At 41.5% G+C, this 139,460-nt stretch overlaps 13 protein-coding genes, 1 long non-coding RNA gene and 2 other non-coding genes across 27 annotated transcripts in view; 8 read left to right on the top strand and 8 right to left on the bottom strand.

Moving 5' to 3' along the window:
- Positions 1–7,745: 7,745 nt before the first annotated feature.
- On the bottom strand, positions 7,746–41,644 carry banp (BTG3 associated nuclear protein). 2 transcript variants are annotated; one of them, XM_068602875.1, is made up of 13 exons: positions 39,919–39,990; positions 38,841–38,919; positions 38,352–38,467; positions 38,055–38,254; positions 37,762–37,851; positions 36,780–36,952; positions 34,327–34,566; positions 32,346–32,504; positions 29,197–29,318; positions 28,123–28,194; positions 26,204–26,248; positions 12,239–12,379; positions 7,746–9,083 (listed from the first exon to the last, which is right to left on the bottom strand). In XM_068602875.1, exons 2-13 carry the CDS (start codon positions 38,908–38,910, stop codon positions 8,967–8,969), a joined length of 1,545 nt encoding a protein of 514 aa, XP_068458976.1. In that variant the 5' UTR covers positions 38,911–38,919; positions 39,919–39,990; the 3' UTR covers positions 7,746–8,966. The 2 variants fall into 2 exon arrangements, with proteins under 2 accessions (XP_068458976.1, XP_068458975.1); XM_068602874.1 differs by lacking the exon at positions 39,919–39,990 and adding an exon at positions 41,522–41,644 and having other exon boundaries at positions 7,747–9,083.
- A 2,194-nt stretch (positions 41,645–43,838) lies between these two features.
- On the top strand, positions 43,839–48,652 carry ces2b (carboxylesterase 2b). The gene is made up of 13 exons (XM_068603314.1): positions 43,839–43,914; positions 44,362–44,554; positions 44,642–44,780; positions 44,973–45,106; positions 45,261–45,414; positions 45,530–45,634; positions 45,724–45,822; positions 45,939–46,082; positions 46,228–46,305; positions 46,389–46,536; positions 46,630–46,779; positions 48,038–48,110; positions 48,286–48,652. The coding sequence occupies exons 1-13, from the start codon at positions 43,839–43,841 to the stop codon at positions 48,464–48,466; spliced, it is 1,674 nt and encodes a 557-aa protein (XP_068459415.1). The 3' UTR covers positions 48,467–48,652.
- Positions 48,653–49,982: 1,330 nt separating this feature from the next.
- Positions 49,983–57,334, bottom strand: fbxo31 (F-box protein 31). Of its 2 annotated transcripts, XM_068603798.1 has the most exons (10): positions 56,855–57,334; positions 55,162–55,233; positions 54,617–54,703; positions 54,109–54,185; positions 53,766–53,933; positions 53,516–53,590; positions 53,276–53,385; positions 52,790–52,943; positions 52,324–52,694; positions 49,983–51,644 (listed from the first exon to the last, which is right to left on the bottom strand). In XM_068603798.1, the coding sequence occupies exons 1-10, from the start codon at positions 57,276–57,278 to the stop codon at positions 51,422–51,424; spliced, it is 1,761 nt and encodes a 586-aa protein (XP_068459899.1). In that variant the 5' UTR covers positions 57,279–57,334; the 3' UTR covers positions 49,983–51,421. The 2 variants fall into 2 exon arrangements, with proteins under 2 accessions (XP_068459899.1, XP_068459900.1); XM_068603799.1 differs by lacking the exon at positions 54,617–54,703.
- Positions 57,335–58,090: 756 nt separating this feature from the next.
- On the bottom strand, positions 58,091–58,163 carry trnar-acg (transfer RNA arginine (anticodon ACG)). The gene has a single exon. It is a non-coding gene; the product is annotated as a tRNA-Arg (tRNA).
- A 1,313-nt stretch (positions 58,164–59,476) lies between these two features.
- fanci (FA complementation group I) lies at positions 59,477–69,340 on the top strand. Of its 3 annotated transcripts, none has more exons than XM_068602718.1 (37): positions 59,477–59,849; positions 59,957–60,029; positions 60,148–60,278; positions 60,627–60,780; positions 60,931–60,988; positions 61,189–61,230; positions 61,325–61,448; positions 61,537–61,622; positions 61,725–61,857; positions 61,953–62,030; positions 62,122–62,258; positions 62,440–62,620; positions 62,723–62,810; positions 62,928–63,058; positions 63,142–63,212; positions 63,378–63,492; positions 63,614–63,736; positions 63,978–64,046; positions 64,148–64,249; positions 64,333–64,518; positions 64,874–64,995; positions 65,089–65,250; positions 65,513–65,692; positions 65,800–65,966; positions 66,044–66,120; positions 66,323–66,439; positions 66,517–66,568; positions 66,641–66,768; positions 66,944–67,009; positions 67,128–67,224; positions 67,366–67,550; positions 67,644–67,700; positions 67,786–67,845; positions 68,022–68,096; positions 68,199–68,294; positions 68,446–68,547; positions 68,719–69,340. In XM_068602718.1, the coding sequence occupies exons 1-37, from the start codon at positions 59,757–59,759 to the stop codon at positions 68,779–68,781; spliced, it is 3,981 nt and encodes a 1,326-aa protein (XP_068458819.1). In that variant the 5' UTR covers positions 59,477–59,756; the 3' UTR covers positions 68,782–69,340. The 3 variants fall into 3 exon arrangements, with proteins under 3 accessions (XP_068458819.1, XP_068458820.1, XP_068458821.1); XM_068602719.1 differs by having other exon boundaries at positions 66,644–66,768; XM_068602720.1 differs by lacking the exons at positions 59,477–59,849; positions 59,957–60,029; positions 60,148–60,278; positions 60,627–60,780; positions 60,931–60,988 and having other exon boundaries at positions 61,345–61,448.
- polg (polymerase (DNA directed), gamma) lies at positions 67,984–77,246 on the bottom strand. Of its 3 annotated transcripts, none has more exons than XM_068602724.1 (23): positions 77,153–77,246; positions 76,021–76,618; positions 75,631–75,826; positions 75,231–75,398; positions 74,940–75,086; positions 74,715–74,794; positions 74,407–74,589; positions 74,067–74,209; positions 73,852–73,975; positions 73,558–73,782; positions 72,819–72,936; positions 72,434–72,517; positions 72,092–72,205; positions 71,827–71,987; positions 71,690–71,743; positions 71,472–71,589; positions 71,241–71,376; positions 70,895–71,141; positions 70,656–70,778; positions 70,369–70,537; positions 69,911–70,119; positions 69,644–69,804; positions 67,984–68,958 (listed from the first exon to the last, which is right to left on the bottom strand). In XM_068602724.1, exons 2-23 carry the CDS (start codon positions 76,590–76,592, stop codon positions 68,894–68,896), a joined length of 3,597 nt encoding a protein of 1,198 aa, XP_068458825.1. In that variant the 5' UTR covers positions 76,593–76,618; positions 77,153–77,246; the 3' UTR covers positions 67,984–68,893. The 3 variants fall into 3 exon arrangements, with proteins under 3 accessions (XP_068458825.1, XP_068458823.1, XP_068458822.1); XM_068602722.1 differs by having other exon boundaries at positions 77,014–77,241; XM_068602721.1 differs by having other exon boundaries at positions 76,968–77,241.
- Positions 77,247–77,489: 243 nt separating this feature from the next.
- On the top strand, positions 77,490–77,562 carry trnar-ucg (transfer RNA arginine (anticodon UCG)). The gene has a single exon. It is a non-coding gene; the product is annotated as a tRNA-Arg (tRNA).
- Positions 77,563–77,766: 204 nt separating this feature from the next.
- Positions 77,767–79,525, top strand: LOC137804168 (Golgi apparatus membrane protein TVP23 homolog A-like). Of its 3 annotated transcripts, none has more exons than XM_068603232.1 (7): positions 77,767–77,843; positions 77,999–78,081; positions 78,401–78,545; positions 78,678–78,767; positions 78,873–79,001; positions 79,096–79,224; positions 79,323–79,525. In XM_068603232.1, exons 1-7 carry the CDS (start codon positions 77,841–77,843, stop codon positions 79,347–79,349), a joined length of 606 nt encoding a protein of 201 aa, XP_068459333.1. In that variant the 5' UTR covers positions 77,767–77,840; the 3' UTR covers positions 79,350–79,525. The 3 variants fall into 3 exon arrangements, with proteins under 3 accessions (XP_068459333.1, XP_068459330.1, XP_068459331.1); XM_068603229.1 differs by having other exon boundaries at positions 77,785–77,904; XM_068603230.1 differs by having other exon boundaries at positions 77,785–77,898.
- Positions 79,526–81,615: 2,090 nt separating this feature from the next.
- Positions 81,616–93,400, top strand: LOC137804603 (uncharacterized). Its single transcript, XR_011080145.1, has 4 exons — positions 81,616–81,759; positions 83,263–83,451; positions 85,382–85,699; positions 91,466–93,400. It is a non-coding gene; the product is annotated as an uncharacterized lncRNA (long non-coding RNA).
- A 5,933-nt stretch (positions 93,401–99,333) lies between these two features.
- Positions 99,334–108,337, bottom strand: rhcgb (Rh family, C glycoprotein b). Of its 2 annotated transcripts, none has more exons than XM_068602415.1 (11): positions 108,115–108,337; positions 106,533–106,722; positions 105,911–106,061; positions 105,580–105,727; positions 105,317–105,483; positions 104,920–105,057; positions 104,474–104,610; positions 104,188–104,312; positions 103,972–104,045; positions 103,670–103,722; positions 99,334–99,358 (listed from the first exon to the last, which is right to left on the bottom strand). In XM_068602415.1, exons 1-11 carry the CDS (start codon positions 108,335–108,337, stop codon positions 99,334–99,336), a joined length of 1,431 nt encoding a protein of 476 aa, XP_068458516.1. The 2 variants fall into 2 exon arrangements, with proteins under 2 accessions (XP_068458516.1, XP_068458515.1); XM_068602414.1 differs by lacking the exon at positions 99,334–99,358 and adding an exon at positions 103,023–103,062 and having other exon boundaries at positions 103,655–103,722.
- Positions 108,338–110,674: 2,337 nt separating this feature from the next.
- gdpgp1 (GDP-D-glucose phosphorylase 1) lies at positions 110,675–113,654 on the bottom strand. Of its 3 annotated transcripts, XM_068603479.1 has the most exons (3): positions 113,535–113,654; positions 112,280–112,755; positions 110,675–110,785 (listed from the first exon to the last, which is right to left on the bottom strand). In XM_068603479.1, exons 1-3 carry the CDS (start codon positions 113,548–113,550, stop codon positions 110,780–110,782), a joined length of 498 nt encoding a protein of 165 aa, XP_068459580.1. In that variant the 5' UTR covers positions 113,551–113,654; the 3' UTR covers positions 110,675–110,779. The 3 variants fall into 3 exon arrangements, with proteins under 3 accessions (XP_068459580.1, XP_068459578.1, XP_068459579.1); XM_068603477.1 differs by lacking the exon at positions 110,675–110,785 and having other exon boundaries at positions 111,438–112,755; XM_068603478.1 differs by lacking the exon at positions 110,675–110,785 and having other exon boundaries at positions 111,438–112,752; positions 113,535–113,635.
- A 607-nt stretch (positions 113,655–114,261) lies between these two features.
- Positions 114,262–122,069, top strand: LOC137803826 (titin-like). The gene is made up of 4 exons (XM_068602607.1): positions 114,262–114,324; positions 114,774–114,888; positions 115,223–121,492; positions 121,681–122,069. Exons 1-4 carry the CDS (start codon positions 114,304–114,306, stop codon positions 121,713–121,715), a joined length of 6,441 nt encoding a protein of 2,146 aa, XP_068458708.1. The 5' UTR covers positions 114,262–114,303; the 3' UTR covers positions 121,716–122,069.
- On the bottom strand, positions 121,741–128,253 carry LOC137803828 (RCC1 domain-containing protein 1-like). Its single transcript, XM_068602608.1, has 8 exons — positions 128,031–128,253; positions 127,702–127,911; positions 127,451–127,616; positions 125,905–126,026; positions 125,721–125,825; positions 125,078–125,248; positions 124,965–124,994; positions 121,741–124,804 (listed from the first exon to the last, which is right to left on the bottom strand). Exons 1-8 carry the CDS (start codon positions 128,239–128,241, stop codon positions 124,647–124,649), a joined length of 1,173 nt encoding a protein of 390 aa, XP_068458709.1. The 5' UTR covers positions 128,242–128,253; the 3' UTR covers positions 121,741–124,646.
- LOC137803829 (calcium and integrin-binding protein 1-like) lies at positions 122,751–124,567 on the top strand. Its single transcript, XM_068602609.1, has 7 exons — positions 122,751–122,908; positions 123,288–123,322; positions 123,421–123,520; positions 123,650–123,803; positions 123,881–123,999; positions 124,116–124,204; positions 124,291–124,567. The coding sequence occupies exons 1-7, from the start codon at positions 122,858–122,860 to the stop codon at positions 124,310–124,312; spliced, it is 570 nt and encodes a 189-aa protein (XP_068458710.1). The 5' UTR covers positions 122,751–122,857; the 3' UTR covers positions 124,313–124,567.
- Positions 128,254–128,352: 99 nt separating the features above from the next.
- On the bottom strand, positions 128,353–134,933 carry unc45a (unc-45 myosin chaperone A). The gene is made up of 19 exons (XM_068602777.1): positions 134,797–134,933; positions 134,480–134,672; positions 133,859–134,034; positions 133,672–133,761; positions 133,365–133,532; positions 132,987–133,155; positions 132,689–132,859; positions 132,305–132,476; positions 131,834–132,134; positions 131,653–131,747; positions 131,358–131,499; positions 131,027–131,167; positions 130,660–130,787; positions 130,515–130,581; positions 130,309–130,422; positions 130,098–130,213; positions 129,657–129,774; positions 129,430–129,585; positions 128,353–129,311 (listed from the first exon to the last, which is right to left on the bottom strand). The coding sequence occupies exons 1-19, from the start codon at positions 134,818–134,820 to the stop codon at positions 129,024–129,026; spliced, it is 2,829 nt and encodes a 942-aa protein (XP_068458878.1). The 5' UTR covers positions 134,821–134,933; the 3' UTR covers positions 128,353–129,023.
- A 2,668-nt stretch (positions 134,934–137,601) lies between these two features.
- man2a2 (mannosidase, alpha, class 2A, member 2) overlaps positions 137,602–139,460 on the top strand; it is a 15,833-nt gene continuing 13,974 nt past the window's right edge. The window contains exons 1-2 of the mRNA XM_068602923.1: positions 137,602–137,696; positions 138,890–139,460. The exon at positions 138,890–139,460 is cut by the window's right edge and continues 274 nt beyond it. The gene's annotated coding sequence lies outside the window, so the exon portion shown is untranslated. The remainder of the gene's footprint in view (positions 137,697–138,889) is intronic.

A 139,460-nucleotide genomic window follows, 5' to 3' on the forward strand; every position in this document is an offset into this window, starting at 1 on the left:
AAAAAAAAAAGATTTAAGAAAATAACACACACGAAAACAGGAAATCTTGAACGTGACATTCAAGAATGTGTCTGTGTTTGTATTGTAACCTAACTCCTCTCCCCACTGATCATGTGATCAAGAAGAGCTGAACCAGATGGTGAAGTCTTAAGTCTCCCACACACATTCACAGACACGCACACACACACCCCTTAAGCCAGACTGCAAACACATTACCACTAATGTTTGATGATCAATACTATATTATCTTTAAAGTTCACAAATATACAATCCGAATGCATTTTCTTCACAGATGCAGGTTTACAACCACAGTGGGTGGCCATTATGCACTGGACCTTATAAAGCCCACTGATGCTCCACTGCCTCGTGCCCTTACAACACACTGGCTGCCTCTGATGTTGTGTTAATGCCTGTGAGTTCACTCAGTGCAGGCTCTGGAGTTTTGTTAATCCTTCAAGTTTACATCAGATTTGTCCTCGGGCCTTCTCAGGCCACTGCCAGCCACACTCACTTCTTCATGTTACTCAGCAGTGACAACACGGCCTTTGGGTGTTTCCTGATCTGGTCTCTCACTCTCTAATTGCACTGAACTATAGCTGAGCCAAGACACAGCTGAGTATCAACAACATTCACCTCATGTTCCTGGACTCAGTAGTATGGTCAAGCTGAGTGGCGCAGGCAGGGCGGATCATCGAAATGAAAAGGTTCTTGTTCAGCGCTGATTGCAAAGATAATTGTCAGCGCTGGAAGCCAAAGAAGCTCTCTGCCTTTTCTTCACTCTCTCCCATAACCATTAACTGAAAAGTGGTTACATTTGATGTTAAAACATCCAATGTCAAGAACATCGTAATTAGCATGAGCAATGAGAGCCACCACAAATAGGCTGACCAAAACCATCAACATAAAATCCAAAGGAAAAAATTATTGCTTATGTTTACTGTGAAATTGCCTCTGTAAACTGTGAGCCAAAAAACACAACAGTTGATGCCATTTATTAAAGATTTTGAAAAAGACAACATTTCAAACAACCTGAAATAGATTATTTCTCCAATAGTGCTTTATGGGGCTTTCAGGACCTAAACCACTCCATAATCTACTCAGAGACACAAAAGGAGCTGAAGAGCCACCACAAAGTTAAACAATTAAAATGTCCAATGAAATTATTCCAGCCCGGCAGTGCCCGAGGTGCTTCAGACCGCAGCTCATTACGGCCATGTATGTGTTTGAAGAGGTTACATTAAATCCTACTGACGTCCTGTATCAACCACAATATAGGTCGCTAACAAAAAAAACATCCTCTCAGAACCAATTAACTCAAATTCATGATTTTCTTTTTAATGATTTTAAAAGGTGTATTGTTCAGGGAACTAGATAGCTGTATAAAAAGAAATACTGTGGTTTCTGCGGTTGTCATGGTTAATGTGCCTGTCTTCACAAATGAGGTGCATGAGATACTTTCAACCCTTTTAAAACAGCAGACATGTTGGCATGTCCTAGCAGGAAAAGCAGAGTTGCAATTGGTGACTTTAAAAACATGTGCATGCCATTGAAGTGAACTATTTCCAAGGTCCTGGTATTGTGCGCTCTGGCTAACAAACTAGCTCGACTTGCAGGGCCAGTCAAGGACACTCAAAATGTGTCATGTCAAAGTGTCTGATATGAGAAAGGCCCAAGGAACTCTTCACGGCAGACACAAGAGTACATAATATAATGAATGGAGGGCTGAATACCATTTGGCTGCTCTGATTTCAGATTGTTGGTATTGTGAAAGCTTGCTCGCTTTCACTGCAGCACTTGAATAGAACAGAGCCTTTGTTAGTATTATTAGTAACACCTGTTCTTATGCTACTTCGACTAAGTCATGCTGGCAGAAGGGCTTATAGAGTGCTGCAGGGATGACTTATTTTTTAACACAGAAATTAGCATGAATATGGTTTCCTGGAGAAAGGGCCAATGGGATTTTTCTGTTGGATTTGGGATTATTGCAGCAGATCTGTGGCAAACAAAAGTTTATGATGCTTGCAAGATGTGTTCAGCAAAATAACCTTCACAAATGAACGCCAGTAAGAAGCTAATATTAAGCTACGAACTAACTGCCGCACGGCCCGTGACTTCCACGTCACCACAATGAGCCTGTGAAGACCGTGTTTGGTGCGATGACGTTTAATGTTCCCAAAATGTTTTGTCTCATTGAGACACTTACCAGCAATCAACTTTTATAAGACACTTGAAGCCCTCAAGCAAAAGGTTATTAACTGACATATTTCATGTTGTGGAACAACATGTGTTGTTGTGTGGCTAACATCATGCCACATCATGCTTGTGTTAGCCACAGATATGACTGTATTTCAGGAATCTACCCAAAAAAAGCTATTGACTTTGAGATGAGGGAAACAGGCGTGCAAAACTACTCAGGACTGTTTCAGGGTTTTATTTGAAATCGTTTTAACTTACTTGTGAAATAAAAAACATGAAACATTGTCTTCTAAAAAGATATTCCGTGGTTAACATAATTTTAATAAAGATACTTGTGCGCAACCTATTCCTGCCATAAAGATGCTACCAATGTTTTGCAATTTAAATTGCAAATAGAAAGACACTTTATCATACCAATGCAATATGTAAGAAATAGAACCAGACTTCCTTCTTGTGAGCATACGTAGCTCATTTTTATCTGCTTCTCCCACTTTCCTGCCCATCTCTCCTCCCACTTTCCACTCGACACTATCACAAACGATAAGAAACAATAATTTACAAAAAAATGTAAAAAGCATACTGACCTGGCCGATATGTACGGGTCAAGATGCAGAAAATGATCCTTCAATTTGATTATGACAATGACAACCCAAACGAAAATCCCCTAAATCGATGAATAAATTACTTTCCAGCTTGCATTTTTATGTTAGTTAGCTGACAATGACTGTAGCAGCATTAGCTTGACAGAGAATTGTAGTAGTCAACTTGCTCTTATGAAAGTATTTATGTGCTAAACGTCCGTCAACTGTTAAGCAAACACCTGTCACCAGTGGTATACACCCACGTTGTGTGATGGTTGCTGGAAACTGGAAATCAAGTTGTAATCTTAACCTGTCCTCTTCCTTATCTCCTTTTGTATTTCTTTCACCCCATTAAATCTGTCTTAGCCCATCTTTCCATCCAAACATTCTCCAGTACACTCCCTAACCCACCTCGATGTCAGAAAAAGGGTCTTTATCACATCCCAACAGCCTGTGTCTGGGCTTTATGGATGTTTTTTTACATTTATGAGTATGAGCAGCATGAAGAAATGAGTACAACTCATTTCTTCATGCTGCATTAAGCCTGTTTAGCCAGAGACATGTTTAAATACTAAACAAGGCTTTCTGTCTCTTGTCCTCTGGTGACTTGCAGACTGGCATCAGGTGAGCCAGCAAATAGTTTGACCTGAAACTGCACAAAGTACAGGGCACAGGAGGCCAGGAGCTCGTTTAATGAAGCCTCGTAAATATAATAAAACACAGATGTGCCCTGCACACACTCAAACAACCTTAAATAAATGTGAGCCAGTCAGCGTGAACACAGATGCTCTCGAATTCTGATATCGTTTGAATATAACCGGAGAAGCTGGGACGCAGACACTGGTGAAACCTCTGAGTCCTTGTTTTCCTGGGCTGACCTCCTGGTACGGTTGGCCTGGAGGAAAACATGCCCCGAGTTATCAACCGTTTATGGCTCCAGACAAAGCCTTGTACCGCATGCCACATCTGGCATAATTATATTTATAACCATAACAAAGATAAGAGGAGGGAAATCAAACACAGCCTGTCTCAGAGCACTTACACTTCGGCTCAATAAAAAGCAAATTGGAGTTCCCTTTCATCACGTGAGAGCTTTCTGGCGTTAACAAACAAGCAGTCGTTCTCCCATGGAATAAGGCTCGGCCTCCGTCCAAACGGGACGGCCTCTCTTCGCTCCCCTAATGTCTCTTAAAACAAAGGGCCATTCTGGCAGGTTAAAAGCTCACAAAGTGCGAACAAAAATACACTGTAAGATGCAGTCATGTCCGTCACTGACCTTTACAGTGAGAACAAAACATGTCTTTCAAACGAAAGTTATCCTTACCCTGATGCATATTTAAACAGACGTTATCAATCTGGATTTTTCAGCAAGTTGCCATCTGCTATTTGCCAAAAAGCATTCCGCGATAAGGACATAACTGAGGCAAAAGATTCACAGTGTAAGGCACTGTATTCCAGGTATTAGGTCAGTGTACTTCCTGCAGATGAAGCTTGCTATTCATCATAAACCTGCAGAGCTATGAACGTCTTCCGAGGAGTCTCGTCATATGGAAAGAGGCGGTGGACTTCTTATTAGGCTCCCTACAGCGGACATGAACCATAGGCTCTCAATAACTTATTATGGGATTCAATGCCAACAAAATATGCGACAGCCACTTGTTCAAACAGTCCCCAGTGTACAGAGTAAACTTGCCGCCGGTTCTGACACCTAATATCTGCAAGTGAGATTAACTTCATGGGACCTAGTCTACAAAAAGAGCATTGCCCCCACACACACACACACACACACACACACACACACACACACACACACACACACACACACCAAATAAATCAGATCATGTCTTGTTTGGAAGTTTCCAAAAATAATTAGACTCCATACCTCTTAAACTTTGTGTAGGTAACTAGTGTTTCCCAAACGGGACAATGGCATTGCATGAAAAATAGGAACTAATACGGTGACTTTTGCGCCTTTAACTCATTCATTTTCAGATATGAAGCGTCATCTTCAAACGCGTCTATTTCTGTTACCACGTGGTTAAGGGTCCTTGGCACGATGCACCTGCTTGCCTCATTCTTCGCGTTGAGACTTTTGGTAAGCTGTCAGCTGAGGCACGTTGTGAGGCGCAGGACTGTACAAAGTCTGCCACAACATTAGGACTCAAACGTCGTAGAGAGCGCATCCGAGATCAGGAAGCACCTCACGACAGCAGTCGTCCCCTCCACGTCATGACGTCTTAAGTCCACCTCCAGTCCATCGACGTAATGCGCATTTACAGGCGGCCAATACAATTGTCAACTTACCCTTCGACGCCTAATTTGAAGCATTCAATCAAAGGTCCGAGCTGTCAACTTAAACCGTTTGTTTGTTATCAAACTCGTGGACCAGGAAGCGTTTCGGAGCCGCAGTCTGGATGAGTTGGTCCCCCTCCTCTCACATCTGGTCCCGACACTGAGGGAGATCCTCCTCCCATCCACGCAGCTTCAGCTGCACTCCGCGAACTCTGTCCTCACGTTTCAATACTTCTCGTGAGTCAAGGAAATCCCTGCTGGTTCCGATTTAATTATAATTTATATATTTGAAGCCTCGGTTAAAAAGACACTGAATGGATGGAAATGGAGACACGTCTCGCTGCGGTTTCCAGATAATATAATGTTCAGCGCATGCACGGGTCTTTGAACGTCTCGCGCCTGAAGATGCAGGGTCACGGTTAATTACAATTACGAGGGCGCTAATGAGAAGATATGATGTATTTACACAGTCATTGCAGCAGATGTAGGATACAGGTGTATTAGTACACAATGTACAACACTTATTGTCCTCTTCTACCACTGGTCAAAAAAATATCAAAGAACAAACATGTTTAGGTTTTTTTTTTTAACCATTTAACTTATGTGGGTAACTACTAATACAGTTAATTAAAATAGTACTGTTACATTAAGTTGCTTTTAAGGCTTGAGAAGCTAAACCATAACATTCTTGGTTGCTGATTTATGTATTTGGAAGAAATACATATTCCTCAAATATAAATTTGACCCTCAAGCATTCTTGGAATGATACATCATGATTTACTGTATCATGTAAATGTCCATGTATTGGGTATTATATGTAAATGTATTGTACTCTTTACGAAGGAACAGAAGACGTTTGAACTCAATGTAATAAAATGTAATCTACAGGCGATATGGTGAAGAGACCTTGACCTTTGACCATCAAAATCTAATCAGTCCATCCTTGAACGTCAAATTTGAAGAAATTGCCTCTATGAATGCCTGTGAAAGATCTTCTGAGTAGCTTGTCATCGTGTCTGCATAACCCAGATGACAGTTAAATTATTGATCGTCATTTTCGGACATTCAACATCAAGCACTCCCTTTCCATTTTACGATGCAACAACCAAGTAGCGAGACTTCCCCTGACTGTAATTTAAGGAAGGTTAGGGCTCTCAAACTTTCTGAAAATTATACAATTGTATGTTATAATTATGTCAATATCATTCAAAACAACGTGTGTAAAATGTTGAAATTTCTTATATGTTTTACACTGAAAAAAAGCCTGGGGTCAAATTGACCGCGAAGAACTCCAATGTGTACAAGATGTATGCAGGACATTGAAAACATAGCATGTTAATTTTATGTTTATCCATTTGTCGCCATTAAATTAGGTCATGAAATTTGAAAAAGTCATGAAATATGAAGCAAAAAAAAATATGTTAATAATTTTTTAGAGACGTTAAATATTGAAAGGTTATAGGAGGTTTAAGAAAGGAGGCAAACATACATCCAGACTCTGCATCACTTTCTTTCTACAAAGCCAAGTACTCTCTGGTCCCATGCAACAGGAAACAATCAGACAACGGAGAAGTTTCTTCAGTCAAAGTGTGTATGTCTCTCAGTACACAAGAAGAAGAAGTGTACACTGATATATGTGACAAATAAACTCTGGCTGTGGCGAGCTTTGTTTCCTCAAGATTAACAATTACGGATTTATGATCCCAGAGTTGACATTTTTCTACAACAGATATGTCCACTCATCTTTTACACATCCGGAGATAACTCCACCAGCATTGTATAAAAAAAAAAAAAAGTAAAAAAAGGGGGAAATCTTGCAGCCGAAGGAAGAAGCCGGGGCGAGCAGCAGCGGTTGGTGCTGGCATGTTGAAGCAGATGCCAGCTGAGCGGCAGAACACAGAGCTGCTGAGAGAAGGAAAGATACACCGCCTGGTCTCTGTCCATCACTCCACTCCTTCCCCTAAAACACGGAGCCCGCTTCCAAACAATCTCATCTCTCCATCTATCAGTCATTTCTGTTTTCACCAGGTTATCTCAGAGGCAGCCGGAGACGGGGGCCGTCGCCATGGTAACCACTCCAGCTCCTGGATGGAGCCCAGGGTTGTAAAAGTGAAGAGTCGGATCCTTTCCAAGTCCATGATTTATTAGACGGGTCACTGGGGGGAGAGACCGTTGTCCGAGCCAACGTTTCTTTAACAAGATTATTTTTTTAAAGGATGGACCCGACGCTCTATCCCACTAAATTTCAGCTCGGCTAAGTGTATAATAATAAAGGGAATTTAAATGGACATAGCTTCCCAAGGAAAAAGAGGGAAAAAACAAATTGTGGGAGAAGAGGAGTACGTAAGAGAGCCGGAGAGAGACAAGATGAAGAGGCAGAGTAAAGGGGGTCAGAGACAGCAACAACAGACTGAAGGGAAACGAGAGGAAGCAGCCAAGACTGTGGATGTTGTTCTATCAAGTTCATTTTGTCGCCCGGTTCCTTCCCCTCAACTCCAAAATACACCATTACATCACCGTGAGCATGGGAACCTTCCCCAAACCAACACACAGCCTCAGAGTGTCTCGCTTATCTCTTTTACTGTAGACAGCAAATGTATTCATCATCAGCGGAGCATCACAACAGACAGAAAAAACATAACCATGCAGAGTGGATTTTGAAGAACTGTAATTACAGTACAGACATTTCTATAATGAGGGGAACATATTCATGTCTTTTGAAGAAAACTTGTGGAGACCATGTAAAATCTTAGCTAACATGATTGCTGACAGTACAGTAGGCTAATCCTCTGGTTAGTGCAGTTGCCATGATACATATTTACAAAAATAGAAAATAAAATAAATAAAGACCTCAAAGCGAAACTGTCATTTCACGCTCTCTTCAGTTGTCTATTTGTCGTAGATGACAGCAAAGTCATGTCTTGGACATCTTTGAAGCCACTTTGATGACTACGGTTGACGAGATAATACAAAAAGAAACTAAAATAAAAACACACTGTTTATGGCAAACACGAACATGTTTTATTCACAATAATGTATCTTTCACAGAGACAAAACTGGGGATGGATGAACGACTTCAAGGTTTCCTTGGTTTTCTACAAGCAACCTGTCCTGCTTACCACTGGCACCAGCTCTTCTATGACATGGTCTTCTACCTCAAAAAATAAAGCTTCCCAAACATGTCAACATGATACAATTAAATAAATGAAACAAACAAACAAAGCTGTGTAGCTAAAGCAATATGAAAACGAGAAGAGCAAAGTGGAGGAAGGCTGACAGCTGGGAGATAGAGGATGGACTGATCAAGGGGAGTGACAGGAAACCAAATTCATCACAACCAAGAGAGGCTGTGCTCAGTTACATCTACTTTCCACTGCAGTCCACGTGACACGACGAGAAAGGGAGCGCCGTACTGGTTGTGAGGGGTGCGATTCAGGAATTCCAAAAAAACCTTATGGGGGTTTTGGGATTAGCAGCTCAACTCCACTATTTTCCAAGTTGATGTAAACAAGCATCTGTGATGAAGTGGCAGGCCGATTGTCTGCGTAAGTAGCATCCTCCGTGGCTAGACAGAAATCCCACTGCATCTCCTGCAGTGGGCCATGGCCTTCCGGTGATGCAAACACCAGTAAAACCACAGTGGATTTGGGATTATCGCGGTCTTTTGAAGTTTCTGCGAACAGTTCCTCATTGAGACATCTGGTTGGCAATGGACTGAGGACATTGCAGGAGAAAACAAAAATACCAGAAAAATGCTTCTACCCTGTTTGTTTTTTTTAAATCCGTAACCTTCAGTACTTAATTGCTTTTTAGACTTTGAGCATTTGTCAACCTCCGAGACTCGTCGGGCCTCGCTGTGGAGCAGAGTTCTGGGCTGTGTTGAACCAGTCGGGGCTCTCAGGTGGCCACAGAGGTAACGATCTGGACCACTTCGCCGTTCTCTTCCTGGATAGTCCCCTGGATGGCCTCTTTCACCTCCATGTCCGCCTGCAGTGCCGGGGCCAGCTCTGCAGCCTGCAACACATGGAAGAGAGGATGAGAAAAAGGTGATAATTGGGAAGACTTTGAGATCTGACGTTGCATCCTGCTGCAGCCAATCAGAGTCATTATGAAAAGACTACAACAGAAGTGTGTTTTCTGTGAAGTAACAGATGCGGAGGACCCATACTATAGTCCCATGTGTCATTGGAGGAGACGACTACAGTGGACGGACAAAAAGATAGAAGGCGCAAAGGAATGACAAGAGAGATTAGAGGAGAGATGTATCAGAGAGAAGAAAGAGGAAGAAAGTTGGTGGATAGAACGAAAAAAAAGGGCCGAGTGACAGGTGAAGAGAGACTTGACAAGTGATGAGCTATTTGTATTTTAATGCTCTCTGGCTGTCTCTGTGGTCGGTGTCAGACAGAGCGAGGTATTGTGTTGGTAAAAAACCCTCAAAAGATGAGAGGTTCATGACTCAGTCCTGGATGATGACCATGAAGAATGACTCACTCCTTCCTCAAATGTACGCCAGAGGTTCCCTCAAACACACCTGCAGAATTTAATCCTCCCTTGCAGAATGCTGTCACTACAACAGCATTGAATGGAGCACAGCTGCATCGCAACGCAACAACACATGAGGCCAACACACTGTGACCACCGGCGGTAAAGAGGCTAAGTAAAACACATACCCGATCAATGTTTTTCATTGAGAACTTTGAACATTGAACATTAGGAAACTGTCAAGCGTTGTTCCCCATTTGGTAATTATCATAGATAATAGATCCATTGCTTCGTGGTTAGACCGGGCAGTTGGCGCTCTGTGACCCAACTTTAGACCTCAGTTGGAGATTAACAAAGTTGCATCTGAAGATTAACACCAACTTGCAGAAATGCCCATTGGCATGCCAAAATATCCTTCCGTGTGTTGCCCCCTACTACATCTAGTTTGAGTAATGGAAACTATTAAAAAAAAGAGTAAAAAATGCAGAGATAAATAAATACAAAAGTCTAAGTAATTTTTCGAGAACTTGTATAAATGCTACCATATGTCTGGAAAGAGATTAGAGCAATTCACATGATTCAATGCTTTTCAGAAAAGGGAGAAAAAGAACAGCGCTAACCTTCCTTTGAACTTTGGACTGAAAGCCAGCAACGTTTATGCTTAGGGACATTGAAAAACCCAACTGTGATAATAACCCACCCAGTACCAGACGGGCCGCATAGGCCACTAAATGCTGCGTCTTCATTTTCACCCCCACTCCAATCTATTACATGTATTAATTGTTTGCAAACATATGTTGATTTATTGATTGGTGGGATTGATCGAGGTAAAGTTTACTCTGTACAGTCCCTTAGGGTGAATTAGGGAGAAAATTAGAGAAAATTAAAAGAAAAGTCTCCTTGAACATACTGGATGCATCTGTGCACTCAACATCGTACATCATTTTGGGACTGAAATCTGCTTTTGATAAGTTTAAATATAGTTTGAGCAATAAACAGCACGTTGTTAACAAGTGGTTTCATTCTGTCCTTGAGTGTGTCCCTGCGCCCTTACTGAACCCAAACTCCATTGAACAGAACGCTGATGAGTGATCAGACTTCTGCCTACTTTGTTGATTTCTGTCAAGATCTGAGCACAATCAAACACTAGGAGGAAAAACAAAAAAAACATTCTCACGAATCAGTTGTGTAAACAAACAGCCTGATTGCGCGCTGCACTGAGAAACATGGAGAACAGACCTTGGAATGCAGTGTATAGGGCGGCAATCATTTTGCATGCTTGCTGGAGTTTATCAGTTTGCGTATGATCTACACACAATAAAATGCATCAATATAGGACGCTTTAATCACCTCTACACTCACAGGGGAAGGGAACCAATTACCTAGACAACTACAGACAACAGAAGGACAACAAGACCGTGTCTCACTGAGAGAGCTACGTTTTAACTGGAAAATCCCCAAAACCTAGCGCTTGACTGTCTGCAGGAGATGCATTTCAGGAGACACGTACGGCTGGTACTTTGCACAACTAAAATCATGTAAAGTTATTTTTGTTTACATGATAACAACACAACAAAGACTCACATCAGGACTAGAAAAAATGTGATATGTAATATATTTTGGGGAAAACGAAAAGCAGAGACAATAATGGAAAAGGGTGGTTGTTTTATATTCCTCACAGTTAAAGCGACCACTTCAAAGACCATGATGTCGTGTGTCTGTGCTCCATCCTGATTCCACATGTGGCGTGTTTCTCAAAAAGCTCAATCATGAAGGGATTTTAGGCATATCTAACAATTACTACTCTTCTCCTTTTAACGCTCCACCTAATTTCATTAAATTACTGTTTTTCCAAACACTCATCTTAATGACTGAATGCTGAGTGTATTTTATTTCAGCACAAGTACGACAACAGGGGGAAAGCAGACCCATAATACCTGGAAGTAGTTCAGCTAAATTGCACGGATATTTCCATCATAACATTACAGTAATCATGAGTGAAATATTACAGGATATATTCTGCCTCATTGTAAAGCTGATGAACCCAGTATAGGACAGAAGAAGGCCGGTGTCAGCCCAAACAACCAGAAACCTTTCGCTGCTTATCGGTACTTAATTTCTCAAAAAGAGAAAAGAAAAATTATACAAGGCAAGAAGACGTGTATGGATTCCAAAAAGTGGATAAATATATATTGTTTTTTACTATAAGTCACAACTGGCCACTCTTTGCTTATATTATCCACTTTTAAAGAATGTATCTTTTACTTAATCAGTAGTTCTATGTCATGATTTATGAAACTGTGTCATTACATATTATATATATATATATATTTTATGAATAAAAGGAAATGGTACTGAGTGGGACCCTGACTGCTTCTACAAACCAGTTTGTAAATAAAAACCCTGACATCCTGGGACTTGTATTTTCTGGGCGTACGGCACAGATGGTATCACTGAAGGACTGAATCCTGATCTACAGTGTGTATTACAGACTGAGGAAAGAAGAGGACCAGTTATTTATTAGGACTGCTTAAAAAGAAAACTGCTGGACTGATTTAGTACCATGATCTGTTTCAGCTCAGACAATAGATGCACACTCTGGCACTTGGAATGCTACCCAGTTACAAACATCTGTGTACATGTGTGCCATAGCCTGGGAGAGTTTGCGTTTGTGTGCGTTGCTTTACCTGTACGGCAGCTGTGTGGTCAGCGACGGGGGCTAGTTGGACGTACTGCACTTGGATGTCGGGAGGGAGGGGGGAGCCCTCTACGGCTGTGGCCCCTCCATCAGCTGATGCCACTGCTATGAGCTGAGCCCCACGTAGCACCTAGGACAGTAAGAGTGAGGACAAAAGAATAGTCAACCATAACTGATGTTTTCAGTGCATTCTCAAAATTGATCATCAGTCAATCAATATTCTTTTGTTTCCACATAATAATATTTACAAATGAGACCCCCCCCCCCAGCCAGCAAGGTTAAAAAAGCTACAATCCGACTAGCTCTGTGATCTCACAGCACAACCCCTTGGAAACAAACAGCAAACAGGCTCATTCATGTCCTATCTGATATATTTATTGTTCTTTTATTGATTACAGCCATCAGTGTCTCACAAACACACCAAGACACTTTGTGGCAAGGAAATAGTCATGTGGCAGTATCTCAGTGATAAAAATAAACATGTCAGTCCTGCTGTTCTCGCTGCTTCTCATATCATCCTGTTTCTACATCGAGTTGGAGAGGAACTTCATGGTCCATTCAATTCAATTATCATTTTACAAGATGTTTTCCTCGGCTCCATAACGCGATACGTTTGCTAGGATTCATTTTATTTGGGTTCATTTAATTTTAGTCATATTTAGGCCACACAAAAAAAAAATGGCAGAGAACGGCGGGTGAGACCTCGCAGAGGGACCCTAATCTCCCAAAGTGTTGAAAGTCAGCCAGGCGACATTACAGCTCTGTGGCTCTGACGGACTAATTACAGAGAAGCGCAGTGCAGCTGCAGAGTGTTGTAGGTTATTCCTTTAGTTTGTTAAGGCTATTCCTATCGATAGACTACAACCACAAACACACAAAGGGCACCATGTGTGTGACCTCGTACAAGTGCGCGCATGCGCGGGCACACACACACACACACACACACACACAAAGTAACAGCAAGTTCTGCTATTACTTTGAACAGCATGATTTCAAATTGACAACAAACATGCACATTAACATATAAATCTCCCTGTCGACACAAAAAAAGATTGATGGAGGGAAACATCCAGTCAGCCTTGTGTTTTGTGAAATGCTGTTTAAAATAACAAATTGGCCGATGAAAGATGTTGTCAATAATTTAGTCAATTCTCCTTCTTTTGAAAGAGAAACAAAGAATCTCTCTCACACAGCCATTCAAGTAGATGCAGATTGTGGGAACTTTGGAGGTGATCTCTCTCTCTCTCTCTCCCTCCCTCCCTCCCTCTCTCCCTCTCTCTCTCTCTCTCTCTCTCTCTCTCTCTCCCCCTCTCTCTCCCCCTCTCTCTCCCCCTCTCTCTCTCCCTCTCTCTCTCTCTCCCTCTCCCTCTCTCTCCCTCTCTCTCTCTCTCCCTCTCCCTGTCTCTCCTCTCTCCCTCTCCCTCTCTCCCCCCCTCATAAGAAAGGAGGATAGTACGAAGGCACACTTTTTTCAAAAAGTTTAAAGGCCTTTTAATCAAGTGGCTTTTTCAATTATATAAAAGAAATTATTAAAAACATAGACAATGTTGATTAAGCTCCTGCTGCTATACAACGTCGCTGCACAAACAGCCTGTGGAAACACAGCTCTGTGTTAACATGTACCAGCATCAACCTTAAAACCTTAAAATAATGTATATAATATATATAATAATATAATATAACCTTGAAATATAATTAAATATAAATGTGATTAGAAACAAAATTAGAGCTACCTTTCACTTCTTGTGTTTTTCGTACAGAATACCACATTGTCTCTGATCTTTCTCCAAGATCTTATAATACCCTAAGACTGAACACAAGCATCTTTCAGTGTCTTCTGTCTGGCAGGTTTCATATGCATGTTGTCTTTGTGTGCTTTCTTTGCAATGTCATGTGAGGTCTCCAGCTCAGTCCTCTTCCAGCTGCAGTTCGTACTAGGACTGGCTGGGACAAGCTCAACAGACTTTAAAATTCAAGGGAGAATATGCAAGCCTGCAGAAAAACCCAAACCTCACAAACCTCAATTACAGATGATGTTTGTTGCCCCCTAACCCTTCCAATCCCAGAGTCCCACACCGAATCCCAATCCCCCGCCCAACCTTTGCTTTGAAGTTCGGAGTTGCTGACAGGCCCCAAAGGTTCAGTTAACCCCCACTCAACCCGCCGACTTGACTCGTCATCGAAGAGACTTTACCAGTTTCACCACAAAATCTGCCGTCTCATCGTCAGAATGCACCAGGCCCGGACGGCCCGATGGAAGCGATTAGTGTTAGAAGTCTGCCACCGGGAATCTTCAAGCACAGACATAGATTGAGGCTAAGTGAGCGAGACGCTTAATATAGCAGAAGACTGTTTGTGCTGGGTTAAATGAATAACTGTATTTGAGGACCCATGAAACATTCCTGATCATTTAGAACATTAGCCTGGAGGGTTAATAAGTTCAACGGTTCAATATAAAATTTTGGGGGAAAAGTTTATGTGCCCTTTTCCGCAAAGTAAAAAAAAGAAGACAGATATGACTCTTATGTATGAAGCTGCAGCCCGTTAGCTTAACTTAGCATAAAGACATGGGGCAGGCTGAAACAGCTAACCGCGCTAACTGTCTCCTGGCACCAGTGAATACATGTAGTTCCCAAAATGTCAAACTATTGCACATGTACTTCAAAAAAAGAATCATCCCAAAGATCCTAAATCCACGAAAACAATGCTCGGTCATTGAGAACCCAAATGTATTGCCAGCTGTCAAGTATTTCTTCATGGCAGACATCCACAAAGATCCATCCTTATCCCCCACACTTCATCACACGGTTCTCTTATTAGGGTTAAACGCAGCTTTTGCCAAGTGCGCATCTGTCTGCAGTCGTGTGTATGTGAACGTAAGTGTGAAGAAACTCAAGCATGATCATGTGCCTGTATTCTAAGTGTACACTTTAAGATATTCCATGTTTGATACTTGAGATCTTACACACTTGTCTAACTCAATTAGATTCTCAACCTCCATTTGCATTCTCAGCTGTGAGGAGCAGCGCACGGAGGCTCAGAAAAGCATTTACAGAGTTGGAACGGTGTGTGAGATCTCGGCAGCAATTACACAGGAACTTCTCGGGTCCACATCCTGTCCCACGACTGACTCGATCAGAGCAACTCTTCACTATTTGGATGTTTTACTGTCATGCCTGGTATTTAAGTGTGACTCAGTCTAAAACAACCTAAAGCTAAATCTATCCTAAAAAAAAAGCACATCTACTTCACAGAAGATGCAAGAAAAGTTTGCTCACGGAAAAATTCTTAAAATTCTAAAAACTCTTGATTTGTTTTAATAATTGCAACACGGTTAGAAGTTCATACTAAACACTATTAGTACCATTACATGATTGTGAGAGGAGTGATGGTAATTACTCCTCATGCAGCAAATACCACATAATCGACACAATAAGTTGTTTGGCAATGACACAAAAACAAGAATAATCTCAGAATTACTACAAGGAAATGTTTTCTGAAGTACAGAGTTAGTCTGCTTGAACAGCCAATCACTATTGCTAGTAGAAACTAAGAAATTAGAAAATAAGGTGAAAACATGTTAGAGGGGGCGTTTTCTTGGAGCAGACAAGTCCCTGACTGGAAAACTTTGCCTTGACCGCTTAAAAACTGGTATGACTCACTTAAAATGCATACCAATATATTAGATTTGACGTAGTGGGCTCTATTTATCAGAAACTGCGCCTATCGGCAGATCTTAAGTGGGTTAGCGACTGTTGATCTCAAAGTTTTAGGGACTGCGACACATAAATAATCAGTGCCGGCTGACTGGCCACCCCATTGGGATTAAAGGGTTTTCATAATGCAGCACAGTAATGGAGAGAAGAGCGCTGAACAATCAAGACTATCTTAAATTCTCTGCAGGATTTATATCTGCCATGGCCTTGAGAAAATAGGGAAAGAACAAAATAAATCTTTTGCTGATGCTGTAATGCTTTCAGTAATGGATCCAGGACACTAAGGAAACACAGCAATGTGTGAGCAAAGACACAAACATGAACAACAACATCTGCATAATGCGAAAAACATTCATAATTCCGAGACTGAAAGACAATAACCAACTGGATGAACAAGGCTTCGTTGCCCATCCCTCGTCTGTGCTTGTCAAAGGTTTTTTTTTTAATGTAATTTTTCTCCTTTCATGTAAAACTAGTTAAACTTGAATAAAGGGGGCTTTAAGAAAGTATGGGTTGTTCGGAGATGCAACAATCTCAGAGTAATTCATCAATGAGAACATATGTTTCCACAAAGCACATACTATGTGTCTCAGTCTCACAGGAGGTCTCAGTTAAAGTCAGCTGTGAATCAAATGATACTACAAGTGAACTGTTTCGTGTGCATGTGTGCGTTTGTAGCCGAGTATGTTTTTAAAGATATTGTTTCACCCTAGCTGCAATCAACATACACTGGAATCCCCAATAACATAATATCCTCCTTTTTTACGCATCAAGAATCCATCCACAAAAGGCAGGGGTTTCTGTGCTCAACAAAAAGAGGGCCACAAAAATATGGTTCCTATCATGGCCGCAGGAATAGCTCCTCTTCTTTCAGATCTGAAAACAAAAAACAAAAAAACAACCAAAACAGGGAAATGAAAAAAGAAACATTTGGACTTTGGAGAGGCTGGAACTTCCTCTCAGCTTCACAGCCGGCAACAACATCTGCAACTGCCAACCGTGGACAGATGTCCAAGTAGAAACATTAGCTCTGGGTGGGTCGGTGGGGTAGGGGAAGAGGAGGGAGGGGTGCTCCGGTTTGGCTGCGACTTAGCTGTAAAGATGCCCATAGACACAGCGGTGGACTGAGTGATTGTTTAATGTAGACTGGAAAAATGAACACATTGGCCTGAATATGTCTAACTGCAAGCATGAACTCTTTTTATTTTACCTCTGAGTCTGAGGAATATTCAGCTTTCAGCTGGTCTTCAGCTCATAATATGATTGACTAGACAAAAGAGGACTTTTTATACAAATCAAAATAATGTCAGAAGCTGAAATAAAAGCCAAAGAGTATCTTGCTTTTTTTTTCCACTCATAATTTGTGAATTCTGTCACTTATTTGCAGTTGTAAGTCCGATTTCTGACAAGTGATATAACCATACATTACTGATATATCCATCTCCTGTCCACACACCATTCTTTGAAATACATCTGTATTATGAGTCTTTATGTCTTGCAAGACCCTTGACCTTGGAACCCGGCCAATTGCTTCCCATCTCCACCAACACCCTGACACAGTTTCTACACCAGAGCTCAACACCTGCATCCACTCAAATCCTCCCTTGCATCCTTTGCTCTACGACTCCCACCAGAACACTGGGAGTTTGATTCAGACAGAACTCAGAGATGTTTTATGACAAAACCAGCTCGACTTGAATTCTGATCCAGAACCAGCAAATCAAAAGGCAACTGAGGACAAAAATAACAGCCATTTTAAAGAGTCAAACCCTCTTAAGAAAAAAAAAAGGGGAAGGTTTTTTTGCAAACTTAGCCTAATCGACAATGGAATCTTTACAATGTCTGTGATCTCATGATGTAGAATAACGACTTCATTGTGTTTCCAATTATCCTGTTTAATTTGATGGAGCCAGAGGAAATGATTTGCACAGGTCAACCTCAACTAACACAATATCACGCTCCACAAAATACCCGCTTGAACAAGTCATTTCATCTATTGAGAAAGAAACTACACATGCACAATGACAAAGACGTTTCTTAAATAAAATGCCATTTTTCTGACACAACTGAAGTGAAACGCTGATTTTATTTATGATTCTGGCACGCCCTTTTAAATATCCAAAACCAAAAGGAAGATGCTTTGGAAATTAGATTTCAAGACTTAACATGTGCATGTGACCCAAGACTGACCTTTAAAGCACTCAAACTTCCAAACCATCTCCCTTGAAGAGGACTCAGAGAGTCCTGAAATCAGCACGATTGATACACACAGCAGCCATGAACAGTTCAACATCAAGTCTCAGATGCGCCTTTAAAGACATCTGTCATCTTACATCAGCACATAGCACACTGGACTCTTTGACTGAGACATCAAATCCGATAAAAATCACTTTTACTGCTGCCTGTAAACTTGCCAGAACTGCAAAAAGAGAAAAAACTAAAAACAAACTATTCAGAGGAGTCTCTCTTAAGACGCATCCATCTCAACCATCTGGCTTGTGCTTTCTCAGGCATAATTATTTAATAGTCATGTTAATGTTCAGAAGAATGTGTCGTCTAGATTCTACAAAACATCTTTGGTTGCAGTTCATGTAAGCAGTGTCTTTATCGTTCCCATGGAAAACAAGTTTTATTGTTCCCCCATGCTTTTTTTCCCCCCACCAAAGATACTGAGTTTCATTCATTTCACTCACATTTTTGTGGTGCATGCACACACAAACAAACCAGAAATTTTACATGCCAGGAGTCATTGGAAAGAGTGATGAGTAATCTAGTTTAGTTAATCAAATAATGTGTATTCATATTAACTATTCTGATTAAATTGCTTACATGTATGTATTACTTTAACCAGGTTATAATTAACCCAGAACCCACGCAAATCCACTAACTTTTGCTCTAAAGGTTCCTGGTGGAGGTAAAACTGATGGATAATGAGCACTATGGGCCTCGGACTGAGATGCAGGGCTGTATCCCGTCCGTGCTGGTGGTGAGTCACGTTGAAACTCATCTGTAACATCTGTTCCCTCTTACTCACACACCCCAGCGACCCAGAGCTCTGCCCACAAACACAAAAGACAACACCACGGGGGTACCCTCCTCTGCACTGCTCTAAAATGCTGAGTTACAAACACACACACGCACACCCAGAACAACAGTTTTCCTGATCTGTGGCCCTTTATCTCCGGGCCTTGATGACAACAGCACACAGAGCAGACCACTACTCCTTTGAAACATTATCCACCGCGAGACCTCTAAATCCTTGAGTGCTTACGTACGTCCCACTTACTCTAAACGTTGGTCATAAAACATCTTGTTTGTATCTTTTCATCTCATTTTACCCTCCTCTCAAATGACAGGAATCCCAACAACCCTTGTACATATTAGAAACCCCATTCTTGAGCAGAAAGAGAAAAAGGACAACCGAGTAACTCAGGCTATGGGCCAGCAGTGTGATTTTAGGCCAAATCACACCCGGATTCTGAGGTTAATGGATTGTTCTCGCATGTGCTTTTTGTGTACATGACAATTTGAGAGATACTGCTCTAGAACACCAGACTTTGACAATGGCTAACCAACAACAGACATTGAAAAGTAGATGTCTCTCATTAATCTATTTCCTCTTCATCTTTTCTTTATTACCTCACTCAATTTTTTCCCTTTTCTTTGTTTGGCCCTCTTTTTCCTCTTCCTCTCCTTCGTCAACTCACTGACATGTCCTTCTCCCTCGGTGCACCATCACTCTTGCACAATATACTGCCTGTATTTATCCTGCTTCTGGACTGGATCTGTGTTAACAGGTCCTGATAGCACTGACAAGGGGGACTAGTGCCGAGCTGGACACAGTTCTCCCACTGACCATAAAGATGCCCTGCAGGAGTGTCCGAGGTGGCAGACGTTCAATTTAGAAAAGGAAGTGAGGTGGGTGGGGGGGCTGTCTTCAGATTCTTGACAATCACATCTAAAGCACCCAAATGGGGGGCTTTAGGCCTTTATTGATTCATGTCGCAGTCAGATGACACGATCAGTAAGTTTGGCATGGCTTTATAGCGGTCTCTTGAGATTTGCTGGATTTCTCGGACTGACACGACAATTGGTTTACAGTTACTTGACAGGGATTGTTCTGTGAAAACTGTGAGCTCACTCAACAGGTTGTATTTTTTACATAATTTTACCTTCTTTTCTGTTTTCACATGAGAAGAGTGACAGCAAAGATGGGTCGGGGAAAAAGGGAGGCCTCCAAGACCATTGTTGGCACGTGAGCTAGTAAAGGGCACCGCCACCTAACGAGACAAAACATCTCTTCCAGACCATGTTTCATTTTGGCTTTCCTCTCTCCCATCTCTTTTTTCTATCTATCCTCCTCCTCATCAGTCACTCCTTTCATCTTCCAATCCTCCATTTGGTCTGCATCATTGCAGGGTAGGTTCCCAACACAGAGAGAAGGGCACTAGATAAGAGGCTATGACAGAGAGGGAGTTCAGCAAAAGACTCGTTATTTTATAGTTTCTTGAGTCTGCCTTCTCTTATGTCTGCATGAAAGTAGTTTTATAAGCTTGTGGAAAAGGTTTGGATCCAATTTAGTTCAGATTTTCAGCTGGCACAGCTGCACTAAGTTCAGAGCTAAATTGGCACAGGCTGACGTAAACGTGAATACAGAAACATCTCCAACTGAACTACACAGATTTCATATGTGCATGAGCATTTTGACAAACACATGAAGTAAATAGTGGGATGCGGACCCTGCGCTGTTCACTGCATGCAGTACATCTCTGGTGACAATATCGAACATGATGATAAGTGGACAGAGGGCACACAGTGGAGTCAGTCAAGGAACAAAGTCTCACTACGTGGGCCCAAGTTCATTCCTGTTGCTTGAAAAAAAAAAACAATTGTAGGACTTCTCCAGAAGACACACATCTCTATATCATATAAGGATTGAAGTATTGGTGTTTGATGGTTGTATTTTTTGTCGTGGTGTAATGTCTACCTAATCAGAGATTGAATTCTCCGTGTGTGTCGTTATCTGCCCCCCCCTCCCCCCCCCCCCCCCCCGCCCGCCCCCCCTTCCCGTTTACATAGCTGGGCCGGCCACGCGTGCTTTTACTGCAGGTTTGTGCATGTGAGCGTGCCCCCCTGGTAGGCTCAAGGCTCGTCACTTTGCACTGCTCTCATGCGGCTGTGACAGCTGATAATGCCATCCTGACTCGTGTGCACTCTCAGGTTAACACGGTTAGCTCTGTCAACACTTTTGCTATTGTTTGTTCGCACTGTGAGCATAAATAACAACAAATAATCTTGTTTTAAGTTAATTCTGGAGCATTTTGCAATAGTAATCAAAGCTTGAGTATAACCGGGTAACTTACTGAACAGCATGCTTTATTGATACACTGACATATACACAACTAATGTCCTGTGAGCAAAATAATGAAGACTATCACTTTCAGTTTGAGTTTCAGTTCATGAGTGATTTCTAAATAATTTTTTTCCCGATCAAACCGGGACGAAATTTGGCAGTACATTTTTGTCCGTGCAGTACTAATTGTAATTATAATGCTTGACAATGCATGTCAACGCTCCATTTGTTTCCATCAAAAATAAGGTCTTAATGCTAAGTGTATTGCCAAAAAACACAAACGATTGTATTCTCATAAATGATAATCAATAAGAAATTACCACACTTCTGGAGACATAAATAAGCACCACAGCAGTAGCATGCAATAGACCTGTGAACACATCACAGAGAATTGAACACAGAAAGTTGCAACCTTACAAAAAATACTAAATATATTTTTCCAGCATTCACAGCCATTCTTTTTGAGGAAAACAGCATATGTAAACGAAACAGTATGATCATAGTCTGTTGGCAATGTAACGACAGCTTTAAGAGGACGACTCACACTATGCATTTTTTTTGAAGGCACGTTTACAAGTAATTAAACGATTAATTTCCCGTATCCAAGTAAAGAAATCAGAGGAGGGAATTACTAATCTGCTTCCATAAATGATTTAGATGTATCTTCTCAATTACATCATAATTGGGGATTTTGTCCAGGAAATGAGAGGTTACACAATAACAATGCCAGATTACAAAATCTATGACATCATACGTAACCTATCTAGCCAATAGACATGTAAGAAAACACATCAGGTTTAAGTGAACTGTTCTGTCTTTGTCTGAGGTTCTTAACCAATGCTGCTCCAAGATACACTACACCAAGCACAATAGAGACATAATATGCCATTTGCGTGTGACCATATCTGGTGATTTATCTTGTGAATTAAATGCTATCACTTATATCATACTTGTTTAGGCCCCAGTTCCCTTAAGTGTCTGCATGCGAGTTCTGGGGTTCATCAGATTTAAGAGCTGACGGAAGAGGTGGTCGCGCTCTGCTCCATGAAAATATAAGAAAATACAAATGAGGAGACACAGAAGATACACTGTAGTGTACCACTGCATGTGTGTGAAAAGCTTGACCTGGAACAAAAAGTTTAAAGAATACGTCACTGTGTTTGTTTAGGCAATGCACTCGTATCATTTTACAGACCCAATCAAAGTATAAGCTAGAAATAAAGTGAAAATAAAAGAGTTTTTATTGGACTAGGCTCCTAAACACCGCAGAGGGAATAGAGGCCCCTGTGCTGCTTTTTGTTCTTGCATCCTTTGGTCTCTATCTGAAACGAACTAAGGCCCATACAAATTCCACACTGCACTTTCAAGGAGCATACCATATACCATACGACACATCTCGAAGTGATGGAGTTGTACACTTATGTAGTCTGAAATGATATAAATATAATCTCTTGTCAAAATCCTATGAAACAGAAGAATGCTGGCATCAGACTAAGCGAGTGGGTCATTTAAGGACACAAGCAAGCATGTGTGTTTGAGAGAGTGTGACAGAGAAGCTGCGGGGGTATGTGTGGTGACTACCTCAATTAAGTGAAAACACAGACAGACAGCAAAGGAGCCAATAATACAATAACAGATGCAGTCACACATTACCAACATGCCAGTACACTAGGGGCGTCGTAAGGCCTTTTTAGGGGGGCTGACATGCTACATATGTGCGTGCGTTCTGGTTTGTATGTTTTCTCCACCTACAAATTACAATCCAAGAGCCTATCATCATACTTAACGACATAAAACGCGAGCACTTTATCACTCTGCCAAATGACGCCTCTCGTCAACGACAGCAGGATTATAGCCGAGAAGTTTAGCTCCAAGTAAACTATATCAAGGAGTTCAGCTCACAGTAAATGATGCATGGAGTACATCTGTAAATAAACTGTAAATACAGAATGTGGCTATCTGTAGCTGTTAACGATTGTTACCTGCTTACATTTAGGTTTACTTTAAGCAAATGAAAGGAGATATTGGAGTGGGCTATGTTAACACTTAACTAGCTATTTTTGTGTATATTTTTTTTATCTGACTCTAATGCTATCCAGGATCTAGTCCATTTTTTTTGTACATTGCAATCCTGGTTTGACTTGATTATAGTGAATGCATTGGGTGCCTTCCACTTCAGCCCATTATACAATATTTATCATTCGAAAATTAAGATGTACTTGAGAGTTATTTTCCCATTGAATGGTATAGTCTACACAGACCTAGTTTATCTTTATCTCAAGGATAGTTTGAAAATGAGCATAAAACATGACAGGTTGGTTAAAAACTACACGGACAACAAAATAGATGTAAATGTTGATCAAAATCGTATTATCTTATTCCCTTTTGCTCATAATAAACAACAGCGCTTTCAAAGTAGTATTACATAATCAACTTCTTACAGATCTTAATCTAAGTTTTTGTTTTGAAGCCACTCACCGTCTCCCGTGCTGCAGTACCACTCTCTGCCTTTAAAACAGATGCCTCTATATGACTCACAGAAGTAATAATCATCAGCCAGAAAATTATCTATTTCGATATGTATATTTCTTATTAATGTCATTGGTGTCATGAGGTGACAGAGCATCATCTTGTTAATACAATAAATTAAACTATACAAGATAATTCATTTCTTTAAGAAAACAAAACAAAACATTGTTTCTCTGAGGGGAAAAAATCCTTGTAGCTCTCTCCAAATTGGCACTGTGGCTGCAAAAAAACAGCTTTGGTAGTGGGTCATTACTTAACTTTCCAGAATCAAAACAAGATTGAAGTCAAAGCAGTTTGACGCCCCTCATAGCGCTTTAAGTGCACATGCATCCATTTAAGTCAATACGTGCCCTTAAAAACACACGTAACAGTCGCTTTAAGTGTGTTTGGGGCCTATTAAATCTAGTCTGATTAAGAGCTCAATAAACTGTTTAATGAATGCTATCTGGTTGCAAATAGAAAGTAAACCATCAAAGAAATCACATGAACGCTTGCAAAGGGAATATCAGTCTACTGCGTACCATGTATGTTATTAATGAGTAGATTTATTATTATTAAAATAAAGTGTAAGTTCTATGTTGTGTAAACTATGATCACATTACTTTTCCTGAATTAGCAAAGTCATCATGTTGGTATCTTGACAAGACTATTTACTACAGAGGGAAAAATAGATTGAATTAATTGTCGCCTTGTTTTGACCGATTTGCAACAATTTTTACTCCAAGAGTTGGACGCAAGAAGTAATGTGGTCTTATTGCGTCTTTAAACTCAAGAAAATAATATACTGTGTTGTACCTAAGAATGAATATGTGTAGCCTCCACATATTAGAAGGAGGGGAAAAAACACCTGTCCTAATAAAATAACACAAAACAGTTTAACCACCAGATGGGCAGTGTGAGAAATAACTTCCTTCCCTAAATCTTGCTTTTTGACAAACATGATGAATTCATGAATGTAAAATGATGTTTTGGTCTGCAGGCGTCCATATGTGGTCGTACTGGCCGGCTCTGCTTTGATCCAGACTCTCGCTTGGATATCAACGGAAAGAACAGAGAAACAGGAAGGGCCCTTGGTCCAAAACATCCAAGACAGAGATGGAGGGGGGAAAACTGGACTAAGACATCAACACTTGGAGTGTATGTTTCTAATTAGACCAACATTATAACTTCAAACTGAATAGTTTGTGTGATGCTTTTGAATGATAAAGAAAATAGGTATCATACAAAAGTATGATACACATTTACCAAGATTTACTAGAGGGCTTAATAAATAAATAAATAAATATATTTAATGTATTATTTTAATAATTAATAACAATTGAATAAAAGTATATCTCTTTTTATTTGTTATATTTATTTCTTAAGTTGAAATTATATTAAAGTCTGATTCAGATCCACCTAAAAGCATACAGCCTATTAATTCATCAGATCTGTGCTCAGTAAGTATCGGAGTACAAGTACTCAAAACACGGCAAAAATGATAAGAAGAAATTGTTGAATCACTGTGCAACAGAGTTAGCAAAAAAGTAAGGCAAGTGTGTTTGTTTGTTTTTGTCCAGAACCACAACTTTATGGTATGAAGAGAGACAAATATACAGTATCACTACAATTTAGTGAGATAATTCATATCCTGATATTGGAGCATAAATAGGTGGCTGACATTCTGGGTTAGATTTTTTTTTTTAAACACAAAACCAAACACATTGACCATTCTGCTTCTGTTTTTTAAATAGTTATTTTACTTTAAGCACAAAAGTAGCAAGTGATGCAAATATGTGGCGTATCATCTACAGCAGGGGGCGGCTATCCAAATGCTGTGTGCTTGTTTTGGATATATCTTCGAAAACTACATTTTTTTGTTGTTTGCTAATTTCTCGGCATATATCAAGCATACAGGTAAACCAGCATCAATGGCAGTGAAAGCAAATGGATTAGTCCACGCACTCTACTTTTCTTGTTGAGTTAAAAAATAAAACGGTTTTATCCTTTGATAGTTTACAGAGGGCGGGGCTCTGCAAATCATGATTAGCCACGTGCAGGGAACGAAGCTTGACAGCGCTGTAATATGATGTCATAGCACATTTTAGTTAAAAAAATATTACAATTGTTTTTTATTTTCAGTGACATTGTATCACTTGAAACGTTGAGAGGAGTTCCCTTTTAAAGATTGTCCACTGCAAAAAAAATACAGTAAAATAAAACTTTTGTCTTTCTTTTTGTCTTTTTTTTGCCGCAACAGAGAAGCTGAATGGCCGCATGCGACTCTGGAGCCACAGAGTTGCTGACTCCTGGTCTACAGCATGGACTTAATTGTGTATTGTGACTCCTAATGAGTTCATTGTGAACGTGTTCTTACCTGTCCATCCTGACCAACATGTACCTGGTGGATCTGGAGATTTCCCTGAAATAGAGAGACACGTCACGTCAAAGGCCTGATGCCATAATATACACACATATATTAATTTAGCCACTACCAAACAGCCAAGAATGTTTGTTTTGCCCTCCTATTCACACTAATTTGCACGGACAACAGATTAGTAGAACCTGCATCGTTACAGGGTGATTCCAGCCATTAAAAGGTGATAAACTGAACTCTCAACATGATGACATAAGAGTGAGAAGTGGAGGCAATGTCCTTGTATATTTGTCAACAATTGTGTAATTTATATTTTTAAAAATAAAAAAATCTATAAAAAGACTTTTGTAAACAACAATAGAAATCCATTCACAAAGGCACAAGCCTATCGCAGCCTAATAAAGATGCAATGACCATCGTAAAGACTTTGAACACCCACAGTGACGTTTACAAGACCACATAAGAAAAGGACATCGTAGCCAGATTTAGACAACCCCAAATGTTAGTTGTTTTCTCTTGTTAATTTGTAATTCATGTATATATCAAATGCTGTCGGTGCTGCCATATGGCCAAAGAGCAGTGTATTCTCTCAACGAGCTCATTTCCTTTTTAAGCACGCTAAAACCAATGACTTTGATGAAAGAGGCCCATTCCTAATGAAAACATATTGTAAGAGTGGCAGTTGAGAGAAGTGGGATTTTGTTGCTAAGCTTTGAACTCCAAAAAACAAACAATACCATGGAATAGGAAGGAGAGAGGAGAAAAAAAACTGGGCTCAGCCACAAAGAGCAGGAAAGGCTTTAGAGCTTTTCAGCCTCCAATTCACTCCTCTCTCACTCAATCGTGTATCTCTAACTTTGAGTGTCCTTAAGCACCACTAAAGAGGAAATGAGAAAAACACTTGGGCAAGGTGTCAATTGCTTTCGCATAAGTGTCAAGCTGTCATGCATGTGTGGCATGTGTGATTAGAAGTGTATGTGTGTATATAGACCGGGGCCTTGTAATAAATCTCTCTTCCACATCCACAAAATATCACTAACAATGATGCTGATGTGGAAATTCCTCGTCAGCAGTCGGTGTGGTTTGGAATTTGATTTTAAATGGCCGGCTGTGTGTGCATTCAGAGTGCATGTCTAGTGGGGACATCTGGGCATTATGTGGAAAGAAAAGTCATAACCCCACGCAAAAGCAAGCGGATATATAAACATTACGGGACATCTGCTTTTGTTAAAATTCACTAATGACTTAAATGTTGACAGGTATTACTTGTGTGCATTACGAGTGTGCTTTTGTGCATTCGAGTCAAACTGAAACACACTGACAATGACTCCTACCAAACCTATTTGACAAATGAAAAATTGTATAAACTGTATTTATAGAATAATGCATTGGCAAGCTTTTTTTGTTAATGACCCAAATAATGTATGAGAAACCTTTCAGCCCAAATGTAGTGTATCGATGCAAAATGATATATCTTTAAGCATCTGTGTGTGTGATAGTTGATTACTGTTCTCAACAAAAAGCTTGATTCAATTCTTGCAAATTTGCATTAATTGCGAAAAAAATAATAGCTAAATAAAAAACAAAAGTCCTTGTGTCTGTAAAGTCCCGTAGAAATTGCACAGGGCAATCCAGGATGCATTCACTTTATTTACAGGCTCACATAGACATAGTGGACTGTTTCAACTGGCCAGTCAAACGATGCAAGTCATCAGCTAGCCTGAAGTCGATCAAATTAAAAACCAGACTTCGAACACAATATTGGCACTCCCACACGAAAGTAGACAACATTCATTTTGTAAAGCTCTGGAGACAAATTCTCCAGACCAACGTGTTTGACTTGAGAATGACTCAAGAAAGTGGCTCATAGTTTCTCTATTCTCTCTCTCGTTCTCACATAAACACACACAGACACTTGCCTCACTGTCCTGTGTGATCTGCACCTCCTCTCCTTGTGGCACCTGGGCAATGTGCAGCTGACCCTGAGGAATCTGAGAGACAAGTATAAAGGATGAAAAAGCCGAAGCTGGATACATTTTAATCCTCAATGTGATTTTCTACTGCAAAGAAATCTAGGAATGATCATCATACACAAATTACATATACAAATTGTGGTTAAATGACAGGTCCACACATTTTTAAGTCCCTCTTTAAACAATAATCAGGCCCCCACATACAGATTAAAATGTATTACTTTTACTTTTTACTTACTTTTTAGTTTAGTCTAAGTTATTTAAATAAGTGGATTAAACATACATTCAAATCACAGGAAAGAAGCTTGGTACTGTGTCACTGCCATTACAGAGAGTGTATGCCAATGACTCGATAGGAAGCCTCACAGCAGAATGTTCATGTACATCATCAGATAATGAGTAATAATTTATATCTTTTAGTTAGAAACACTAACTTTGCAACTCATACACGTGCACTTAATTCCTCACACAAAAAAACCTGTGGCAAACATCGTCTCACAGCTTGTGTGTATCTGTCACCAGTTGTTTGAATACACAACATTAAACAACACTGGTCCAAAATGCTTGCACTCAATAAATAACTGTACATCTAATGATAAACCTTGGAGTAATACACGACACTTAATCACTTTCATCAATGTGTACCTTGAAAACTCAGATATATTTAAGACCTTAAACAGGCCATAGAGTTTATTGAAGTTGTCCATCGCTTGTTGAACCAAGGTATTTGTGGGGATTTTAGGACACAAGGGGGACAAGATAGGAACGGTCAAGTCACTTCCTTCCTGTCAGCCCACATAAGTTGCTCTGTATTTCTGCAGAATGCTCCATGTGTCACTCTGGTGGGTGGAATGATCTTTCCCCCTGCACTATAAATCTGCTCTGTCGGACCCCCATATGACAGCATTGAGGCTCATACTCTTGCTGTTAGAGAATACGTTGTTGTGTTAATACGTTGTTGTACTTTTTTTTATGGATGGATTCAGATAAATATTTAAGAATTAAATGTCTGACACTCACCACCTGAACTTGTCCATCCTCCCCGATCCGGTGGAACTGGACTTGTTGATTGGCCAGTGTGTAGTGCAATGTTTGCTGGGTGGCCGTCTCAATTTGGCCTGTTTCTTCTGACATGCCTCCCTCTGGTTAGGAGGACAAACAGCTTGGTCAAATGTGCATTTATGTGAGCAGTGGAAGTAGGTCAGAATTACATCGCAAATAATTCATCAGAAATAGGGATGAAGTCTCTAAGACACAGACACACAAACCAACAAACACCCATACATCAGGCAAGGGCCCTTAGCAACATCTTGTAAAAGACCTGGCTAATTCCCCGGCCATCTGCTGCATGATGCTGTGTTTATACTTTATCAAATGCCTAAATACACAACAAGGGCTCTCCAGATAGCCATCCAAACACATCCATGGTCTCAGCCAAACACAAACGCCAGGCCTCAGTCTAAACACCCACTCTCGCATCAGCAGTTTGAAACCCCTGCGTGGACCTGTCGCATCACCCAATGCAGCTCTAAAAGAAAAAAAAGACCTCCAGACACCTTTAAGCAATCAAAGACAGCAAAGTGCTCATCGACATTGGAGCTTGTACAAACCGCAAGAAACTAAACAAAACTGCACCTTTTCTGTGAGATGTCAAAATGTGCAGCAACAAAAAGAATATTTGGGAGAAGTGCGGACTGAAAGGATTTTAGGTCATTTCTGGGAAACAGACTTTGCATCAATTAACAGCTATGAGGAATGGCAGTCGGACTATTTTCTTGATCATGGAAAAAGGAAATGTAGATATAAACATTACAAACATACAGCACATAGTGCATACACATACAACATTCTGTTTTGTGTTGTGCTGCTTTGAAAAGTAAGGCTCTCTTTGGTTATTACTGCTATGTACTGTATTATGTAAATAATCCTCAGGACTTTTGTTTGCCAGATGAGGAAGAGAGAGCCAAGTGGCTTGTGAAACTACAGTTTTTGTCTGATCTCCGTTTGCTGGTTCACTGATAAATAATAGTTTTCAAAGCAGAAGAATTGTGTAATCAGATTAAGGAAGGAATAACTGTTTGGTGTGTGTTTTTGCATGTTTGTCCATCGGACCTAGTATTTGTTTTGTATGCTATGGTGTGTGTGGCCTGAAAAGGAATGGCCTCACAATCCTGAGCACTCACAGGATATTTGGGTTTTTCCCCGCAGTCTTACTTTTCCCTGATCTGAGGTGAGAGGTGATGGCTCACAGGGAGGGAAGGACAGCAGGCATTGTGTGCAGATTACAACCATGTGCAGCAAGACACACTGCATCTGCAATTGAGTTAATGTCTTAAAATACCTTTATTATAGCTAGTGGAATAAGTCCTGTATGAGTTTGTGTCACTTTTTGTTGACTATTTGCAAAGTTTTAAAACAGGCACTGAGACAACAAAGGACCTGTTTGAATCCTTTGTCTTTTGGTGTGAAACAGCTAACGAGTGAAAAAAGGGTGTATGTAAATGTTGTAGATGTACCTCGGTAGTTCACTGGTCAGGCCAAAATTGATAGTACCAAATCCATTCAGACCACTGTCATACTAATGGAAAGCCTTTCGGTGGACAAACCAGGAACATTTGAAATAAATCCATTGGTGCCTATTCATAGTAAATAATATTACAAAGCCATACCTATCAAGGTGATCAAATTAAAGAGGCTGACTAACTAAGCTTAGAACCTTCTTCATGTATTTATTTCAAATTAGTTGAGCACCAGTTCAAATCCACAGATTAAAATAATTAAAAAAAATCTTCCATAACTACGAACCAACTAATATAACATGTTATTCCATGAAAACCAGTCCATAATAACAACCAGTGATGGTGTCCTTGGTCCATAACCAATAGAAACAGCAGCAGATGTCTCCTTTTGGTCGGTACTTGACTCTCACAACTATGCAACTTGTTTGATTAGAAAACAGACCGAAATGCGTAGCAACGTTATCAGAAGATAAAGACTTAAAAAGAGTGGAGCCAGGTAGGTGTTATTTTTCTCAGACGATGCAGTTACATGTCAATGTGCTCACTCCCAACGCATTTCACAAGAAAGGTGGCAGAAGGTTCTAAATGCTTTTTCTTTCTGAAATAACTAAGAAGATCCTGACTCTGACTTCAAAAGGATTTTAAAATCTTGTCCAAATAAGATTTGTTAAAAAAAGTAACACTTAAACCTGTTTTTAAGTGGTAAACTAAATTGTTTGTACTATGATGACACATCAATGCAGGTTTAAATATTGCTATTTCTAATCGATCAACTCAACTGATCTCCCATTTACAGGCAGCCCTGATCTTGCAATGAAAATTTGTAGATATAGTTGATAGTTTGGGATTATTCTATGTGATGAAAATAAAAGAATGTTAACAACCTCTAATCAGACCCCCCTCTTAGTGGCCAGCGGCAGCGCTGGGTCTAAAGGTCCCTCCTCTGAGCGGCAAGTGGGGACATAGTCTCTGTGAATTAGGCTCCCAGCAGCAGGGAGTGTAGCAGTGGGTCTGCGAGCTAATTCTTGTCTCGTTTGGGGTCCGAGAAACAGTAAATTCATTAGAATCATTGCCCCATGTCATATCACTATTTTCCATGTTACTGTAGCTGTCATATTTGTGAACGCTGCGTCGGGGCTTTTGTCATACAAAGTGACCGTGGTTTCAACTCTCAGCCCCTTGCCCATGTTTTAGCTTTTTTTATTATTGAGCAGTGGGAGGCTCAGACCTACACTATAATATGTTGTGTGTTGTGATTTGCCATACTTGCTTGCCAATGCTGATTTGTTCTTCTGATTTAAATAAAGAGTGATAGAGAGTGAATAACACTGTGTCTCTCGTTCTAATTGGCTGTCACATAACATATAGTCAATATTTATACAACTTCTGAACCGAACAGCATATTTAGTTGTTTAAAGAAAATCAATTGTCCTTCGTATGGATGTTAATGAGGCCACATGAATAAATAATAGGGTATAGGTGTGGTGTGAATATGAAGTCGCTATTATGTCTTTTTCTTGAGTTATTGTGTCTTCATATAAACACTAACACAACGAGACAACATCCTGAAAGACAAGAACCGTGGTCGCGATGCCCAGAAAGTTATACAAATACAGCTTTACAGCCCCTGGATGATCATCTGTACTTTACCTCCGGATGTACCGCGAGGTGTGCGTTTGGAGAAGCTCTTGACAGCCAGACTCTGGCCACGCTGCTTGCGTCTCCAGGCAGTTCGACACTTTGAGTCAATGCTTTGCTTGATGCGGTACCAGTCTGACTCAGTGATGCCAAATTTGTGGAACAAGTGGCCTGTTTGGACACAGAGAGGTAAAAGGTAATCACGTGTTGTGTGAATAATACAATATTCTTAGTCTGGTTCTGCATGCGTGGATCATATCTCAAAATGAGTCTGTGCTGAGGTTATGTTCTTTTTTGTGTCGTTATGATTTTTCTCTAAAATGTTCACAAAATTGTCTCCTTTGAGCTTTAGTGAAATCAAACTCAAAACAGTTGTGTGATTTCTGGACAAGTACATCACATCTGTGAAATAATAAACAACACTTTATTAATTCAAAGCACCTCCTAATCTTTAAAGTCTCCATTTGTTTCAGATGGATGACGGAGAACTGTTTATGCATCAATTATTGATGCAGCTGCGCTGCTAATTAGGCACATCAACCACAGCACACCTGCATGCAAGGCATTATCGATCAATTAAATCATATTTCTAATCTCAGCATGAAGAGGTGTATATCAGAGGCTTGAAGGAAAACTTTATTCTCTCTCAGCAGTGTCAGCATTAAGTTGTACAGCCTACATGCCTGCATTTAGTCTTTACAAAACTTGATTGCCATCTCTCACGGTAAAAGAAAGCAACAGACAGCTGCAATATAATAGATATAGGCACATGTGGTAAGCTGTCTGATTGGCTAGAGGGCAGGGTGTTTTGAGAGAGGGCCACTTAATCTGCAATCAATGTGAACGTGTATGAAAACTGATGAAAATACCTGTCAGGATTCTGTTTACTACTGCTCCACTTACCCTTTGAAAAGCCTAATGACCGTCCCTCACCCCTCCCTCCTTAGTAAGACTGGATGCAGCTGTATTTAGTGGCTGTGTATCTCTGTGTTATGACGTGTTCAAAGGGGGTGAGCCGCTTGACAGCTCATTTCTATATAAATTAAAAACGAGGCTACAGCCCGAGGAGAGAAAATGAGAAGCTGAGGGATATCTGTGGATCAGGAGATGACAGTCTATGGAAGCTCTTTCACACTTGATGGGTCCTGCACAGGCAGGCAGGGCACTTGTGCCTTCATTCCTTTTCATTTTTTAACGCAGGCCGAATGAGTCACCCAAAAGTCACTTGGCCCTGCTCCAGCCTCTGCATGCCTCATATATGTGCCATGGGGGATATTTACTAAAGCCTCCTGCAGGGGGCAGAAGCTGCACTCTGAAGGAAAGGCGAAAGCTAACATAGCCCCTCTTTGCACAGCAATGAGAACCATATAAATATAGTATATAGCTAAATGACTGTTATAATCTGTCTACCCTCATAGCCCTGACTGCTTCTTCAGTTGACTGAATTGAGGGTGACCCAATTAGGAGCCTTCGACCAGACATGTGCCTGTCATTTGCAGTCTGGTATGTTATACAATGTTCTGCATATTAATGCTAGTGTGCAATGAGGAATGCATGTTGTTGTAACCCGCATTGGGAATAGAGACTGTAGTCTATTTCTGAGTTAAATCCAGTGCTGCTTTTTATTGGAACGCAGATGAAATGTGGGAAGGCCTCAGAGAGTTCATGTATGTATATTAAAGATCCAAACACCGGCTAAGTGAGATGTATTAGCATAAATTAAACTATGCCGAATTTCAGTACTAATCACTAGATAAATAGTGGTTACTAGACGCCACCTTAACAAGGTTACTAGTGAGTCATTTGACCAATTAAATAATAGTAAATAATAATAACTGAAGAAAATCCTTTTTGTAAACTGGATTGGAATGGAATAATGTTAACTACTCGGTCTCCCTTGACTTTGTCAAAATTCACAAAGCGAAGCGGATGGCATGAAATGTATACACTGTCAATAACTAGATGGTTTTGATGTCAACCTAAGGGGACTTACAGCGAATGCCATAAATCATGAGCGGGTCCAGCTGCTTCTTGCCGTGTTTTCCTTGCCCAGAGAGGTTCGACATGGCCTGGACTTCTCGATGGAACAGGTAATCTAACAGTGTCAGTGCCATTTTCTCCGCTGTGCGGCAGTTTGTGGTGATATGGAGCATGTCAGCAGGAGAAACTGGGCAACGAACTCGCATCTCTGGGTTGTTCTCATCTCCCAACCAGGTGCCCACTGGATAATCATCTAGAGGAAAGAGGTAATGAACAGTTATTCAAACAATGTTCCGCAACTCTGGCGCATTATGTAGATTCTACCTAGTTGTCCTTCACAGGCTCATAAATATTACACTACTACTACACATATGTTGATATAGTTCATGTAATACAATAGCACACCCATGTGGCAGTAAATGAGAAGTAGGTGAATTGTGGGCAAAATTGTTATATCGCAGATATTACAGAGCTCAATATGTGGCTTGGCCGCTTGCTCACAGAGTATGTTAGCTGTTAAATCCACCACACAAACAAACACACAAACAAAGCATGAGACACTTTTCTGGACACCACATGTGTACCATCAAGCTAATAATGACTAACAGTTGTATCATGGTAACCCACAGCTGCAAATAAAAAAATAATAGTTTAATAGTTTGCGTTTGAAGATAACCAAAAACTTCTGAAATCCACTGAAAATAACCAAACAAATAGTCACAGTAAATAGCAACACAGTTACAACAATGTGGACTTAATTTTGGTTTTGCACATGTAGAAATTAACTATTCTCTCTCTGGCTCAGCCAGACCCACTAAGCAAAGCTACTGAAAACATAAATGATTAATCAGAGCATTTATCAATAAAGGCTGAGCCAGAAAGAGGGGGCATTAACATGACACGTCGGGCAAAGTTCCCTTCAATATGGACACCATCTGAAAGAGCCACGTTGAATAAGTACAACCTGAACAAAACAATCAAAGCAATTATTGAGGGCAGCTGTGGCTCAGGAGGCTAACGCGTCCTTGGGCCTGATGGTCAGATGAGAAACTTCATGCTACCTCCATGCCATCATGAGTGAATGAGGCAAATTGTGAAGCAAACTTCTGTAAACGCAGCAAAAGTTACATTTTTCTTGCTGCTGCTCAACCTAGGATGATACAATTAAATTGTATTGTAGTGCTGGATTTTGCTTATATGAGGTCCTCAGAGAAAATCAGTGAGGTTATACTGATAAAACTGTATGGTCTCCAACATTGGCAATATAGGCGAGGCAAAGCAATTTTAATTTTAGAGCCCATTTTAGACACAAAGGCAATTCAAAGTGCTTAACACTACTGACAATCTCGCATCTCAGAAAGCAATGGCAGTGCAGCAGATCTCTCGCCTCCAAGCTCAGGCCACATTTACACGTAGCCGGGTATGTACGGAAACAAATATTTCTGCCCCTCCGTTTTCAAAAATAACGTCGTATACACATGATCGTTTTCCAAAAGGTTTCTGTTTACATGAACTCGCATAAATACGCTAACGAGCGCCGTGATCAGTAACCAAACTGTAAACAGAGGACGCTCATATATGACGTGATGCCTTTTTCGTCGTGATGCCTTTTTCGTCGCTTGAGGACCTAAAACTCTGTTTGACCGAGTGCACACGCAAACACGAAAACAGAGATCTCCGCTTTGGCCGGAGTTTTTAGAAATGATCGTTTGCCGTGATAAAATCTCCGTTTTCGTGTAAATAAAAGGCAAAACCGCATGAATATATATATGCGTTTTCTCCTCGTGTAAACAGGGCCTCGGAGCAGAGAGTTTGTGACCTTCTTTCACAGAAGCACAGCCTGTGTGTTGAAGACTAAACAGGGGTTGCTGCAGCTTTCTGGACACAAATGAATCCATCATTGTTGAAGTCAAAAAGAGCATACCTTATGGTAGCAGTTGTAATGAATTGAATGAGAATATTTTTTTAAATTAAGTCAATTTCTCTTTTCGTTTATATTTTTTTGCTGCTGTATCGAAAACATACCGAACCGTGGCACTACTGTATCGTACTGTACCGAGCCGTGAATTTTGTAAACCGCTACACCCCTATTTAGCAGGATCCAATATGTGATCATCTAAGCACACTTAAAGATCAATTAAAAGCCAAACAGTACAGAAAATGTGCTCATTTCTATCTACTGACTACAAGGAAATAAAACCAATACCATACATGAAAATGCCCTTTCTATGCTTTACAATTAGGCTCTCAATTACCCATTCACAAATACACCGATTGCCGCAATGCAAGGCTTTGGCCCATCAGGACTCGGGGGTTGTTGTTCAGTGTCTTGTTCAAGGACACTTGACAGAGGGAGCCTGGGATTGAAACGGCAACCTTGTGATTAAAGGTCAACCCGCTTTATCTCCTGGACCACAGCCACCCATGTGAGTTTTTTGTGTCTAGATGAGCATTGTTAGGTCATACCTTCTGAATTGAGTGTGATGAGTGTGACATTTTGGCCATTTTGTGCGTTGCTGGAATGGCCACCATTCGAAACAGTGTCACTGGCATCTGAGCCGCTGTCTTGTTCTTCCTGACTCTCCTCAGGGCCCGGCACCTTTACCAAGATTGTGTTCTGACGCTTCCTAGTCACCGTACTGAAAAGAAACATAACATTGTAATCAGTATGTGTAACATCAAGATGGATCATGGCAGCAGCCACCTTGAATCAGGAAATTAGATTATTTTCAATGCTCAATTGCCTGAACTGAAAACTGGGTTTGATATTATGGTATGGATAAATACAGGGTATTTACAAATCCAGTTGTCATAATCCTTAATACCATCGTAAATTCAGACGCAACACTTTCTATGATGCCTAATTGATTTGATGTATTGTAGTGCTCAGCAAGCACCACCAGAGGTCAGTCTCTACTGGTTGAACAGGAAGCTGAGTTGAAAAATAAATATGTTTTTCTAATTGAGCTGCAGTTGCTTTGATCAAGTTTTAACAAAAGAAATGTCTTTCTACCTAAAGTAAAATGTGGATATTTCTGTAAAATATAGTGGAGAATGTGTGACTTAATGATGCACAGTCAATATAGTACACTAAAAATGTATCAACTCTACAACAAACACTTTTCCCAAGAGGCCTCAGTGCTGCATAGCATGAGTCCCTCATGACAGAGAGTAGGCTACAGGAGAAATTGACTCTAGCCCTTCACACAGGATTACTTTATTGAGGTAGTTACTGACATTAAAAGGTGCATTTAGACAGAACAGCAGATAAACAGATCTGCAGAAATCATGTATGTGATCTATTTTGTAATCAAAACAGCACATTTGGAAGAAAAGTGACATGTTTGCACGCCTGTGTTTTCCAATAACAACACAAACATTGTTTATGTTGGGGAGGATTTTCACATTTCTGACCACTAGGCATGTAGTGTGAATGTGAGCCACTCACTTGCTTAGCAGATTCTCCAGAGGGGTGTCTTCTTGGTGAGTTCCCTTTGGGTGTTCACTGCTCACTATCACATTTGTTTGTGGAACAACACTAAACAAGAAGTTTGAAACACATTGGTTAAATGGCGCATGCTTTGCCGTTTGTTTTTAGGTAATGTGTTTCTGCTCGCTCCTGTAATAACAATAACAAATGTCCTGTTAGTACGATGACTAAAAGAACAATTTTCTGCATTCTAATTATTATACTCAGAATTTTAATTAAACTGCATTTGACTATAGCAATACGTATCTTACCATCGCACTTTATTCCAAGTTTGAGTGGCCCCCTGAGGAGACCCTGCGACCATAGGGACCTGGATAGGACTTTTTGCACATGGTACCATGCTGTCTAGTTTGCGTCCAAGTGCTTTGCATGTAGCATCGAGAGAATATAACTTGGATTCAATTCCCTCCAGTCGCTGACTGATTGATGCGGTAAATGAGACCAACAGATTCTGGAAACAACAAGATTTTGAAAGTGTAATTTCTTTATATTTAAAATATATAAAAACATATGAGCTGATGACAGAGTCTATTATAATGAGCTGTTACCTTAATCAAAGATATGTCTTGGTTGTTGTTGTTGTTATTATTCTCCTGGCTGCTGCTTAACTTCCTTTTTTTCTTCTGAAGCCTTTCATCCTCTTCTTCATGATTGTCCAGGATGTCTGGCATGAATTATAAATAAAGACACCGTTTCTTGTTAGATTTCAATATAGAATGCCCAGATTGAAGCTGCTCCAATGTAAGACATATTATTGAGTATCTGATGATACCAAATCTCCACTACATATCATGTTTATTAAGCAAATTAAATACATTGTACAAACCATACTTATTGTAAAGTAAACTGACATTAAAACTCCAGGTGGTGAAAATTATTCAAATTGTTACTGATGAAATGTCCATGTTTGATTGTACTGCACTTGCCTCATACAGACCTGACAGTATCTCAGCAAAAGACAGAGAATGAAAAAATGCACTACATATTGATAATATAAATAAAAAATAAGTTTTTACATTGTGTCACAATAATCTTACCTGTCCGGTCATCTGGGTTAAAGTCCTCCACTGTTATTTGCACAATGTCATCCAACTCTTGTTCAGACATTGTTCACGTCTGAAATAAGATAAGAGAAAAACTTGGAGAATTAAACAAGAAAGCGAAACATTTATTAACTGAAAATCTATGGTAAAGCAGAATATATTTAATTTGTGTTGCTGCCTCTGCATTAATGGAAATATGCACTTAAGATAGATAGTTGTACTTTATTAATCCCCAAAAGGGAAATGTTTTTTTCATAGTAGCTTTAATTTCTAGCTCGTATATATTGTTCATACATGACTCTTTAAAAGCATATTTGTCAATTATTTCCTCATACCGATAATTTGCTTTAATATATATATTTACGCCATCTCTATACATCTTATACTGTGCAATTTTTTTTTTTTAAAAAGGAACACTTTTGTTCTATTGGGTTTAGGTCAGGTGATCGTGATGGCCATTCAAGTGCATCAATTCCTTCCTTCTCCAGGTACTGCCTGCATACTCTCTACTCTCAGAAAGTCCTCCAGCAGGCCAATGTTGTAAATGTCCCTGCCCCGACAATCAGAAACAGACTTCATGAAGGTGGCCTCAGGGTGTAACGTCCTGTAGTGGGCCGTGTGCTCACTGGCCAGATCTGTGAAGCTCGATTGGCATTTTTTATAGAACACTAGAATGACATGTTCGCCACTGGCGCCCTGTGCTTTTCACAGATGAGAGCAGGTTCACCCTGAAAACCTGTGATAGACGTGAAAGGGTCTGGAGAAGCCAAGAAGAATGCTCTGCTGCCTGCAACATTGTTCTGCATGACTAGTTTGGTGGTTGGTCAGTAATAGTCTGAGGAGGCATATCCATGGAGGGACGCACGGACCTCTCGGCTAGAGAATGGCAGACTGACTGTCAATAAGTACCAGGATGAAATCCTTGAATCCATCCCAAAGTCCTGGGTTCCTACTGATGTCCAACAATGCCCGGCATCATGTGGCAAGAGTATGCAGGCAGTACCTAGAAGATGAAGGAATTGATGTACTTGAATGGCCCTCAGGATCACCTGACCTAAATCTGATAGAATACCTTTGGTCCATCAGATGCCGCCAGGTTGCTCCTTCGACTTTACAAAAGCTCACTGAAGCCCTTAGACCGATCTGGGAGGACAACCCAAAAGACACCATCCATTGTCTCATTAGGAGCATACCGCGATGTTGTCAAGCATGCATACAAACACGTCGGGGCCACACAAGATATTGAGAAGCATTTTGAGTTGCAGAAATGGAATTTAAGCTAAATGGATTAGCTTGCCATATCGTTTTTTTCACTCAGATTTTCGGGGCGTCTATAAAATTAGGCCCTTTTGTAGGGTGCAACTTTTATTTCCATCAAAAGATGTGGCATCCTTTTGTTCCCAAGACATTAAACTGTCCATATCGGTATAGATATCCAACCAATTTTTTTTCACATTGAAATTTGATGTGTTTTCTAAGTGTTCCTTTGTTTTTGAGCAATGTATATGAAATCAAATATCGTTATGCAATTCTAAGTAATTTCTACCAGCTTGAGTCTAATATTTTTTTTTATTTATTTGAGAGAAAAAGACTAATGCATGCTTCAACATCCACCAAATGGAACAATAATAACTATGACTAAAAACTTGACCTAAAAGTTTATGAAGCACATATATGAATACATTTTACCTTCATCAATCACTTAAACTCTTGACTCAATGAGGAATTGCTTTATTGTAAAAGTGTACAGCATGCATGTGGCTTGTCTGCCACAGCATGGGAGAAAACCAGAGACAGACAGGAGTGACAGTTATGGTGTGTGTCAGAGGGAAAGGGAGGGTGACATTAGCCAGGTATCCTCAGACATTACATGCCCGTCTTCTCCTGGGTTAATTCATCTTTACATGCCAAGGCGTATTTCATTCATACATGAATACATGGAGAATGTCGCGGTGATATTGAAGATCATGTAACAAACCTAATCGTGCATGACAACAACTGACTTGATAATACCAGTCAACATTAGCCTCGTGAGAGCTAGTCTTTCAGAGTTAGGAAGACGTTAAGTTACAGCTGTTTAGCAAATCCCTGCTTCTCAAAATAGCCCACTGACGTCTCGCCATTGAAATATAACGCACACCAGCAAAGTATTGCTGACCCCACAGAGTTTACTATCTACGTTTACATTGCTAGCGCCACTTTTAACATTAGCTAGCTAACGTAACAGCTAACTGGGCGGGGATTTATTAACGGTTTAATTAAGTTAGCAATGGCTAAAACAAACCGATATAATTAATCAAGTGTCAAACGTTACGTGTTAGCTGGCTATGCATTTGTCATAATATAATTCTATTGAGTGTAAGCTAGTCTACGTTTGTACTGCATTGAACCGCTAGTTAGCATATACACATAGCGCACGAGCTAATGCTAGCCAAGTTAGCACAACTCCAAACTCGGATTTGCGTGCTAACGTTAAAACCGAAGCGGAGGAACTGATATAGTGTCTAAGCTAGCGGGGTGGCTAGCATGCTACTGGGGCCTAAAGGCCGCCGAAATGTAAAGCAACAATCCTAAACTGTTATTAAAAATAACAATTAAATATGATTTTGAATCCGCTTCTTTCCCCCGCTGCTGGGCGCACGACACATGTACCGTGTAAGATTGGGTTATATTACCGTGTGAATGATGAATTCTCGTGTTGTTTGTAGAGATTCCGATAACGGCGTCGTTCCTCGCGAGAGATGAGCCCTTGCCTTCGTTTGTTGTTCCGCACATGGACGGCGCCTCACTCATTCAGGGCGAACCCAGAGAGCAGCCGGTCGCTGTAAACAATCACAGTAGAAACCACACGCCAACTCATCTGAGGATTTAACATCAACAACTATTTTACTTATCTGTTTATTCAGTTCAGTGACATTGGGATGGTTTGTGCAGTTGAGATCGTTAATAGTTTTTAAAACGGTATTGACTGAAACCATCGTGCACACTTTCTGAAAAGAGGTACTTTTATTATGTTGTGTGACTTTCGTCACACAAAATATAAAGATTATAAAGATAAAGAGTATCAAGATTATACTGGGGCTCTTGAAGGAATAGTTAATAATCTAGTCAAAAAAATCTCACTTTCAGGAAAAACCTGTAACTGACAGTTCATGTTTAGGACCGATATCAAGTTTTTTTCTCCTTCTTTTAAAGATGAGGCAAAGAAAAAATAATTACAAAGACAGCCAGGATCCAGATCTAGAATCTGTTGATCAGTAGTCAGACGCGTTATCCATTTTGCCACTCGTCTCTGAAAACAGTGTCGTTCCACACACACAACACAGTTTCACAGTGACACAACAACAGCCACTGTGTGTCCTTTGTGTGCATAAATGGTGAATGATATTGTTGGACAATAGCAAGTCACAGACAATACAGATAAATATACATTTTTTTATTTTACATTAGAATCCAGATATTAAATATTAAATTCAGCAATTAATCAGTACATTTTTTCAACTTTGCCCAGCATTTATAATACAATAGAAGTAAGCACATTTCTTACAACATAAATCCATTTAAGTTAGGGTTAAGAAATACACATTACTCTATCAAAGATCAAACATCAAATATAAAAAAATAAAAACTGTTGGAAGAAAATATTATTCAAGCTTAATCATTTACTGTTTCACTGTTACATTCAGACTTCTCATCTTACAGTCTCTGTTTAATCTTACACACAAACTCAGCATGTCTCCTGATAGCAGGGAGACAGGGGAATCTGTATGTTTCTGTCTGAAAGAACGTGCAGTTCCTTTGTTATCATATGACCATTTCTTACAAACCGCTTTATGGGACGAGGGGAAAGGTTCACGATTAGGCTGAAGACGTCATGAGGGTTTCTGTTTGAGGGTCATGATGTGTATCTAAGAGATGGTTCTTTGAGATATCTTTGAGCAGTCTTGGATATGCAATTTGTACTTCTGACTCTGCTCCTTCCCTGCAACGAATAAATGTTCCTGTTTTAATGATTTTTCTCCGAGGGGGTCGAGGGAATTTTTCTAACAAAAACAAAGATCAAACACACGTTATTACATTAACTTTGTTCAAGGCTTTTTTGTCACAGTTGAGAAGGACATAACTTTAGTCCCTGCAGATGATTGTGGGCTACTGGGGGCACACCTGTATGTGAACAGGTGTGCCCCATACCAAAGGTATGTGCACAGGTGTGTATGGGATATACACACCCCATACCATATGTATGCCACATATGGTACTGGGCACACCTGTGGGAAGCTTGCTTTCTCACAGTAGGATGCCATTCATTTGCCAGTCACAAAATCAATATGCATTGTGGGAGTCATAGTCTATTGTCACTGTAAAGCAGCATAGATCTTAATTTGAAGACTATTATATGTCTTTCAAGCTGTGAAAGACAACCAATGTGGCTTCACGTGACGCTTCAGAGGAAAGGATGTTTCATGTCTGTTGAAAAATATTTCCTCATGTCTTCTCTCCTTGCATGGTTTTCTTGCGTCTGTCCATGCATCACTGGTGGGAGGGACTAAGACGCAAAGAAAAGATTCAAGTGAGGGAAACGGGGATGCGTCTTATAGAATTGGGATGCACCCCTGGTCAATCTGTCAGGGCCGTGGCTCCAACCTAGTCTCCTCTCAGCTTTCTTCTGATTACAACTCACCTCACCTGTCCAATCACCCCAGGTGCCTTCCATCAACTTGTCACTAAACAGAGTCTACCTCGGACTCTGCACAACTACAGCCCTCAAATACAGGAGACAATGCCCAGCTGACCAGTAACACAAAGTAGTTCGGGGGCGGAAAGTCTTCTTACTCTTGATGTGACCCTTAGCTGCCGTATAAAGCCGCCACTTGTCATCTTGCACGCTGAATTAAGTGCGGCACCTGGTCACAGATAAAAGGGGAGAACTTCGTCATTTTCTCATTCAGCCAAAACCAGCAGTGTCACAATCTGGACACCGAAACGACTACCATGAACCTCCGTGCAAAACAAACTTTGGTCTTTCTGACGTCAATGTTATTCCTCCATGTCGCTGCAGACCTACATGGTAAGAAGGAGAATATGGATTTATTTGCACAGTAACGACACGACGACCAGTATGCACTTTTATATGCAGGTCTGACTGCACTTTGAATCTGAATAACAAAGCCTGCTCAAGTTGTATAATATCCTATCTTCCTTGAATGTATTTCTCTTCGAACTGAATCTGAATCAGTTGTTGTTTCATGCATCCTGCTGGCGTTTTGTTGAGCCTCGGTCGACGTGATCTTTCATTATGTTCGCGACGATAACTGTCAAAAGGTGACGGGCTTAGATCAGATGTTTACACATTAAATGTTTCTGTCCACTTGTCAGTTACAACTAAAGCTAAAAACTAACCAACAACCGGACACTCAGTACATGAAGGATGTATATATGTTAGTTGGACATATTTTCCTGAAACTGATCATCTGCTTTACGTTACGATCTTGAGTCTTTTCTAATATCCTGACAGCTCCAGAAGTGCACACACAGCTTGGGACCCTTCGAGGTCAGTATGTGAATGTAAAGGGGAAGGAGACCGGGGTCCATGCCTACCTGGGTGTCCCATTTGCCAAGCCACCCATAGGCCCTGCTCTGAGGCTGGCTGCACCCCAGCCTGTAGAGGGATGGGAGGGAGTGAGAGATGCCACCCAGCAGCCACCCATGTAAGGCCTTCATGTGCTTCGGTTGTTGCTTAACACACTTGGAGAAATCCCCTTTAGTTCACACTGTAAAAACATGTCATTTTTCAGGTGTGTTCAAATTAAGAAGAAATCCCTAGATCTGATGGATACATTCAGCATGTTTGCTGATCTCCCAGAGATTTCAGAGGACTGCCTTTACCTCAACATTTACACTCCTGCAAAGAAAGCTGTCAGTGCCAAGCTCCCAGTAAGTTGCTGCCGGTTTAGAATGATGCCCTTGGATAACTTTTGATGGTGTTTATAGTGAAGTTGGCATGATTGCTTTTAGAAGAATCCATAACTGCAATATGAGTAACAATGCCCATATTTAGAACCAGACTGCAAAGATACTGATGCTCTGTTCTGTGGAAAAGATTAAGCTATTTTATTGCCTCACCAGGTCATGGTCTGGATCCATGGTGGAGGGTTTGACATGGGAGCAGCTTCAAGGTATGATGGCTCTGCCCTGGCTGTCTACCAGGATGTGGTTGTTGTTCTGATCCAGTACCGCGTGGGACTTCTGGGCTTTCTCAGGTAAAGAGCCTTTAAATCACTCGGCACAGGCAGACTGGACATGCTGAACATCCTATTCTGCTTTGGATATAATCTATGAACACATGTGAACAATAATTCTAAAGTGGATGACTTTCACCAGCGCGTTTAGACTATGATTGCATTCTCTATCCAGCACTGGAGATAAGCACGTGTCAGGGAACTTTGGCATGTTGGACCAGGTGCAAGCTCTGAGGTGGATCCAGCAGCACATTCATAACTTTGAAGGAAACCCAGATTTAGTCACTATCTTTGGGGAGTCTGCTGGTGGAGTGAGTGTATCCCTTCTGGTAAGGATCAATCTGCAGATGAAGCACTTTAATTTTTGCAAGTTTATCAAAGTTATGTCACAGTCTCTTCTGTCCACAGAAGCTTTATTTATTTTTCTGTTGCTTCAATAAACAGCTTCTCTCGCCATTGTCGAATGGCCTGTTCCACCATGCCATTGCTGAGAGTGGCAATGCTGCAATGGATGTATTCCTCACAAATAATCCACTCCCAGTGACACATGTCAGTGTTTTTTTTTATTTTGGTGAGTAACCATTATTCAGTGCAAATTCTAAATTTTGGTGTTTAATCCCATGTTTTGCCCCTTTCAGATGGTTGCAAATATGTCTGGCTGTAGCCTCAAAAGCACAAAGAAGATTGCTGATTGCATGAGAAACATTGATCTTGATGCAATTCTGGCTATTGGGAAGGTGAGATATCATATGCAAGTCTGATATAGATTGACTTGATGGAATCTGCTCATTTATGTTTATTTTAATTTCACATATTTATCTTAACTTCTTCTTTTGCACATTTTCTTCTCAAGCTTGACAAATTCATGTTTACTCCAAATGTTGACGGCATCTTCTTGACTAAGCGTGTGAATGAGCTGTTCCGTGCACATGAACTTCTCACCGTACCGTTCATGACCGGTGTCAATAATGATGAAGGGGGCTGGTTACTTCCTACCGTAAGTCTGAGAGCTACTGACATCTGAGACTGATGAGCTCATTGATTTTCAAGATGAGCCCATGGAAACATGATTCTGCTTTGGCGCATGTCTGAAATGTTGTTTGTCTCCCCCCGCCCCTTTTTTAAAATGTATTTATTTTAAGATCTTTGCTCTTCCAAACTGGACAGAGGGAATAGATCGGGAGCTCGTCATGAACATGTTGTACATGTTCTACCCTGATGTAAGGCAAACGGTGCTTGACATTACAATATTGCTCTGCTTCATTGTGCTCAAACTCAGACAGACGTGTTCCTTTTTCTCCAGCCCAAAGATGACCTCTTCAGGGATTTGTTTGCATATGAATATATTGGAAGCGGTGAAGATCGTGTGAAAAATAGAGACGGGTTCACTAAGATTATTGGAGATATGATGTTCACCATTCCAGCGTTAAGGACGGCTAATGCTCACAGAGGTATTTTATTTACTCAAGAAAGTAACCTTTTGTCACACACATTCACTAATGACATGGATTGTATTTCTCTATCTCTCGTTCCTCCACTACTAGCTGCAGGTGCTCCTGTGTACCTGTATGAGTACCAGTATTCTCCCGACTACCTGCAAACAAGAAGGGCAAGCTTTGTTGGCAGCGACCACGGAGATGAAATCTTTACTGTATTCGGATTCTGCTTCACAACTACTCATGTCAAATTAAGCGGTAAGTCAATACAAAAATAGCTTCATAAATAGGCCACCGAAGATCTGGTCCTCGTCCGTGGTTCAACTAAGTCGTTGAAATGTCCCATTATCCAGCTTCAACAACCCTGGTGATTTGGAGTCGGGCTAGCTCTGTTTCTCAAAGGCTGCTCAAGCGTTTTCGTTAATTCAAACCTGTCATCAGGAGGCTTGTGCATGCCCGTCCACTTCAAAAGAGGAACGCGTTGATCACCTAAATCATGACTTTCCTCGCGGTACAATGGCAGATAAACTCAAAGGAAGAGCCTCTTGAGGAATTCAAGGCTATCCACTTATGTATCATGTACTATATATGCAACTCTGTCTCCAGAAAGCGATAAAACAAGCAGCTTGAATATGTGTGAATGGGAGGATCTGTATGGAGGTTGTATTCATTTAATTGAAGCGATGAAAATAAATTGTTTTCCATCTTAATGATTTCCTACAATATGTGTGATGTACAAATAACATTGTCATATCATTATGAGTGCTTACAACCCCCATGTAGTCAAGAGGACATTGGAGCAAGTAAAAACATTAGTCAAAATGGTGAGTCAATACAATATATGACAAGGTAGTATATTGAATCGCTTGTCTGTCATATCCTTTATATTTTACAAACAAAAAGAGGGTTAATAGGTCGAGATGGAGTGGGGACCAAAGACTCCAGATTTTACTCCTGAGCTGGCTCCAGCACAATTATCCTGGACCATAATGGAGGGCATAGCAGGGGGGCAGCTCCTCTGAAGAGGTGGGCAGGAGCGAGGCGGCAACACTGTACAAAAATGTACCACTCACTAACAAGCGCAAGGCTGTGATCCAGTCTGTGAAGGACGACGTTCGGCTGCACCGTGTGGTGTTCGCAATGTGCGGCTCGAGAAGGTCTCAAATGGTCTTTGTTTGCAGACTCCATAGCGCTCATACAGGAAGTCGTCATGTGAGAACGGATCTTGGTGATCTCGAAGAACTCTCTCTGTAATAAAACTCCAATCTAACTAATATCGCTCCTTTATCAATGCGCTCTCCCGAGGAAGGGAGTGACCATCTTATCCAGTGACTTGAGGTTAGCCTGTGCTGGAGCAGGCTCAAGTTTTTGGATGCGTTTCTATGGTGATTTTTGCAAACTTGCTTTGTGCAACCAAAACGTCAGACTATGACCTTATCCTGACAATTATCTGGCTAACTAGGGTTCTGGGTTTCCTGAGCGCAAAGTGTTTTACCAGGTTATCCTTTTCATTTAGAGGCATGCCGTGAAGAGGAGGAACAGCTGAGCAGAACCATGATGAGCTACTGGGGAAACTTTGCTCGTACAGGGTAGGAATTCACCCTCATGTCTGTTTTTGACTCTTGTTTTCTTTTGTATTTTTTGCTGCATGTAATGTTTATGTGAAGCTCTTTGCGTTCCCGTTTGCTAGGCAAATAAACTTGCCCTGCCTCATTACAATATCAAATTCAGAGATGAGACTTGTTTTAACTTGTGTGCATGTAGGTCTCCTAATGGTGATGGCCTTGTCCACTGGCTACCGTATGGCGCAGAAGGAGACTACTTATTAATTGACATAAAGGAGCAGGTAAATGATCAGCACCTGAAGAAGGACAAGTTTGTCTTCCTGACTCGGACACTCCCGCAGATACTCCGACAATATGAAGAGGAGCGCGACGAGTTGTAGCAGCCACTTCTAAACTATTGCTTTTTCAAATTGCATCTGCGCTTAAAAAAGAAGCTGCGTGTGACGTGGCAGTAGGAGTCAAACTGATTTGGTAAATACTGTTTATATTGAACATCAGTTTATTTTGTAGATGGCCACAGAACTTTAAACGCTCAAGAGGAAATGTGTAACACCTCAAGTTATGAGATACCCTTGGTGTTTGGCCACATATAAAAAATGTTTTGTGAAATTAATTACCTGTGTTTGTGTTTAATTATTGACAAACAACTATATGGTGGGGATGTGCTGCTGGCAGGTAGAAACTGACTGGGTGGCTGACGCAGTGACTCCGCATGTTCACTGGATCCTGGCAGCTGTGAATCGTCTGTAAAATAAATTACTGCTAGTCAGGATAACTTCACTGAAAGAAAGTTAACAGCGATAGTGACAAGTTCATTGCGCACAGTTCAGACTTCCAGATGTGTAAGACGACTTCCAGCACAGACAATGCTCAAGGCATGAGCTAGCGTAAATGAGATGTATGAGGAATAATAAACATCTCTCTATATCCTTTACTAGATGCAGGTGTACCTGTATAGTAAGTACTAGTATCCTCCCGAATACCTGCAGAAAAAAGGCTAAGCTTTGTTGGCAACGACCATGGAGATGAAATCTTTACTGTATTGGGATTCTGCTTCACAACTACTGTCAAATTAAGCAGTAAGTCAATACGAGAGTCTTTATCAATAGGTCACCAGAGATTTTGAGTTTCCTGAGTGCAAGGTGTTTTATCACATTCATTTAAAGGCATGCCGTGAAGAAGAGGAACAGCTGAGCAGAACCATGATGAGCTACTGCGGAAACTTTGCTTGTACAGGTTAGGAATTCACCCTCATGACTGTTGTAAAATGTTGCTTTTAATGGTTATGTGAAGCACTTTGAATTGCCTTGTTGAAATGTGCTATACAAATAAACATGACTTGCCTAATTACAAGTTCATATTCAAATAGCCATAAGACTTTAACTTGTGCACATGTATGTCTTGTGATGGTGATGGCCTGGTCCGCTGGCCCAAGTATGACGCAGAAGGAGACTACTTATCAATTGATGTAAAGGTCAGCACCTGAAGGACATGTTTGTCTTCTTGACTTGGAGACTGTAAACACAAAATCAACCACAAACATTTAAAATATTGTTGATATATTTGTTAAACTAATGTGATGAATTTTCTAATTGTTGAGTGAGTCAAAGCCTATTTGGTAAATACTGTGTATTGAACATCAGTGTAAATCCAAGGTAGATGGCCACGAGGACAAGGTCTTTAAAAGCTTAAGAGGAAATATGCCATGTTTAATATCTGAATTCCAATGTAAAATAAATATTTTGTGACATGACTTACCTGTTTGATTCGTTATTGCCAAAAATGTATTTTTGGCAATATTGAGTTGTTTTTTTTTTTCAAATGAGTGCTTAAGCTGAAAAGCTCCCTGATGTCTAAAAGGTCAAACTTAATGAATTTCCCACAAATTCAGGCGCATTGGAAAGTAGTAGAAAGCAACATTTAATTTTTTCAAAGGCAAATCATTCAAATAGCCAGAGGGTGTACATATAGGATGTATAAAACATTACTACTGAAATTAATAAAATAATTTGTTAGCAGACCCTTTGTGTGCAAATGTTAGTAAAGCTGCAGTCTGATATAAAAGTGCTGGCCAGTGGTTTTAAATGATTCAGTAAACTGCCCAGAAAAGTGCACTTGGAGTAAGAAAGCTACTGAGCACCCCTATCAGGCCGTAAGGAGACAGACACTTACTTAGTACTTTGAGCTGTTAATTTTGTATGTTTAGCTAGCCTGCTCTTAGGTCTGAAATCAATTGGAAAACTGGAGGGAATTGCTCTGCAGGTAGAAATTTAGGCAAATGTTAGGTCAGCCATTAAAACACAAATGCAATATTTCAACGGTTATAGAACTTTCCGTTTCAGATAGATTTATGAGCACATGAACTCTTTGATATTTTGATCAGCTTATGAAAAGGTGATATTCTATTGCAGTACATCACAATACATCTTTCCAACCTACATAATGTCAGGTGGGGTGACATGACAAGTGTGTTATGTAGGACACATAGGCCAGAACATATCCCTATCGCTTAAGTTCAAAGGGCCAAAACTTGCTGATTCATCTACAGTGTATTACCTTAATAAGATAACATACCCCTCTTGTCAATGGGGACAAAATGTCCAGGTTGTGAAGCTCACTCTTGTATTTTACTAAACAACTTGCTAAAATTAATGTAATTACATACATTTTGGTTTTACACATACTTAAGTTCTGGTTTTCACTGACTTGAGATAAAGAGGAAAACACCTGAGAAGATGTCTTTTTTTTTTTTTTTTACAGCAAAAAACCCCCAACTAAAACTAAAAAGCAAGGCATGCTGCTTTGTGAGAATATAACATCCTGTTCAGATAATGGTTATGAGAAAAATGTGATTAGATCTAAATAAAACGCAGCATGCAGTTCAATATGTTGGGCTCTGAACTTAATAATGCTTTATAGTAGAAGTACTGACATGGTTTTAGAATCAGGCACGTACAGTTTGATCCATAACAAGCGGTATGAAATAGTCCTTTTCTCCTGCAGGGAATAAATAAATAAATAAAAAAAGCTTAATGTGCTGCACTAGAGGATGAAGGTCATACTGAGGTGAGATGATACACGGTGACTTGGGAGGCCTTTTAAAGTGCTTGCATGAGAACAGGAGTTTAAGAGCGCTCGATCAGTGGTACAGAACTCATTTAATTAAACAGTTAAACCCAATGTTTGTGAAACGTACCAATAAAACTTGAAAAATTGCGGTCATGAGCTCTCGGTATGTCGTAGCTCATGACTCCAAGGACAGCAGGGGGTGATTTATGTAAAATGGTTGGTTTTTATGCATTGTATTGTGGGGCGGACACTTAAAATGTGGTGCATCAAGATGTCCAGGACTGCATGCTGCACAGCATGGCTTCAAATCGCTCCATATTTGGGGCATAAGCGTGAGCTAGGGGGTCCGTCAGCCGACTGTACAAACTGAAAGACTTCAACTCCAGCCAGATGAAGCCGAAACGGTCCTCATCAAACAGCACAAAGAGCCCCGGGGTGCGCTCTGGACTTGTAAAGCCGTGCCCAGCGATCAGGCCTGTACCATAAAAGCTGAAATGGAGGAACAACAATTCGTAAATCACTCAATCAATACTTGAATGGATATTAGTTTGACTAGGTTGTAGACTCTGTTCTGACAAACAGTGCGTGCATAAATGAAGAACACGTAATGCTTGTGACTAGCAGCAATTAAATTTGACAATTAATGACTGATTTTAATGACTGAATAATATTTTCCATTAAGCTTTATAGGATCTAGTACAAAAGGCGCAAGCTAACAAGCCAATTAATCATCCAGGCAACTCCAGGCCAAAAAACATACTGTCCCCAGTCGTCACTGTTGACCTTACCTGTTGGTTGCCAACTGTTTATTCCACTTCCCCTTATTTGTGCTTGTATTTCTTGATAAACCACATTAGCAATCAGTCTTAAACCCTTCAAGACTGACCTTTCAACACTGGAACGGTGTCACCACAGGATGCAACCAATTAAAAACAAAGTCTGCAGTTACCTTTCTCTTGCAGATTGTAATTACTTGTGGAAGCCAAACGCAAATACTGACAAGCATTGATTAGAGGCCGATTTTAGACCAACACAAGCTTATAACAGCTCAGGAACAATAGGCACATTGTGTTTAACACCACTGTTACTAGAGCAAAGGTAGCTACAACCAATCCACATGTACTCCGAAATATATATGATATGCACTTTCCCTTAGCTGAGTTCTTACCATTTCCTGCAGGTGCGAGGGTAGACTTCATTGCGAGCCATAACTCCCAGGGGCAGGACAAAGGGCTGGGTTTCAGGAGGACTGGTGCTGCTGCTGGAGCCTGGCTGGCAGCGGTCTGAACAGGTAACACGGTCCACCTCCACCTCTTCTGCTGCGCTGGCATCACCACAGGCCCCATCTGCTGCACCTCTGGCTGTGGCAGAGGTGTCCTTGGCCTGTTGCTGTTCTTCTCTCTGGACTTCCGCATGTATCCCCAGTACCAGCCGGGAAAGCTCCTCTATGTTGCGCTGGTGCTCCAAGTCGAGGAGGACTACAGGTCGGCTTAGGTCAACATCTAAAGTGAGTTGCCCTGCAGGAACATTGGGGTCTCCCTGCGAGAAGGAGAAAAATTACAGCCTTTCTGTAAAAAATCAACATGAATGATTTATTTTTCAAAGCCTCTGATAATAATTATTCAATAGCTTACAGTGAGCTTGGTGGCTCTCGCAGAGGTCCCGTGGAAACTAAGCATGACGATCTCCAAGCCGTGACTGCCGTAGGTGCCTTTGAAGAGTCCCGGGGGCAGAAGGTCAGAGGGCATCACAGGCGGCAGGTAGATCCTCCGGTATGTCAAGCAGTTACTGTCAAAGGAAGGCAGTCAACAATAACACAAATGTACTTTTGGGACTGTTTAGTGTTTTAATTTTACTGAGGATCTGCCATGATATGCAACAACATGATTCACATGATGCACTACTTAAATATTGAGATAATTGATTAAAATGTCAAGCCACCGCTTTCCCTCAGCCAAGGCGAGCTGAACTTTATGGACAAGTTATACATTCACCAACAAGTGAAAATCAGAACTATCTCTCAAGATAACAAGCAGTAATGTTGAAACAATAAGAGCTATAGGAGCGATACTGGCGATGTCAGCTATAGAGAAAGTGTGATGTAAGGAAGAGACTCGTACTCATATTGGCTCGTATAGATGAACTTCATCAGGATGAGCTCCTGCATGTGCTCATGGAATATTTCTTCAAGTGTCCGGCCCCATTCTTCCTCCAACCATGTCCTGAACTCCTACAAACAAATTTGAGAAATCCGTAGAATGCTGCGAACAGTCTTTACATTTTGAAATGATCGAAGTTCATAACATAAGCAAGATAAGAGAAGAGTTCGAGCAGGTTTCAGGTAGAAACAGTTGCCTCACCTCCTGTCTACCCCCTGGCATGCGGTGATGATCGGTCTGGTTACACTTTGTTGAAAATTCATCCTTCTTCCCAGTCTTAAAAGAACAGAAATATAACACATGTTAAAAGGATAACATATGTTTATTCATTTCTAACCTCAAACTAAGAGTAGAACTTTCTCCTAAACTGTGTCAACAAATATTCCAAACGATGTAGAGCAGTTAATTTCTTTAGTACACAGAGAAGCTTTTGTAATGTGCAAGCGCTGACCTGTATGTCCCCTTTGTGTGGACCCTTGTGTCCGTACATACACTCCACAGAGGCCTTTTTATTCTCCCACATGTGGATACGGAAAAGCGGCCGTCTTCTCATGGGATCCTCCACACGGGGGTCATGAGGTGGCAAATACATCCAGCCGATGATAAACAGCCCGTCCACCTGAATGAAAAATACTTGTATTAATTCCATTAAAGCCATTCAAATGATGCTAACAGTATATTTCTTATTATCGGCTGAATATTGCCACATCATAAATGACATGCAAACTTTACACCGTAGTCATTGTTTCTTATCGGAGTTAATGCAAATGTGTTGATTGAGAAAGACTTCTTACCACAACGTTGAGCAATCCCCCATAAGGCCCTATGTCAGGCTGCCATAAACCCAAGATATGTCTGTACGGGTGAAGCACTGCAACAAGAGCACAATATCACACCATACTTATCAGTTTGTGTAGTGCAACAACCGTGCTTAACTACGAGCTACATTGTTCATGGTTAAGAACACAACAGAAGATGTTAAGGCCACAGACACAACTTTCTGTTTAATATTTGTCAGGATAGAGTCTATGAGATGTCAACCCAAAGGGAAGAAAGTATGAACCGCCCCGCTCCCGTCCACCACCAGTCCAAACAAACTACACACCACACCAAATGATCTGGCTTCCCATTTCACACTTAATATGAAAGCAAACAGCGCTGAGGAGAATTGTGTACATGTTTACCGTTCAAAAGGCATGCGTACCAATGCTGCAGCTGTTTGCTTACAAATTAAATCAATAAGAGTCCCACTCACACAACCCCTCATGCAGCAGCCATCCACGTTGAAGCCCATGTACATACAGCGGGTGTACACGTCTCTATAGTCCATGTGCTCGTAGTCCGGGAGGAGCTTCATAAAGCGCCCAGACTTCACCCGTGGGTTGACACCTGGACAGGCACAACACAGGCATGTGTAGAGCAGCCAAAGTCTACCGTGGGCTCAGCCCAACGCAGCCCTCTAGTTAATGCAGTAATGTACTCACATAATCTACTCAAGAGAGCCAACACATGCCCCCACTTGGGCTAGCATGTCTTGTGCCAACTGGCATTTCAAAAATAAACTTTATATCTCTGCTTATAAACAACTGAGGAGTAGATGGGAGAGACGTCGTTTGAAAAAAATAAGTATTGTACAATCAATAATCTTAAATGGAATGGAGAGACCACATTCATTCATATCAGAAAAGCAGTTCTTGGGACTGTTTCCTCTCTGCTGCGAATCACAATCATTTGAGTTATCCACGCAACTATTATAAGAGTACCCAATGGAATAGGAATTCACCAAATACTTCATTGGATCACTTCATGGGTGGCAGGAGAGCTGTTCAATCAGCAGTCTAACTCACGTTTAACATAGAGGTCTCGGCTAGATACTCCTCCTGCTTCCATCTTCCGCAGATCCTCCTTCATACCAAACTCTGCAAAGAGAAAACACATACAGAAGTTCAACATTGCATCTACTTTGAAGGTACTCATACAAAACACTACATGATGTTAAGGGGTTTACACATTATGGCCGATTGACACAGAAGTGTCCACTTAACGGTGGTAAAAGTCAAATCAACAAGCTGAGATGTGCACAGCAGCCAGCAAGATAAACAGTTTCAAGCCTGAAATACAGACGTGACCTGATCACCTCAGACTCTTCAGTAAACAGTCGGCCTGTGAAATAAGTGAAGTAAGAAGCCACCACAAGAAACCAAAAGAGAAGACTTTGAATGTTAAGTCTCTTGGAGAGCTCATTGTTTGTTTTTGTTGCTTTTTATTATTAGTAAAAATGCACAAATGAGAATATCATTTGTTTTACTGGGTGCAAGATTTCCAGATTTTAATATCTTACTGTTTTTGGCTGCAACAGTTTGAATGGCCACAGTAGGATCTATTTTATTGCTATTACTTTAAACGTCCCGGACTCCACTACCACTTTGTTCTCCCTGCATGCTTTCTTCAGTGTAACTGTTTTCTTTATTTAATTTAGTTTTAAACCACTGACTGTTGATCCGCACCACACATAAGAGTGTCTTCCTCGCTCAGTCACGAGTAGTGGCCTTAAAATGTTTTGAAACTCAAAAACCTGTGTCATCAATGTACCCATTCATACAAGTACCCTTCTAATTAACAGATGCATCGGAAAAAAGGAACAATAAACAATGCCTTAATAAAAGCCTCAAATAGAGTTTTTAAGTTGGTTTTGTTTGGCATTAAAAAAAAAACTATTAAAAATGCAATTAATGTTTTGAAACTGATGCAGTCGATGCTCACTCTGGAGAAGCTGAAGAGAGCAAATATTTAATATGTTCCTGGATCGATGCTTAATTTTTCGGGTTGTAGTTAGCTATTTTGAACAAGGTTGCAAATCACTGAGCAGAACTGCTTTGTGGAAATACTGGATCTTTTTTTGGTGATTTTACTATTAACAAATTCTCATTTGATTGACCAGAAAAGCAATTGCATTACAGTGTATATAAGTATGTGATATTACATATTCTGAGATTTTTAATCATACTTTTAGAATAAATTGAGTGATACAAATCAGCAGGATATATTGTTCCATAGTATTTGTGTCAGTTACAGGTACAGGTTATGAGACATATTTGCAATCCTGCAGTCCTCTGAGCTCTGACACAACAAAAAAGAGTGAAGGTGGTGTTCAAAATAATGCTCCGGGCCTCCAAAAGGTTAGGTCCTATACCCGCATCTACAGTCTTATCAGCTCCACAGAATGGCTGACATTGGCCTGATGACAGAAAGAGGCCTCGCTCTGTGTTTTACAGCAGTGACTGGGTTAACGTTCATGTACTTCATGGTTCACGTCCCGATCAATAGAAATGCTTTTAGGGGGAACACATTTCCGAGGAACCAGAGCTGGGCACCGAGCCCGACACACATAAACTGTCGACGGAAAGGAATCTCATCGCCTGGTCTCCACATGTGCAGCCGCATGCAAATAAATACGTCTCCACGCTTTATTGGGCAGTTGAACTTCACACGTTATAGCGTGTGGATTATTTTTTATGGTGCAGCGATCGCTATATTTACCTTTCATGCACCGCCTTCTCCAGATGGTTTCAGTGTTGAGGATTTGTCTGAATTTCTTGCCTACGAGGGCGACGTTTGGTAGTGCTGTTCCGGGCAGCAGGGAGAATATTTCCACTAAAAGCTCCGGCGGTAATTCCGCCAACGATTGCGGGTGCGGAGGTCCCGTGTTTGCGCGATCCAGAGAGCCTCCTCTGTTGACATGACAGCTGTCATATTCACCAGCGATACTCGGCCCTGCAGTGGCGCCGCTGCTGCCCGGGCCTCCGTCTCCGCCGCCGCCGTCGCCTCGCTTCTGACCCACGATCTGCTCCTCTTCTTCCTCGTCCATGTCGGAATCGCTCCCCTGACCCTGCTGGTTGTGCCGCTGTCGCCTCCGGCACCTCCGCGACTGACCCACTCCGCAGAGCCTGGCACAGACAGCCATCCGTAGTCACCAAACAGGCAACATTACATCACTACAACACATCTATCAGCTGCAGTCTGGCCGATCTTTGTGAGCATGGGCAGAAACGTCTCTGTCGACGTCACATCAGCGCACGTAGAGAGCGTGGCGCCTCTCCTCGACGAGTAGTGTCTTCGTTATACAGTGTGTTATTACTATGACTTAGCTGTGTGAATAATATCCACGCTTAACATGCAGCAACACAATTAGTTGGCAATAAGTAGCTCCTTAAAGGGTCGGAGGGTTAAGAACGATATGCACATCGTATTGCCTTCAAGTCAATTTATTTAGATTAGATAGTGCATACAATGTTATATTATAGAAAGACCCAGCAATTCCCACCTTGAGCACGCGCTTGGTGAACGTTTGACATGCATAAAACTTGATCACATATCTTTCACTCTTCCTTGTGTAGCTCTGCTCCTCCTCCTGTTTCATTCTCTTGTGGGAGTGGTGGCTGGTGCAAGCATTTCTGTCATGCAGGTTCCTACAGGTCATGAACCACAGGAACCAGCATCAATTGTGCATCAATTGTGTCTGCAGGATTCAGATTACTGAGGAAAAAACTGTAAAAACATATGCAAGACAAATATATATACATATATATATATATATATATATATATATATATATATATATATATATATATATATATATATATATATATATATATATATATATATATATATATATATATGTACAAAATGTATAATGTATAAAATGTTGATAGAATGTATAACCCTGAACACATAGTTTGCTTGAATATATATTTTTTTTTTTAAAAAGAAAAGTAACGAGCCAGCCAGGAGTCGAACCTAGAATCTTCTGATCCGTAGTCAGACGCGTTATCCATTGCGCCACTGGCCCGATGTTCGTACTTGTTAACCCGGAAATTTTTAATTGACATCTGGCGGACTTCTGATTTTCGCGGACTTCTGACCCGGAAATCAATCACAATGCTCTGTATCGAAGGACGTCTCTCGGGGATTGAGAAACATTTGCCGGGGAGCTATGAGTGAGGATACACCTGTGTGAAAGACACGTGACACCGGACTGACCTCAAGACATAGCGGCAAAGTTTCTTTTGTTTTCATAATGTATACATTCAACCACGGTAATACTGGCATGTTTGTACAAAAGCTGCTGTCGTCAAATTATTTCATTAATAAGAAAATGATTTTGCATTTAGCACTAATTTGCTGGATTTTATGTTCATGAAGACATGACGGCTTTGTCATGCATAACATGTCCCTATTAACTTGTCCAACACTTCTCGTAAGAAAAAAAAAACAATAGCATATATAAAGGTTGTAATTTGTGTACGTGTGTTAAATACAAATACATGATACAATATACATCGAATATTCTTGTCACATTATGCCAAATTAATAAATAAGTTGTCATGAACACCGTTCTGCTTATTTGTCAAGTGTCAAAACATACAGATGTGTAACCGAAGACTGTTGACAAAGGTTTAACTAACTTACATAATGAATAGCTAATGCAGCTGTGGCACAAGTTAATTAATGACACGTTAAAATGGAGATTGTTTAAAATGCCTGTTGCGTCGACCCCTCTCTCCTCTTCCTTCTCACTTCCACTCGAATCGTCCATCGTCATTTGACATCAGCGACATGTGGTTAGGAAATAGCCAAATGTATCGTATAAAAGCGAGCAAGGATAATTTACTGCCGTGCTGCAACACAAGGAGGCACAATAAGACACAAGTAAGAACATGACATGTGTAAGCTATTACGTTGAGTTGGTAACAAAACAAAATGTATTTATCGATGTACCGTTAAGGTATCAAACAATATGACATTGGCTATATATTTTAGCTTATAAAGTCAAACACTGCCAAGACAAAAAGTTAAATGTCGGATTTTCAGGAGGGTCAACTCTAATTAACGTACGCTCGTTGGCGTGTGTTGTAATTGGGTTGCCAGTTATGAATAAATAAAGTTTTTCAATACAGATTTAAACATACATTTGAGGCTCTACCATTCTGTTTCTAAATCATTTTATGTTCTAGTAAAACACGTGTTGTGTTACTGTTTCTATTTTACAGTATAATGTTGTCGTATGCTGACAGCGTTGCGGGATATTTGTGCCAAATGTGGCAACCCCAAAGCAAAACAGGAAGTGTGCGCTGGCGGGAAATTCGTAAGATATTAGCGTCTTTGCTATTTTGCAGACGGTACCAAAACTATCGGGGGCTACTGACTTTTCGTGGACTTCGCTAGTTTAATTTAATCTAATGTTCAGCATCACAATCAGCCAAACCGTCGTCGAGGACAGCAAACGTGAATCAACTTTCCATTTGTGCGTTTCATTTATCACATTTGGTTCACGATTGGCTGCAGTAACAACGAGCTTGCCGAGGTTGACAAATATTCGGGGATTTCACCCCGTCTCTGGCGGTACGTTTACCAGCCGCTTGTGTCTGTTGGCCTAGAAATCATGAGGGCTGTAATGGACAAAATCGTCATGCTGTCAGATGGGGACAGTACCGCCGAACTTCAGAAGTACCTGTCCTCGCTTACAAATGACCAGGTAACGCTACATTATGTTGTCAACTTAGCCAACCACATATTATAATTTAATTGCAATAAATAAAAATAAAACTCTGGCACTGTCCCTCTCTAATGTCTGCTCTCTAGCTGACCACTGTGATTAACAATGGCTCGCTTAAGGGCAAGAAGGTCGGTGCCATGATTAAAGGCATATTTAAAGGTAAACATACAGTGTCAACTGCTACTACAGATCACAGCACATTGCATGACTTACACTGTCATATCTTAGTTATTGAAACACGTGTAAATGACCTGCTCTGTCTGCTATTTTTTTTAAGGCTCCCCACCTGATTCCACTGAAGGGTCAAGTCGCAGACTTCTTGTTTATCAACACTGCATTCCTCAGTGTGAGTCTGGGGATCTTCAGACTGAGGTGGCAGCTGATATCATTGGTCTGCTGATGCTGGAGGTATAATCTATTAATAAAAATAATGTCTCTTTTGTCAAAAGAAAGTCACAAGTAATGACAAATTAAGCAAAATACTCCTTGTAACTGGCAGGATTGCGGTTGCACTGAGAAGTTGAATAACCAATTATAGCTAACTGCTCAAAACTATAAATATGAGACATGGGTTGATCACTATCATCTCAACATATTGCTGAAAAATATCTTAAAATTTAAAAATGACGACAAACCTACTGATTTATAACATGTTTTACGACGTGCTCCAATTCCTCCAAACTACTAGATTTCTCATCTTCTTTTCAGTATGGCCTCTGTCTAATTACCATTTTGCCTCTTAATTGTTTTATACAGACTCATACACTGCCTGGACCCTCTCTTGCAAAACTGGCATCTCTTTTTGTTGAAGCCATTAAGGTGGGGAAAATGGGCAGTGGGAAATCCCTGGAGCTGTTTCCTACTGTGCTTACTGCCCTTTCAGCATGTGAAACCTTGTCTTATGGAGAAGGTGAGTGTAACTTTCTAGTAGGGGTAACTTTACTATTGAACGTAATATCAAAAACATCATCTTACTTGGTGCCGTAAGATCAAAGGTGCAAATTAGAATGTGATGATTTTTTGGCTCTTGTGGTTGCTTGTTATTTTATCATATTGTTAGGTGAACTCAGTGGCGAAGAATACAAGAAACAGCTGATCAACAGCCTCTGCTCGAGCCGGTGAGGACATCTCATATTTCAAGCTATATGTACATTTTACATACATTTTACATTTTATAAGGAGTTCTTGAGCATATATGACAACGACGACATGCCCAAACCCCTCGCCGAGAGAATATGTTTGAGTCCAAACCATTTCCTTTAAGTCTTTAACAAATAGTAATAGTAGTCATAAGTGTTTTGCTTTTATTTTCATGCAGATGGGACCCACAATGTGTCATCCACCTGACAACCATGTTCAGGTAACACATTTGACAATCAGACATTCTCAGAGACTATTCAGTCTCCCACAGAATAATATAATTTCATTATAATTTCATATTAAATTCATTTTAGGGATGTGCCCTTGTCGTCAGAGGAGCTACAGTTTGTGGTGGAGAAAGTAGTGAGGATGCTCACCAAGCTGGACCTGCAGGAGATCCCACCACTGGTGTATCAACTGCTGCATTTAGCTGCAAAGGTGTGTGAGTGAGTGAGAGAACACCAGGTATTGATCTTTTCTCCTTCTTTTAAGTATCTAAATGCCTGCCTTGCACTCTATCTGCTAGGGTTGTAAGAAACAGGTCCTGGATGGAATCATATGTTATTTTAAGGAACAAGATATTTGCCAGGAAGAGGAGCAGAAACATGGAGAGTAAGTGGCTCATACACAGCAAGTGGAACATAGTTTGTTCGCTCTGTATCATACTGTCTACTTTACATTATTGATTATGGTTTTTCACGGTTCCTTGCTCAGGAGCCTGGATCTAGAGGTTCAGTCTATTCCACAGGACCAGCTGAGGCACGTGGAGGGCACTGCTATCCTCCACATAGTCTTTGCTATACGACTCGACCACGAACTCGGGAGAGAATTCCTTAAAAGCTTTAAGGTTATGTAAAACTCATCTGTTGAGTCATTTTTGAAAACAATATTTTTCTTTTTCAATGAAGAGTATGCCATAAATCTTGTATTACAATTCTGCAGACGTCTTATGGGGATCTGTGCCCTTTCAGCGTTGCCCTGTTACTCTCAGTGGCACGCATCCAGCGTTATGAAGAGCAGGTGAGAAAACTATACATTTTTCCCGATACTCGTTGGATTCTTCTCAAGTTGATTTTTTTCTGTACATTTATCCTCTCTCTGGTTTGTTTAGGTGTTTGACCTTTTGAAGGTGGCAATCATCAAGAGTTTCAAGGATGAGCAGATGCAGCAGGGGTCAAAGTTCCTGCAGGACCTCCTGCCTGGGCACTGCAGTGTGGCTCAGATGATACTGGAAACGGCCAAGAACAGGTCAGAACGTCAAAACAATCAACCCTTTAACAGGAGAACTTTGCATGTCTTAAAATGACTTTCTTGGCCTAAGTTATGACAATATGTGATATTAAATTCACTATTTTATCATCTCACATCCATCATGAACACAATATTTGTAGTTCCCCGACACATACATCATATACCTCTGCCTGTGCAGTGTGTTTGGTTGGGATCATGTGACCCAGGGGCTGGTGCAGCTGGGCTTCTTTCTTATGGATGCATTCGGACCCAAACCTGGACCATTTGGCAAGACCACAGAAGGGTCTGCTACCATAGCCCGGACTCCAAATCAACTGGCATGCAAGCTGGGGGGACAGGTGCTTCTGCAGGGTTTTAAGGTATTTAATTTTATAGAATCCACAATGTAAATGACTGATAATTGACTGCATCATCACCATTGACGTTTTCTCACTGAAGGATGTGTTTTTCTTCTACATCAGATGCATGAGTCTATCAGAGGCGAGATACTGGACCAGGTTTTGAATCGATTGGTCTCTAAGACAGCCTCACCTGTCAATCATTACTTAGGTAATGCAACCTTTAGATATGTGTCCGAGTTTACTGGTGTGCAACAGTGTCTAATCAGTCTAGTTAGAAACTAGGTTCTGACTTTTCTTTTTTTTCCTTTTGTTTCTGTATCATCAGATCTTTTCTCTGACATTGTGGTTTCTGCTCCCATGATCCTCTTGGAGTCATCTTCCAAGGTGACAGAGACATTTGACCACCTGTCATACCTTCCTTTAACCACTGTTCAGGGTCTACTAAAAGCTATCCAGGTACATAAACTGACACACACTCACACACACACATATTGTAGAGATTTATTTTGTTTAATTATTGTTCTCTGTTTAATCTCCAGCCCTTGCTCAAAGTCAGTATGTCCTTAAAAGATGCTTTGATTCTAGTTCTCCGCAAGGCCATGTTTTCCAGGTGGGTACTGCATTGCTTTTAATCAGATGAAGTTTATCAGTATACAATTAAATTCATCAGGCTTCAGTCCACACATTTGATACATTGACTGTAATTAAAAGGCTGTTTAACACACAAAAAAATATTTTCTTACACTGTTCTTCCCTCCACATGTTTCTCTAACAGCCATCTGGACGGCAGGAAGTCTGCAGTGACTGGCTTCTTGTTGCTGTTGAAGAACTTCAAAGTGTTGGGCAGCTTGGCTTCAAGCCAGTGCAGCCAGGCAATCTCCTCCAGCCAGGTACAGTTCCAGTTAGACTGTACTGAGGCGTGCAGCGAAGCAGCAGGAAAACATATGCAGCTCAAACAATATGTGCAATTTTAAACATGGTCTGTTGTATAATAACTGTCTGCCTGAACAGATCCAAGTAGACGTTCACGCTCGCTACAACTCAGCTGCCAATGAAGCGTTCTGTCTGGAGATCCTCAGCAGCCTGCGGCGCTGCCTCGGCCAGCAGGCTGACGTGCGTCTCATGCTCTACGAGGTTAGAGGTCTCTTTTGTCATGTTTTTTTTTAGTTGGGTTTAATTTTGCTACATGCTGCAACAATTTCCAACCATGTCTCATAGCCTTGATAAGCTGGACTTAATCAACTCCATCTTTAGCATCTTGCATACATATATTTCAACTTTCAACTTTTGAAGTGTGATTCATCAGTGCAACAGAGAACCATGTAGTGTGTGGAAAGATGTTTTAAATGAGAAGGCGAATTCTAAACTATTTCAGGGTTTCTATGATGTCCTCCGTCGCAACTCTCAACTTGCAAGTTCCATCATGCAGACCCTCTTGTCGCAGGTATGTGTGAATATCAGGTGTATACAGGGTTAGGTATAATAGCCTATTTGTCTTGTTATCTATAAGATGGAGAGCTGTATGTGATGCCTTTGTATCCTTAGGTGAGGCGGTACTACGAGCCCGAACAAGACCTCCTGCCCCCGGTGAAACTGGAACCGTGCATCACAGCGCTCGGAGACCAAATCTACATCCAGGAGCCATTGGTACCCTGTCTGCTTTGCAGCACTTTAGTGACTGTTTTTGCTGCGTTAAGGTCTTACTCTAAATAGTGTTTGTTCCACTTCAGGCCCATCTAGTGAGCTGTACTGTACATTGCCTGCTGTGGCTGCAGAACATGCGACGATCGGCTAACCCCAACGCTGACGACAGTGATGACGAGGAGGAAGAGGAAGGGTATCAGTCTGAACTACAGACAATCCTTGAGAGCATGACAAGACGCATGATCAAGAGTGAACTGGAGGACTTTGAGCTGGTATGCATTAAAGACAAGTATACAGCATACACTGAATTAGATCAGTCTCAGTCTTTAACTCTTCCATTTTTTGGTCAACAGTTGAAGTAACTTTCCAAGACACTTTATTGGTTTAGTTCTGTGTGTCAAGACTTTAAGATTGTAATAATAAAAAAAAAACGAGTAGTCTGGTTGAAGAGAATATGGGGATTCTAATGAGATTCACGAGCAGGAAAGCAAATAAACACTTCTCCTTAATAATGAATTAGTTGAATTATCCTGCCAGTGTTTGAACTTCCATGCTTGTCCCTAGGCCCTTGCAAGATAATGTTGTGCCACTGAACGCATCGTCATAAGCCTGTGTGTGTGCTTTCAGGACAAGTCAGCTGAGTTCACAACAAGTTCCAGTGTTGGGGTTAAGAATAATATCTATGCTGTGCTGGTGATGGGCGTGTATGAGATCCTTATGGAGTACAACTTTATCAAAGCCAACTACAGGTACCAACCACTTCTCTTTGTATAGTCAAGACCTCTTGTAGCTTATTTTTGAAAAGTGATGATGATTTGTGTGATTGCCTCTGTGTGTTGCAGTAAAAGCTGCTTTGAGGAGGTCATGGAGCTGTTTAACTGCTACCACAAACTGGCTGAGATCCTGAAGGAGAAATCTGGAAAGGGTCGAGTGCCTTCTAACAAGAGTCCTCGCAGTTTACTCTCTTTAGGCTTCATATCAACTCTTCTCACTGTGCTCTTCAGGTAAATGCTTTTGGTTGCTATGTTCACATGTTACAGTGACACCTACTGGCTCCCTCTGAATATAAAGATTACATTTTATAAAATTGAATCACAATATATAACAGCTTTTATAAAGACTACAGTATGAATTGGGGTTAGCACTTGTTTTCTATTACATTTATCAAAATGACAATCGCAAATAAACTGGAAGAGCTAAACATTAGAAATACTTTGTTTACTGGATTGTTTGCTGAATGTATTGGATTTCTTTTGTCTTTTTTAGGGACAGCAGTCAGAGCAGAGAGGAGGCTCTCTCAGTGCTTCGCTCAAGTGGAGAGTTTGTGCGTTACGCAGTAAATGTGGCTGTACAGAAGACCCAGCAGCTGGAGGAAACCGGACATACAGACGGACCCGATGGGCAGAACACAGACAGAACTTTCCGCTTCCTCTGTGACATGACAAGGTCAAAACCCCGTAGCCTTAATAACAGCAGCTAGCTCTGCCGTGTTTATGGTTTTGTTGTCCGTGACATTATTTTACCAACGAGACATCTGTCCTGGCATACTCCAGCGTGCTGATGTGGCGTTACACCAACATCCCCAGTGTCGTGGAGGACGCAGGGAAGAAGGAGAAGCGCTCCAGCTTGTCCCTGCTGTGTCTGGAAGGTCTGCTCAGGATCTTCACCACTTGTCAGCAGCGCTATCCAGACAGGATGGCCCAACTCCTCTCCACCATGGGTTAGACATGCACAGTTTAGACAAGCAGTGAGTCTGAACAGCACGTATGAAGTCATCACATCTTGTGTTTCTTGCAGACATCTCTGAGGACAAAGTACAGCCAGACGACGGCAACGTTACAGAGATGAACTTCTTTTACATCAGACAGTTTCAGGTGCACTGATACAGAATTCATTTGGTCATTCTCTACTTATTTTAAAGATTACCTCGAAACGTTTCTGGTGGAAAGGTGTGAGCCAATCCATTCCATCGTTTGTTCCACAAGCCTGGCTTTGAACAATATTTCACAGGTGTTTTTCCAGACAGCAATGCTCAAATTGTACTGAGCACTGTTCATTTTCTTTGCCTGTCAACAGAGGGCTCTGTTCACACAGCTAAGTGGAGGTGAGGAGGAATTCAACAGCAAAGAGGCTCAGCTGCTGGTCAGCATCTTGAGTGTGCTTTCACGCCAGCTAAAGCCCTCCTCCCAGCAGGTAGCTGTACTCTTCAGTACACTTCACACAACAAACTTTGTCGCACCTTTTCCACTAACACGTGTTCTCATCTACAGTTTGTACAGATGATCACGTGGACTGTGAAAATCTGCAAGGAGACCAGTTTTGGTGAGTTACCATTGAATATTTGTGTCCGTGTACCGTACAGTGTGTTCTGAGAGCGGTTTGTTTCTCATTTAGAAGATCCTGCTTTCTCCAAGGGCCTGCTCTCGCTTCTCTTCAACCTGCACGTTCTCTATAAGAGTCCTGTGAGCCTGTTGCTGGAACTGTGCCAAGACATCCACAGCCAACTGGGAGATATCGATCAGGTACACACGATTACAGAACACCAGCAATTTAGCACTACAACCATTTCGTTTTGGCAACATATCTTATCATGATTTTACCATTGTACATTTTTACATTCTACAATAACATGTTGCACGTGCCTCCTGGTACCCAGGTCAAAATGATCATTTCAGTCTTTTCTTTCTGTGCGGTCAGAATGTGGAGGTGGAAAAGCAGTCTCACTTTGCCATCGTCAACATGAAAACTGCCACCACAGGAGCGGTGGGTGTTGACTCTTATAAGCGAAAGCTTCTGATTTACTGTGACAGCAATAGCTGGGAATCTTTTTGCACAGTGTGCTCACCTCCATCATCATCATCATTTTAATCTCTCGCCCCAGCTGCTGGTCCTGTCTCAGGTTGACAGAGTGCTTGATGAAGTGGACTGGCTGATTGCCCGAAAGAAAAGCCAGACATCCTCCGACAAATCGGGTTCTGGTAAGAAGACCTTTCACACAGATGCTCAGTGTTGGAGCAATGCTGGGAGTTGACAGGGGACAAGGGAAGAGATTCATCGGGAATGGTAATCGTCAGGGAATGGTAATAACACTTCTGTGATGTTGCATTCTTGACGTATAGGCGAGGTCACCCAGACGGCTGGCCGACAGGATCCAATAGAGAAAGCAGTGACGCTGCAGCTCGGGACTCTTTTGACGGCTTTAAATGAGCTGGTCCAGACAGCGCTGCTGCCCGGCACCTGCATCATCACACTGCTGAAAGAACTGAGTCGCACGTACACTACCCTCACCACGCTGGTCAAATATGTACGCATGTGTCCCCCTCAATGATCTCTTGACTGAATGTAAAGTTTTTTCTCAGTATGTCATTCATTATTTTCCTTTCTCCATGTGTTTTAGTACATCCAAGTGTGCGCCAGCCAGCAAGGTGCACTGCCAGCACGCTTTGAGAAGCTGGTGAGTTTTGTATCATTTCTCTTGTTTGAATATTCTAATACTTTTGGTGTCCTGCGAATCACACTCTCTTTTTTTCCCTGTGCAGGTCAAACTGTCGGGCTCCCACCTAACGCCACAGTGCTACGCTTTCTTTACATACGCACAGGTACAGCACTATTGGAGATTAGTGTCCCTCAGAGCTTCAGGTTCTCAGACAAACAATAATCTCTTGTTATGATTGAAATACCACTTGATTTTTCAGTTATGGTTCACAACAACTTCAGCTTCATGAGAGACTGTTCATTTTTATTTTTTTTATTAACAATGTGTTTTCTTTATTAGAGTGGAGAATTCAGTACTGGAGTTGCAGATGACAAGAAGAAAAAGAAAAAAAATGACGTGAACACGGCTCCCTCTGTAAGCACCTTCATCCCATAGTTATGTTACACGTTCTGTTTCTATATCGTGTAGACATACTATAAAGCAAATAAAAACTTGGATTTTTTTCACTTTTGGAAGGCAAAGCTTCTGCGTGAAACAAAAGCCATCCCCAACGTGATCTTCAGTATTGAGCAGTATGAAAAGTACCTCATCACACTCTCAAAGAAATCAAAGGTTTGTGTGAACTAGATTGCTTGAGGTAGTTGACAAAATAAAACTAGAAAGAGTTGTAAAACAGACTATTGAGAAAAACGCACAATACCCTAATAAATAGGCCCTCATACACAGTGTTTCACCAGCTGTGTGTGTGTGTGTGTCTGTCCAGGTAAACTTGATGCAGTACATGAAGCTGAGCGCCTCAAGAGATTTCCGCATCAATGCTGTCACCGTGGACGCAGCCCTGCAAGAGCAGGAAGAGAGTCAGGGGGTAAGTCTGTAACCAGCAACTCCAAAGGAGCACGCTGTCTTTCCTTCCACATTTTTTTTACTTGATCACATTAGTCAATACAGCACAATGTTCAAGTGTGTTCCAACGTGTGACGTTTTGATGGCATCTGGCTGAGATCTTATAGTCCGTGTCTTCTTTTGATCCCTTCAGACCAACGCGTCGCAGGATGCAGAGGAGACACCCGAACCCAAACAGAAGAGGAGGAAACAGTGAGCCAAGACTCACTTTGTTGAAATCGCACATCTCCAGATTCCTCACGGATCTTGAACTTGCCCTGCTGCTAAACGGTCTCCTGGCAGTTTAGGTGTTTGAGCTTTTCTGGGTGCTATCTTCCTTTGTTCAGAGAGCCCTTAGTGACATTGATGATTTGGTACATGTCCAATGCCTCACCTGTGGGAAGTTTGCACAAGTTTGTTTAACACTCTGGCTGTGTTCACTTTATTTAGTAACGCATGCATTTCTAAACATGTTAGCTGTAGCAGATTCCTGTGGCTACTATTAAGAATCGCATTAAAGATGGTAGAGTTGTAAATACATATAGTAATACTTAAGATTGCCTTATTTGATACAAAGGGGTTCCAATACACAAATGCAGTTTGAGAGTTTCAGCCTAGCTTTATGTTAAGTGCTGTTTTGCTTTAAAATGTATATTTTCTTTTTACACAGTATTTTTTATTGCATCTTGCATGGAATTTTACCAAGGCTGGCAGGTGTCAGTAGTTGATATGTTCATGTGCTATAATTAATTCCTATAAAAAATAACTACATTGTACATCATTTCAGAACTTTTTTTTGCTCTTTTCTGGCGGGATCACGCAGTAATGCAGTGCAAACCAAATCTATAAGGTCATTAAAAATGACATCTTGATTTTCGACAGGCACATGGGTACACTTGTTTTCAGACAGATTTAATTATTTTTCATTTTAAAAGGTAAAATTAATTAATCTAATTTACACAAATATTTGATACCTGCAGGTATTTTATCCTGGATTCACTCTGCTGTCTTTTTATGTACAATGTTTATTTCAACTACTAAGACAGAAAAAACGTCTGAAGATGATGTGCAGGACTCACCGGGCGGTAGGTTGTATCTCCGTTCCAGCCCTGTGGGGTTGGAGGGCGTCACACAGTCCATGGTGACCTCCTTCCTCAGACACTGGTCAATGTCAACTGCGCTGAAGAAAGCTACTGACTGGGGAAGGTCCTGCAGGCCTAACGCATGGGAAAACACACTCCTGCAGGAGACACAAGCGCACACTTGGAAAAGCTGCAAAGATTTATTGCCTTATCCATAAAATAACTTCTGACGGGCAAGAATAAAATACGAAGCAATGAGCAGACCTCGTGAGCAGGTTTGTGATCTGAAGCGCCAGTGCTGCTCGGTAACGGTCTTCGCTTCGGACCAGGTACCGCACCTCGTCGTGGATGCTGATGCAGAAACGGCCATCGATGTCGTACTCCTCAAACAGCCACTTCATGGCCACCAGCATCAGATGTAGGTAGTCCACCGCCGAGCTCTGGACCACCCAGTTCACTCTGCTCGTGATAAACTGAATGTGGCACCATCTTAATTTAAACCGTATCCTTTTATCCGGCTTTTGACTAAGGTGTATGTAATTTCTTAAACTTTTTTAGGATCAGATTTTTAAGGAGTAAAAGGACAGTGAAATAATAAATAACACACAAAAGGCAATAAACATCTCTTACAATCAATCCCCAAAATGATACTAATGAAATGAAAGTGTTTTGGCTGTTCATGCTAGTTGAATACCACCATGTTGCTTAGATTTGTGCCTCACCTCATCCTTAACGGCCTCGGGCTCCAGCGCTCTGCTAATCCTGCAGCCTAGTACTGGAGTGGCCGGCTGGGCAGAATGAGCAATACCCTCCAGCTTGTTGAACATGTCTGACTCTGTACCTCCAGTCCACAGACGTTTGTCGACCATGTCCCACCTCTTCCGCCGCGAGCTGAGGGGCATGAAAGAGGGAAATGAAGGAACAGAGCAACTGAGATGACATGGAAGAATATATTGTGATACTAAAAGTGCCTGTCGATGTCCATGTGATGTTTTACTTGCTCCCTCACCTCTGTGAGGCCAGTTTCGTGATCCTCCGCAACTCCTGCAAGGTGACACTTTCGTTGTCATCCTTCTCCACCTCTATACCCAGCTCATTGACCAGCCACTCGCCCTCTTCTGACAGCTTGTATCTGATGAAATGGATAAAACACAAACGGTTAGCAATAGAGCTTAATTTAATCCCCTTTCCACAAACTACTAAACCCAATAAAATCTAAGATTGAAAACACAGAACTACCGAGCGTACCTGCGTATGCCCTTTGTCAAGGCGTACATCTGCTTGGCCTTACTGGCAGCTTCTGCCTGCCCGAGGCGGTGGTTGAACTGCATTAGCAGCCTCTCGGCAAAGGGTTGTCCCGCACCATAAATGCGTCCGTAGTTGAACACCTTGGCGTGCTCTCGGCTGATGCCCACAGTATCAGCAGTGCGGCTGTGCAGGTCGGTGCCCTGACTTTTCTTTCCTTGAAGGGTCATCCAGCCAAACGCCGTACAACCTGAACACAGGTGACATCAGATGCCGCTTGTTGAAACTATAACTTTAATAACATGGTGTTAAAGAACTATACAAGATATGATCTCAAGACAAATCTCACCATGCATGCCAGCAAAGTGAGCCTCTCCAAGCACAGCAGCAATCCACAACTCTTGAGAGTCTACGTCTGCTCCCACCAGGTGATATCCAGGTGGTACCTGCACCATGGCCTTCAGCTCACTGCCGACCCGGTCCCTCTACGGACACACACATAAAACAGTCCATACAAACAACATTTCTCTTGAACGGTACTCTCAGAGTTGCGTTTCTCGTTGTCGGCTCTGCTTCTTACCCGCGCATTACTGGCAGTCAGCCACGTTGGCTCCACAGCTCTGCGCGTGACCGTTCCAGCGGTGACAACTTGAGGCAATATGGCACCGTACTGGCCCTCTTCATCAAACTCTTTGTGTCTTTGGGAGACAGAAAAGTTGTGAAATAAACAGCAAGGGCTTTCTCCCACTATGTGGCGGATGAATAAATGAAGGACAGCTAGTGGGATACCAGACAAACCTGCTGACAATACGAGGAAGCTCTCCCTTTCTCAGCCACAGCACCATCTGAGAGCTACAAAGACACAGTGAAATCCTGTATTCATAATCTCAATGACAAACTGATGAATAAATATGGTGGTGAAAACTGAAAAGCACCTTATACGCTTGTGGGCATTCCTCCAGAAGGACACCATTTTGTTGATCTCCAGAGCTCGTGTAGCGTTGGTTCCACCGTGTCCAGCTCTGAGAGTACCATCCTCCATCTTGGAAAGGAAGTCTTTTGAAAAAGGACTGCCAACATTGTTGTGATTGCCATCCTGAAACACACACACATTCAGCAAGACCATGAAAGCAATTCGATGAAGTGACAATATGCCAATTATAGTTATTCAGGACGCTAGAGGGAAACAGAAAATTTCACCTTATGAGGTAATTTGAAAAACCAGCACCCTGGGATATCTACATCATTGTAGGGACCATTTCCATGGTGATAATTGCAGTGGTTCTCCTCTGGGGCAACATGTGGACCTTGAGACTGTTATACACAATGCAAACTATATTATACAACAAATTACTCATGTTCAATTTCAGCACAGTACAACAAAACACGTGTAGAATAAAACACAACACGCTGCACGTTAGACCAGATAGTGCTGTTCCATATTAACAAGGCGATACCAGGAATTTAAATATAGAACATTTAACTGCAATACAGCATTAAAAGTGTTCATGTTACAAAGTCATAAAGCACCATTTTACTCACTCTGTTTTTCTTACTCTCCCCATTTTTCATAAATTCAACTCCTGTTTCCTCCGTCAGAGTCTCCAAGGAACCGAACTCCTCCACCTTGAGGTGAGGTTAAGAAACACACAACTATGTCATGATCTACCTCATCATTCAAAAGCCCCTGGGCCGGATCAATGATCCAAAGTAGCACCAGCACCAGGACGACACAATGTCAATTTCAAACGTTTCCCCATTTGAGACCCTTACTATATACCATTAACCTTTTGATGAAAGGTCATGCTGCATGAGCTACTGGCTGTGGCACCACTGATGTTATAATAAATGTCTCTTTCATATGATCCATGCAAAAAGTCAGTTTCTGGTCAACACTTCAAGAATGAAGTCAATTACATTCACGAACCTGTGTCCATACTGTGCTGTCTGTCCACACAAGGTCATCTGAAGGGTTGCAGTCCAGATATTCAGGCCGCACTTTGCTGTTCTGCTCACAATACTCTCTGTAAACACTCTCAATAGCTCTGCAGGATAGGACAAAACATTGCTCAAATAAACCAATATGCCATGTCAGGAGAATCTAAAGGGCGAATTATATTTTTGCAACTATAAATGCGGCTGGCCACGCAGTCGGATTGACAAACTCGTTTTTGTTTATGGTTCCCGCCTTTTCCATACGCCAGAACAGTAGGTGGCGCAACGACCGTTTAGAGTCGACCTGCACACCAACGTCCAGCGATATCTCCCTCGAGGAATTTACCGCCATCTGCGTGTCCTTATACTCCGTCAAAGACGGGTTATATAAATGCTCATATTTGCGTTCTTCAACGGGATCCACTGTTTGTGTTTCTGCTATGACTAGTAAAAACAGCAGTATTATGCTATGAAACCGGGAATGCGAGACTCAGAAAGGATGTGGTTAGCAGACCAATCATAGCCTTGCGGGCTGCGAATGGCTCGCGTAGCTTTGACGGATAGTCAGACATTTTGGGTGACGCACGCAAGCATGCAAAATGGCTGCTGGGACTACGCAAGGGAGTCCTTGTGTGTCTTGTGTCTCTGCGTAAATCCGAGTATAAATGACCTTTAAGACTACATAATGAACCACTCGTGTCTCAATGATTCAAGCACAGTATATTCAGTACCTGTGGGGACACACAGGTCCTGTACTTTCCTCCTCAGGTGCCAGGTTATCCCTGCGTCCAGGAACCAGGTAGCCCCACCCATGTTTATCTGTGTAATGCAGGGGGAAACCGTCCCACGTCAGACCCATCAGCTTGGGAGTTACTCTCATCTGTAGACTGATGAGGTTGGCTCCAGGGGACCAGCTGTCCTCCTCGGACATCTTCTCACACAGCTTACGATACCACCTGGACACAGTGAGGGGGGTGAAGGACCGACTGACTTATTATTGGATGCTTGGCAGTGACATTACTTACTCTGGATGTCCAGGCAGATGTTGCCTTCTCTTAGGAAGTCGATTCACTTTTTCCTTCAGCTTCTCCACAGCCAGCCTGCTGGGGCTAGGGCCCGCCATGTCCTCTTCAGCGGGTGGACCAGGGTCTAATATCGCAGCAACTCAAACTCAATTTCATCTTGGTTTTCAGATTAAAACATTGGCTTTGTAAATATGGCACTCAATCTGAGCATATACCTTCATCCCAGTCTGGAAGAGAAGCAGACACTTTTGTTTCAACTGCGATTTTGGATTGTTTCTTCTTGCTGGCTGCTACTTTCTTCAGTTTAAACTCCTGGACATCCCACTCAAGATCCCAAAGCCAGGGGTCGTCTTTGTATCTTCAGAAAATATGATCATAAAACCCTGGTCCATTTATATACAATGTGGATGTTTTTACACAAAGCACTTTAAAGCTCTTGGGCTGGAGTTATGGAACTACAGATTATGCTTAAATTTATAATCCTTTCTATTCATCACACACTTAACGTCGGATTTAAATAATGCGCTACAGTCAGAAACTGTGTGCTCTTCTCACCTGTCATCCTGCAGCAGCTGGCAGGCATCGTCCGCTAGACTCATCAGGGACTTCTTCATCTCTCTCTGGAGCTCTTCGTAAATGTCCTGAGAATCTTCCAGGTAACGCCCCCAGTTTTGATTGACAGGAAGGTAGCTCACACCCATCTCCAGCATCCCTGCAAACGTCACTGGATGAGGGCACCTTATTAAAAGGTAAAAGAGATTAAACCATTATGGAGCATTGTGTGCAAAGCAATGTCATATTGGCTAGACAATTAATAGATATAAAAAGGAAATAAGAAATGTTTGTGGTTGGGAATAACTGACCTCTCCATGAAGAGTGGAAGCTGTTCTTTGAAGACTTGATGTGTGGCTTCGACATCCATGGCGCAATACTGCATTAACTCCTGAAGAGGTCAGTAAAGCCATGTGTATTTGTCAGTACTTCCTGATGAATGCAAGTCATTTAGGATACTTTGTTATACCGTGTAAAAATACATTTGGCCCATGATACCACACAAATTGACAAAGGATTTGACATGAACATCTGACCTTGAAGTTGTTCCTAACATCCGTCATACTGCCCTTCACAAACGTCTCTCTGGCCTCTTTCTGCAGTCGCGGCCCTCCCACATACAGAGCATGGACATCCGCCAGGTTATTAATGCTGCTAATTTTTACCCAGTCCCAGGAGCCAATCTAAACACAAAAACATCACGGTGAGTTTTGCTGATGACAAAAGGGACAGAGCTAACCAAAAGATCCTGACACTTTCAACAAAAGAAAAGCTGCGACATCACTACAATAAATGGATGTTTGAGATGAAATGTGGTGGACACAAACCATTGGACCCTCCTTTTTCCGTCCAACTTTTTTAATGTGTTGCTTGACCTCCTGAAGACCCTTTCTTTTGCCCATCTTCTCGGCCATCCACAGTGTGCGTTGGAACCCGGTCAGCCCAGAGATGGCCATGTGAAGGCTCATTGTGTCCATAAAGCGCACCTTAGATCCCTTTAGGGAAGAACACACAGTTTTATTCTGGAGTGTACATACATTATCTTGTATGTCATACAGAGGCAGGTACATGCGACTTGGTACATTTACTCGTGTGACTCATTCAACGAGGATAATTAAATTTCACAATTAAGCTACAAACAGAAAGAAAAAAGGGACAAAGTGCTAGAAAGCAAAGTTGTTAATGAGCTGAATAAAAAACATGGAGACCCTCCCTTTGAATACTGACCTTTAGCAAGTATTGCTCCTTAATGAAAGATCGGTCAAAACTGACATTATGGCCTACGACGAGCCTCTCCTTCCACTGACCACCGGGTGGACGGGCAGAGTTGATAGGTGTCTCCAAAGGGATGAGGTCAGCGAGGGTCAATTGACTTGACCAAGAGTACCTCTCTTCTATGAGGCGTTTACTGCACCAGGAGTACCTGGAATTGAAGAGAAATATACTCTTTGGGAAAATTGAAATGTAACTATTGGAACATTTACCATCCACTGCCTATAACACAAAACAACTCAATCCATAGCACAACACCACAGTTGCTAATCAATCCTACCAATGAACAGTGTAATGCATTTAGGGGCATTTGCACGATCTTTATATTGCTTGCTTGGTCCTCACCAGTTAGTGGAAGATGCAGCAACAGCCAGTGTTGGACACCGTCCCTCTGTTACGCACACCTCCACATCAAACACCAGAGCTGACTCGTCTGGGAAGTCAACCTTCTGACTCTCCCCATTGGGCCCGTAGCGTGTCCATCCAACCGCCCAGCTCCATTCCTGCGGCATGGGAGGGAGATCAGCCAGCTGCAGCGTGGTGGCAGCCTCAAGGTAGGGAAGACTCTGCTTCTGAGCCAAGACACGAAAGTGCTCGTCAATATTATTGCCGTACATTTGGGGAAGCTTCAGCTCCACTTCGGGCAACAGAGATATTTCCTTCCCCCACAGCTGATGTTTCTGCAGGTGCTTTATGCTACGCTCCACATCATCCTCTCTGTACTGTGATTGCAGCCCTCGAAAGATCTGGTCGTGGAGGTTCCTTGACAGCATCTGAATGTTAAGGGGGTTCAGGCGGGTCTCTGTGGAGTCCTCGCCCTGAATAGAGTCCGGCTTGGTTGAGTAAAGAAACCGCAAACACCTCCATTGTGGAGAGATGAGAGTCCTCCGCACAGGACAGTGCAACACATGCAGCATCACCTCATGAGGACTTCACACTAGAGCTGGAAGACAACAAGACAACAACCTTATTTTAGGACTTGATACAGTTTAGCCCCAGTTTCCCTCTCACGAGATAGATATACCAAGCTATTATATCTAGATTATAGATACAGAAAATGAAATGCTTGATTTGATCTTAAGTGTAATTTTGCAAGAACAATATTGTTTAATGTCGGAAATGTTCTTGCTCAAAGAACACAGCTTCAGATGTTTCACTCAGATTGCGTTAATTTGCTCAAAAAGTTAATACCCAACTTAACATTGAATTAGAAATGAGTTGCCTGTAAAAAGGTGCTGGACTAAACTTCAATTTAACCCACTGTCGCATAGTATAGCTGGTTGCACACACACCTTATTTGGCTTGCTTATTTCAGAATAAGAAAACGTTATCGCCAACCTGCGAACGCATGCGTATTAGTAGTTGGAGGGGAGCGTTGCTATTTTGTGAGCAACCAAACAAAACAATAGCCATTTAATCCTGCACCCGCTACGTTTTATAAGCGGTAGTGTCGCTAAAAGCACAAAAGACACCTCACGCGAATCTATGTCTTGAAATATAACGTAAAAGTTATTAACCACAATACGTGTAAAATCGCTGCACAACAAACTAGTGTCAACGCTGGTGAGGTCAATCCACGAGGACGTGAAACCAAAGCAAGACGACGCGTTAGCGCCCCCGAGCGGTTCGGAGGACCAACCCGGTTTTTAGGAATAGAGTACAACCAAAAGATCGGATAAACACCCTGCAGTTGTTCCTGTAATAAGCAAAAGTGTATTACTACTACTACTACTTCTATAGTGTATCACACTACATACGTCATATTATGTAATCTCGGTTTAAAATCTTGTTGTGTGGATATACACATAGCTCGTGGCCGCGTGGCCTAATGGATAAGGCGTCTGACTTCGAATCAGAAGATTGCAGGTTCGAGTCCTGCCGCGGTCGCTCTTTTTGTCCTTGTGATGTCAATTCTAATATCCGGATTGGAAAGCATATATATATATGTATATACGTTATTTAAAACAATGTATGCCTTAGCTGCAAACTGTATTTTCATCGCGATATATTAAGGTGAATCCTCTGAACCTTCAAATAATATCAAACACAGCTTCCTCCTGTGAAGGTGCATTTGGTAACTGGGGAGGCAACGTCGGTGTCGGTCTTATTTCACTGCAACACCTGGTTTATTCCATCCCTGTAATACAAGCTACGCTTCCCCTCAAATGGTAGTTCGCTTTGCTTTACACATCTACGACGATGACACCAATGGGTATCGCCATGGTACCAGTGGGTTTCTGTCTGCCTCTAAATATATTGTGTTTGTCTGTATTGTATCAGGTCGGATGATTTAATCCTGTTGTGTTTTGTCGTTGCTTCTTAGACGATGGCGGATGACACGGAGGATGTTGAGCTGGACTTTGCTGCTGACGAGCAGGAGAGGGCGCGGAGAAGCGCAGTCATAAGGTGCACTGCAGGAGATTTGTTTTGTATAAACACATTTGTCTTGCACAGAAGATTCAGCTTTCTTTTAAAAAAAAAAACATTATAATATCGACAGGGATGTCGTTTGAAAGAGTATTTCCAATCTTGTTAAAATACGTGTCATTTAAATTACAAGAAACGTCTTCAACAAATCTCAAAAACTTTAATTTGATGAATTATGCTCTCTCATATCTCTTAGACCTTCATATGTGGTTATTTGTGTTCTATTTCTGTTAGTTTGTGATTCAGGTGAATACTCATCTCTGACTCCTTATCATTTGTAATGTGCTTTTGATTGCAGACACCCCCTTGCCTCCTTCTTCCACCTGTTCTTCCGGGTAGTTGCCATTGTCGCCTATTTGCTCAGTGACTGGATCAGCGAGAACTTTGCATCATGTTTTGTACTGATCATCACTCTGCTCTCTTTTGACTTCTGGTCTGTCAAGGTGAGGAGGTCAACTGGGTCAGCTGCTAATTCCCCTCACTTCCCCATGCCTCGGCCATTTCTCGCCTTCCTCTGAACTTCAGCACGTTTTCTTTTACCTCGCTACAGCTTTGATTACTCACATTTGTTTCAGAATGTGACAGGCAGGCTGCTGGTCGGCCTGCGGTGGTGGAATCAAATCGACGAGGATGGAAAGAGCCTCTGGGTGTTTGAGGCCAAAAAAGTAAGACATTGTGTGTGTGTGTGTGTGTGTGTGTGTGTGTGTGTGTGTGTGTGTGTGTGTGTGTGTGTGTGTATTAAACATTTGAACGTTGCTGTGTGTGTGCAGGCCTCCCTAGGCAATAACATTGGGACAGAGGCAGAGGCCAGGATATTTTGGCTGGGTCTCATCATCTGTCCTCTCATATGGACGTTCTTCTTCTTCACCTCCCTCTTCTCCCTGAAGATTAAATGGCTGGTGAGATATATGTTGCCTGTGTGCCCGCTCTGTCGAGGCACATTATTAGTATATGTATCCCCCGTAAATGCATCATCTGTCTGTCTTCCCCTAGTTACTTGTGGTCGCTAGTATGTCCCTCCAAGTGGCTAATCTCTATGGTTACCTACGCTGCAAGGCGGTGGGAGAGGACAGCCAGCCTGCAGACATCCGCTCTTTCTCGGGGCAGCACCTCCTGCAACGCGTGAGTGACTGACTGCAGCATTTAGAGCGTTGTCCTCTTAACACGTCAGTGTTCATTTCAATGAAACACAAACTCACTCATAATGTATCCTCTTCCAGCCAGACATCATCTTTGGAATACTATGAAGATTACCTCCTCCTTTAAAGCCGCTCTGCTGTGTGTGTGTGTGTGTGTGTGTGAGAGAGAGAGAGAGAGAGAGAGAGAGAGAGAGAGAGAGAGAGAGAGAGAGAGAGAGAGAGAGAGAGAGAGAGAGAGAGAGAGAGAGAGAGAGAGAGAGAGAGAGAGAGAGAGATGCCTCACCTCCAAAGTTCCCACAAACTGCTTCTACTTGAATGGCTGTAAGCCTTATGCTGCTGACTGTTCCCTTCACATGTTGCCCATATGGATCAGTCTGGCTATTATGTCAATAAAAGCTGAGTGCATTTGTTCCTGTCGTTGGTTGAACACTACTTCTCTGTAAATGCATTTGTCATAAAATAATTAAAAAGCATATCGTTTTCAAGCAGATCGTATACACGCTGTGTTTCTAGACTGTGATGTGCAATTCATGTCATGCTTTTAGCAAAGAAAATGTACAGAGCCAAGTCTGACGTGAAGACCCCTAAATGTACATTTTTGTACTATACCTGTTAAACTTAATGAGGCTTTGTTGAGGAAATTGTTAAATGACACACCCTCCACTGTTTGATTTAAATTGTTACACTCCTACCAAAGTTTCAACAGGAAATGTTGAAGGCACCTTACCGTAAGAATTAAGTACAGGCTTATACGTGAAACAATTAAATGCCCATTAATTAAAGTTTGATGAAAATGTTGAGAGTTGTGATCTGTTGTAGGTCTATGTGTTGTGATGAATAAGTGAGCAAAAGAATAGGAAGCACACAGAAGAAAACAAATACTACTCAAACATAACAAAACTTATGGAGACCAGCTGGTTTAACAGTTTTTGTATTTTCTTTAATGATAAATTGATTGATTTGTGTGCAGGACATACATACAGCAGATTACAATCTAACATATATGTGTCATTTCTCTGTGATTCCAAACATAATCTGGGGGAAATTAGCTATTTTACCCCACAACGAACCATTCTAATACCTCCACAGGATGTTTCTGCTTATTCATTTCAAGAATAAATATTCATAGTATTTCTGCCTATCCTAAAACTGAAATGCAGTGGGAGCTTCAAAAAGCTTTCCAATTACACTTCATAAGTAAAAGATCAAATCAGCTCTATTCGCCACATTTGGATTGAATATTGAGAGACCAAGAGTGGCCAACCAGTGTTGTATCTCGTAATCTGCCAATATTTGCAGTAAAAAATGTCTAAAAAACGTAATGGGAATTACTTTCATGTGTTTTAATTTAGTCCCAGTGTAGTTTACACACACTAAAATCTCCCAGAAAACAGATTTGGAGGGAACTGTTCATACCGGTCTTGTTGGCCCTGAGCGCCACAGACAAACGGCTCCGACCTCAAAGATCTTCTATTGCCTGAGACTGCTCACTCCTGCTTCCAGCCTGTGCACCCCTGTTAGCAGCGGGCACACTGTATGGCGGGGAATCAGTTCATTGTGCCCACAAATAAGAACCCAGAGGTTAAACTATTTTCCTGCATCAAAAAATTGTGGAGGCCTTAGCTGTCTTGAGCCACAATGGCAGTGCTGATCAGGTTGTTAATCTTACTTTAACTGTGTGTATAACATGGCAGCGGATGAATGTTATCGGACCAATCACTTACTAATGTAAATCAGGACATTTGTGGAATAGTTTTTCTGAGAAAGGGAGTGCAATTTATAACATATGGGAACTGCAGAGGCATGTAGCTGGGTTCTCACATAGTCGGTAACCTTTGAAATTCTGTTGAAAACCATTTGTATGTTTGCTATTTTAAATAGTAGTTTACAGTCAGGTCTGAATTAAAACCTAAGATATATGTAGTTTAGCCTCAAATATTGTGAAATTATCAAAATCCCCCCCAAAATAGCTACTAAATGGTCCTTGATGTGATGCTTGTTTGTTACCTGCTGTTTCGAGAGTCAATGAATTTGACATTTTCGCCCAGTGCTCAGTATAACATCTAAAATGATCATGATAACTGAAGCTGATCAAAAGCTCCAGAAAAGTTACTCGTGTTGGTGTTTACATTATTATGTAATGTCCATATAGGCTAGTTGTGTTTTTATCATCATTATTAGTAGAGTAGTAGTAATGGTGAAGAAAGCAACAAAAAGAAAGCAAAAACCTCAACGAGTGAGACCTCTCTCTGAACGCGAACATCCGTTGGCAGTGCCGGGCTTTGTGATTGGTCCCTGTTCTGGTATGACGTCAGTGCGGGAGCGAGTAGAGGAAGCGCGCACGCTGGAGGAGAGGCAGAAGCTGGAGGACCGAGGATGCAGCTGGAGTCACCTGAGAGCCGCAGCGCTGACTCTCCACAAGGGCCCGATGGAAACGCAGAGAAATGTATCTGGAAAATTCCTTCCGGCCTCAAATTGAGGACATTTCTCTCCAGAGTCTGCTTTGCTTCTGAAACAGGTGAGAGACGCCGAATGGAAATGCACAGTATTTGCACGTATACGACTTCACCTGCTTTGAATCTGTTCTCATGCCATGCCCATAAGATGCATACATATCTACTCAAAACATGCATGTTTAAGTTTGTATGTGTTAGTTTTCTTATATCTTTTTAATGCAAGGTAACATATTTTTTTAACCACCACAAACGCCCTTCCGTTTCATTTAAAATGAGGGTCCACGTCTTTGGTCCGTAACAGACAAAACCCCTTGTTCTTTAAAGTGCCAGCATATTACACCACACTCCTCGGTCTATTATTATGATCAGTAATAAATTGGTTTCTGTAATAGCTTATGCGGATAATCCTTCAGATGTGAAATAGTCTACTTCTAGCAGAAGTAGGCCAATCGCAACTCTCATTAAAAGTAGGGATCCGTTGCCCTAAGGAGCACTATAAGAGCCCAGAGCAAATTAAAGCATCTTAAAGACTTGCTCAATTCACATTTAGCGGATTAAAAAAAGGGGTCAGCTGTTGATCTCGGAGCATACTATATCTGCTGCATCAAAGAGCTGTTTTTTTATTTTATTTTTATACCTAACACTGTCTCAGGTTCATGGGCATGCACATGTTTCCCGGCCAAACTGACTTTTTAGGATTATCCACTGACACAAAATGGGCTGAAAAGGAAGCTTGTGTCATACCAACTTACATGGTCTAAAGCCTGTATCTGATTTTAGTACAATATAAGTCAGGTTGTAAAATAGCCGTTCAGCAGTCATTCATTGTGTGTGTTACGATGTCATTAGTTGTATAGACTGGCATGGCAGGCAGCAGAGTCTTAATGTTTCCTTAAATTAAAAACAGCTCGTGTACAATGAGCTGGTTTCCGAATAGTTTTAATACAGGCCTGTTAAACAAATTAAGAGTGTGTTATTTAAAACATTTTCCAACGCAACTTAACAAGTGAAATGTGACTTGCTTGTATTTCAAATGTGTCCTTTTCAAGTTTTAACTGGATTATAAAACAAATAATAAATTTAGTTCATTAGAATCAACATTTCACACGTTGTCAATGACGGAGTATTATGTCCGTTTCGTGATAGAAATATAGTCGCTGTTAATTGCCAGACATGCTGATGCAATAGGCCTCCACATATAGTATCATATACATGTAAAGATATTTATTACATTGTCTTACTAAAGCTTTAAGTTATCATTTCATGTTTTTGCTTTGAGTCTTTTCAAATATGTCTACGTTTAAAATGCAAAGTAAAATTAGGTCACTGTACCGTTTAGAAGGCCTTCAACCTGCAGACACTTTATTCATCACGACTGGAATATCCAACGTGTGGATGCTGACGCTTCATTTAACGTGTTTTAGCTTCAATGTTTTACTTCATCACATGTGATCAAATCGTGTCAGGAAGCTCTTATTGTCAGTGGCCCGGATTTAAAATAAATACTGTAAATGTGTGTTTTTTTAAATATATTTTGGGCCAATACTTCTTCATCTTGCTTCTAGATCACGTCAGCATCATGTCGGGCTTGAGCATGAGCGCGTGAGAGGAGGTCTGTTTCTGTCTTTGGTTATCTAGCTGTATGAGTTTTAAATACCTGTCATAAAGCTAGATAACCGAAAGTAGAAATGACTTCCGTAACTTTGTGTTCATTCCGAAAGATACAGGACTCCTCAAGCTTTTACCTCAAACAGGTAAGAAGACTGTTTTGCTTTGTGGTTTCAGAGTTTGCAAAAAATAATTAATGAATTAGCATAAAAACGATCCCAAATGTCTCTACAAAACGTATATATAATACATGAGTTGTTATCTTCATAAGTGAGTTTTTATTTATTTGTATATGATAGATTAATAGGCATTTAAGTTTGCAGAGCCTTTTCTTTGCAGAACAAAATGTTAATGTGTTAATTGCCTTAGCTATCAGTCACGTGGTCTTTGTCTAAGGAAAACTACAATGTCTTTAAAAAATGGATGTTGAGACAAAATACAGCTAGTTAACCTTCTTATTGATCATTATAGAGTTTAATATAGTGTTGTTGATTTATCTTCATTCTCGCTTGACTTTATTTTGAGGATTCTGAATTCGAGCTCTTTGTACTGAGGCCCTGTTTTAGGGAGGTTATCTATTCAGGTCCTCTGCAACATGGTGCTGAATGTTAAACAGGTCTCTCCGGTGGAGGAACAGCACCGACTAAAACAAGAACTCCCCAACTCCATTTCAAGAATTGTGTTTTTATGTGGAGAAAAAAAAAAATCGAATAATATATGCAGGTAATATTGGGTCCCAATAGTTTTTTTTTCTTTCACAGCAGACATTTTGACTCGTCATAGCATGATGCCCAGGTGTTACCAATAACACTCACAGTGGCTCTGTTCTGTTTCTATGTAAGTCATGACAGTGAGCCATCATGCACAATACCATGACCCTGAAAGTGAAGCAGCTAAATGGAATTTCGCCATTTTTAATTGTGTTATATTCACCTGAGTTTTTCCTACTGTAACAAATGACAAGTGTCTTCTGTGAAAAAAAGGCCTATCACACCTCAGAGTGTTAAATCTGATCCGTCCCATTCATATAAGCAAAAAAAAAAACAGGAAAGCTCAAGTCCTCCAGGATTCCTCTCTCGGATCCCTGTCGACACACTAGTTGGTTGATCCCTAAATAGTCAATGCTTGTATTTTACCAGAGCAGATTGATTTATGTTTTGCATTTACTGTTTGATTTATCTACTTTAATCTTTTGGAAGAGAATTAGTCATTTAATATATATTTAGATTTCAGATGTGAGACGTTGTTTGTAGAAGAAAGAAAAGGGAGACTACTGCTTTAACCAGGCACTAATGTCTCCGAGTGCTAATAATGCAGTTGAGTGGCGTAGCACCCTACACACACACACACAGAGTTAAAAAAAGACACTTGCCGTCTGTATTTAAAGCTGTAGCTAATCTCAAGGCCTTTGGGACACATTGTGTCTCGGCTCAATGAGAAGGCCAAGGCCATCCTGTAGGCAGGATCGGAGTTTTTGAACTTGGTACTTCAGCGCTGCGCAGTGCATACGCTCAGCCCGGAGAATGCCACTAAAGCCCAAAGAGCACCAAAGTGAGATGAGTTTTCATTCACTCTCTTAAATACCTATTGCGGTAGAGCTTGCTGTCAAATCGGGCTAATTGCTTCGCTTCTCAGCGAGATATTGGATATGTGAAAAAGCCGTTGTCCAAGTCTTTTCCCCGAGCTTCGTCTGTTAGGGCGTGTCAGCATGGCTCCTTAATGAAGGGGAATAAAAACACTTGAGGCTTTATTTATAGGACGGTCAAAGGCGTTCTTTTTTCAACCTGCATACATGTAATTCAAATGATTTTTTTTGTGCTTTTATTGTGGCAAAAACACACACACTCTTTCACACACAAAAACTCCACAAGGAGACTGGACCTTGATTGAGAAAAGCTGGCAGATATTTAAATGTCGAAATAACTTTATAACCACAACTCAGTGCACTAAATTGATGGTTTAAAGAAAAAGATGACCTGTTGTTTAGTTATAGGCTGTGTTTAGCTTTACTGATAACTCAAATAGGTTTTTCATGTTTTATTCCTGTTTTCTTTCTTCCATCTTCTTTTGTTTCAGGCTTCCGACTCATCACATTAAATAATCGGGGATCTCTGAACAGAGGGTAGAACCACCATTAAAAGAAAACGAGGAGAGAGGCGGGAAAAATGGTGGGTCCGGAATTGCCGCCTCCTCCTCCTCCTCCTCTCCCCCCACTCATCGCCCTTTTTGCCCAAGAGCCTCTAATGCCATCTGTGCTGCCAACGGGGGGACACTGTGCCCGTGCCAGGAGGCGGACAAAGACCCTTCCGGATCCCTGGAGTATGGGCGCGCTCAGAGGAGCCATCTTGGGGAGATGTTGCCGCGACACCTAAAATGGCTGGGCTGGCACACGAGGTGAGCAGCATCACGGTTTTCTGTTGGGTACCGGTGGTGATGGTGGTGGGCAGGAGGTGGGGGAGTGTGTGTGTGTGTGTGTGTGTGTGTGTGTGTGTGTGTGTGTGTGGTTGTTTGATGGGGGATGGGGGCAGGAGGAAGGACGAGGGAAAGAAGACGAGTTTCCCATTTCCTCCACAGTCACACATGGCCTCCCCCTTTTCTCTTCTATCTTCTGCTTCTGCTAATTAGCAGTTAAGGGGTGATTCGAGGGGGGGCGGTGGGTGAGGAAGGGTGGTGGTAGTTGGTGGTGGGAGTGGGAGAGGGGGGAGGGGCTGGGTAGCAAACAAAATTAATGAGCTGGCACTGGTTGAAGGAAACCTGCCATCCTCTCTTGTCATGGTGCTTCTGTACTCTCTGATGCAAACCAGGCAATGGTGTACGTTGTGTTTCCACCCGACAGACCTCGTGGATTAATTCATGCAAAACTGCTTTTATTATGAGATTCACATTACGATGTTTCGTACAGTATCTTAGCTCTCTTAATGGACTAAAGCCCTCAGGTGAATTCTGCAGAGGAGGCGAAACCTAGATAATTACTATTTGGGGAATTGCAATATCGCTTTTATCAGTAGAACCCATACAATTTTAGATTTACTTTACCTCATGAACAAATGTATTTTGGCTCATGAATCAGTTATTTATCTGTGATGAAATTAACACTGATTATTAGCAGTGTATACTATTTATATAGTGATGTTCAGAACATTTTAAGTGCTTCAAATGGCGTTTTTTATGGGCTTAAAGTTATATACTATATATGTTATATTTCATATACTGTTCAGCATTTCGTCCAAAACATTCCAGGATGACAACTCTCAATATATATATATACATGCAGTAAAACTCTGCTATTACGTTGCAAGAAGGTTTATTTGACACACACGCACAGACTAAAAATGTCAAACATCACTGATGTAAAAATGTCACATCTATACAAAAATGAGGAAACAAACAGACAAAACCAACAGTGACAGCCAGATACTGAAGCTCCAATCTGTACCACTTCCATCCCTGTAACCTCTTACAGACACACACACACACACACACACACACACACACACACACACACACACACACTCAAACAGACACACAGACACACACACACACACTCCTTGTCATGCCGTAGAGCTGCTCAGTAACCCTGGTGGCTCCGGCAGCAACCTGAAGCAGAAAAGAGAGTGACACGTGAGCGTGTGTGTCCGGGGCCAACATGTGCAGCTGCAGTGCTGCCTGTGTGTTAATGAACAGCGCCGTGCATTTTCACATTATCATTCAGCCCCGCTCTCTCGCTCTCTCCCCTCTCAATAGCTGTTTAGTCCCCCACCCCCCGCCCTCCGTAAAGGCCTGCTTTCCCACCATTGTGGGAGCTGGTGCTGCAGCGGGCCTGGGCTGGGGGGCAGGGTGGGAAAGACCCTCCAGACTAGACATGAGCAGATGCCTGAGACATTAGACTGTCGTGCGGATCACCGGGGTCGGGCGAGCCGCTGGGTTTTAATGTGTGAGCAAGTGTATGTGTGTTTGATATGTGTGTGATGGGGGGTGGTGGTCCAGGCCCTGGAGTGCCACCTGACTGTTCATTAGTCTATTCAGCCTCCTCTGCATGTCTGAAAGGCATGTAGATGCTGTTTTCAGAAGGATCTCACGGCATTCATACACGATACGCATATAGAAGCTCAGGCCTGCACCCTGTCACACAGTAGATCATTAGAGTGTAACAAAGGTGTAATACAATGAGGTTTCACTGCACTACAAAGATGCATTTTCATATTTCCTCACATTGAGAATCTGACTTTATTTCACGTAGTGTGCCTGCCTTCAGCCATGCACACCTTTTATCTTTGCTCAGTTTACCAGCTGGGTATGATTTGTCCTTCCACATATCTGCATCGCTCTCACGTGGGGAAACAGACAAGACATCACAGAAATCTCACAAGACAGACGGTAACGGTGTTTCACCGAGAATGACTCAGCTAAGGAGATGGGTGTGCCTAAAAAGCTGAATGATGTAACCTGTGGATAATGGTTATTAATGAGCCTCATACTGTACATGTGCCTCCACAAAATATGTAAGGTATGTGCAGCACACATGTCAAAAGATTATTCCCTCGCTTCATATAAAAGACTCAGAGCTGTCTTTATAATTGCATTCGCGCTGCTCATCTGTGATATACAGCGCATAGCTTTGGGCAGATTTGACAGAAGCAAGAAAGAAAGAAAGCAAGGTGAAGGCGAGAAATTAATCTTGGAGATAGTGTAGCTCGCTCCATGCTACGTCTCTCTGTTGCAGATCTCCACGGTACGTTAGAGAAAAACAGAGGAGCAGAGGGTGGAAATGATGAAAGTGTGTCTTTCGAACAGTCAAACCAAAGATTGGTTTATCACCAAAGGGTTAAAGACAGGGGAGACAAATGTATCCGCGTATGTAAAGGAGACACCGGAGGCAGGTGGAGCAGCCATGTTTAAGCCACCAGTGTTACTGCTGCATCTGCTGAGCTTGTGTTAGCTTGTGTAGTGCCATGCTAAAGCAATTTGCAGCCTGCGAGAATATGGGCATGGAGGACTGCTGTGTGTGTGTGTGTGTGTGTGTGTGTTTGAAAAGAGTATAGGGGGAGGTCGGTCTGAAACTGTATTGGATAGCTGCGGCATCGACAGAGGCAGCGTGGTCAAAGAGAGGCGGTGACTGAAGTCAATTCTGTCAGGAAAATGTATTCGTTCTCACTAAGTCTGCTGGAAGAGCAGTCACTATTTCTAGGATGTAAAAATAGATTGACATACGCACACACCTGCACAGAGAGAATATTTATTAATCTAATGATTACTGTCTGTAATTTTGACTAATTGCAATATGCAGCTTGACATAAAATGAGCGTTAGGGCACAGAATTAAAATAAGCTATCAAGGTGAGCATTTCTGGATTTTGATCGCCATGTGATGTCTTTGGGGGAACTGCGTCTGGTTTTAATTCGCTCGGGAAAACAAACAGAGGTTTCAATCAAGATGGTGAGCTGAGCAGCGAGGTCAGCTTCTTTGACTCCGTGTCAGGAGGATTTAGGACCTGAACATCCTGGAATATTCCTCTCCACACTGTAGACACAGTTACTTAAATATTAATTATTCAATTCCTTCTTGTACATTACCCAAAAGCTGACAGAAAAAAATGTATCTCCCCTTCAGAAAATGACAGAATATAGATGATCACTTTCTCTTTCCTTTGTCTCTCGTTCTTCTGTTATTCATTTATAACTATGTCTTGATTTTGCTACGTGGGGTTTTCAGTGCAAGGAAATTATAATGTGTGACATGATGAAGTGACAGTAGCCGGCGCCCACTTCCCCTTCTGTGTGGGTGAAGCAGCGTAGCCATAGTAGCGATAAAATGTTAATACCATATAGCTCCTGGGTTACCTCTTCGGATTCTCCTCACTATGTGTGGACACTATTAATGTTTTAACGGCTCGACTGTGATTTATAAAGCCTGGCTCAGGGGCCGCCCATAGTCTTGGATGAGGTCCAATGTGGGTCAAGCGGGGCTCATCTGGGGTTTTTAATGCAACTTTGGCCGAGACTAATCTAGCACAAAGCCTGACATTAAGTATCTTAGAGGAAGATGGAGAGAAGTTTCTACATCCCAGGCTTTTCAGATTACGTCTGTTGGCTGTGGTGTCCCTGAGTAGGGGTCCTGTATGCTCCAATGAAAGTAGAGAAGAATTAGGTGACTGAGCCTTTAATACAGCGGCCCTTTGTAATCATATCAGGAGGAGATGAGGTTCGAGGGTGATGAGAATTCGGGGGTATCCTTGGTGTGACCTAATTTTTGATTTTTTTTTTACTCTACTGGTACAGTATGTGCATTAAATACCAGGTGAAAAAGAGGATGTTCATCCTCATGTCGTCAGATGGATATACGACTCCATCACACAAGTTCAAGTTCATGGCTGCAGACGCTCTGTCTGTGGCCAGTCGGGGAGTGTTTAGAGAGTCTGTGGCCACCCTGCAGTACCGGAGGAGGAGGTGGTTGGTTGGGTAAATGGGGGGTACATAGCCTTTGACCTCTGCTAGGGTTGCTATGGGAAAGAGGCCGGCCGGCTCAGTAATGTACGACTGAAAAGGCCGAACTGTCAGAGCTGTCCAGCAGACGTCAACCCCCCACCACACACACACGCACACACACACACACACACACACACACACACACACACATGCACACACACACGCACACACGCACGCACACACGCACACGCATACACACACTAACTCTCACCCATTCACACATACTCACAGATGGCACGGGCCAGCTTGGGAATGTAAGCTGCAAGAGAACGCTTTATGTTCATCAGACACCATTATAATTCATCCAGCCTTTAGACATACACATTACCAATCTGCACCTCTTCCTCAGTGCGGACCCGCTATTGTGTTGGACCACTTGTGTCTCATTTTTCAACCTCATCCTACACATCTGAACACCCATTGTGTGTATGTGCTGTGGACTTATGGGCTTATAAGACAGCAAATATACCATTGCTGTGGTGAAACAACACTTGTCAGAAAATAAAAGAACTTCATTGCAAAAAAAGAGCTTTGTCTCCTTCCACAAGTACTATAAATAAAATCAACCACAAAAAAGGCTTCCCAACTAAAACGTAGCTTACATCCTTTCAACCACAATCCATTCTCTGTGGCCCACGCCTCCATTCTTGTGGTATATTCTCTGCTATCCATTTGTCTGAATAAACTGCATGTATAGGCATATAGATAAAATAATCTGTGGCACCAGTTAGGCATATATTTCTGTCTGCTCAATTCAAAATTGCCAGTGTTCGATGTTTAAGTGGCTGCGTGTCAGAGAGGGCATGCAAATCCACTGATTGTAATATGTGCATGTTTCCATGCCCCCTCTGTAAACGTGTGCAAGTGTGTCCTCATTTAAGGTTGCATTCACTCAGGAATAAAAGAGTGCGTATTTGCATACGCTGCATGCTGTCTGCAGAGAGGGAGCAGTCAAAAAAAGATATCAGAGGTGGACAAAGAGAACGAGGACAAATCCTTCATTGTGGGGTTGGTGGGAGAAAAGGCTTGTCTGAATTGGGGAGTGGGTGAAAATTGACAGAGAAAGAGTTCGGGCTGGTTCCCTGTGGGGATAAAAGCCTTAAGATCCCTCCATGCATACAGCCTGAAAATGGGAGAGAAGAACAACATGCAGAGCACAGGGGCTTATTTTGACAGGGCATGAAAGGAAAGTTTGTTTTTCTGAAACACTGCCTGCATTTTCTGCAAAACTAAATATCATGCCCAACAACCAATTCAGCTGTTTGTTTGCAGAGGGTTAGGTTTGCAGAATCATTAATGCCGTCTACATACTGCTTCTTAAAACACATCTCCATGGACTCGCTTTGCAGCCCTTTTATGTGTTGTTTTACCCTGTTGCCTTTAAAAAAAAAAAAGTAATCTCTTTTATAACAAATGCTGCAGGTGCTTTGCAAACTTTGAAAAATCATTTCTAAATAATGGTTTTAATTATTATGAATGTTCAATCTTCTAGTTCTTGACTAAACACATTTTCTTTTATGCTATATTGTCAATATCGTCTAATTCCAATGAATGTATTGTAGTGGAAAAAGAAACGTAGTTCTTTCTTTCTTGTGAAATATTTTTACTGTGTAAAGAGTTTACGAAACCAAGTTTTATTCTCATGCTAACGATTCCCTCCATCGTTTATTGGCAGGATGGGACAGGACCTGCACGCCTTTCTGCACTCTGGAGGAACCTGCTCGGGCACGAGGAGATCAAGGACCAAACTCCACGACAGGCTGTCATCAGAAACTCTCTCCACGACGGGAATTCAAGAGATTATCAGTCACCTAAATAAACGAGAGGAGTCGCGCTGTGACTGTAAAGAAAAGAGCTATTCTCTCGCTAAATATGTCTGTTATCCATGAAAGTTTACTTTAAGATACTGTATTCATTATTAAGTGTGTGTACTTAGTTTTTGTTCCTACTTATTTCTCACTCATTAAGTGCATTTTCATAGCGAATGCATGTTTCAATTCACAATTTATAAAATCATTGTTCTCAAATTGAAATAGTAATTAATAAGATTTAAGGGCATTACTGAAAAAGTTGATTTGTTTTAAGGTGACTGCTGACACAAAAATAAAAATATTGGAAATATTATCATCTCTGGGTAACAGTCGTGTTTTTGAGCAATTCTTTTTACATTGCTGATATGCTAAAGATATTTTGTTATATTTAAAATGTTCAAAAGCGATTTGTCTTTAATCTTAAAATATATATATTAAAATTAATATAAAATAGACAATGTATTACGAGTCGAGTCTGCAGGACCCTTCCTTTCTCTCTTTTCTGTTTTTAGATTCAAATGGTAACGTGTGTGAGGATCGTGTGAGAAAACGTTTGAGTGACCTCACATTAAGTTTTAATTAGGAGGAGCAGACAGAGGGACGTGTGTTGAATCAGTGTGGGAAAAGGAAAGTTAATCGCCCACAAAACTCTCTTATACACTATCTACATTATATTCATTGCCCTTTATATATTTAAATAGAATCACATTTTGACGATTTTGTTTTGCTGTGAAAAATTCAAGTACTAAACTAATAACATAAAAAGTGTGTTGTATTAGAAAATATGTAATCCCAATTTTGTTTTCCTGCCCTCCAGGGCCCAGTTTAAACAATTAATCAGGTTTGGGGATTTCAGGCCTTCCTGGTGTCAGCTGGACCTCAATCAGTGTCCGACTGATCTGTGTCCGCAGTCAAACAACAGATGGACACGTGCAATCAACAAGAGATTATGTGTCTCTTTAGGATGTGTCCCAAATTTAGCAATTTCCTCTCCATTAAAATGAATAACGCCACAGCTTGGATTGACAGGTTTAATATATTCTTTTAAAACAATGGCACACACTATTCTTTTAATACAATAGAATATATATGATTAATGGGCCAAAATGTATCTAATTTGTTTTAAAATGCTTTTCTAGAGTTTACAATAAACTTTTTTTTCATTTCTTTATCTGACATGAATACAGGAGAAGCACCCCTGTGTCTTCCTGACAGAGAAATTAAGATAAAAAAGCAAAACTACTTACAGCAGTAAAAGTACAAGAGCTATTGCATGAAGATAAAAATAATATATGCAAATATATATGTGTATATATATATATATATATATATATATATATATATATATATATATATATATATATATATATATATATATATATATCGACTAAAGGATCTTGAAACCAATATTAAGGTAATATATTGAATCCAATAAACACCAAACAGAAAACAAGTTAACGAACAAAGTGAGGACATATGGGAGTTGCAATAAAGAACTGAAGGTTTTTTGTTGTTTTTGTTGTTTTCACATCTGCTTGAATCTAAAACCACACTCATGTGTCAGTGGAGCTCTCTCTCCTGGAGAGCCATGCAGGAGTCAGCATGTTTTCAATCCATCCAAACGTTGTACAGAGACTGATTTTGGTGATTAGTTCCCCCCCCCCCCCCCTCCGGATGACTGGAAACTAATTAATGAAATCATCCTCTGTGGAGTGCGGATGGAACGAAAGCCCAACGGTTTCAATTGATTTTGTAAAAACTGTTACACTAGTGATTTTCATTATTAAACTTATTTTTCTTTGCCCTATATGCTCTGCAAATATGTGTTTTTTTTCTGTTTCTATTCTGCAAACACGTGTTGGAGAGCGCCACGCATAATCACGTCAGCTTCAGTGTCCCATCGTCTCTCTGCAGAAGTAATTGATTGAATCTGCTACGTGGGTTGAATATTGCTTTTCGATGAGTGTCTTGTGAGGCGGGACGGCTGGTCAGGGACCTGTTGGTGAAGTCCCTGGAAGTCAGCCGGGGGTCAGAGGTCATGATCTGGACAGTCCCCCTGAGGACCTTAAACAGGCTGGAGAGACGCTGAGGTCAGGAGCCGTCTGAGCCAAAGCCAAAGGTCAAGGGCCGCTAATTAAGTGGCTATTTCCTGCTATTCCCCATTGACCACCGGACTCAGAGAGACAGGAAAAGGCCAGAAGAAGTCTATTTACAGGAAGTTAATAAAACCCGATCACTAGAAAAACTATTTGTGACTGGTCAAACAACTATTATAAGGGGTGGGGGGACAACAAAAACAACAGCAGCAGCAACAGGTTCACCTCTGAGGATTTGTTACAGAAGGAAACAAAATAAAACTTTTAAAATAGCGTTTAGCTCTGATTTAGAGAGGATGCTTTTAAAATATAGAAAACAATAAGCCAATTATCTTGTTGTAAAGTCCAACTTTTATTGTTCTAACATGATTTAGACTTTCTTACACGAGTATGCAAAAAACCCATAAATGGATGATTTTCAGTTCAATTATCTCAAATTGAAACCAATTTCCACTTCAGAAGCAACAAGAGAGAGAAACAGAAAGGCGGGACCTCAGAGCTTAAGTTAGAGAATACAAACCTTTTGGAGGGAAAGTCAGGAGAAGCTGTTTATGCCTTTCCAGCAAATGAATGAGCCTATGTGTATATGAACCTTTAGCATAAGAATGGGGATGGGGCCTGTGAACTCCTCTGACACTGACCTTTCTCCCAGGATGTGAATAGTATCGCTCAAGAGCTGCCGGCAGCCATTCAGTCAGACCTGCGCCTTGCCCTCGCCTAAAACTCCTAATCAGGCTGATTTAATGCATCCTACAAGCCCTTCCTCACCACCCAGCTCACTGCCGCTTCAGAGGAGCCCTGCGTCCTTTTCTGGAGGCACACTCACTCCTCACAGCCCTGCCTCTGGGCCCCTGCATTTTAAAAAGTTAGAGGAGCTGGTTTAAAACAACAGGGGGCCCTTTCTCCTCCCAAAGAGTCTGGGTCTCTTTATAATCAATTGGTTCCTCCCCTTAGGAGCTGATGCTTATTTCAAACTATGTTGGATTCCTTAAATAGTTTAAGAATGGAAATATGAAAAGAAAACTAATTCTTGAAAAGATCCAGTGCAATGCAGGCTTCTTTCTGAAGTCAGCTGAAATTAAGTGCATAAATTAAATCAAATATGCCTTAGGAATGTGAAGAAAAAGAAAGCTCTACTTTTAGCTAATTGGTTAAAAATGTTTTCAATGCAATTAGTAATTTTAGAGCATATATACAATATATCTTTGTCAAGGGTAGAGATTTAAGAAGAAATTATGTGGAGAAAAACAACTGTAGTCAGTGCTGAATGGACGGTGGAAGGAGAAATGTGTTGTTATGTGTATGTGTGTGTGTGTGTGTGTGTATATATATATATATATATATATATATATATATATATATATATATATATATATATATATATATATATATATATATATAATTTACATGACCAATTTACTAACAAACTGAAATGTACACACTATCATCTCAACATGAGACCTCATGTAAAATGATCACAAAAGGATATCAAAGTGAAATAAAGTCTATTAAATAGAAACAGGTTAATATTCCTAACGTTATAGTTATCCTCTGGTTTGTGGTTTGTATGTTAAGAAACTGATTACATGCTTATAAAGATTTCGCTATTCCTACAAACAACTTATAACCAGCTTATACATTTCATGATGAATAATTCCTATATGTATATTTACACTACATGCCAAATGTCAAATATAGCCTATTCATATTCATTTCAAAAAGTAAATTTGACTAAGTCTACTTTTACTTAATAAAAAACATGCATTACGTATCTCTTGTAAGTGGTTGTTTTAGTTTCCTGGATATTAATTTACACCTTTTCATTTACGAGTGTACATCCGTGTTTACCGCCACGCAGCCTCCGTTGATTGGCGCGTAGCAGCATCAGTGCCGCGTGCAGCGCCTCGCGCTGCAGCTCCCGGCCTGTAACGCAGTTAATGGACAGCCGGTGTAATGTACTGACGCTCCTGTGAGAGCCCGCCGGCCCGAGCCCCGTGGGGGCTGCTCTGCTGTTATGTCGGCGCGTTAAGGGTTGTCTGCTGGGGTTTAAATAGTGGACGATGACAGGAATTCAAACTGCACATGATGTAGGATTTTTTTCTCCTTAAGTTTTAATTTCTACGACTCGCCATGCATTGGTTTTTGGGCAACTCTTGGTTTGTTTAATTACTAATAATGAAAAAAAAAAAACGTGCGGTTTTTTATGCATATTGAGACAGTGGAAGATACAAAAAGCACAGGAACTGTTGTATTGTAAGAGAGACCTTTATGCGCGTGTGTGATACATATTTATTTTCTCCACAAATAATCAAGCAACAGTGTGCTTCACCTTTTTGATTCCAATCATAACCATAACAAAACAAAAAAAAAGATCTATTTTTATAGACGCTATTTTTTTAAAATAGATTTTCAAAAACGGAGTGAAATCGGATGCAGCCTTGTAAAGTGCCAACGCGCTGCCAGGACAATGACAATCAATGTCGAGTTCACATAAAGGACCAACTGAATTAACTTTAAAACACCACGCAAATAAAAAGAAGAAGAAAAACTTGAAGCCTCATTAACAATTCAGGAACACTTTATAATAACTGCTGGCTATGAAGCATTAGTTAAGTAAGAACACTTAATTCATCATTTATAAAGCTTCGTCCAACAGTATGAATGATGGATTCACCATTTGTAAATGAAGTATTCACTTATGCTTCATAGCAGGCAGCTATTATAAAGGGCTACCAACAATTCAAATACAAGTAATCAATTCCTTATTTATCATTTTTATTAACAAAATGAGTACTTCAAGTTTTTTTTTCTAGTGCAAAATTAATTACATTCAAAATGTCACTACACAATCCAGCCTTTTTAGACGCTTCCTTACTAATGAGATGGGGGTTAAAAAGCAATGGAGATCAGTGGATGCAGGTTGAGGTTTTATGTTAAAACCGATGAGGGTTTGGAGCAAAGCAACTCGGCGTCCAGCACCACGAAAGACGTTTACTTGTTTGTCTACAGAGCACAATAACCTGATTTGTGAGTGAGGAGAGGAAGCTGTGTGTGTCCGATTGTGTATGTCCTTTATGTCAGCGTGCATGTCCATGTCTCCAATGTGAGGACAACACTCCAGTGTGACATATAAATACTGTTGTGACCACTGGCTTTGTGGTCTTCGTGCCAACAATCCTCAGGTTGTGGTTTACATCCAGACTCTAAATTAGCTTTACGTGAATGTAAAATGTCTCCCGAAAGATACAAGCTCTTTTCCAAATTTACATCTGATTAGAGGGAGAATGACGGAGGATCTCAATTAGACATTATATTTGTTTTGATAACCAAAACAGTGACGCACGTCTAAAAGAGTTTTGACACAGGAGGGAGAAGAGAGAGTGACAGTATGTGAGAGGGAGCCATGAGCCATGTTGAGACACAATCAGCACTGTGCGCATGCTCACGAGGCTCATCAGAGCTTCACACTGTGCCAGTTGGCATTTTTCAAAAAGCCTCGTGAGGATGCAGCCGTTCCTTTCTTTCACAAATCTGTCGTGACATGCTGGTTAGCTCGGCCGTGATTGGCTGAAGACGATGTGAATCAGCAGTCAAAGGTGAAAGGTAAAATGGAGCACGGCTGCTTGGAAGTGGTCTTCAATGTGTCTGGAAGCGGATTCTCTCCATAAATGAACGAACAACCCACTGCTTCAATGTACAATTTAGTTTAGTTTAAATCCACATTCCTGCAGGACGAGACATGAGCGAATGCTATAAATGCGACACAATCAAAACCGTTTGATTTCACGGTCTTCATATTGTCACAATAAGGTCTAACGGTCTCCCTGAGGTCTTCGGGTCCGTCGCTGCAGGAATTCAAAGCCACATTCCAACAGGCTGATTTTAGGGTGATTTACCATTCAGCATTCATATGGACACAGGGGACTTGAACCGTGTCTGATGTGTGGCTGCTGTGTTACCCTTTGACCCCAGACTGTCTGGAGGGCCACAGTGACAGAGAGTCAAGGTCAAGGGGACGGGGGACGGGGATGGGCGTGGGCAGCATCTGATGGATTGAAGGGCTCCCTGTCTGGGAGTGCAGAACCCAGACTGTCCCAGACGTCTCTCCGAGGGGAGACGGTGTCCTGTGTGAAACCCTTTAGATCCCCACGTCCTACCCTGTCTGTTCCCACTCACCTCCGTGGCCCTGGAGGGGGAAACAGGGACTGCTGGTGTCTAGAGAGTGGCGGGGGAATAGTTCCCAGGCTGGGGAGAGACGCAAATCTGAATATCACTAATCCTTTTGATGCAGATAAACACAAACCGACAGACTTAATTTACCCTTTTTTGCTTTACAATGCGTTCTCTTGGTCTCACTTACACAAAGCTTTTATCTTTGTCCCTGACAGCGGAGCCCTTCTTTTTCACTTAAATTAGGATTAGTTTTATTAATTATTTAATTCTTTGTGAACTCAATGATGCTTATTGTCCACTTTCTAACCATAACCACAACTGTATGTGTTATTCTTTTGATCCCATATCTTACATTCATGATATGTATATTGTACACACACACAATATATAAGACAACATGCAGCATGTACAGCCTTCCAACTACCATGAACAGCATGTTAGTCTGTAATTGATTTCCTGTGTAGTTGGAGTATGGACCTAATATCTAATATTGTATTTATTCAATTTTCGTTTTTTTTTAAATCAATTTATTAATAGATAATAATAAAAAATGTTAAAATGTCCAACATCGTATATAGTTCTTATCTATGAATTGTTATAATTTCCAACTTTAAGTCATTTACTAACAGTTCAGAGGCCAAAGGAGGTAAACATACTCATGTGTTTCACAGAAAAAAAGAAGTCAAGACAAAAGAGGCTAAACTTATTTTTGTTCAGAATCCCAATAACTATGTTGGAAACCACAGTATGAATTAGAACACATGTTTTTTGTCCCTTTTTTTTGGAGTTTTAGCACCCCTACCATCCAGGCTCACAGTCAAAAACACATCACAGTAGATTATTAGTTATTCAGGTGATTGAACAGCTGTTTGAAGCAGAAGCAGCTCCCTCTACAGGTAATAAACAATATTTACACTTTCCATGTCAGCAGAACCCGACTATATATATATATATATATATATATATATATATATATATATATATATATATATATATATATATATATATATAAATATATATGCCCCCCAACCCCCATGTTTTTTTTTGCCAACTAACATAGCCTGCCATGGACACACACACACACACTCTCTCTCTCTCTTTCTCACACACACACACACACACACACACACACACACACACACACACACGGTCACAGATATAAGGCCCCCCAGACCTCCCGGGTGATCCGCAGTGGAGCGTGTAGCCACCTGTCAATCACCAGATCGCGGCCGCCTTAAGAGAGACATTTCGTCTGGGACAACGGCGGCCCGTCCCTCCCCACACATTCTGCCTCCCCTAGCAACCTTCGCCGGATGACTGAGAGGCTTTGTCCCCTCACAACGGGAGTCCACCATTGAACCCAGGAGCCCGTAGCAACCAGAATTAGAGGGTGCCAGAAAGGGGTCTTTTCTGTGAGATGGGGGAGAAAGCTCTGTTCTTGTCCCCTTCGTCTGGGATTCATATCAGGGGCCTGAATGGCGTCCCCTCCTCCTTTTAAATGCTGGTGTAACGGAGCGTATGAAGGGCTAGCGGCGAGCGGATAGGATCATGGTTAATCTGCTGTTCCTCTCCACTGTGGTCCGATAGGGACACTTAAGCAGCCTCTGTGGACAGTTAGTGGCGTGGGGAGGCCTGTGGGTACCGAGGGAGGCCGGAGCGAGGAAGTTTATCAGCAAGTTGCAAACAAGTGATGGGCAGTGGTGAAAGAGGCAGCCTCGGATGATTTGCTCTGAATGTACCTGAAACAATATACATATACTCCACTAAGAGTATAAGACTTCCACTTAAAAGTCACACAAACCACAAAAGTCAGAAGAAAACGGATTTTATCTTATAAACTTATATATTTCTTTACATAAAGCTTTAGATATATCAAATAAAATCCCCTCTGAAATACAAGTATTATACCTAAAAACTTGCACTGCAATCCAAATTGCTTCGTTTTTATACATTGTTCAGCTGCCCTTGAAAAGTGCTACTGTTGCATGCAGTTTGCATTCAATTAGGACATTACTACTTCATCAGTACACTTCACCTTGAACTTTGACCCTGTTGTTCACAGATCCGCTGTGCGGATTGTCGGTCATAGCCCAAAAAGCATGCAAGCTTTTACAGCATAATGCCAGGATATACTGATATTTTTGGTGTATTGCATTTGACATGCAATTTATTGGGACACACTACATCTTTTTCTGGCACAGTATGCCAGTATGGATATGGAGAGCACAGTTGGGTCCACTGTAGATGAGGACAGGACTGATGTCGAGACTTTATGGCACTTCCTAAGTAGCATTGGGCATCAAAAAGACTAAATGGTCTAAATCTAAATGGTCGGAGAAGTTTTGGAAAACAGATGCACCTGCTGAGAAGTGACCTTTAGGGGACACTGAAACAGCACAAAACGTGAGCAGCTTAAGTATAGAGAGAAGAGAGTGAGGGCTTGAATGTTTTATGACTAGTTCTATGGACTTGTGGTTTCTTTCAATGGGGGCTTTTACTGCTCTCTTTATAAGGGAGTGAACATGGATCCCTGAATACTCCTCTAACCGCTGTAGAGCCTTGTAACTGTAAAGTGAATTCAGGGGAGTTTTACTGCAGAGTGACTGACACCTGTAGGAAAACTGTAAAACTATCATATGAATACGGTGGCCACATATTTCCTGTTAGACATATTGCATCGTTTTCTGAGAATAATGGTGAAAAAAAAAGAAAATAAAAAGCCAAATAGCCACTGCCAGGTGCTCGGAAGCGACCTCCCACGTTGGACTTAGCCCTGTGATGCTCTGTGCATCTTACATCACACGATTACAAACTAATCTCAACCTACAAACAACATGCAGAGAAAACATGCTTTCCCTGGTATGTTCTTTATCATTAATGAGCATCTCCGCGGCCCCCTGTATGGGAGTATGTTTTGTGCGGCTTCCATTCTACACTCCCGTCCTAGACCCTTTTTCCCACCCTCTCTTTCCCTCCGACCTGCCAATCAAAGATCGTGATTGAGCCCGGATGGCAGGCAGTCAGTCATCAGCAGTGAAAGTGAGGCCTCATTCTCCGTCTGTCCCTCCCTCTTTTCATGCCCCCTTGCCTCCTCAAGTTTTTCCACCCCACCTTCTCTGTGGCCTCTCTGCTCCCCTGCTATCCCTGTACAGTTTGTGTTTTTTCCCCTGTGCGAGTCAAATCGGTGGTCAGTGTCTTCAAATGTGACTGTCATGATGCCATAAGGCTCGGCTCCATCAACCTCAGAGAGGATGGCCCCGTATCATTTATAAATAAGAGAGATTTAGTTTTAATAGGCCTCCGCATTTCCCCTGTAAGTGGCTGATGAATAAACATGAGCAGAGTTGGGACGGGAATGGCATGGGGGTAGGATGAGAAGAGGCCCCGTTTGTGTGTGTGTATGTATTTTGGGGGCTATTGGGGGCAATGAGGGAGCCTTTCTTCCCAGCAGGGCTGCGTCTTGTTTAATTGGAGCACTTGTGGCACCATTACCTCCTTTACTCAAACACGTTACTGATGACAAAAGAAAACAGCACTAAGCCGGCCTTTGTTAGCGAGGAGACGGGACGAGGCGATGGATTCCTCGCTGCTACTCATGTGTGGGAATCATCTGCACTCCCACCATGAGCTGCTGCCGGCCTTCGATCAATGAGAAGAACCGCGGACAGGTGGACAGGACACAGAGCACATGGAGATTACTGCCAGGAAATGGACAGAAAGACAAAAATGAACTGCATAGAGAAACAACATTCTACATTTAAAGGCATCGGGAGCCATTTATTGAAAGACTATGGAATAAAACTACTCCTGCACATTTCTACTTAGCCGTGTGCAAACAATAGCACCAATATTCAGTGTATGAATCCATAGGAATTCCCTCTATTAATCAATTAAAATTGATAGACTCCAGCATATGTTTGCAGCCCTACTGGTGACCTTGCCCTTTCACTACTCTTTGACCAGAGGTCATGAGGATGACGCTGGTCTCTAGTTTGTTTTTGGTCACACAACGTCCCGAGAGAGCAATAAGGGTGTGACCTTTAGCCTCCACGAGAGAGGGGACACTGAAGGGCTCTTAAATGAGGGAAACTACTTAATTCCTCCTCTAATAATTGGTAAGTTGGGATGTTTATAATCCATTAAGTTCTGCAAAATGTATTTCCTAAAGTGGATAAAGCTATTTAATTACTGAAAAATAATTACACTTAATTATAAATGATAAATTATAGAATTTACAACTCTTTACTGAGATACTAACATTACCACTAACAAACTTTTCAAAACAGGATGACGTAAATATTTCACCGTGGAACATCTCAACGTACAAACAAAATCCTTTAATATCAGAACGCTAAAAAAAAATCACTGACACGTTACGTTAACCCTCCTATTTTTATAATACACCATAATGTGGTGTTCATGAATGTATTCTTCAGCAACACGTCCTTTAACACCTAAAGGTGGTAAATATATAAATATATGACATGACTCATTGTAAAACCTCTCCATGAAGACACACACAATTATTTAGGTACAGTTTTTTTAATCCATTTAATTGCAATTAAAGGAAAAGCATATGCAAATAAGCATATAACAAATTAAGCTGACAGCAAAAAAATGGCCCGAAAATGGTCTTGTATTGTCTCTGAATGTGACCTGCAGGCAGTTATTTAACACAGACAGAGAAAATAAATTTGTTAAAGCTCCAGTGCAAAATCCACTGCAAAGTGCAACTCAAGTGGTTTTGAAGTAAACGTAACACAAAACATGGTTATAAATATTTCTCTCAAACCTAGGAACCATTATATTTTTTAATGGTGATGTTTAAATTAGTTTCATCCCTGCTCTGCGTCTTGTATTGAACAAGAGACAAATTCGGCAGTTTAAATATTTTTATTTTTAGACGAATCAGTCCAGTAATGCCAATCACACCTAATACCAATATTTAATTGAATATCAATTGATTAAATGAGAAAAGATCTTATTCCATTGGCAGTTTTTTTTCACTTAAAATTTGTCTTAAAAAACACACACTGTATGAAAAAAGCAGGTTTTGATTGGAGACAATGAATTATATAAAATGTATATTTCTGTCTAGAAAGAAATTGAAAGGAACAAACGGGTCATGTGTGATAAACATGACCCGTTCGGCCTAGCGTCGGGTCTGCTCCACAGAGAAATTCGACTCCACTCTGAAAATGAAAGAGTATTACACAATTAGTGAAACTTCACAGACAAGTCGTGGCTTACAGTGTGGGGTGTCGTGGTTTTGATACATTATTTTTTAGCTTGAGATTTGGCTCTCGTTCTTCCTGCATACTCTATATACCTCTACTGGGTCGATTACACTGACGGCTCGGCTTTTTCCTATTGTATCATTTTAATTTCCTACAGTAAACATGACTTCAAGGTCACGTTGAGCTCAACATGCAGAGCTGTAATGTGAAACCCCCTATCAACAAACAGCACAGGTGAGCGTCACTTGAACGCACAGAGCGCAGGATCCACGTCAGCATTCACAAGCTAGCCCACACTGAGTGACCGGGACGCTGCAGGCCTCTGAGGCAGCATCCAACACCATGAATATCTATTCCCAACAAAGGGCAGGAACTGCAACGAGTCACATGTGGCCTCCGAACATTTGGATCTGCTGCCACCAAGAGGACACTGAATGCAACACATTGCACAAAAACAAAGGCACGGCCGGCATAGTTTGTGTGTTGTGAGAATAGCATAGGTGCATGACTAGAACCGTGTTGTCAGACAAACTAAAAGCACACTTACATATCTTTGTTGCGCATGTGGTTGCTGTACTGAAGGATTGGTGGGGCGGCCTCTTCCTCATCAGGGAGCTGTGAGCAAAGAGGTATATGAACAATGATGTGTCCCAAATGTGATCCAGGGAAATGCATTTTAACCGACCTGCATTTATCGAACATTACAAAAACACCACTCAAATAAGATCTTTGAAATATAAGATATCTGGTATTCATTCTGGGGAACTTCACAATTTCTGTGAACGTCTGACTGAAATGATTTGATGTGATATTGACATTAAAACTGTGAAAACCTCTTTATGGTTGTAAAGAATCGTCGCTCACCTCCCAGTAGGCCTCATCATCAAAACAGTTGTCATCTGCAGGATCTCCCCAGATAGGTAATCTTAAAATAAGACCTGAGAGGAATACAAATGAAGTCACACAGTCAAACACAGTCTGTCATCCATTGCGTTAAGACACGCCCACCTTGTTCAAACACAGTAATGTCACAGTTATTTACAGTACATACTGGATGTTTTCTGTCTGGTTGCTACTTACCGACAAGGGTACCTCCACCCACACCGAAGCAGATGGCCACACAGAGGCCCGCAGCCTGGAGACCACCCTGCCGTGAGGGTAGCGTGTCTTTGAACTCGCCCTCAAAGTCAAAGGTGTTCCTGAGCCTTTGATACATAAAAAAGAGTTACTTACAATATTTTTCATTCAGAACAAAAGAACACATTTGAACAAAAAAACCACAAATATTTCTTTTCTGGTTGATAATCTTCTATCTATTTAAAAAAGTGAAAGTTACCTTGACTTCTCTATTTGTAGGACCACTCACCCCTCAACACCATAAACAGACTCTGATGCAGACGCGGCGGTAATGGCTCCCACGATGCCACCGATGACGCCGGGCATGGCATGCAGGTTATGGATTCCACACGTGTCCTGGATCTTCAGGTGCTTCTCCATGAAAGGCTGAGAGACACAGTTAGGATTAACTGAGCTGATTTAAAAGTCCCAAATTCGCAACAAAAGTAATGATATAAAACACATGATGTGCTACGTTAACAACTATAATCGAAAGAAAAAAATAAACAAAAAGTTTGAATTAATCAGCCACTTAAATATATAACTTTCGATATGTTTGTGGAGGATAAGGGTTTTGTATTTTTATTCATATTGGTGCATTCTTGTAGCAAAGTGATGGCTTAATGAACACTTTCAAAAACTAAAGTGAGGCTTATCCCATGATGACTATCACAATAACCCAGATAAATGCCATACCGTGAGGAAGATGTAACCCAGCGTGGAGATGACGCCACAGCAGAATCCTACGATCAGAGACCCGTAGGGCATCAGCATGAACTCTGCTGCAGTTCCTACGGCAACACCTCCAGCAAGAGTGGAGTTCTGGATGTGGACCTGAAAAACACGTGCGGAAAAAAATGCATCTGCTCATCACGGGAGGAAATTGTCCTTCGCCTTCAAAGTGTGGCAGAAAGGTCAATGTTGTGTTCACCAATTCAACAAGACGATCTATCCAAGGCTGTTGGCTTGAGAAACACACACACACACACACACACACACACATCTCAAACTAACATGTCCATCATGTATAACTGCTTAACCTTACAATTGTGACCGACATTAAAAAACAAACAAAAAATGTGCTGGTTATTACCATGTCTAGTTTTCCGTGCTTCTGGAAGAGACTGGAGAGCGCCACAGTAGTGAGCACAGTCGAGGCCAAAGCCAGGTAGGTGTTCAGCGCGGCTCGGTGCTGCCCGTCCCCGTGGTCTGTGATGGCCGAGTTGAAGCTGGGCCAGAACATCCACAGGAAGAGGGTGCCTGTATGCAGAAAGCAGGTTGGACATTCTGCACATCCTCAGTAGCTCCAGAACAACAAGAGGTATTATGAAAGTAAGTATGTCTTTAACACTCAACCAATCATGGCAAAAACATCCGAGTGATAGACGGAGCCCTGCAGACGATCGCTCTGGTTCAGGTTAGGCCGATAGAGCATCCACGAGATGGTGAGACCATAGTAACCTCCAAATGTGTGGATCACCATGGAGCCTCCAGCATCTCTGGCCTTCACGGGAGCACATAATAGCATTCGCATTAGATACAATAGGTACAGCTATAGGAATATCACAAGGTGTTCTACTTAGTTATTACTCGGCTGCACAATCAGAGAGCAACTGAACCATAAATACACAAATCTGAGAATGACATTCGACCTGCTTTGGGCGAGTTGTAAAAACTTTTCACTTACATGTATGAGATCTAGGATAATATATTCCTCAACAGCAAACAATGTGATCCCAAACAAGGTCAAAACCATCAGCTGGACTGCACTGACTTTACCAAGCACCGCGCCGTAGGCTATCAAGCAGCCCGCCACACAGAAGTCTGCGTTGATCATGCTAAGGAGAGGGAAAAGAAGTCAAAATGTAGTGGATGAACGAGGCAATATGGAAATCAGTTCTGCCCCAATATTAGACAGTATTAAATTGGCTAAGGAGGCACCTATTCAACAACAGTAAACCGTTAACAATTATTCCATTTTGAGTACTGAAGTAATCATACACTTATCTAGTTTTACTAGTCTTTCTCTTTCTTTTTTTCATACTGTAATCACGTTGACACAAAGTTATTTGGCTGCATAAAAGTATCATCTTCTCAGTTGTCTGAGTTTCTGTTTACCTTTCAGCTTCTGGTCCCACAAAAACTAAATCTACAGGGATATGGAAAGATCTTTACGAGATCCTGCCAGTTAGCAGGATCGGATGCATTGAATACATTCATTAAAATTAAATAGTTTAAGATGAAGGGGTGATTCTAAAGAAAATACAAAAACATGGTTATTGTGACTGAGAATAAAACAGAACAATCACTTTTCAACTCCAATTCTGATCTTTCCATCACTGTCGAGGAAGTGGAACCAGCCTTGCATCAACAGCGCCCACTGGAGGCCGAAGGATGCGATGAGGAAGTTGAAACCCACTGCGCCGAAGCTGTAGCGCTTAAGAAATGTCATCAAGAAGCCAAATCCAACAAAGATCATCACATGGACATCCTGGAAACCTGGGACAGAAGAAAGGAGAGAAGAGAAGAAGGATGAGAATTGGTAAAAAGAATAGAGATCCAAAGGAAATCAAAGGCAATGTATTACAAAATAAAGAAAGCAGGATTTTGCTAAATTGCTGTAGGTAAGGAAAGTCATTCAGAGAGGTGTCTACTATTTCAACACCAATACTGCCGTAAATTCTCAGCTTATATTGGCATCCAACCTTTTGAACAATGACATTACATTTCATCTCGCTGACACTTTTATCCAAAGCAATTTACAATAAGTGCATTCAACTGTGAGTACAAACTCAGAACAACAACAATCAGGAAAGTAGAATTTCTTCAATAAAGTTAAACTACAGAGTGCGATCATTATGTGCCATTTAATTGCTACTAAAGTTCTACTACTGCAGTTGAAAAAGATGTGTTTTTAGTTTGGCACGGGAGATGTAGAAACTTTCTGCTGTCGTGATGACCTTCATAAACAAACACATAACATGTAGATTCATTTCTGGATCAGGTGGTTTCTTCTGTGTCAGACAGGTCGTATCATACCAGCAGTATGGGGATACCAGCAGCAACCAGCCGGTGTCAATTACAGCGTAATACTGTAACCGCCTGACACACCTCAGTGAAACAATACAGTTTCCATATAAAAGAAATGACTACCCAACGCTGCCATCACATCCCATTGGATGCATTTTTACAGTTGAAGCAAGACATGCTGAAGGCATCGCAGACTGTCTTCATGTCAACACTGGCGGTGGGGGGCGTGTTGGAAAAGAAGGTCCTGTGACTTCAGGACTTTTCAGTCTTCACTCACCCGAATGTGTCAGGATGTCTATTTATCAGCTGACACCCAACACCTCTTCTGAGATGGCTTCACGATTGCCTGACACTGACACCATGGGTCGTTGGGAAAGTGTAGAATACAACAAACACCCACATATGTATATATAAATCATTGTATTGTTGTATTTAACGTGTTCCCCACAACTCATGGTGTTAGTGTCAGGCCATAAAACATTGATATCCATACAACAACAAAGATGTAAACATTGCCATAGTTGAACTGGAAAGATGAAAACGACGGGAGTCAAACCCCACCCCAAGGGAAATGTGCACCTGTGGGAGCCGGAGCCTCGTCAGCCTGGAGGAACAAGCTGATCGGTCAAAAGACAAATGTAAATAAAATGATGAATAAAAAGCTAAATGCACAGCAATAGGATGAATCAAGATATATATATATATATATATATATATATATATATATATATATATATATATATATATAATTAAGAAGTGCTATAGGTTGCTATATTAACAGATAAAGAAATCAGAGACATTTGAAAAAAAGGGAGTTTCGTGAAGAGAGAAGACAAAAAAAAGGAAAATGGAATAACTTACTTGGATATCTGAAGTAGAAGTCGTTCTCTATGTCACTTGATATATTTTTAGCTTTTCTGAGCTCTATCCAGTGTGGATCCGATTCTTCATTGTAGCGAACAAAAATGCCAAACAGGATGATCATGGCTGTTTGCCACACGATGCAAACTGCTGGGAGACTGACACGGACATTAGTATTTTTTTGACGGTCGCACAATTCCCTGAAGCTTTGAACACAGCCCATTGCGTTTTAAATAAAAATGGTAAGATCTGCAACTGAATGATTCAAGTGTGGCCGTTTTCTGGAAAAGTGACACGAAAGGCCCTGAGCATCTTATGCTGAAGTGAAGAAGGGTGTTTGCTTTAATAGGAGGACCCTCCCACAGTCACTCCCTTCCTTATTGGAGGGAGTGACTTTATGAACTAGACTTGTTTCAGCTAGTGACACATCTTGAAATACATCTTACTTCTTTGTAATAATTTAATTCCATATTTTCACCCAGCCATTTGTAGAGTATAAATTATCACACAATGAAAACATTGAACTGTAATGTAACATTCTCCTGAGCTTTTTAAGTTTTTATGGTGAAGTACAGAGGAAACACTCAACTGATCCGGATCAAACAGGAGAACGCTGTGAACAGATTGTGTTGGTTATGCCTGTGAGGTTGTGATCCAGCGACAGACAGCAAGGTATTGGGATATTTTCTTGGAGGATCCTCCCTTTGCACAAACACACAGCGAAAGATACAAATCCTATTTGTTTAAGACATGGAGCTTGTCTCTATAAAGGCTTCGACAGCACTTTTACACAATTGTCCTTTTCTCCTCGTTGGAGGGTGGGAACGCTCTCCTCTCCTTCAGGGCTGGTCTTGTGAAGCGTTAACTGTAAATAATGCGTCTCCATGCCCCATTAGAAAGATGCACAACAGGTTTGACTCAGTCGACCATCACAGACGACGGCTTCAAGGATAAGATGAAGGTCCGGTTAATTTAGTTTATTTGCTCAAATAAATTACCAACTGACATGTGTGTAAAATGAAAAGTATGGTACAGTATTTACAACTGGAATAATAAAACCGTACTAATAAAAATCAAATTATTAAAATACACTCATAAGATTTTCCATTTGTTGTTCAGGGCGTTGCTGAAAAAGCATCGTCATTTCAACTCAAGAGATTCAGTATTTTGGACGTAACTGGGAGATTCTGCTGAGTAAGACGCCTGATAAAAATCACGTCAACTCGAGCCTCTCAGAGGTAAATGAGAAGATTTATATCACTCTCATGTGTGGACAGTAAAGATGAGGATGGAGCCAGCCGGTGAGCTTAGCTCAGCATAAAGACTGGAGCCAGCAGCATGTCTTAAGATCACTTAATAAAACACACTGTACTTTATACGTTGAATCTGTGCAACAAGCTCAGTAAAATTTAACGCTTAATGGAGGGATATGTGCTGGAATATTTTTCGGAAGGGAGCAGTTGTCGGACAAACAGTGGTGAAAGTGTGAAACTTTTGACTTGATGGAGCGTGTAACTAATCCCTTTGTTCATATACTGGCTGCTGTCTTCTCTGGGGTTACTGCCTGACTGGCAAACATTAACTTGATGCTTCTGTCACTTTCTCAGTCTTTAACTACGGTGACGTACCAGCAAGAGGAACCGCTCTCACTCCAGTGTGCACTACGTAACCTTCACAGGAGAGAAAGGGTGAATGAATAGACACAGACTGCTTAATGTAAACAGTACTTGTGATGCAGACCTGTCCAGGCTTGCACGTAAGTGTTATGCAAGTAACCTTATTTACATACCATTTAAGTGCAGGACTTGCCAAAACACAGCAGCTCCCAAATTTGTTAATGTCGTCTGATGAACCTGTGGTGACGAATGGAAAAGACAGCATCCCGATAAAATAAAAGGCTAATTATTCAAATCTTTGATCGAGAGTTGTAACTCAAGTGTACTTTACTTATTTATCACAAGTATTAATACATTTTCTGGAACAGATCTGCAAAGCAAATTGTCAAACCCACAACCTTAAATACCCTTTTGTGACATAACAGCGATCATACCACTTACCCCTATTGAAAGGCGACACCAACAAGCTAGAGTGTTTTCTTTTCCCAAAAGTGAAACACTCTTTTACAGGAAACTTGTCTTCCAACCAGTTAGTTGGAAGACAAGCGGTACTTATACGACTTCAGAGTCAACCTCGATGTAATTCTTTTTTGTTTGTTTGTTTTAGCTTTTATTCCCGCAAACATTTTGCGCTTAATATTTGTATAAGTGCTACAAAGAACATATATTATACTTCATACATAGGAGTAGGCCTTTTTGTGCACTGCCAGTCAAATATGTTTTGAACTGCACTGATGGTCTAATGTTGTCCGTTAAGGCAGAACAAAAAAACTGCAGAATTAAACGTCTTGTTGAATCATGAACTCACCAGGATGAAATGAGCATGTCAGCAGCTAAACCTATAGAGCAATGCACTGGTTGTGCGCTCACCAACGAGGAACCTCATTAAAACGAGTGAGCAGTTCACTATGCACATCGATCTTACTGCTCGGCTTAGCACCGCTACCTTGGTGATGTCATTTTGGCAGATGATATGCTCTTCAGGGATGATGTGTCGCTTTGATCTCCCTTGACTTGAGCACCGCTGTCAGGCTGGTTGAAGCAGCTCTTCATTTCTTCAGAATAAGGGAGGACATGGGGTCATTGTTTTGCCAGTGAGTTATAGTAAACAAATACAACATGACTTACGTTATATGTGCGGCATGTTTTAACTATGACGAAAGCTTTCCTCACCTTTTTATTTAACCTATATTTATTCAGGGAAGTTTCTCTAAGAGCTTGAGCACAACTTCACCAATTGAAGCTGCTGCATCATTAGTCATTGGTAATGCAGGTGTTATTAATCTCAGATTGTCATAACAGTCAGCATACACAATACCAGGACCTCTAAACTGGAACAAAAATAGAAAATCAGCCAGGAAATCTATTGTATTATTTACACCTGTGTTTTTCTCAGTGTGACGCGTCAACATGTTTTCTGAGAGAGAGATCTATTGAGCTTCTCCATCTTGCCACCCAGAATACTAACACAAATAAATAGCTGGAGATGAAAAGAAAGAAGTTATCTTGACCCAAGAACAAATGTCTTAATTATTTTTGCTTAATCTCACACAAACTGTTGTCAAAATCATCGGTATTGAATGACCATACTCTTGTGAAAAGAACACCCTAAACAGCAACACTTCTTTGTGTGTTGGAGACTTGCCTCCTATACACAACTCCCAAGAAATACAAAATATGCTTTTGCCATTTCATTTGAAACCAGTTTTAATGCAGCACATACTTTAGTTCATTAATATATTCTCACTGTTAAATACACATCTCTAATAAGGTATTTCACTGCACATCCAATGTGAGATTTAGGCCTGATGCAGAAAATATTCGGTTTCGCACCCAAAGCATAATACAGTTTAAAGATACTAATTTCCTTGATTGAAGACACCAAGAAAAACCTTGTGTACAGGAATTATTACGGCTTTAAGGTCCATACTTTATAAATCCATCAAATGACGAGTAAGCTGCTGTTCCAACGTGTGAAACTCTGAATCGGGCAGAAGATACCTCTGGATGACATCCATTACATCTTTCTCAGAAATTAACTCGTAGTCCTTCTTGTTCTTAAAGGGTAAATGTCCAGCGAGCTCACAGAGAGCCACATTGAAGGCGGATTCCTCTTTGGCACCGAAGCACGCTGTTCTCGGCCATACAGCGATACGAACACCTTTTCTTGAACAGTGATCTTTTTCGTCCTGTGTGCGACTACAGGGCGGACATCCCCTCGTCACAAACACATTGTGTGCAATATTACGGTCGACGAGAAAGTCTGTGACTTGACAGATGGCTTCGACAACTTTCTCCACTCTCTCAGATTCTGTGTAAAACAAAAAGCCTGCAGGAAAGTCCAACAAGCGATAAAAGCTCTTTTGAGGAACCAGAGGCTTGACTGGCATAGATTCTATCTTGAGCTCATGATCCAGGTAATACCCATGTAGGTGTAAATGATTGACAGACGCAAATGCTCCCAGACTATTGAAACCCACGCGGAAGCCAGGATTGGAGCTCAGGAGCATGCATTCGATACCAACTTGCATGGCAAAACTTGTCATGACCTGTGGGAAACAGCTTGATGGATCTGGAACAAGGAGACAATGGCCAAACTCCAACGGGCTGACATTGACCAGCACAACCGTCCTGCAGAGTTCATGCAACGTTCCCTTTTCTTTTCCATCCTCAACCTCCTTTATCATCTCAACTATGATTTCTTCTGGATTGATTTTGTTAAAGTTAAACTGCTTGCCATTGAACTCCTGCTGAATGCTAAGTATCTCTTGAGGCTTCCTCCTCTCTATTCCTCTTTCAATATTCAGCTGTGCCACAAAGCCATGCGGGCCCGGCAGTATCCGGGTTTGTAAATCACCCAGATGGTAGCGGAAGAGCCCCCTGTTCATCCTGTCTGTCCAGCCGGCTTGGACGGTCGTGTCAAACTTTGTTGCTGCTGATCCAAGTCTGTTCCCACTGCTCCGATGCACATCTGCGACAAAGTCCTGGTTGCGATACACGAACTGCAGCGGCATGGTTGGACCTGCTGGGGAACAATGAGGCAGAGGCGCGTGTGGTTTGACACAAGGATTCACTATGTTGTCATTCTGCTGAATCGTCAGAAAGATGAGTAGGTCACATGAGTAGCCTGTGGACATGGCCACCTATAAAGACTATTTGTTAGTGTGCCCATGATTCTATTGATAAATTAGGAAATTGTACCGTCAATTAAATTGACTAGAGTTTAAGTGTTGATTACTTTCTTATGAGGACAAGAAAACCAGAAAACATTCCCATTTGAGAATATGTAAATAGAAACCTTAACTATCAATCAATTATCTAAATTGTTGCCAGTTAATCTTCACAGTAATAGATTAGCTGGCATATTTAATTCAAGTTATAGTATACAGGCAGCCTTCCCTTCACACTGACCAGGAGTGGAGGAAGTATTTAGCTCCTTTACTTGAGTAAAAGCAGCAATACCACACTGTGAGAATAGTGGGGAAATGATCGGCAAAATGTACTTTAATTATCAAATGTAGTACTCATAATACTGAAGCCAGCATGTGTTTTACTATTATTGGATTATAACTGAAATGTGAATATATGCAAGTACAAAATATATGGTGAATTTATAAAACAAGCACTGTAATCATATTTTTACCATATGTGATGGACAAAAAAACGTAGTTTGCTAAAGCTGTTAGACTAATGTATTGGAGCTAAAAGTACAACATTTCCCCTGAATTGGAGCAGACTAGAAGAACAAGTCTCGCTTGTCTCGCGCCATGAGCTCGAGTCGATATGATTTGACAGTTTACTCACCTTCATATTTTGACATTATATCACTCGGCTTCAGTGTCGAGACACGAAAAGCAGATGAAACTCTTTAGAAGGCACAACTCACATCTTCATTTCATTTTCCGGTTTGCTTCTTAGTGAAACGTGTTGTTCTTCTTCGTTGGTGTTTATTGGTGTATTTCCGGTTCATCTTTTCAGAATAAATGTTCTTATCAAAAATGTATTTGCGTCATCATATAGTTACCACAATAAAAACAGTGTGTGTGTATGTATGTATATATATATATATATATATATATATATATATATATATATATATATATATATATATATATATATATATATATATATATATATAAATAAAAAAGATATAAGATGTTCATTGTAAATGAACATCTTATTATATCACAGTGGTATGGCTGAACATTTGTTTAGAAAGGCTCTTGTGTGCCTAATAAAGGCACAGATATAACTCAACAAACATCCCCATGCACAAAGCTATTTAGAGGACTAAACTGTAAAGCCAAATGGTATGTGGGCAATATTTTACTGTTGAGCACCTTTCCAGTTTTTCACAGCTGATCCTAGCAGGCTCAAGTAACTTTGAAAGAATGAGCAGCTGGCCAATCAGGCGTCATGGTTATTTTAGTCTCTGCATACACATTTTGGAGATAAAGCAGGCAGTGATTGGCAGAGTTGTGAATGTCTGCCACAGAGTCCGAGCGCTCACCAGAGTCAACAACTAAACCAACTGGATTTTGAATTCACGCTGAATTTCTCAATTGGGACAACGATGGAAGCCAGTAACAACGAAGTAAGTTGTGTCATTAATTATATCTTAAAAGTTATTGAAACATTGTAAAGAGAGTTGAGGGCACCCAACAATTACTTGTTGCTTGTTGCTTTTTTGTGTTTCTTCCGAAAGTGAAATGATTTAAACCTTGTGAGCACTTAAAGAGTTAAAAATAATTGAGTGTTAGTGGAACAGATGGCACCACCATGCCCCCAGTTATTTTTAACAGCATCAACAATTTCTGTTACCAACACATCACATTCATTATGATAACCTACATTATAGCTTGTTAAATATCAACACACATTTTGTTTGAATTCTATTGTGATTAAATATGTGTAGCTTTTTTTTTTAAAAATGGTTTGTAACCAAACAACATATGTAAGGAAATACAGAAATATATTGCCCTGATGGTTTTACCTGGTATTTCATTAATTTTTTATTGAGTTTTGTCCCAATCTCTTTTGTAGGTGGGACAACAAGCAGAAGATAAAGCTCACACTCCAAATATAAATATGACACAGAATACTGATGCAGAGCTCACAGCAGAGGATTCCCAGTCACCCCTCACAGTCATTGTCCAAGGTATGTCCTGCCTGTGGGGAACAGACAGTACAAGACTCATCACTAAAGTGTAACGCAATCATCTAAGTTGTTATGTTTTGGAGGCTTTCAAGTAACTCCAGCAGTTTTATTAAAGTGATATACAGTTGGAAGTTCTGAAAAGTTAGAATTAAAAAAGTAAAATGCTGAGATTTACTCATCATATGTTTATTCATCAGACTAATGTGTTCACTCAAATGCTTTTTAAAAGCCACATAGATTGATTTGGCTTATCCAGTACCACATGGATTTAATAATTAGTCTAACTCTGTACAGGGATCACCTATCTAATGTGTATGCTTTTTCCCCCTCACAGCAGGTCAGCCTGCCATTTCTGCAGAGAATGGCGATCCCAGCCCTGAGGTCCAACCTGGCCCAGTTACAGATAAGGAAAATGCTATTAAACCAAAACTCCAGATAACTTTTGGAACATTTACTGTCAAGAATGGTGAAGATCTGAAAGTAGAGATCCCAGTGGTTGGGCACCCAGCACCAACGATTGAATGGAAAAGAGAAGGTCAGGCAGTTAAAGAGACATCAAGGCTAGAGATTTCAAATACATCATCACTAACAGTTCTTCATATCAGACATGCAGCCAGGGAGCACTTTGGTCAATACTCTATCACAGCAAGCAACAGTGCTGGAAAACATACAGGAGACATCACTGTGGTTGTTCTTGAAAGGCCAGACCAACCCACAGGGCCCGTGAGGATTGATGAGATCAGTTCTGACTATGTTGTCATTTCCTGGGAGCCACCAGAATACACAGGAGGCTGTCAGCTGGATAACTACATAGTGGAGAAACGGGAAACTCTAAGCACAGAATGGCAGACTGTGTCAGCAACAACAGTAAGAACCACAATCAAAGTCACCAGACTGAAGACAGGAAACGAATACCAATTCAGAGTGTTTGCAGAAAATAGGTATGGAAAGAGTACCGCAATCACTTCTCCTATTGTAATTGCACAATATCCTTTTAATGTGCCCACTGCTCCTGGCACCCCGTTTGTGTCCACAGTGGCAAAGCACAGCATGGTGGTTGAATGGGTGCCTCCAGAAAACGATGGAGGCAGTCCCGTCAACGGCTATCACCTAGAACGCAAAGAGAAGAATAGCATTTTATGGACCAAGCTGAACAAACTTGTTATACCAGACGCTCGCTTTAAAACAAGTGGACTGGAGGAAGGGATTGAGTATGAATTCAGAGTCTTTGCTGAGAATATTGCTGGACTCAGCCCGTCGAGCAAGATATCTGAATGCTATGTGGCAAGAGACCCCTGTGATTCACCTGGTAAACCTGAAGCTGTTGTCATTACGAGAGAGAACATCACACTTCAGTGGGCAAAACCCAGGTATGATGGTGGAAGCACCATTACGGGCTACATTGTTGAAAAGAGGGAGCTCCCAGATGGCAGATGGATGAAAGCAAACTTCACCAATGTTATTGAGAATCAGTTCACAGTCACAAGTCTGACAGGAGGCCAAAGTTATGAGTTTAGAGTAACTGCTAAGAATGGTGCTGGTGTTTGGAGCACACCTTCAGAAACTGTAACCATCGTCGCACAAGATGTTATTGAAGGACCCACAGCATTCATTGATCCTAAGTTCAAGAGTACCACTGTTGTTCAAGCTGGTGAGACCTTCGTCATTGATGCTGATTACTTTGGGAAGCCCCTCCCTGTAGTAACATGGTTAAAGAATGGAAAAGAAATTGACAAAGCAACACAGAGAACAGAGGTTAAAAACACCCTCACTCATACAACTCTGACTGTCAGGGACTGTACACGAGCGGATGGAGGACACTTTGTCTTGAGCCTCAGTAACATGGGTGGAACTACATCTATTCCTGTTATTGTAAAGGTCCTGGATAGACCTGGTCCTCCAGATGGACTTCTGAAGGTGAAAGTTGTCAGTGCAGAGAAGTGTACTCTTCACTGGAACCTCCCTTTAAATGATGGTGGTGCCAGCGTTTCCCACTACATCATTGAAAAAAGGGAGACTAGCCGTGTGACATGGACAGGGGTTGAGCCTCACGTTGAAGCTGTCAGCTACAAAGTGACAAAACTAGTGCCCGGTAAAGAGTACATATTCAGAATCGCTGCTGTGAATAAATTTGGTGTTGGCGAGTTTCTGGAATCAGACCCCTTTGTTGCACAAAACCCTTTTACAACACCGAGTGCACCTTCTTCCCCTACAGCCAGTGCTGTGACTGGTGACTCTATAGTGCTATCATGGGAAAGGCCTGAGACAGATGGAGGCTCAGAGATTGATGGCTACATCCTGGAGAAATGTGACAAAGAAGGTGTCAGGTGGACTAAATGCAACAAGAGAAGACTAAATGACCTGCGCTTTCGATGCACAGCACTTGCTGAGGGGCATTCCTATCAGTTTAGAGTATTGGCAGAGAATGCTGCTGGTGTTGGTCCACCCAGTGAGCCTAGTGAGTTTATCAAAGTATGTGAGGCGACTTACCCCCCTGGTCCCCCTACCAACCCTAAAGTGACAGACTATTCCAGCAGTACTGTGTCTCTGACCTGGTCAAAACCCATCTATGATGGTGGAGCAGCCATCCGTGGATTTGTCGTTGAGATGAAAGAAGCAGTAGAAGATGAGTGGATCGCATGTACACCAAGCACAGGTGTAGAGGACACAAACTACACCGTGAAAGGACTGAGAGAAAATGCAAAGTACAATTTTCGTATATCTGCCATGAATGCCACTGGAGTTGGGGAGTATGCAGATCTACCTGGGTCTGTGGTCGCTGCTGAGAAACTGGAGGCCCCTGAAATTGAGTTGGACACTACCTTGAGGAAAATTGTTAGTGTTCGAGCCTGTTCCACATTACGTCTCCTTGTTACCATCAGAGGAAGGCCAGAACCTGAAGTTAAATGGTCAAAGGAAGGCGGCACAGTCAGTCAGCGCACTCAAATTGAGATCACAAGCTCCTACACAGAGCTAGTGATCGAGAATGTCAGCAGAAACGACACTGGAAAATATGTGTTGACTGCCGAGAACTGCAATGGCTCTAAATCTGCATTCATCAATGTCAGAGTGTTGGACTCTCCTAGTGCACCAACAAACTTGGAGGTAAAGGATGCCAAGATGGACTCTGTGTTAATCTCCTGGGAGGCACCGCTCATTGATGGAGGAGCAAAGATTTCGCATTACGTCGTAGAAAAGCGAGAGGAGGCCAGGAAGGCGTTCACGAGTGTCTGCAGCAACTGTGTGAGAAACTCATGCAAGATTGACAACCTCCATGAAGGGAGCTTCTATTATTTCCGTGTTCTAGCTGTCAATGAGTTTGGGACTGGACTGCCAGCGGAGACCACTGAGGCTGTTAAATTGTCTGAGGCTCCTCTGCCTCCTGGAAAAATCACACTCAGTGATGTTGAATGCAATAGTGCAAGACTCTCTTGGGAGAAGCCTGAACATGATGGAGGAAGCAAAATCACATGTTATATTGTAGAGATGCAGGCAAAGGGAGATGACACATGGACAATGTGTTCAGAGAGTAAAGCGCTGGAAGCAACTATTAATGGGCTGGCAAAAGGAAAGGAGTATATCTTTAGAGTGAGTGCTGTGAATGAAAAGGGCAAAAGTGAACCAAAGTCCCTTTTGGCCCCTGTGACAGTAAAGGATACCGGTGCTGAGCCCATCATTATTTTGCTGTCCAAGACGTTTAGTGTGAAGGCAGGAAATGATTTAAAGATTGATGTTCCATTCAAGGGTGTACCAACGCCAACAGTAGCCTGGAAGAAAAATGGTACCTTGCTGAAAGAGACAAGCAGAGTGAATGTGAACACATCTGACACATCTTCTCAGATCATTATCAAAGATGCAAACAGAATAGACGCTGGCATGTATGAGGTGGCCCTAACCAACTCGACTGGAACCACATCTGCTGAAATCTTTGTCAATATTTCTGAAAAACCTGGACCACCCAGTGACCTCAGTGTGGATGAAGTGAGTGCTGACTTTATGTCTTTGTCGTGGCAGCCCCCACATTACACCGGCGGATGTCAAATCAGTAATTATGTTGTTGAAAAGAGAGATACAGACAGCACAACGTGGCAGATTGTGTCAGCGACAGTTGCCAGAACATCAATTAAGATTTCTCGTTTGACACAGGGGACTGAATATCAGTTTCGTGTTGCTGCGGAGAATCGCTACGGCAAAAGCCCCTTTGTTGAGTCTGACACTGTTGTTGCCCAGTATCCATTTAAGCCCCCTGGCCCACCACCAAATCTCCACATTGTTAGTGCCTCAAAGTCCGTCATGGTGGTTGCATGGAGCAAGCCAGACAGTGACGGTGGTAGCCCTATTATTGGTTATCATATTGAATGCAAAGATCAAAGCAGTATTTTGTGGTCAAAGTTAAACAGAAACCCAGTGACTGAGAACCAGCTCAAAGTAACGAGTGTTGAAGAAGGTCTTATATATGAGTTCCGGGTCTGTGCTGAGAATATGGCTGGTGTTGGGCCTTGCAGTAAGGCATCGGAGCCTGTAGCCGCAAGAGACCAGTGCGATCCCCCACACAACCTCACAGTCACCAATATAACTAACAGCTCAGTTTCCCTCACTTGGGACAAACCAGAATATGATGGTGGGGCTAAAATTACTGGGTATATTGTTGAGCGTAAAGAGCTGCCAGATAGTTGTTGGCTTAAGTGCAACTTTACCAACTTACTGGACACCTTCTTGGAAGTAACTGACCTCTCAGAAGGTGAACAGTGTGATTTTCGTGTGATTGCAAAGAATGCAGCTGAGCAGTTCAGTGCGCCTTCTGAAACCACAGGACCTGTTACAGTACAGCATGATGTGGAGCCACCCAAAATTATCTTGGAGGACAAATTTAGACAGGTGGTGGTTGTCAAAGCAGGAGACCTCCTTAGAATAGATGCTGACATATCTGGCCGCCCCAACCCTACAGTGTTTTGGTTAAAAAATGGTAGAAATATTGACACCAAAGGACGAGTTGAAATAACCGCAACAAAGATGCATACCTCTCTGCTGATCAGAGAAAGTGTCAGGAAAGACTCCGGACAGTATATTCTGACTCTACAGAGTACAGGTGGCACCACATCTAAGCCTATCACCTGCAAGGTTCTGGACAGACCCGGCCCACCTGCTGGACCTCTGGGGGTGTCTGGAATTTCAGCAGAAAAATGCACCCTTTCATGGGACCCCCCGCATGAGACTGGCGGTGCTGAGATCATCCACTACATTGTAGAGAAGTGTGAAACCAGCCGCGTAGCGTGGACCCTTGTGTACGGTGACATGGTGGCAACTACCTGCAAAATAACCAAGCTACTCAAAGGAAATGAATACCTGTTTAGGGTGAGAGCAGTGAACAAATATGGTGAAGGTGAGACGTTGGAAAGTGAGCCCAAGAAGGCCATGGATCCCTTCACTATCCCATCTGCTCCGAGTGATGTTGAGGTCACAAGTGCAACCACAGAGGCAATGACTATCTGCTGGAAGAGACCTGCCTCTGATGGCGGTAGCCGCATCAGCGGTTACATCATCGAGAAGAGGGATAAGCAGGGTCTCCGTTGGGTTCGCGTTAACAAGAAGCCTGTCTATGACCTACGAGTCAAAGCCTCCGGCCTGCACGAGGGATGCGAGTATGAATTCAGAGTCTTTGCTGAGAATGCTGCGGGGCTAAGTGAACCCAGTCTCCCATGCCCACTCACTTTGGCAGACGATCCAAAGTTTCTTCCATCCCCCCCGGCAAAACCCACCATAATCGATTCATCCAGGTCTTCCATCACTCTGTCGTGGAACAAGCCGCTGTTTGATGGTGGATCAGCAGTAACAGGTTACAAAGTTGAATTCAGAAAATCAGCAGAAGAAGACTGGACTGTTGGTGTTCACAACACAGATAAAACAGAGTTTACAGTAACTGGACTCACATCAGGAACGGAATATGTGTTTACGGTCAGATCCATAAACAATATAGGGATCAGCGAGCCTAGTCCGGAAACAGATCCCGAAGTGGCCATGGAGAGAGAGGAGGAGCCCAGGTTTGATGTTAGCACAGATATTAGGAAGACACTGCTCATTAAAGATGGCAGCGCCTTCACTTTGACTGTGCCGTTCACAGGCAAGCCTGTTCCTAGTGTGACATGGGACAAAGCAGATGTAGATCTGAGAGTGAGAGGAATGATCAACACCAGCAGCTTTGTCACCTCTATCACAGTGGAAGGAGCAACACGCGATGACTCCGGCAAGTATGTAGTCAAACTGCAAAACGTTGCTGGATCTGCCTCTTTGACGCTGAATGTGAGGGTTTTGGATTCACCTGGTCCTCCAACTCATGTAGCGGTTAAAGATGTGACCAAGAACTCTGCCACTGTTACCTGGGACATCCCCGAAAATGAGGGAGGAGCCCCTGTCAATAACTACCTTGTAGATATACGTGACATCAGCAGAAAAGGGTGGACAAGACTCACAGACAAATGCCGCCGGCTGTCCTACAAGGTGTCTGACCTGGAGGAGGGAGGGGTCTACTTCTTTAGAGTCACCGGGGAAAACCAGTACGGGATTGGTGTTTCAGCTGAGACCAAGGAGGGAACGAAAATGACAGGTACAATCTATGAAGACGCATAAGAGATGTTAAATTTAGTATAAAAAGCTCAATTACTGTGATGGGATTAGAGCCTAAGTAGAATGTGAAATATCTTGGACAACAATTAGATACTTTAAGCACTTAAAACGTTTTTTACTTTTTGCACATTATCCTATTTGCTGCATTAACATTTTTTTTTTTTTCAGATACAACAGATTGGGAGACAAATCCAGGAGCTTAGCTTTTCTTCTTCCCATCTTCTGATCTTCCAGATCCTCGTTTCTCATCTTACCCAGTATTGTTCAGAAAAATTTGTTAGCGAATGCTCAGTGAATGAATGCATTAGCAAAATTTGCAGTTTTTTGGATACATGATTACATACGGTATATTTTTAAAATGTTTGTAAACTAGAATTTTTTTGTATTATTTAGATTTTAGAAGAAAATGCATCTGTTTTTCTTGGTTCACACAATAACAGCAATATCAACTAAATGTATCCTGTTTGTTTTGAATCTAATATAAAATGAAGATGTTTCAAACAGCTACTGGAGTTTTACTTTAATAAATGGATGATGGATAATGATGATAATGATAATGATGGGTGGACTTTGGTTTTGTTATGGGACGTGGGCATGAGGAAATTTCAAAATAATACAAACAAGACAAGATTAATAAATCAAGATAACAAAACAGTTTAATGTTTTAGGCCCATTTTAAAATTTGAGGGAAAAGACTGCAACTGAACTACTGAAGTATTTCCATTTTGTATAGACTAGTTCATACAGATCAAGTGGAAGTGAAATCATTACTGTTTCTTGAGAGAGCATGACCTGGATCTACTACAATTCTCCCAATTATAAGTTTCACATTTTTATTTTTTGAATGCAATATCTTTTGCTGGAACCTTTTTATATTGTGTCATACTGACTTACAGTAGTTACAGGACATGTGGTAGCCTTTTTTTGGGTTATAAATATAATAAAAGGTAGTATTTAAAGTACTTCGTCGCACGTCATTCACCATGTTTCTCTCCCCTTTGTGTATTGTCAGCTCTTAACAGTCACTCTCAAGTTAAGGGTGAATTTCCCAAAGAAAAATAATTTAATCCGTAGCAATCAAATAATACAAAGTACGAAATTGGGCTTTAAAATCTAAATATATACACACGAACAGTTTCAAGAAAAAAACACTGTAGGATGAATACGTTTTAACTACACAACTCCAGCTGCCATTAGCGACTACGTCACGAGGAACAGGAACGCTACCGGAAGTAAGTGGTGTAAAAAAAAAAATTTAAAAAAAAGGAAAGAGAACAAGTCGCCCAGTAGTTCGGTGGACAACTCCACACAACAAAAGTACATCTACGAGTCGAAAGTCTTCAAAATGGGAACTACGTCAAGTCAACTCGGGAAGGATTTGCTCTCAGAGTATCAAGTAAGTGCCCAAAGAAAATACACCGTCGCGATGCGTGTTCACGTCCACCGAGAGGCTCAAGTTGTTTGTTTTGACGCCCTGTAATAAAGTAACACAGCCGTGTTAGCCCAAAGTTTAAAGCCAAAAGACAACAATTAGCCCGAGCCTTAATGTCTTCTGAAGTAACGAGTCCGTGTAATTTAAAGTAAACACAACGCTCGTGACGCAATGTTACCACACTTTTCATCTCGCTTGTCAACACAGTGAAAGCTAATGCTGCTAATATCGTCAATGTTAGGCGAACCGTGGATGGATTATGAGGAAATAAGACTCAAATGTATTGTGAGTATTGTTTCAGGTAATCTGTGGTAATTCTAATGATGCTCACTTTAACTTTTAGGAGCTGACATTCTTGACAAAACAAGAAATTCTCCTGTAAGTGATCAGCAGCGTGCAATATTACAAATGTTAACTTTTTTTAATTAAAAAAAAAAAAAATGCAATCCATAATTACGCTCTTTTTGTTTGTTTAGTGCTCACAAGAGATTCACTGAACTGCTCACAAAAGATGAGAAAGACCTTCCAAACACCAGAGTACCATTGGAGAGGATCCTCACCCTGGCAGAGCTCAAGGTGATAATAAAGCCGAATAAACACGGCTCTCATTGCTTGACTAAGACCGTCCTGTGCTTTGTGCCTTCTGGGGGACGTGCTTCAAGTACTGATAAACTCCACTGACCCTTGTACTTGTTCTTGGCACAGTCCAACCCTTTCAGGAGCAGAATCTGCCATGTTTTCTCAACATCTGAATACAAAGACGGAAGCCTCACATTTGAGGACTTTCTGGATCTCCTGAGTGCCTTCAGCGACTCTGCTACTATGGAAATCAAATCCCACTATGCATTCCGGATATTTGGTAAATAATTTGATTTAGTTGGTTCGTAATGATATATTTAGGGTTATGAATCTGTGTAATAACATTAATACTTTCAGACTTTGATGACGATGGAACTCTTGACTGTGGTGATCTGGAGAAGCTAGTCAACTGCCTGACTGGCGAGACGGACGACACAAGGCTCACCACGGAGGAAATGAGACAGCTCATCAGCAATGTGAGTTCTCTCAGCCGTCTGCTCTTGGACGTGGGGCGAGACACTCTGTGGCTAAAACAGCATGTGGTTGGTACACTGTGTTAGTGTAACAGTTGTTTCCCCTGCTTGTTCTTCAGATTCTTGAAGAGTCAGACATCGACAAAGATGGAACTGTGAACCTCTCAGAGTTTCAGCATGTCATTTCAAGGTCACCGGATTTTGTCAGGTAACTAAAAATCCCTCATATGTACTTTACTCGACACAATTATGTTCGCTTCTAACCGCTTATTTTATATTTTGATTTCTTCACAGTTCTTTTAAGATTGTGTTGTGAAGACCTCCAGCCGGCTGAGGAAATACATCTACTTTTAACTCTCAAATGGTGTTTAATTTTCAATGAAAATAATTTTAGAGATTTGCCTTAAATTATATTTACTTATAGATTTTATTGCCTTAACTATTGATGCATCCTTTGTGAAATATAAAAACTGTATTTTTTTTTCTATAAATACCATTTTAAGTACTCATTTATGAAGTTTTTAACATAGAACAAATAACAACTTGTATATCACAAAATAAATTCAGTCTTTTGCTGTGATAATTTACACTTCCTGGTATGTTGGCCAAAGTCCATTGTCCATGTTTATCAAGGGGATGCCATTATACTTTTAAGAACCAGCTACTTCCTCCTTGGTGACGGCAGCAAACGTGTTCCATGCCCCACACACGACGTCAGCCACAAGCATCTGCTGCTGCCTGAAGAACTCCACCCGCTGGGGCTCATCTGAACTCATTAAAGTCTGGTGTCCAAGTTGGCCATAGTCACCTGAAATGGACAAAGAAATTATGGACATGATAAGTTCAGCTTTTACTCTAGTTGTGCTCGAAGCCTACTAAATAATTAAATTGGTAGTGGGAAAGTGATGTAGAATGCAACAGTTTAAAAATCGGTTTGGGCGTCAGTTTAGCTTGAAATTCAAACTTACCCCAGCCCCAAGTGTAGAGATCTCCTGTGGCTGGAATTAGAAGATACGAGACAAAGATGACAAATTTGCCAAGAACATGTGCATTAGTATACAACCGTAGTGTTGTTTCTCACTTGTTACTGCAGCTGTGTGGCGGGACCCACAGCTGACTGATCTAATTTCACATGATGGCGTGACGTCCAGCAGAGCTGGGAAAGCCTGGATTGATATGAATACGTCTTCATGTTGTTCTCCCTCCTGAGGCTCTTTGGCGGGAGACGTGCTGTCATCTTGATGCACTGCTCCTGTTCAGGACAGTTAATGATGTAATTAAAGGGGTGATTCATTTATGAACAACGTAAAGTGTTTCCCATACTATCAGTACATTTAATTAGTTTGTGAATTTGCATTGTGATATTTCAACCGTAGCTCACACAGTACAATGGAGCTTGATAACATTTAGTTTATGGTGCTTAAAATGGCAAAAAACACATTGGAAAAGATACGACAGAGAATCCTGATGGTGACCATATTTTCCTTGTTCAGAGTTAATCATGATGTGGAAATGCTCATTGAAGCATGGGGTATTATAACGATCATACATGCCACACCAAAAACAAACGGTGCAGTTGAGTGCCGTGTATTTGGGGTGAGGTGCACTGATTTGATGGATAGCACTGTGGGTAATAATAAATAGGAGTTTGATTGTGTTTTTAGGTGAAATATCCCCTGACTGTATTTCTTAAAAAAAAAACTTCAATAGTAAGACAGATTTACCTGCTTGTTGGCTACTTTGCAGCTGCAATGCTTTCCTCAGACCTCGTGATGGAAGTCCAAGCTGGCCACTCTCATTCCAACCCCACACATAGAGGTCGCCCCCATCTGATGAAAAAAAATATTTGAGCTTCGTTGTTTTTTAAAAAAAAATCTTTCCACTGCCAAAATCGTGTAAGACACTTACCACTAATACAGACAGAGTGCCAGCTTCCTGTAGCTATACAACTCATAGGCATCCCCAGGAGAGCCTCCACTGCCCTGGGCTCCTCCTCGGAGGCTAGGCCTCCATGCCCCAACTGACCATGGCTGTCAAATAAACTGTACAGGTAAATCTCATGCCATGTACATGTGCATAGGTCCCCCTGAATAAGGCTACATTGTAATTTCACTTTACATATGTAAGGATCTGTTTTTATAGCCGTTTGAATATGGGAAATTGTGAAGTCATGAATATCATTATTACATGTAGGCTGACTTTAAAGTCAATTTTCTATAAAACTACTGTACAGTAAACTGTACAGTACACATGGACATAGCAGGGTCAGTTTGAACAAGACTGCGTTGTAATTTTACTTTACAAATGTAAGAATCTGTTTTTATAGCAGTTTAAATATAGGACATTGTGACATGAATATCATTGTCATTGAAGCTGACTTTGATTTAAATTTTCTCAAACTATACAGTAAAATCTCAAGGCCATACACATGGACATAGCAGGGATCAGTCTAAACAAGACTGCGTTGTACTTTTAATTTACAAGTTTAAGGATATGCCTTTTGAATATGAATATCATCATTTCATTTGAGCTTGGCTTCTTTTCTGCGCACCGCCCCGGTACCGTAACACCTTGATGAGAGGTGCATTCAGAATTGCAATTGAGGCTCACTCGGCTGATGTGGGCTCACTTGACCGCAGTAGCGGCAGCACCGCTGCTCGTTAAGAACAGAAACTACATAACAATACGTGCTTTCACGTCAGGCTCAAGTCGGCGACCACTGATCCTGGATCAGTGGTCCCCATTAGACCCCCATTAGACACTGTGGTTGTGATTGCAAGCTCGCAGCACTCTGAGGGTAGTTCCCTACTCGTGGGCGGTATAGACCCTGTGAAACAGACCAGCGATCAGTAACCTGGTGTTACTGCTTTGACCACAATGTCTGGCAATAATGTGTATGTGGCTGGGTATATTTAGCGTTTAGAATTCCAAATTTCAGAATTCCACCTATTTTAGCAGGCACAAAATATATTCATTTCAATAAATACACATGTTTAGAAGACAATGAGACAATGTTTTGACATTAACAAAAATAAATATCCAACGGCCTGCGTCGCGCCGGTTCTCTAAGATGTTTGGATGTGGTCAGAAATGTTCTGAACACATGCACATCAGTCACTACTTTGAAAACAGGATGTTGTGTCACGTTGCTCTTTCTGCTCGTTTGAATGTGTTTTAGGTCAGTGTCAGCTGCAGCTGATTTGACCAGAGAGATGATTCCTCTACTGCTGCTGGAAACTGAGTGTCTGCTGAGTTCACTGCAGTGGTTTACTGCACTAATCAACGAAATCATGAATCAACGTATTTGTAATACGTCAAACACAGACGTAATCTGCGAGAAAATACGTTTCTAGTCAACATAATTAAAGATAGGTCAGATGGTCACATAGACCTGGGAGCCCGCAGCAAATACGTAGCTAACTGTAGCGTAGTTTAGGTCAGAGATTTGGTCTACCTGCCCAGTCCCCAGGTGTACACAGCTCCGGAGGCACTGAGTAGGATGGCATGCTCTGAACTCAGTGCCAGACTCTTGGCTCTCAGGAGTGGGGATAAGGAGCGGTAGAGGGGCGGTTTCGTGGCTATGTAACCTCCAGGGACCAACGGGAGACTCACAGGGGGTCCTGGAAAGCAGCAAGAAGTGCACCATTCAGCCAATCAACACATTATACTTTTAAATAGCTGTCAAATTAGATTGACGCAAATTACCTGAGCCCTCGGGGGGTGTTTTTATTTCCATGCTCCATGATGGAGTTGTCTCTTCTTTCTGCAGATCCCAGGACTCAAGTCGGTCTGGGAAAGCGAGGGTCAAGCACGACTCACTGATGAGGGCGTCCCTACAGCCGCGGCTCTCTCTCACAGGAAGCCCGCTGCACGAGTCACTGGAGGCGAAGCCCGCGAGGCACACACATCCGTCACCTTACACACACACACACACAGAAAAGTTCATATCTAGATGAAGAGTGTGACGTTATAGACGCATGGAACAAGGAATACGAGTCGCAGACAAGCAGTGTTTGCGTCTTTAATGGACTTACTATCCAAATGCAAAGATGCTCTTCGACTCCAACTTGCTCTTATTTGACATCCAGTCTTCGGGCAGCAGCCCCGTCGGTCCGCCTGGCTCGTCAGCTCGGTTGGACCGCTCACTTTGACTCCATTAGCAGCGTCGCCACGCACTCCTTTCACCAACTTCTCGTGGACATGTATTTGTCCAAACGCGTTGAAGCCAAATCCGAACCACCGCATTGGAAACGCTGAGCCGTGCGACGCAGTTACCCGCAAAGTTTGAACACTGAGATATGGAGCACCGGGAAGTACTGCGCATGCGCTACAGTATTGAGAAACGTGACAATATAATTCGGGTGCAGAGGTTTTTATTCAGTGAATACTAGAAAATACGACCAAGCATACAACCCTGTGAATGTAGTGAAGTGATAATAATAGTTATAACAAATATTAAAAATAAAACGCACACAATTATGTGAATAACATGTTGAAAGCTGCTGCCTCACAACTACATATAGCAGTGTACAAAATGTAAAATAAAGACAACGTTGAAGAATATAAATCCTTAGTAAAGAATGTATAGAGTTGCCTTATTGGTCTCGAAGTTAAACAAAGACTTGGTCGTGGTCCAACATCATACAATGCACATAAATGATTTATTTTCTAACTCAAAACATGATCTTTTCTTAAGTCTAAGCAGGTAGGTTTGTTGCTTAAACAAAAGGAGATTTATGGCAGAAAACCATTTCTCTATGTGCACATGGAGCACAATTTAGATGAATAAAATGAGTGGAAAAGTAATGTGAAACAGCAAACAGCTATCATTTACTTACTTTCTTTCATGATTTTTTACTGCTTTTCACAGTTGTTGATTAAGACATGTGAGCATTTGTACCCTTGTGCCCTCCAGCCCGAAACTGATTCCTTGCAATAGTAAAATGATTTCACTGGTCCCACATAAAACTCAAAGAAAAGCACTTTAACGTTACCAAGAGGCACATTCACACGCTGCAGCTGTGTTTTCAGGGTTCAGTTCCTTCGGCTTTTTCTCGACCTTCCCTGGTCATGATGATGCTGTACTCCACGGCCTTGTCCAGGCAGTTCTGAGCAGTCTTGGAAACGGGCTCCGGTGTCCCCTCTCCTCCCTTGGCCAAGACAGAAAGTATCTCCAGAGCTTCACTCTCCATGATTGTCTCAGCCAGACTCTTCTCCGCCTGCATCAAGTTGTGAACTATCACCACTCCGCGGTGGCGCAGGTCAGTTATTTCACAGAGCAATAGCGACTGTATAATCTCGAGCCAGTGAGTCGTCTGAGAAGAGAAGAGGAAGGGTAAAGGATGTTAGCTTAAACAGAGAAATTAATTGTTGTAGTAGGCCACATGCTGATGGCTTTGTGGGATCAATGAGCTGCTGCAGTGGTCTGCGTACTGTTCCAGGGATGCGTGCACAGAGCTCAGGCTGCTCAGCGGTCAGCATGGCCAGAGTTCCCGCAGCAGCTTTCCGCAGTCTCTCGTCCTCCTCTCCGCTAAAGAGCACCAGCATCTTCAGGCGATCGTTCCCTGTGGCCAGGTACAGCTTCTGCACCTGAGGACACGCCACTTTTACTTCCACTTCAACATGTGTGCCATGCAATCATCTATGGATACGCGTCTTACCTCTGTGCTTAGAACCAGATTACACATGCACTCTGTGGCAGAGGCTCGGACCAGGTCATGCTCCTCAAACATGTAGCCTTCAATTTTTGGGACTGCCTTCTCCTTTATGATCTTTTGTCTGTGAAATGACATATGTAATCAATAGAGAAAAGAGGCTTGAAAGACTTGGATCTTAACCTGCAATCTGCTTATGACTTGACCAAAGTCCTAAAACAGTTCTGGTAAAAACACTTTTTATTTTTAGGAAGCAAACTAGGATCCATGTTTAATCATAGAAATGATGAATCTGTAACACTTCATGTAAAGATGTTCCTTTCTTTGAAGAAGGTACATAAGTAGGTAAACAAAAGTTGTGCTCTGGTTTCTGTATACTTGCAGGTTGTGTCCTGTTACAATTCTTTTGTAAATATATTTGTTGAGAGACTCCCCCTAGTGGCCAACCTGAGTCTTTCACTGATGCCAGCCAAGTTGGTAAGAGCCATGAGTGCCTCGAAGTTCTGCAGCAGCGTGCATTCAAGAGTCAGAAGACTGACAAGGGGGCGCACAATCTCATAGATCTGATAACAGAAAGTTAGACAAAGTTAAAGAGAAAAAGGTCTTTAAGTTTGTTTGTTTGTAATTGACGGGGCTTTTCGTAGCATGCAATTCTTACCCGTTCTCCTGGAAAGGCTATCTGTGGGTTAGATGTGATGGTTATTTTTGCCAGGGCTTGTGCTGCTTTGATTTTCCCTAAATCGGTGTTGTCAAATGCCAGTGGGATCAAAGCCTATGAAGGAAAGCAGTCAAAACATATCACGTAAGCCTACTAAAGTAGGGTGTTTAGGTCAGTGTGCAGGCTAAACTATCAGGGTGTTCTACCTTTCCTCCACCCTGTGCCACCACTGTGCCTCTGTCTTCCTGTCGTTCCACCAAAGCCAAGAATACCCTGTTGTGAGGAATGTCATTAACAAAAAGCCTTCAGAAAGAACAGTGAGTGAAAAAGACTTAAGTGCCATTTTCCTACCTAGAGATACAGTCTCTACAAGCCTCAGTGAGGGCAGGACTTTCCTGTTTGACCATACACACCAACGCAGACACCACACCACTCTCCAGCAGCTTCCCCAGTCTTTTCTCCACGTAGGAAGGCGCATCCTGACACATGGAAAATAAATATATAAATATATATATATATATATATATATATATATATATATATATATATATATATATATATATATATATATATATATATATAGATGTAAAATTGTTTTTAAAAACCCTATAAAAAACAGCAGAGTAGCAGAGCTACTATGCAATATTTAACGAATATCATGAGGCGTTTGTGTGCAGCAAATGTAGCTCTATGTGAAAAATTAACAATTTAAAGGCACCTTGGGGTGCTCCTCAGGCACGTGCTGCTTTGCATACTTGGCCAGCTCTACCATCTGAGGGTCTGGCTTCTCCACTTCATAGCTGTTGGTGCAATTCACTAATGTGGAGCCCACAGCAAAGAGCACCGTCTTATCCTCAGACTGCAGGAACACAAAGAAAAACAAGGTTGTCAACACTACAAAAGTGTTTTGGGTATATTCTTATAGTGATGGTTTCAAATACTAAACACAAATAAATATGAAGAAAGTCAACAAAATGCTATTCTGAGAGAAACTGACTTCCTATTTGCCCTGTATTGTCCATGTGTCAAGTATTACAACCTCCAATTACCTTTGCCAGCTCAAACATGGCCTGGAGAGCGTTCTTGTCTTCCACCAAGTCCTCCTTTACATCGGCATCAAAAGTGAGGTAGGCGAGGCCTTCCACAGACCACCGACGGGAGGATTGGGGCAGAGACTTATTACACAGCCACCTAAAAGAGAAAGAGATACAGCTTGCTTCTTATTATACGATAATTGCTTCATTAGCTGTCATTTTTAAAATCAGGTTATGCACCAATGTGGACCAGGCGCGACACAATTTTCTTAATCTATACCTATGCTCAGGATTCAACAATCAAACATACTTCCGACACTGCTTGGCAAGCTTCAGCGTGGATCCCTCAGCAAACTGCTTCATGCTGAAGTCTGTCCCTCCAGCTGATCCAAGCTTGCACAAACCCTGTGTGATAACCATCATAGCACTATATATAAGTTCTTTTCTCCAACTATTTGAGATGAATATACTTGCTTTGGTGCAGCACTTACCACAAGAGCTCTCACACGTATCCTGTCATTCTCACTCTTCTTGTAGAGATCCTTCAGAAGCGCCACACCGTTGGCAGTGATGAAGGAGGCTCTTTTTGCCTTGCCGGCCGCATGGATTACAGTCTCCACCGCAACCTGCTGGTGAGTTACATCTTCGGAAGCACACAGAGCGATCACTGCATCCATCATTCCTGACATCTCCAGAGTTCTGTTACCCACGTCGCTCGGCCCTTGGAGGAGCACAGACACTGTCTGGATGGCTCGCAGCTTGCCGTCGAGTCCATGTCGGCTAAAATGTTGCCTAACAAGAAATATGTCAGAAAAGCAAGTTAGCCAGTTAAGGAATGCCACTGTTCGGCCTATCGCCTATATGCATTTTTACTTGTTCATAAATTATTACAGAATGCAACCACACAAGTAACATTAACATTGGAAATTGGGAAGTTTCCAATGTTTCAGTGCTCAACTCACTGTACATATTCTTCACATAGCTTGTTGAAATTCTCCCTCTCTGCGTCGCTCTTCAGGTCATCGTAGAGTTTGCTGAGTAAGACAGAACAGCTCATGTGGGAGTTGTCTGTAAGTGGTGGTCCTTCTGAGAGCTCAGGGACTGTCCCACCCACCTCCAGAATTTTCTTCAGTCCTGCAGAAGGATAAGGAGTTAATCTGGTTGGAACGACGCCAGATAAAAAGTGGTGACAGAATGACTGAGGCCGCATGCAAATTTAATTTCTTGCCTCGGTAGTGCAACCTACTAAAACATTTAAAAGGGGTTTGTTTGGCAGAAGGACTCTTTCGTATCCGTCATAGCATTAAAATGTACAAGTCTACATTAAGTGCAGGTGTGTTTCATACCCTGGTCTATCACCCATAACGTGAGGGAGTTATCCTGGTTTTTCAAGGACTTTCGGGGAACTTGTTTGACCAGGAGGTTGATGGCGCTGTCCCTGCCCGGCCCTGACACGTTAGATGCTGGCATCATTTCCATGAGGTGGCGTAGCATTGAGCGCAGCTCCTTGGAGGGTTCTGTGGTACAGTCACAGTCAATAACGTGTGAAGGCACAAGACGGAAAGCTCACAAAAAAAAGCAATTCTTACTTTCATGTGTGGCCAACTCCAAAAATAACATGATCAGAATCGAATCCAAACTCACCAGGAAGCATGGCTTCATCTTTCCCTCTGATCTCTTTTTTCATGCCTTCTGTCAGAGCCTCAAACATCACCTGCAGCAGGTGGCAGGCAGCCAGAGACACAGTGGAGGCTCCTGTCCCCATTACTGCACATAGCTGCTCCATCCCCAGCTCATTCACTATGGCCATGGTCTGGGGACATAACAGTGGGTGTCAGCATTAACAATCAGTAGGGGATGGAAGTAAAATAAACCAATTACAAATAAGAGGGCCATCACTGTGGATACACCTCTTGTTTTATGTATACGAGTTCCAAGAAACAAAACACAATGCATGCCGGTTAAAAACAGGACTTTGAAGATTATGTAGTAAATAACTTTAGAGGGAACTGTCACACTTACTCTGGATTGATGCCCTGTGCACAACCCAACCAAGGTCCTCAGGGCAGAAAGGACAACATCCTCCTGTTTTGACTGGAGAAGGTTCTGAATCAGCTTCACTCCATCGTTACGGAAGATCTGCTCAGCTCCTGCATCTTCTCGAGACAATACCACTAGATTCTGAGCAGCCTGAAATTGTTTAATGGATGACATATTTTGGTTTTAATACAACTTTATACACAGATCAAAATGAAAAGGAAAAAAAACAAACTCATAATAGAAGAGCAAATTATCACACTTTATGTTCCTGCCTTCAGAGTTGCTTTACCTTTTGTCGATCTGAGTCTTTTGCAGATGCATCTAGGAGAAGTGAGAACATTTGCTGCACACGAGCGTCTGTGGAGTTCAGTTGCACTGACTACACGGTAAGAGAAAAGACCCTAATTAGCAACAGTTTCTTCAAGGTACTGTTTTAAATAAAATCCCTGACACATCATCCACTCAAAACACATCACCTTCTGCTGGATCTGTGCTCCCAGCTGTCTGAGCAGATCGTGGAAGGTTTTGTTTTTAGGCTCTATCTGAGCACACCTCTGAGCATCCAAAAACGCCTGATCAAGTCGACAGAGTTTCTGGAAAGCCTGAGCTCTCCGAAACCTGGCTTTCACATCCCCCGGGTCAGTATCGAGAGCTGAAAGGAGTGACAGGGGTAACATTTAATATCACAGTGTAGATACAGCCATAGATCTCAATACAGAATTAAACATTCATGCAACAATTCAGTATACCATTTTTACTTTGACCTGACATGTGAAATACACACACACTTAAGAGTAGCTGTAAAAAGTCTCAAGATCATCACGAGTATTGGTCAATTAAAAGAGCTAAAATGTAATCTTTTGTCACTTTAAGCACCCCAAACCTAATGTCATTCAGGATCCAGGTTAGAGGTAAGCTACAGCCCATAGGTCCAACTAACCTCAGCAGGTTTCTGGATGCATACATGTCAATGCAGGTAACATTAGGCTTAATTGTGTATTTAGGCAAAGTGTCCTTTCATTTTAAACTTGGATAAAAACGTGTCTTTGTGCTCAGTGATCTCTGAACTCAACATACTCGGCTGTGATGAATCCCACCTTTGGAGGCATCCGCCTCTGCCTTGCTGTACTCCTCCTGTTTCAGGTAGCAGGCAGAGCGGTTTCGGTACAGGACAGCCCTCTCTGCTGGGCTGTCACTCCGCTTTATTGCTTTGGTGTAACAACAGACAGCGCCCTGAATATCTCCTGCCTTGAAAAGGGTGTTCCCGTCCTCCTTCAGGGCTGCAGTGTCCTGAGTTAAAAAGAAAAAGTAGGCAAAAAGGGCTCAGGACGACAGAAATGCTTCGAGTAAATGTTATTCTGATAAAATCTGCTAATCGAAAAAAAAGAAGCTCCCGGGCTAACTGCTGTCTTACCTTTTCGTTTTCACTCGCACTCATCTTTGAAGTGTAATACACGATACAGCGAATGGTGTGGCGAATATGTAGTTTAATATTCCTCTACTTGGTCACAAACACCGCTAACTTCAGTCAAACATGTTACATCCTGCAACACTTCCGGGTGTCTGGAGCACGTTGATGACGTTTGGCTAACAGCCCCGCCCCCTCCGCTCACGTTCTATTACCATAAAAGGAAGAGGGGAGCCAGAGCACGTCTGTCTCCATCTCTTCTTTATTTGGTTGCATTTTCATTCTGTGGCTTTCTTCAGTCCACACAGATGGTTCTTATGATAAAGACAACTGGCAATTCAGGTTATTGATGCCCAACCTAGCAACCTAGAAAGTTGCTCTTATTTATGGTCTTTACAGATCTAATGATGATTATTAAATGATTCATTAACCATTAATAAAGACTCTACATACCCAATGTAAGAACATAAGCCTATGTTTGGTTCAATGTATATTTTTAGAAAGCAAAAGAACCACCGGATAAAATGTACAGTCATACGGTACAAACAAATCCCAAATCCACTCATCCACATCAATTAATCCAGCCGCCTTCAATATCCTTAAAAGACATTGGATTCCTCGTCACTGTTTTGTAAATGCAAAAATAAGTTGCATTTTGATCCTCAACATGTGAGATTTAAAATGTATGGTGCATTCACACACGTTAAAACCACAAAAGGACGTGTCCCGGTATGGCATTTTCTGCATTAGTCTCATGGGAACCTTCATTCACCAGGACAGCCAAGCACCATCGTTGTGCTTCCTCTATTCCTGCAGAGGCAGGGCGTTCCCTTTGGGATTTGTGTTCAGGTACAACTGTTAAGAGTCTCATATGACCAAGGCAGCTTTGTGACTGTAAAAGAATATACACCCAGTTGGGTTGGATTTCCTCAGGGTTGGGCTTGTTGTGAGACCTCATACATACCAGATCCACAGGATATCCACAAGGCTCAGCGACAACACCATGGACCCAAAGAGACATGTCCCAGTCTCAAATCAAAATCAAAACCAGCTGGGTAAACATTTGTTCCTTATCATTACTTTGTTGTGTGAGAGATTATGCTCTCAGAACATGATTGTGTCAATACTAGTGTACCAAACCCATTTTTTAAGTCTGGAAATATCTCTCATCCATCTCAATCACACACTGAATTGAGAATAAGTTTGTTGAGCAGATGAAAAGTTATGAGTCTGTTATGACGAGAGAAAACTTGAACAATACCATCTGTTCCTGTCATGTTGCCCACAATCTACAAATTAATTATTTAACCCAGCTCCTGTTTCCAAAACATGTAAAGAGTTCCTGAATAATCCACCAAAAGAATCCATGCAGAACATCAGTACATATTGCACATGGGCTTCTCAGGTTTCATTTACCTGCACGTTCACTTCTCTGCAGCTGTCAGGCTGGTCTTTAACTTTGTTGATATTGTGACAGAATAGACAGCATTGCTTAAGATCCTCTTTCTATAAGTGCCTCAGACAGGCAGGTCACAACACCAGAGATCAGTAGTCCCTCTCCAACAACATTATAAAAGCTGCATGCTGACATAACATTTTTTTTTAAGCCTCCTCTACTCCCATGTTTTAAAGTTCTGTATAAAAAAGAAAGCCCATCAATGTTCAAACTAGCTATTATCCTACTCTTCTTTGATTACTGGACATCTTCAGTACACAGTCAAATGAGGTCACACATTCTTATCCACAATTTCCCTAAATGCAGCATATGTTTTACTCAAAATCTGCCAATGCACTGAATGCACAACAGGTAATAATTGACTTATTATTTGGATTTCTGTCCCTTCACACTTCATGAAACATGAAAACATGAACGATAAAGTTCTTTATTCCAAGCAAGGAAATTAGTTAGTTTTTGAGAAATTCAGACTTGTTGGCAGATTGTATAGTTCAATTTGATTCAATACAATTTATTTTGTATACCCCAAAATCACAAATCACAATTTGGCCTCAGAGGGCTTTACAATGTGTACACATAGACATACTGTGTCCTGGGACCCTCACTCCCCCCAAAAAAGACCTTTAACGGGGGGGGGGGGGGGGGGAAAAGGAAGAACCCAGCGGGAGCGCAACAGAGGAGGATCCCTCTATCTCAGGAGTCATGTGTACAGAATGATCAATATAACAGAGTTACAACACATTCAATACATATGACCGACAGTATTCATATAATGAGAGTAGGCATGATGAGAAAGTTACAACTACCAATATCAATAGTAGCAGTGGATGTCGTAGAATAATAATGATAATAAAAGCAGTAATGGTATCGGCAATATTTATTATTTATAGTTTTTTGGGTACAAAACTTAGAAATGACTTCAAAATAAAATACATTTTGTGTCTTGTTTTTAGCCTGCAACAAGAAAAAGCAGAGCAGTGCACACTGGCCCTACCAGGACATGTATTTATTGTACCCTACGTTACCTATACTTTTAGACTTTTGTATTTTGTACTTTGGTATCAAGCTATGTGATCCAGCCTGTTATCGCAGATAGGGCGGGATATGTGACTCACAGGCTGACTGCTTGTATCTGCTTGTTTACTGTGTGCTGAGCCATTTTTATGTTAACTATCTTTTTGTAATTATGATTTTGTCTATTTCGTGGTTCAACACGTCACCCTGTGCGTTAAGATGTTATATTTACAATGATGCATGTATTCTACAATCCGTTGAAGCTGTTGGCCAATCACCGACCGATAAGCAGATCCTCACTTCCCAGAAGCCTTAGCAGCAGCTCAGTGGTGCTAGCTGGTAGCTAGGCTAACTGGTTCAGTTGGTAATCTGTCAGCCTGGAGCTGCGAGCTCGCGCACCGCTGGAGTCGTCACTCTTCCGGATTACTCTCCTTTGGTGGGTAACGTTCAGATCTCTTTTATTTTGTCCACGAACAGACGGGCTCCCAAGGTCGTACGTAACGTAAGTGTTAGTCGAGATATAGGACGGAAAGTGGGGATCCAGGAAATATCAGCCACGTATTGTCCTAATGTTATCAAGCCAGTCGCGTTTCTCGCTGTCGTCCGTAACGGCGCATATCAATATGCCGCTCAGGCTGCTTCTCACGGATGCCGAAGGACAACTGTCCTGACACGACACCCAGAGGTATCAGCCCCAACACCAAGGTAGTCCCGGGGCTCTCGAAGCTAGTCGAGCTGATGTTGTACCTGAATAACAGAACATCTCGTGGCTAACGTTAGCTTGTTGTTTAGCTGCATATTCATGACATCTGGTCACTGTTACAGGGATTATTAAAGTTTGGCAGGGTACGTTAATGCGGCTAATAGGTTAACGAGCCAAAATGCACGAACTGGCATCCTTGTATCCGAATTCATACCGGACAACGTCCAAATGCAGGCATTTAGGTGCTCGTAAGTTTGGAGAAACGCAATGTTTCTGGCAAGCTGCCCAGTGATAGCCTTCTAAAAGTCATCCAAGTTAAACTTTAACAGAGGCGCTCGTTTAGTCAATACGACTGTGAAAAGGAGTTTTTGTAGTGTACACTGGGAGGGATTGTGAATATTGAGGAATGTGTCCCTTCATGCTAATGTCCATCATGTGAGCAGCTTGGCATCTGTGGTGCATTCACTTATTGTCACTTACATGTCATATATAGTTTGTTATATCTGTCAAGCGCCTCAATTAACAAAGGACGTATTCATCATGTGGCACAGATGATCTCAGAAATATTCGTCCTATTAAGGCCATTGTTCAGTCAGCCTGAGCAAATTTAAGTGCCAGGTTATTATCCACGAGCCCTGTGGTACTGCTTAGATACCAAGTCGGAAGAGGGAGCGGATTATGATCGTGTTGGATTTGCACACAACAGGGATACAGAATAACTATTAGTGCTGTGAGGAAATGCAGGCCACTGTGAGCGTCTTGTCCCTCACCCCCTGATGTCTTCACTTGTCAGATACAAAAGAAAGTGTCTTTCACTCTCCTACAGTTTTCTGTCACTTTTGCCTTTTTGTGACAGTTCCTCTCTGGAGGATGAATAACTATTTTCTTTTTGCATGATCAATTAATCCGAATTCTTTTCTAAACAGCAGAAGAAGACCCTCTGATGTGATTTCAAGTGGCACCTGTGATCGAGGACAGACGTACTGCCCATGCTGCCCCAGTAGATATGCCTTCACTATGCTACTGAGAAAATAATGACATTTGTTACATTTAAATTTCTGGAGCTGCCTCGAGCAGTTGAGCTTTGATTAAAACAATTTAAAAAAAAGCTTCTGCCAACTGATCGAAAGGGGACTCTGGCTGTACTGGAGGATTAGACTGTGCTGTGGGAGTGGGGAGCGGACCCAGAAAGCAGGCCCACAGTGACGCACATCATGCTACAGGGACACTAGACTCTCTGTTTGAGTCCCTTTTCTGTGGAGTTTTTTCTTCTTCTTCTCCTGCAGTCTCATTGGTTTGGATGTTTAAGCACAAGGGCTACTTTGAAGGAGCCCACCAGTGGCTGTGGTTTGGCCAAAGCTGACTGACTGCTTGCCAACTATTGCTGATTTAGTACTCTTGTCCACTGCTGTAGCCCCCTTCGTTGTGGTCTCCAGTATGGTGATTCGAGGCTTGAGCCATCATAGGAGTGAAACTGAATCATGAACACTGGCGTAG

This window comes from Clinocottus analis, unplaced genomic scaffold, assembly GCF_023055335.1.
Source record: "Clinocottus analis isolate CAN_PGR_092001 unplaced genomic scaffold, fCliAna1.0.p SCAF_6, whole genome shotgun sequence".
NCBI classification, from domain to species: Eukaryota; Metazoa; Chordata; class Actinopteri; order Perciformes; family Cottidae; genus Clinocottus; species Clinocottus analis.

Excerpts from the sequence above, each read along its gene's own strand:
- LOC137803826 (XM_068602607.1), top strand. The coding sequence starts at position 114,304 with ATGGAAGCCAGTAACAACGAA. Across the intron at positions 114,325-114,773 it reads TGGAAGCCAGTAACAACGAA|GTGGGACAACAAGCAGAAGA; the intron begins GTAAGTTGTGTC and ends TCTCTTTTGTAG. Across the intron at positions 121,493-121,680 it reads GGAGGGAACGAAAATGACAG|ATACAACAGATTGGGAGACA; the intron begins GTACAATCTATG and ends TTTTTTTTTCAG.
- banp (XM_068602875.1), bottom strand. The coding sequence starts at position 38,910 with ATGTCTGAACAAGAGTTGGATGACATTGTGCAAATAACAGTGGAGGAC. Across the intron at positions 38,255-38,351 it reads AAGACATATCTTTGATTAAG|AATCTGTTGGTCTCATTTAC; the intron begins GTAACAGCTCAT and ends TGTTGTTTCCAG. Across the intron at positions 37,852-38,054 it reads ACTTGGAATAAAGTGCGATG|TGTTGTTCCACAAACAAATG; the intron begins GTAAGATACGTA and ends CTTCTTGTTTAG.
- polg (XM_068602724.1), bottom strand. The coding sequence starts at position 76,592 with ATGCTGCATGTGTTGCACTGTCCTGTGCGGAGGACTCTCATCTCTCCA. Across the intron at positions 75,827-76,020 it reads GCTGCATCTTCCACTAACTG|GTACTCCTGGTGCAGTAAAC; the intron begins GTGAGGACCAAG and ends CTTCAATTCCAG. Across the intron at positions 75,087-75,230 it reads GGAAAAAGGAGGGTCCAATG|ATTGGCTCCTGGGACTGGGT; the intron begins GTTTGTGTCCAC and ends TTTTGTGTTTAG.
- fanci (XM_068602718.1), top strand. The coding sequence starts at position 59,757 with ATGAGGGCTGTAATGGACAAAATCGTCATGCTGTCAGATGGGGACAGT. Across the intron at positions 61,623-61,724 it reads GAGGAGCAGAAACATGGAGA|GAGCCTGGATCTAGAGGTTC; the intron begins GTAAGTGGCTCA and ends TTCCTTGCTCAG. Across the intron at positions 68,548-68,718 it reads AGCAGGAAGAGAGTCAGGGG|ACCAACGCGTCGCAGGATGC; the intron begins GTAAGTCTGTAA and ends TGATCCCTTCAG.
- LOC137804168 (XM_068603229.1), top strand. The coding sequence starts at position 77,875 with ATGACACCAATGGGTATCGCCATGGTACCA. Across the intron at positions 78,082-78,400 it reads CGGAGAAGCGCAGTCATAAG|ACACCCCCTTGCCTCCTTCT; the intron begins GTGCACTGCAGG and ends TTTTGATTGCAG. Across the intron at positions 78,546-78,677 it reads TTGACTTCTGGTCTGTCAAG|AATGTGACAGGCAGGCTGCT; the intron begins GTGAGGAGGTCA and ends CATTTGTTTCAG.
- LOC137803828 (XM_068602608.1), bottom strand. The coding sequence starts at position 128,241 with ATGCGGTGGTTCGGATTTGGCTTCAACGCGTTTGGACAAATACATGTC. Across the intron at positions 127,617-127,701 it reads AACACCCCCCGAGGGCTCAG|GACCCCCTGTGAGTCTCCCG; the intron begins GTAATTTGCGTC and ends GCTGCTTTCCAG. Across the intron at positions 124,995-125,077 it reads CCACACAGCTGCAGTAACAA|CCACAGGAGATCTCTACACT; the intron begins GTGAGAAACAAC and ends TTCTAATTCCAG.
- unc45a (XM_068602777.1), bottom strand. The coding sequence starts at position 134,820 with ATGAGTGCGAGTGAAAACGAAAAG. Across the intron at positions 134,035-134,479 it reads AGAGGCGGATGCCTCCAAAG|CTCTCGATACTGACCCGGGG; the intron begins GTGGGATTCATC and ends CACTCCTTTCAG. Across the intron at positions 133,762-133,858 it reads GAGCACAGATCCAGCAGAAG|TCAGTGCAACTGAACTCCAC; the intron begins GTGATGTGTTTT and ends CTTACCGTGTAG.
- LOC137803829 (XM_068602609.1), top strand. The coding sequence starts at position 122,858 with ATGGGAACTACGTCAAGTCAACTCGGGAAGGATTTGCTCTCAGAGTAT. Across the intron at positions 123,804-123,880 it reads CTATGCATTCCGGATATTTG|ACTTTGATGACGATGGAACT; the intron begins GTAAATAATTTG and ends TAATACTTTCAG. Across the intron at positions 124,000-124,115 it reads TGAGACAGCTCATCAGCAAT|ATTCTTGAAGAGTCAGACAT; the intron begins GTGAGTTCTCTC and ends CTTGTTCTTCAG.
- fbxo31 (XM_068603798.1), bottom strand. The coding sequence starts at position 57,278 with ATGGCTGTCTGTGCCAGGCTCTGCGGAGTGGGTCAGTCGCGGAGGTGC. Across the intron at positions 54,704-55,161 it reads CCGAGACCTCTATGTTAAAC|GTGTCAACCCACGGGTGAAG; the intron begins GTGAGTTAGACT and ends GTGCCTGTCCAG. Across the intron at positions 52,695-52,789 it reads CGAGAGCCACCAAGCTCACT|GGAGACCCCAATGTTCCTGC; the intron begins GTAAGCTATTGA and ends TCCTTCTCGCAG.
- ces2b (XM_068603314.1), top strand. The coding sequence starts at position 43,839 with ATGAACCTCCGTGCAAAACAAACTTTGGTCTTTCTGACGTCAATGTTA. Across the intron at positions 46,083-46,227 it reads GGGGCTGGTTACTTCCTACC|ATCTTTGCTCTTCCAAACTG; the intron begins GTAAGTCTGAGA and ends ATTTATTTTAAG. Across the intron at positions 46,306-46,388 it reads TGTACATGTTCTACCCTGAT|CCCAAAGATGACCTCTTCAG; the intron begins GTAAGGCAAACG and ends CTTTTTCTCCAG.
- rhcgb (XM_068602414.1), bottom strand. The coding sequence starts at position 108,337 with ATGGGCTGTGTTCAAAGCTTCAGGGAATTGTGCGACCGTCAAAAAAAT. Across the intron at positions 106,062-106,532 it reads ATCAGAATTGGAGTTGAAAA|CATGATCAACGCAGACTTCT; the intron begins GTGATTGTTCTG and ends CCCTCTCCTTAG. Across the intron at positions 103,723-103,971 it reads ATGATGAGGCCTACTGGGAG|CTCCCTGATGAGGAAGAGGC; the intron begins GTGAGCGACGAT and ends CTTTGCTCACAG.